We start from the raw sequence: 127606 nt of genomic DNA on the forward strand, positions 1-127606 counted from the left end.
AAATGACTTGCCTACAAGAGGGGTTTATCCTCATAGGGAACATGTCTGGGGCAGCTCAGCCATCGTGCCTTGCAGAATAAAATGTGTGTATTACTGTGCGGAGAAGTCTGACCACCGACGTGCCATTGGAAGCCCCTCATCGGCTCCCCGCTGTAGCACCTGCGGACTCTTGCCCGGGCAGCCTGCACCGCGGGGGTTACAGACTCTCCCCCTGTGCCACACTTCCAGGGTGTGACCTTAATATTCTCGTTGGAGGCGTCAGAAACCACATGGGAACTGCCACGGAAATGCAGGACAAGCAGAAGGACAGCAGATCTTCACGACTCATGGGTCTGTACACACAAAAATTTTAAAACAAGGAAAACTTGTCAAACTATATACATTGACTATGTACAGCCTTTTGTGTCATACAGCAGGAGTTTTTACTGAGGTATAATTGACAACAATATATATATTGTCAATATTGTCAACAATATATATTGTTGGTATATATATTGACAACAGTTTCGGGGGTACAGTGTGATCCCATATTTGTGTATAATGTGGCACCACTGGTCTCGTTAGCATCACCATACAGAAGACATTCTTTCCAGCCGTGAGAACAAAAAAGATCTTTCTTAGCAACTTTCAAACACAAATACTACCCTTGATCTTAGCCAAAAGGCCAAGAAGTGATCAAACACAAATACTGGGCAGCCCCGGTGGCTCGGCAGTTTAGTGCCATCTTCAGCCCAGGGTGTGATCCTGGAGACCCGGGATCAAGTCCCACGTCAGGCTCCCTGCATGGAGCCTGCTCCTCCCCATGCCTGTGTCTCTGCCTGTCTCTCTCTCCGTGTGTCTCTCACGAATAAATAAACAAAATCTTAAAAAAAACAAAACAAAACACAAATACTGACTCTAGCCACCATTGCGTCCCCAGGGAACTGACAGTTTGCACTTTCACCCCTCACCTGTGTCACACCCCATACCCCCCTGCCACCATTACCTTTGGCAGCCACCAGTCTGTTCTCTACCCATGAGCTCAGGTTTGCTGTATGTTTATTTTTTTTTAAAGATTTATTTATTTATTCATTCAGAGAGAGCGAAGAGAGAGGCAGAGACACAGGCAGAGGGAGAAGCAGGCTCCATGCAGGGAGCCTGATGTGGGACTCGATCCTGGGTCTCCAGGATCACACCCCAGGCTGCACGCGGCGCTAAACCGCTGCGCCACCGGGGCTGCCCTGCTGTATGTTTAGATTCACGTGTCAGTGAGATCGCAGGGCATTTGTCTGTCTCTGACATATTGCATCTAGCATGATTTCATCCTCTCTTATGGCTGAGTAATATTCCATATGTACATATACCACATCCTTTTCCCTTTGTCTGTCGATAGATGGGGCTGCTTCCGAATCTTGCTTATTGTAGATAACGCTGCTATAAACAAAGGGGTGAGGACGCCAGATAGCTCAGCAGTTGGGCATCTGCCTTTGGCTCAGGGCATGATCCTGGCTCTGGGAATTGAGTCCCACGTCGGGCTCCCTGCATGGAGCCTGCTTCTCCCTCTGCCTGTGTCTCTGCCTCTCTCTCTGTGTCTCTCATGAAGAAATAAATACAATCTTAAAAAAATAGGGGTGCACTTATCTTCTCAAATTAGTGCTTTGGTTTTCTTTGGGTAAATGTCTACTGGTGGAATTGCTGCATCATAGAGTAATTTTATTTTTAAGTAATTTGAGGAACCTCCACACTGTTTGCCATGGCGGCTGTACCAGTTTGCATTCCCACCAACAGTTTAAGAGGGTTCCCCTTTCTCCACAACCTCGCCAACATCTGTTGTTTCCTGACTTACTGATTTTAGCCGTTCCAACAGGTGTGAGGTGGTATCTCATTGTAGTTTTGATTTGTATTTCCCTGATGTTGAGGGATGTTGAGCATCTTTTCTTGTGTCTGTAGGCCATGTGTATGTCTCTTTTGGAGAAATGTCTGTTCAGATCCTCTGTCCGTCTGCCCTGTGTAGATTGGATTGTTTATTGCTCTTGAGTTGTAGGAGTTCTTTGTGTTCTTGCAAACTAGCCCCTCACTGGATATGTCATTTGGAAATGTTTTCTCTCATCGGGTAGGTTGACGTTTCAGTTTGTTGATGGTTTCCTTTGCTGTGTAGCAGCTTTTTATTTTGGTGTAGTCCCAACAGTTTACTTTTGCTTTTGTTTCCTTTGCTTTGGTGTCAAATCTAAGTTTGCTCTTTATGGGGCCGGCAGGAAATGCAGTTCTGTAATCAGCCAGATAACGCATGCAAACGTTCAGCTTCTTTCCATTGACAAAAGGCTACTTGGTGTCTGTTCATGCAGCATCATTCTAGGTGTTCCTGCCAGAGTTCCTTGTCTGGTGGCTTTATCCCAGCCTGCAGGTATGATGATCACAGTTACAATCATTACAGCACACATCTGGCTAATTGTGGTTGCGTATTTGAAGTTTGAGTAAAGTGTGTGTGTCTATCAGACAGACCAGTGAGACACGGCTCTGGCCCCAGAGCACTCATAATCTCTCACCCTCATTATAAAAGGGTGTATTTTCAGGGCACCTGGTGGGGGCTTAGTGGTTGAGCGTCTGCCTTTAGCTCAGGTTGAGATCCCGGGGTCCTGGGATCAAGTCCCACATCGGGCTGCCTGCAGGGAGCCGGCTTCTCCCTCTGCCTATGTCTCTGCCTCTCTCTGTGTCTCTCATGAATAAATAAATAATCTAAAAATAAATAAATAAATAAATAAATAAATAAATAAATAAATAAAATAAATGCATTTTCTAAGTGAAGCAAAGGAAGGGTCCAATTGGGGTTCCTGATCTGGTGAAAGTTTGCTGCTGTAGTGGAAGCGCTGCCTTCTGGCTCAGGGACAGGTGGGAGTGTGTCTGGACATGCTGGTCTGAGCGAGGCCCCGTGAGCACGGTGCGTGGCTTACTGTCCAGTCTACGGAGGGCACTTCGACAATGCTGATGTCCTGCTGACTTTCTACCTTCTTTCTGCTTTGCTGTTTGATTTCTAATGCAGAATCGGCGACAATTATTTGCAATTACCTATTTCTTAAACGTGCACATAATAGTTTAAATTGCAAATGTCTGCTTCTGGGAATCCATTCTCTAAGTTCAATGGATAAATCTTCGATTTATTAAGCTTGGAAAAAATCACACTTCATTTAGTCTTAAATTGCTTTTTATCGCTGACCACCAGATTCTCTTGAGTTCTTGCATGAGGGGTTAGGAACAGGTCAGGAGAAAGGAAGGGGTGAGGTGAGCTGTGTGGACACTGAAGAACCACCAGGTGGCAGTGAGCAAGCCCAGGAAAGGTGGCGAGCCCGTGACAGTGCTGCCAGGAAAACCTGCATAATCCGGGGCATAGTCCAGCACAGTGCCTCCCCATAAATTAAAATTCTGCTAATTTTAGAATTTGCAAGACCTAGAGATCATCTGTGTTAAATCCCAACCTCCGGCATGTTACAGATGAGAAAAACAATAGAGGTTAGTGTCTGGAGGAAGGCATTCAGCTGGTGGGAGGCCACCTGGGAACTGGGACCTGCCTCCCCACCCACCCTTCAGCACTTTCCCATCTCAAGCACAGCATCTGGATGCGTGATTGTGTAGCAATCCAGCCTAGGTGCATCCTGGGCCATTCATTACAAAAGCTAATGGTCTTTAGTTTGTGACTCAGTAATTTTAAGTGGTAAACAATTATTTTAACAAGAACTGAACGGAGAATACCATTCAGGATGTCCCTCTCACACCGTTGTACCCCAATAGGAAAGAGGTAGGTCACAGCCTGGTGACATGTCCATGTCTGCACTGCTTGAATGTGTGCCCTTGGCCACTGTGTGCTTCCCAATGGAAGTGAGGGTTGAATATTGATGGTTTATACTAGCATAAAATTTGAAAATAAGTACTTCAAAAACAACCTTATCCACAAAAAGAAAGAAAAATGGGGGGCCTGGGTGGCTTGGTCAGTGAAGCGTCTGCCTTTGGCTCAGGTCATGATCTCAGGAGCCTGGGATCAAGCCCCACCTGCTCAGTGGGGAGTCAGCTTCTCTCTCTACTGCTCCCCCTGCTCATGCTTTCTCTCTCTCTCAAATGAATAAAATGTTTAAAGAAAAAGAAAGAAAAATGTTATGGATGGTACTGTTCAAAATCAGAAAAGTATCTCTTTTAAAAAAAAGATTTATACATTTATTTATTTGAGAGAGAGAGAGTGTGTATGAGGCAGGGGAGAGGCAGAGGGTGAAGCAGAGAGAGAATCTCTCTGAATGAGGCTGAGCGAGGAAGCGATGTGGGGCTCGATCTCATGACCAAGATCGCCACCTGAGCTGAAACGCTCAGGTGAAAATCCAACGCTGAGTTGGATGCTCAACTGACTGAGCCCCCCAGAGACCCCAGAAAAGCATCTTATTGTGTCAGGTAGTGTCATCCATGTGAGACTCGGTCAGAAAGGCTGACTCACAGTCTAGTGGGGCCCTTAGAGATTCCAGCCTGACTCCCTGGCACACGTGCCGCCGTCTCCAGCAAGGGTTAGCATGTGGCCCACATGACAGCTGGCCAACAGACAGAGTCCCACCACCTGCTGCATCCACTCTGTTCTTGCTGCATTAACAGAATGGGCCTCAGGCCAGGCCAGATGGAGAGAAGCATCACGGGAAACCGTGTTTCTGCCCCTTGTTAAATGAACTCAACCTGTGAAGTTGAGTGTCTCACCTCCTCTACCTTCCTGATCAACCTCCAGAAAGCTTTACCTCTTGTGAAACATGGTGTCCCAGCTTCATGTCAGAACCGGACACTCTTGGGCACCTGGAGGATTTTCCATCTCTCCTGGCTGGCTGTCTCCCTAGTAAGCAACGTTTAGGAACTTGTGGCTTCAGATGGAGCTTCCATTTGAAGAAAGCTCTGGAGCCCTTGTCAGATGTAATGAAGCAGAAAATAGCCTCCCTGGCCTCTGGCCCATCACCAGCTGGGGTTTTCCAACACGCTCACAGCTGGAGGACCCACTGCCCTCCTGGCTCTTCCGGCCCGGACCAGCAGTGCTGAGCATCTGCCAGGGGCTGGGCGCCGGCTGCAGCAGGGACAGGGGCCTGGGGAGGAGGTTCTCATCCAAACAGGAGGACTCATTTCCACGTAGATTCACCGGCCTTCTGGTGTCCATGACTTTCTCAAGACCATCACTTGTCCTGTGTCTGCTGGGCCAGGTGTGCTTTTCAGCCTTGTGCCATGTCTCTGAATGTTTCAGATCCCAAGTCTCTGAGATGCCTTTCATTAGGAAGCTGAGAATTTTAGAGATGGAGATCTTTGAAAGAATGTGGAGCCCAGTCAAAGGACAAGCCAGTCATGTTACAGCCCTCTGATCCATCTTCCTAACTTTGGTTGTTTTCCCAATAAAATCCACACAAAGTTTTCTGTCAAACCTGGGTTTTACACATATGTCTCAAGAACTAGGTTTGTAGAGAATGCAAATTAAAGTGTTTTCCCCAGAGATCGACATCTGGGTGGGCAATCTACACATAAATCATGCATATGTTATACGTACTACGTATATGATGGGGATGTTTTACGCACCTATTACGTATACATGCAGATTGGAACTGGCCCATAAAACTGAGAAGCGAGTACTCTCCAGGGGCCGTGTCTGGTGGGGAACACTTTTCCCATGTGTCCTATGGATTTCGCATCCTCCTGGCTGTTACCCATCCACCCTATGCCTGTGAGGTCAGGGGCTCAAGTTTTAACAAAACGTATCAGGTTGTGAGATGAGCGTGCTCCTGAGGGTGGTAGACTTTGGGAGAGGGAATGCATGTTCCTGGAACTGAAGGTGCTAGGCAAGTTCAGAGGTAAGCAGAGCCTGCGGAAGAGCATTAAGTAGGCACCTGCGAAAGAGCCTTATCTGCTTCAGGTTGCATTTCCCCGGCTCTCTTCCCACGGCCCCTGAGCTGACTTAGGGTCAACCAAGCAGATGGGCCCATGCGAGTCTTCACTGGGAACCGAGTGAGGGAGGCCCTCGTGGTGAGCGTGGGCCTTGTAAGGCACATGTGCTTCTTCTGCAGATGGAGGAAGAGGCACCTTCCCCGTCCCAGGGGCCAGAGCCTAATCGCATTGGGAGCAAGCCCTCCACTAGCAGCCTGGTCTTGTGGCTTTGAGAATTCACCCAGGAGGCTCATTAATCTTCAGTCTTCTCCACAGGTTTATTAGCTAATTAATATGCTTTTTCTTTTTTAAAGATTTTATTTATTTATGAGACACAGAGAGAAAGGTAGAGACAGAAGTAGAGGGAGAAGCAGACCCCATGCAGGGACCTGACAACGTGGGACTCGATCCGGGGTCTCCAGGATCAGGCCCTAGGCTGAAGGCGGCACTAAACTGCTGAGCCACCCGGGCTGCCCAATTAATATGCTTTTATGCAGGCTTTCTGCTTAAATAAGAGAAGGTCGATTCCATTACAACTAGACTCTCAAAATACACTAATTCTGACTAAAATAGCATTTCCTGGTTGGCAGCTGGGGGACCCAGGTTGAGGCATGGTTTTGTGCAACCCTGAATGTGAGGGGAAGAGTTTTGGGGAGCCACAAGACCTGTGGGATCCTGTGGGATCGGGTGAACAGCTGGAAGGTGGGTTTAGCAAGCGCCATCAGGTATGGCAAGGGAGGTTGGGGTGAAGGGTGGCATGAGCTGAGCGCGAGGTCTGTGCTCTGTGCTAGGAAGGCGGGAAGACCAGTGGGTGTGTTGGTCATGCCTGTGATCTCTGTTACTGTTGGAAGAGGCCACCAGCTTTAACCAAGAGGCTACCGTCTGAAGAGTAGGATTTCATAAAGCCAAGAGTATTAAAAAAAAACCAACCCAGAATTATTTCCATCAAAATCAGCTCCAGTTGAGTCATGATCAAAGGAGGAAGATGGAAACCTCCAGAACACAGAACAGCTTTTCTCTTATAGGATCTCTCGTTACCAGAGCAAGTCACCAGCTGGGTAGGACCGTGTTGTCCCCATGGCTGCTGTGGCTGCTTAGAAGCCACCTTGGAGTTAACAGAATGGGATTTGTTTCTCCTGCACGCAGGCCACTTTGTCACGTGGGGTGGCAGCGGCTGCAATGGACAGCACAGATGGGGGACCGCACACCACCATCTAAGGGCAAGCGACAGTCGCCTCCAGAGATGGACTCACCTCAGCAGAGCCTGCAGCTTATGTCGGAAACAGGCACCGGCTTCCAGAAGAGCATCCCCACCCCGTGTCCCACCCGGGGCTTCCTCCCCAAATTGACAAAAGTACCTCTTCATGATGTGCAGACGTCCGAGTCACGTTTCTATAGTAGGTACACTTTCTGTCAAGGAAGCTGCTGACAGTCTGGTAATGGATATGCCAGCAGGTGGGTTGTACCTGGACACATCCTCAGCACAGGGAGGAGGCCTGCGGTGCTGGCCTGAGCGCCCAGTGGGTATTAGGGTCGGGGGAGTTGGGGACCCAGGGATAAAGCAGGGAGAGAGAATAGATTTCTAAACTGGTGGCTGGAAATGAGCATCTGATGCGTGCGTAAAGCTGAGGTCTGGGCTCAGACAGAGGCTGGGGTGACTCTTCTGACCTGTCACAGGACAGCAACTTAGGGACTTGGAGACGAATCTTGCAGGTAAAAGACTTAGACATCTGAATGACCCAAAGGTGCAGAGCATTTTTGCCTCGAGATGATGGTGTAGGTGAGAGACGTGAGCAATGCTGCCCGCTCTGAGCATACGGTTTTCTTTTTTATTTTATTTTAAGGATTTTATGTATTTATTCATGAGAGACACAGAGAGAGGCAGAGAAACAGACAGAAGAAGAAGCAGGCTCCCCTCAGGGAGCCCGATGTAGGACTCGACTCCAGGACCCTAGCCAAAGGCAGACGCTCAACCACTGAGCCACCCAGGTGTCCCTGTAAGTGGATTTTTAAATAATTTGTAAGTGGAGATACAGTTGAGGGGTTAAGAAAAGTTGAAAAAGCGGGATTGACCAGAAAGACAGGAGAAAGTTCTAGTTACAAATATTTTAGCTGAAGTCATAGTAGCAGGTATTTTTTTTTTAAGGCTTTATTTATTTATTCATGAGAGACACACAAAGAAAGGCAGAGACATAGGCAGAAGGAGAAACAGGTTCCTGTAGGGAGCCCGATGTGGGACACGATCCCAGGACCCTGGGATCACGCCCTGAGCAGAAGGCCTACACTCAACTGCTGAGCCACCAGGTGCCCCAGCAGGTATTTTTCTAAAGTAATAAAACAGGGAGGCCTGGATGGGTCAGTGGTTGAGCACCTGCCTTCAGCCCAGGGCATGTCCTTGGAGTCACGGGATCAAGTCCCACATCTGGCTCCCTGCAGCAGCCTGCTTCTCTCTCTGCCTATGTCTCTCCCCCTCTCTCTGTGTCTCTCATCAATAAATAAAATCTCTTTTAAAAAAATAAAGCAAAAAACAAAGTAATGAAATTTCAAGGCTGAACATTCTACACTAAAAATAAAATTAGTAATGATAGAAGTTGCACCCCTAAATAAGAGAAAGGCAAGTACACAGAGAAACCAGAGCATGTAGTCTCATTATTTAAAAAACCTATTGTGAATATGTAATATATATATGAAACTGGTAGATGCTGAGATGTTGAGGAAGAGCGATCAGATTTCCTGTTAAACTCTGTAGATTGAACACAAGCATTTACACATTGCCTCCAAAATCTCTCTAAAATTAAAGCACAATTTCTGAAAAATGTAGCCTGATAAAAATAAAACTTAAAAAAATAAATAAATAAAACTTAGCACCAGTGGCAGAGTTTTGGAAGCTGGCAAGCAGGCGGGCAATAGCGAAGGGGGAGAGCTTGGTTCTTGTCTCACAGAGTCGAAGAACGAATCTCGCGGATAAAAGAGAGTAAAACGATGGAAGTTTATTAAGTGAGGATACAGAGGGTCTCTCAGGAGTGAGAGGGGTCCTGACAGGGCTGCCAACATGAGCCTCCACAGATAGTCAGTTATTTATTTATTTATTTATTTATTTATTTATTTATTTATTTAAATATTTTATTTATTTATTCATGAGAGATAGAGATAGAGCGAGTGAGGCAGAAACATAGGCAGAGGGAGGAGAAGCAGGCTCTATGCAGGGAGCCCGATGTGGGACTCGATCCTGGGACTCCAGGATCACTCCCTGAGCCAAAGGCAGTTGCTCAACCGCTGAGCCACCAAGATGTCCCCAGTCTTTTATTTAGAACTGACCCGGGAGCCTGTGGCCTTATCATTCTTGTGATGACTTGCTTTGAGTGAAGACTGGTGATACCATTTTTAATGGTTTCCTTTTGGGGTCTGGTTATTCTTTGTTGGTCACAGGCAATTGTCATAAAAAAAATATCTTTTCCACCCATACCTAGGGCAGGGTGGTCTGGTTTGTTGCCTTATCTCTGGTTTCCCTACATCTCAGAGTTTTTGGGATTTTGTTTTGTGAGCCTGATTCCATGGCGCCTTACCTGTATCTCTCCCTACCCAGCCCTGCCTGTCCCTTGCTCAAAAGTACAGGAATTATTAGCAGCTGGGCAAGAGCTGGCACCCAAGCAGCAACACACAGAACAGGCCAAGGAACCCTGGAGCAGCAGAATCGGGACAGGACGCCCTGGGGAGGACCGCAGAGTGGAGCTCAGCCTTTTGGACGGTGGGCTCTAAGGGCCTGTCTGCTCCAGAGCGCCCAGAGGCTGGAACACCAGCTCAGCTCAGGGAAAGGTTTGCTCCCCTTCTGTCCTCGCTCTCACAGCCTGGGTGACCACGTGGCGGTGCCGTTGCCAGAGAAAGAAGATGCTGCCCTGAACCTCCTGCCCCACTGCCGCGGGGCTCAGGGACACTGAGAAGTTCTCAGTTCAAGTCAAAATCGGACTTGCATTTTTATAAAGAAGTGGATAATTCCCATTACTGAACTGATCCTATGCTTGTGACTTAAAGTGACAGAAGAACATTCTTTAACTTTAAAGGGAGCAGGAAAGTCCTAGGCCTGTTTTTTTTTATTTTTTATTATTTATTTATTTATTTTATTTTTTTTTCTAGGCCTGTTTTTTATTCAAGAAAGACAAGCTCTTCCCCACAGCAAATAAACTTGTGAATAAAGAACATTGTTTTCTTTTTTTTTTTTTTTAAATTTTTTTATTTATTTATGATAGTCACACAGAGAGAGAGAGAGAGAGAGGCAGAGACATAGGCAGAGGGAGAAGCAGGCTCCATGCACCGGGAGCCCGACATGGGATTTGATCCCGGGTCTCCAGGATCACGCCCTGGGCCAAAGGCAGGCGCCAAACCGCTGCGCCACCCAGGGATCCCAAGAACATTGTTTTCTTTTTTTTTTTTAAATTTTTATTTATTTATGATAGTCACAGAGAGAGAGAGAGAGGCAGAGACACAGGCAGAGGGAGAAGCAGGCTCCATGCACCGGGAGCCCGACGTGGGATTCGATCCCGGGTCTCCAGGATCGCGCCCTGGGCCAAAGGCAGGCGCCAAACCGCTGCGCCACCCAGGGATCCCAAGAACATTGTTTTCTAATCATGATCTGGATTCAGCTTGCACAAGAACTGTCTACAGCCAGCTGCACAATTGTGGTCACTCGGGTGTGTGCAGTGTGTATGACCCTCCTGCCCCAAGCAGGACAGAGAGATGGAGATGGGCAGATGCTCCAAGGGCACAGGAGGCTGTAGAGAGTGAACTTGCTGCTAACCAAAAGAGCCAGGAACTTAGACTCTGATACAGATCCTCAAATTCCATAAAAGTCGACACACCTCACAGAAAAGGAAGCAATGAGAAAGGGACTCTTGATGTGGAAGAAATGATGAGGATACTGGAGGATCTGCTGAGAAGTTTCAACGTCAGTGAGTTCAAGGAAGAAAATGGGAGGATCAAGCTACCTAATAATTCAAAAAATTTTCCCAGGAATACCTGGGTGGCTCAGCAGTTGAGCGTCTGCCTTTGGCTCGGGGTGTGATCCCAGGATCTGGGATCGAGTCCCACATCAGGCTCCCTGCATGGAGCCTGCTTCTCCCTCTGCCTCTGTCTCTGCCTCTGTCTCTGTGTCTCTCATGAGTAAATAAATAAATAAATAAAATCTTAAAAAATAAAAAGAAAGAAAGTTTCTCTAAATGAAAAACCAGTTTCCAAATGGGAAGAGCTAGCCCAGAGGTGAAGACAGGCCCAAAAGGTTCAGGGGTTAGCAGGTGACAGATGCAGGTCACCTGGCCACAGCAGCTGCAAAGCAGGTACCTGTTGGCTGTAGTAACATGAGTTGTCCTCCAAGAGAGGAAACCAAGATGAGCCTGAATTTGTTTTTTTAAAGATTGTGTTTGTTTATTTGAGAGAGAGAGTGAGTGGCAGGGATGGGGAGAGAGAGAAAGAATCGAAGCCGACTTTGTGCTGAGCCTGACACGGGGCTCGATCCTAAGACTACGAGATCCTGCCCTGAGCCAAAATGAAAAGTAGACGCTTAACTGACTGAGCCGCCCAGGAGACCCTGGGCCTGAATTTGTGACTCAGCTATGAAATAGTTACAATCAATATTTTTTTTTTTAAAGATTTATTTATTTATTCATGATAGACATAGAGAGAGAGAAAGAGGCAGAGACACAGGAGGAGGGAGAAGCAGGCTCCATGCACCGGGAGCCTGACGTGGGATTCGATCCCGGGTCTCCAGGATCGCGCCCTGGGCCAAAGGCAGGCGCCAAACCGCTGCGCCACCCAGGGACCCCCCTACAATCAATATTGATCTAAAAATTATACTGCATTTACATTGGGAGAATGGGGAGGGGCGTGTGTAGTCAGAAGGGAGAAAGAATAAGAAAAATCCTTACAGCTCAGAAAACCATAGATAATATCCAACCCCCCCCCCCAAAAAAAAACAAAAAACCCAAAAACCAGTAGTGGAGGCATGTTTCTGAATTTGGAAGAAACTCCCAACACAGCTGGAAGTAGAAGTGTTGGTCTCCGGGGCAATGGCAGCAGGCAGCGGTGTGCACCGTGGGCTCGTTGTTACAAAACCCTTACAGATGGATTTCACTTCCTGGACTGCATAATATATAACTACAAAATTAATACAAAATTTTAAAGCATGATGGAGTCAGTTATGTGCATAACTAATTCTTGGGAACAGGGAAACTGAGGAAGGAGCTGAGATTTCAGGGATTGGGGGAAGAACCACATGCTGGGTTAACTCAAATCTTCCATCCTAATGAGCTGAGAGCTGCTGTGAGTCCAAGTGGCAGATGAGGAAGCGCTAGAGCGATCATGTGATCTAACAGGACCACAGCCACCTGCTGAATCCAAGCAGCCCTTATAGCCCACCCCCCCCCCACCCCCCCGCCCGCCCAGTGCCTGAGCAGGGCAGGGTCCTGACCGCATGCTGGCCCAGCAAACCCCAGGCAATCTGCGTGGCCAACGATGCTCTGACATCGTTGACAAGTATTTCTGACTCCTCCCCTGCTGTGCAGTGTTCCCTCTGTCGATGGAGGATGGAGGAGTGGATTCCAGACTCGTCCTCAGTTAAAAAACTCAGCTCTCCATTTATATGATCTGTTATTTTTGCTGCAATTCAAGGCATTTCTCATGCAAATAGAAAATGTTTGCTCACAACCTCTTGTGACATTTCTTTATTTAAAAATTTTTCATTTTATTTTATTATTATTTTTAAATTAAATTTAATTAATTAATTTATTTTAAAAGATTTTATTTATTTATTCATGAGAGACACAGAAACAGAGAGAGGCAGAGACACAGGCAGAGGAAGAAGCAGGCTCGACATGGGACTTGATCCCGGGTCTCCAGGATCATACCCTGGGCTGAAGGCAGTGCTAAACTGCTAAGCCACCCGGGCTGCCCTATTTTTTAAATTTTTAAATAATATTTTATTTATTTATCCATGAGAGACACTCAGAGAGAGGCAGAGGCATAGGCAGAGGGAGAAGCAGGCTCCCCGTGAAGAGCCTGATGTGGGACCTGATCCCAGGACCCTGGGACCATGACCTGAGCTGAAGACAGTTGCTCAACCACTGAGCCACCCAGGTGCCCATGACATTTCTTTATATGATGCAGAGAGAAACGAACCATTTCTTTAAGATAAATAATTTACAAACTTACAGTCCACCAGAAAGCACCTAGTAAGTCTGTTCTCTGCTCGACACACTTTAGTTCCACGGGGGAGGGGCATACCTCTCCCCCTACCCTGACCCCAGCTTGTCGCTGACAACAGGGAAGGCCCTTGCACAGGCCTTACCAGGGCTGCAGGGGCCTCGCTGACCACAAGTGGGAGACGGTGAGGGTGGTTTCTTGGGGCATCTCCAGAGAAGCTAGTGGTGGGGCTGGGGCAGAGAGGCCACCCAACCTGGGCACCGGCTGGGGTGGGGGGAGGCAGGGGAGGCAGGGGAGGGCCAGTGTCAATGCTGCAAAGGGCTCAGATGTCCCATGCTGCTTTTCCTTACTGTGGGACCCCTCTCTGAGCCTCTCACCACTTCCTGACATTTCAGTCACACTGCAGTGCTTCCTTCTAATAAGGCCGAATGCAACACAAGACTGTTCTGTCCAGATATTAGGGGAAAGCCAGTTACAAGCTGGCGCTGACCACGTGAGCACGCTGTCTGCTCAGACTCCTCCAGCTGCACCTTGTGACAAGGGCCCTTTGCTCTTCGTTTGCCACACGGCAACTGAACGTTTTCAAAGATCTTAAGTCCTTTCCATGTATGAGTGTCTATTAAGTGCCGGGTACAATGGTAGACGTTATGTAGGGAGTCGGTGTAGTTGAATCTTGGCTCTGAACAAGTTATGCCCACGTACTCATCCCCAGAATCTGTGCGTGTGGTCTCAGTTGGAAAAGGGTCTTTACAGTTAAGGATCTCAAGATGACATTCTGCTGGATTACCTGGTTAGGCCCTAAATCCAACAGCAAATGTCCTTGTAAGGGAGACGCAGAAGAGGGATGTAGGGAGAAGTGGAGGCAGAGGCAGGGACTGGAGCCCAGGGAGAGGCAGAAAGGGTCCTCCTCGAGAGCCCTGGAGGGAGCACAGCAGCCTGCCCGCACTGGGTCTTAGACACCCTGGCTCGTGAACCCTGAGAGAACACACTTGAGTTGGTTTTGGCTCCCAACCTATGGCCATTATGGTGGAAGTCCCAGGAAATGAATAGAGTAGCAATTAGTGAACAGAAAAGCCAGGGTGGAGGATGTGGGGGATTTTCCACAGCTGAGAAGCTGGAGGGCCGGACTTCTACCCATAGCCTTTTAGCGCAAGTCCTGTGGCCGTGTTTGCAACCTGGGCCTGCTCCCCTCCCACCCAGGCCCTGGATGCTGCACTTCTTGGGAGGACCCGTGCACGCGCACTATGTCACTCTGTCACTTTGCTGCAGGGTGTTATTGGTTATAAATCATAAAGCATCAGCACAGTTACCGTGACGCTCATCCATGTGTAGTATATCGTCATAGCCATCGTGCCAATGTCATGTGGTAAAATCCTCTGCTGTGGGAGAGCTTTAGAACCTTTTCACAGGATCTTTTATTTTTTTAAATTAATTAATTTATTTTTTATTTTTATTTTATTTTTTTAAAAGATTTTATTTATTTATTTGAGAGAGTGACAGAGCGAGCATGAACAAGGTGGTGGTGGGGATGGGCAGAGGGAGAGGGAGAAACAGACTCCCCTCTGAGCAGGGAGCTGATGCGGGGCTTGATCCCAGGACCCTGGGATCACAGCCTGAGCCGAAGGCAGATGCCTAACCACCTGAGCCACCCAGGCGCCCCGGATCTTTTATCTTTTTATTTTTATTTTTTAAAGATTTTATTTATTTATTCAGAGAGAGAGAGAGAGAGGCAGAGACACAGGCAGAGGAAGAAGCAGGCTCCACGCAGGGAGCCCGACGTGGGACTCGATCCTGGGTCTCCAGGATCAGGCCCTGGGCTGAAGGCAGGTACTGAACCGCTGAGCCACCGGGGCTGCCCCTAGAATCTTTATTTATTTATTTATTTATTTATTTATTTATTTATTTAGGATCTTTTTTTAATGTCAGAGGAACATTCTAGGCTGTTTAACGAGGGAAACGCCGTCATCATGTGTGGGGCCGGCCACAGCTCGTGGAAGCTCGTGGTGACATTAGCCTAAACGTCCTTCATGGCTGATGACACGGTTATTGAAGTGCTGTGTGATGTTCCTTGTGGAACTTGGCCGTGGAGTTTGAGGACGGGTCGTCGGCCATGGATGGACCCCTGATGTGTCGGTGGGAATGAGATGCGGCCGTGGCCGAGGCTTCCACGGGGCTTGGAGACGAGCCCAAACAGAGGGTGATGACCGTCCAGGCCCCCTGAGAGCAGCTCAGCCCGCCCCGGATGGGCTGCTACTGAGGACAGGCTCTGTTTTTGCTGCTGCTGCTGCTGCTTATAACCACAGGAGGGGTGAAGAAGGGAGGGCTGGCCCTGGAGGAGCCCCCACACCCCCACCTGTCTGTGGAGATCGTTCCAGCGCTTGCCACGAGAAGCCCTCAGGTGCATCCAGGTGTGAAGGCTCTTCCCCCGAGCAGCCGGTGAGGAAGACAGGAGGCGGCCGGCCCATGCTCGGTCCCGGATCCTCAGAGTGAACTTGCTCTCTGAGGGCCTGAGAGATCTGAGACATGAACCCTGCCCCAGACAGCTGGCTGGCTTACTGAGCTGTGTCCTGTCCTCCTGTATGCATTGTTTTTTTTTTTTTTTTTTTTTTTTGAGAGATTCATTTATTTGAGAGACAGAGAGTAACTGAGAAAGAGAGAGAGAGAGCATGAGCAGAGGGAGGCAGAGGAAGAAACAGACTCTCTGCTGGGCAGGGAGCCCGATGTGGGACTTGATCCCAGGACCCTGAGATCATGACCTGAGCCAAAGGCAGATGCTTCACCGATTTAGCTACTCAGGTGTCACCATTTATAAATTTTCTTAACCATGTTCTATTATTAAAGGTTTAGAGTAAAAAGGGCAGACTCGGGCAGCCCGGGTGGTTCGGTGGTTTAGCACCTGCCTTTGGTCCAGGGCCTGATCCTGGAGACCCGGGATCGAGTCCCACGTCGGGTTCCCTGCATGGAGCCTGCTTCTCCCTCTGCCTCTCTCTCTCTCTCTCTCTCTCTGTGTCTCTCATAAATAAATAAAATCTTAAAAAAAAAAAAGGGCAGACTCCTTTAGGAAACGCAAATTTCTTCTAGTTACTCAGGGAAGGAGCCGCTGCAAGGGCTATGATTCTGTGCCTTCGGTAGTTGTGTTGAGATCCTTTAGGACACAGCCTGGGAGCCCAAGAAATGCACACAGGAAAAAAAAAAAAACAAAAACAACCCAAAAAAGGAAACACCAAGAGAGCACACAGGACACTAGCCATTTCAGTTCCTGAAAACATACCCCAAAGCCTCTGTAATTATAACAAGTTGGTTCCGGCCCTGTTGACAGGCACGCAGATGGACAGAAATAGAGTCAAGAAAACGCCCCAAGTACACACAGGAGGTTAGTCTATAGAGAGGGTGGCTTCTCTCTCTCTCTTTTTTGAATATTTTATTCATTTATTCATGAGAGACACAGAGAGAGGCATAGACACAGGCAGAGGGAGAAGCAGGCTCCATGCAGGGAGCCTGACGTGGGACTCGATCCCAGATCTCCAGGATCACGTCCTGGGCCGAATGCGGCGCTAAACCACTGAGCCACCGGGGCTGCCTGAGAAGGTGGCTTCTCAACAACCGAGACAAACTGGAAGATTAGTGAATGATCATAGGCAGCAGGGTAACCATTTAGAAAAAGACAAATGAAAGAATAAGAATGGAAAACAGTCCACACCTCACATCATATACAAAAATAAACTCTAAGTGGACAGAAATCTAAGAGTAAAACAATACCAAAGTTATGGCAACAGAGCTGCTAGGACCAGCCCTCCTGCAGGTGCCCACGAGAAGATCTGTGCAGGATATTATATTAGAAAGATCCAAGGCACTGGCAACAAGCAAGAGTGAGCAGACAGCAAGGTGTTACCTGGAAAGGCAGGAAAGGCCTTGGTGGTACTTGATACGCACAGGCTTTTGTCGGGAGGCACTCGGTCTGTCTGAAGGAGGCAGGAGTCCAGAGAAGCTGGCAGAGGGGCCCATGTTCAGAGAGAATCCTGGGAGGAGGAAGCTGCTGGGTGTGTGGGGAGGAGCCACACAGATTGCATATAACGTTTTCCGAAATCCTTGCTACTCCGTACACTACACAGGCGTGAGTCTGCGGGGCCCAGAGAAAAAGCTGCAAATGCAGCTGGTCGTCAGGAGGCCCAGTCTGAGCTGGGCACGTCAACGGCCTGCTTTGAAGAGGGGTACTCCTGCTGGGAAACGGGAGGGTGTCACCTGCACCAGGATGTCGTGGAGACTGTGCAAGAGTAATGTTCTCAAAGTTACAGATTCTTTTTTTCTTTTTTTTAAGGTTTTTATTTATTTATTTATTCATGAGACACACACACACACACAGAGAGAGAGAGAGAGGCAGAGACATAGGCAGAGGGAGAAGCAGGCCCCACGCAGGAAGCCCAATGCGGGACTCCGGGCAGACACTCCACTGCTGAGCCACCCAGGCATCCCAAAGTTGCAGATTCCAGTCACTTAGCAAAGCAGAGCTGTAGAGAATCACAGGAAGCCGTGCTAACGCGGCATCTGATGGGCATGGCTTTTTTTTTTTAATAATAAATTTATTTTTTATTGGTGTTCAATTTACAAAATACAGAATAACACCCAGTGCTCATCCCGTCAAGTGCCCCCCTCAGTGCCTGTCACCCAGTCACCCCCACCCCCCGCCCTCCTCCCCTTCCACCACCCCTAGTTCGCTTCCCAGAGTTAGGAGTCTTCATGTTTTGTCTCCCTTTCTGATATTTCCTACCCATTTCTTCTCCCTTCCCTTCTATTCCCTTTCACTATTATTTATATTTTGATGGGGCATGTTTAGAACATGTGGGCCCCCTGTAAAACCCGCCTCAGGGTATGACACATTAGGAGTTAACATCCTACCATCAGCATCAGGATTCTGGAACCCAGAGGGGTTTGTGAAAGGGCTTTCGTTGTACACCACCCTGTTGGGACCTTGCTGGACACTTGGCATGGACGGTCGCCACACTCAACAATGTGGATGAGCCTCACAGTAACTGTGCTTCTGTTTTATGATTTCAGTTTCTTCGACATTCTAGAAAATTCCACATACTGTGTCATCCGGGGACTGTGGGCAGTGAGGGATGGCCAAGGAGCACACACACTATGGGGACATAGATGTGTTCGTTTTCTGATTGTGGCAACAATTTCGCAGGTGTATACGTGTGTCAAGACTCATTTACACACCAGATATGCATAGTTTATCGTGTGTCAGTTATACCAAGAGAGACAGATGAAGGAGAAGGCAGGAGAGCAGAAGGACACGTGAGTGGATTATGTGAAGTCACATATAGTTAAGAAACACCACAGTGAGGACAGTGGGATGTGCAGGGTTCTCAGCAACTCCAGGGCCTTCCCATTCCTCTGCGATACCTCTGGAAGAGTTGTCCCTTTATCCTTGCAGATGACCAGACACATCCTCAGCTGTTGTCACACCACCACCAACTGGCAGCTCGGAGCACACGAGCGTCCGTGACTTCACAGTGACTTCACAGTGGGGTGCAGCGGGTTCCAGTGCTCCCAGACGCTCGGAAGTGTGCATACACTGACTAAGAAATAGTGCTGCGTATTTGTAAACAGATATTTTCACTCAGACATATTCAAATTAGTTTTAGATGACTTTTCTTCAGCTCCATAAAAATGTATTTGCCATAATAGAAACGTAGCCGTTGTTAGCTAGGCAGGTCTATATAGATTTGGTTTCGTTCCAAACAATTTTTTAAAAAAATGACTAAATTTTATTATTTTTATTTTTATTTTTTAAATTATTTTTATTATTTTGATAATTCTTACTTGAAAGGTAGTTTGAGTTTTTGAAATTGGAAACATTGTTCCCCATCCAAGTCCTAATAATGGTGACAGAAAATTCTTTTTTTTTTTTTTTTAAGATTTTATTTATTCATGAGAGACAGAGAGAGAGAGGCAGAGACACAGGCAGAGGGAGAAGCAGGCTCCATGCTGGGAGCCCGATGTGGGACTCGATTCCGGGTCTCCAGGATCACACCCTAGACTGAAGGTGGTGCTAAACACTGGGCCACCGGGGCTGCCCGGAAAATTCTTAATTGAGTATCCTCCCCAGCTAGCTGGTCTTCCGGAGAGGATTCATAGCAGTCTCGAAGCAGTAGGCTGTGGCGCAGCACGTGTGTTAAACAAACACACCAAGCAGTGCTACAGGTTCCATGTCATTGTAACGCAGCCGGCCCCCTCGAGCTGAGGCTGTTTCCCTTGCAGGTGCCAGCTGGAGGACCTACAGCTTGCTCCCATCCATGCTGGCACTTGCTCACCCAGGAAGTACAATTTACCCAGGCAAATGTGAACATGTGCTCTGTTGATGTTAAACCTGTCTCAGGAGAACATTTCGAATAACAAGGAAATAGCTTCATTACAAGTTAATATGTCAGCGTCTCATGGTGTTACCTTCAACAGAGCAACTGAAAACGAAACTAGTTATTTTGCAGAATGTAAGAAAATCATCCTGTTTCCTATTATATGTTGCAGATTGGAAATCTGTGCAATGCGATAAAAAGTGCTGCATAGAGGGCAGCCCCGGTGGCGCAGCGGTTTGGCGCCGACCTGCAGCCCAGGGCGTGATCCTGGAGACCCTGGATCGAGTCCCACATGGGGCTCTCTGCATGGAGCCTGCTTCTCCCTCTCCCTGTGTCTCTGCCTCTCTCTCTGTGTCTCTATGAATAAATAAATAAAATCTTAAAAAAAAAGTGCTGCATAGAATATGAAAAATGATGAGTTTCATGCTGCAGCATTTCCAGGAGTGTTCGTGCAGGGAATGCCCTGGGCTTGAGTGAGGAAGCCTGCCTCCTGGTGAAATGGAATCCAATTCCCCAGACTTTTAAACACTATCTCTGTGCAATGTAAATGATGAGTAGGTCCTAATCCCTTTTGAGGGACCCTTACAGGTCAGCATAGAGACTACATAATGCAAGGCTTGTCAAAGCAAGCTTGACCATAAAAACAAAGTGCATGAGTTCGAAAAGATCCCCCATTCCAATGTGGGAGGTGGGCAGCACTGAGTAGAACTTTCCAGAGGGGACTGTGTTTAAAATGGACTTTGGGGCAGCTCTGGTGGCTCAGCAGTTTAGTGCCGTCTTCGGCCCAGGGCCTGATTCTGGAGACCCAGGGTCGAGTCCTATGTTGGGCTCCCTACATGGAGACTGCTTCTCCCTCTGCCTGTGTCTCTGCCTCTCTCTCTCTCTCTGTGTCTCTCATGAATAAATAAATAAAATCTTAAAAAAAAATAAAATGGACTTTGAAGGATGCCTGAGTAGCTCAGTGGCTGAGTGTCTGCCTTTGGCTCAGGTTGTGATCCTGGGGTCCTGGGATCGAGTCCCACATTGGGCTCCCTGCAGGGAGCCTGCTTCTCCCTCTGCCTGTGTCTCTGCCTCTCTTCCTGTGTCTCTCATGAATGAATGAATACAATCTTTAAAAACAAAAATCCTACCAGCAGTGCACAAAAGTTCTTTCTTCTCCATGTCCTCGCCAACATTTATTTCTTGTCTTTTTGATATTAGCCATTCTAATATCAGTAGCCATTCTACAGGTGTGGCTTTGATTTATATTTTATATTTATATTTTTATTTATATTTTCCTGATGATGAGTGATGTTGAGCATCTTTTGATGTACCTATTGTCCACCTGTATGTATTCTTTGGAAAATGTCTATTTAGACCTTCTGCCCTTTTAAATAAATTTTATTAAAGCATAGTTGCCATACAATAGTATATTAGCTTCGGATGTAGAACAGTTCTGTACATATGTGGTGCTCACCACAATACATGTAGTTACCCTCTGTCAGCATACAGCACTATTACGTTACCGACTATGGCCTGTGCTCTGCTGTTTTTAAATCAGATTGTTTGGATTCTTTGCTAGTGAGTTGCATGAGTTCTTAAGATATTTTGGATATTTTTTCCCATTCAGTAGGTTGCCTTCTTATTTTGCAATGATTTTTTTTTAAAGATTTTATTTATTTATTCATGAGAGATACACAGAGAGAGGCAGAGACACAGGCAGAGGGAGAAGCAGGCTCCATGCAGGGACCCTGATGTGGGACTCGATCTGGGATCCCCAGGATCACGCCCTGGGCCAAAGGCAGATATTTAACTGCTGAGCCACTCAGGCGTCCCTTATTTTGCAATGATTTAATTTGCTGTGCAAAGCTTTTTATTTTGATGTGTCCTACTTTTTTATTTTTGCCTTTGTTGCCTATAATTTTGGTGTCAAGCCCAGAAATCATCACCAAGACCACAGTTAAGGAGCTTAGTGCTTATGTTTTCTTCAAGGAGTTTTATGGTTTCAGGTCTTATGTTTAGGACCTTAATTTGTCTTTAGTTAATTTTTGTATATGGTGGAAGGTAGTGATCCAGTTTTTCCCAGAACCATTTATTGAAGAGACTGTCGTTTCTTTCTTTCTTTCTTTTTTTTTTTTTTAAAGATTTTATTTATTTATTCATGAGAGACACACAGAGAGAGAGGCAGAGACACAGGCAGAGGGAGAAGCAGGCTTCATTCTGGGAGCCTGAGGTAGGACTCGATCCCAGGTCTCCAGGATCATGCCCTGGGCCAAAAGCGGCACTAAACTGCCGAGCCACCTGGGCTGCCCCGAGACCGTCCTTTCCCCATTGCATATTCTAGGCTACTTTGTTATAAATTAATTGACCTTATAGATGTGGGTTTATTTCTGGGCTCTCTATTCTGTTCCATTGATCTATGTGTCTGTGTTTATACAAATATCCTATTGTTCTGATAGCTACAGCTTTTTTTTTTTTCCTTCCATTTCTATTTTTTGGAACAATTTGATAAGAATATGTTTAATTCTTTAAATGATTGGTAGAATTCTCATGGGAAGCCACCTGGCCCAGGACTTTTGTTTGTTGGGAGAGTTTTGTTTTTATTTTTTTATTTTTAAAATTTTTTTATTTTTATAAATTTACTTTTTATCGGTGTTCAATTTGCCAACATATAGAATAACACTCAGTGCTCATCCCGTCAAGTGCCCCCCTCAGTGCCCATCACCCAGTCACCCCCATCCCCCCACCCACCTCCCCTTCCACCACCCCTAGTTCGTTTCCCAGAGTTAGGAGTCTTTCATGTTCTGTCTCCCTTTCTGATATTTCCCACTCATTTTTTCTCCTTTCCCCTTTATTTTGTAATACAGTCTGAAATCCGGGACTGTGGTGCTGCTCCTTTTTAAGATTGCTTTGGCTGTTCAGGGTCTTTGTGCTTCCATATAAATGTTAGGATTGTCCTATTTCTCTGAGAAAAGCCATGGAATTTTGATAGGGATTGCACTGACCCTGTGGATAGTTTTGGGTAGTACAGGCATTTTAACAATATTAAGTCTTCCAATGCTTGAGCACAGTTTATCTTCCCACTTATTTGTACCTTCTTCGGTTTCTTTCATGACTGTCATAGTTTTCAGCTATAAGTGTTTCTCTCTTTCACTCAGTTTATTCCTATGTATTTTATTCTTTTTGGTGCAATTTAAAATGCGATTGTTCCTTCATTCTTCTTTCTGATAGTTCGTTTTTAGTGTGTCAAAACACAGCTGATTTTTGTATATTGATTTTGTACCTTGCAACTTTACTGAATTTATTAGTTATAATGTCTTTGGTGGAGTCTTTGGATTTTCTGTATATAACATGTCATATGCAAATAGTGACAGTTTTGCTTCTTCCTTTCTTCTTCTTTTAAAAAAGATTTTATTTATTTATTCATGAGACACAGAGAGAGAGAGAGGCAGAGACATAGGCAGAGGGAGAAGTAGGTTCCCTACAGGGAGCCCGATGTGGGACTCAATCTTAGGATCCCAGGGTCATGACCTGCACCAAAGGCAGATGCTCAACCGATGAGCCACGCAGGCATCTTGAAACACCAATATTTTAAACATGAAAAATAATAACCCCAATTAAATGTCTAAAACAATGCCCACATATAAAATCCTGTTTGAAAAAGTCAGCTTTGTATCTGTCCATGACATTCAGAGAAACCACATTGAGGGCCCGATCTCAGGACTACCACTGACTAGTCACATAAACCTGAAGGTCACTTGGAATTTGATCTTAAAAGGAGAATAGGATTGAGATGCTACTCAAAATATTTAGTACAGTTGGGTGAGCTCTTCATTTTCTTCTGGCTCTAGGATGGAAGATTCCAATGAAATGTCCTTCTTCTGTGTCTTTGAGCTGGTATATAGCTTTCATTCTTGCAGATTGAGAAGGTAAAGTCAGAACTATGTAGTTCTTGTCTAAGATTATGGGTTAATTTAAAGCAGAGTTTATAAATAAGGATTTTTGTGAAATATTGATTCATGGGCTCTTAATAGGGATTAACGCAAATCTTGTATAGTTCTTCGATTTGGATAAGCCAGTGTTCTATTTTTGGAAACATCTACTATGCTTGTGTGCATTGTAACACATAATCGTAGGCATTACCTGGTGTCCATGACCAAGAAGCCTGTTTTCCCTTCAAGTGTTTCATGGGGCTGATATTCTGCAGAAATGCCACAGTAGGGATGCCTGGGTGGCTCAGTGGTTGAGCATCTGCTTTCGGCTCAGGGAGTGACCCCAGGGTCCTGGGGATTGAGTTCCACATCAGTCTCCCCGCGGGGAGCCTGCTTCTCCCTCTGCCTATGTCTCTGCCTCTCTCTCTGTGTCTCTTGTGAATAAATAAAATCTTAAAAAAAAGAAATGCCACAGTAAACATTTTCCCAGTATGACTTCCCAAGAACAAAATCATTATTTTAAATTTATTAGAGATATTCTCATTAATTTATTAGACTCCTACACCCTAATCTTTCATGAAATAATTCCTGTTATTATTATTACTAGATGAATGGGAGGCAAGTTCAAGAGAATAGTTCCACAAAAAAAAACACTGAGTAGAATTCAGGAAATGTGAATTACAGTCCTATTCTGGCCATGAGAAATTTAAAATATTTTAATACAATCGAAACAATGTTTTAAGAATTTATTAATTTAATAATTCGGTAATAATTTAAATGTAACTTTAGTAAAAGAGCCGTGCATGTTGCATTTCCAATTTCTCCATTGTTCTTGAACTAGGACATATCACATTCAATCTGTATAATAGTTCCAATTTCAATACATGTTGCATGGTAAATATCACTTGTTTTAGCTCATTCCTACTGCTGCATTGAATGGAACACTTTCAGTCACCCATCTGAATGGCACAATTATGAAAATGAAGCATTCATTTTGAACATTGCCAGTAATCATGGTGCCAGATTTATATCATGAAACTTTCAGTACTACTTTGAAGGATTCAGTTGTGTCCGAATGTATTTATGTTATATTGTCTGTGAAATTGTGCATTTCATAATATGTTCATGCTGGGAGTGTAGAAAGAGGGAATTCCTGCTTGAACTGGAAATGTGCTGAGAATTTAAGATGTTTCTGGGTTTGTCCAAAGTCTTCTTGCATAAGGAACCAAAGTAGGCTTGGAGTGATGAATCATCTTTGGGAAGGGGTTTTAAGAGGACCTGCCTTCTCCCCCATTCAGTCCCAAAAAAGAGCAGGATAACCAGAAGGTTGGGGTGCCTGGAGGATGTGACCTGCAGGGTATCCATTCACGCAGGTAGAACAGTACCACACAAGGGACCAAAGATGCCAACTTCAAGGATAAGACAGAGCCAAGCTGAAGAAGACCATTTTAGCAGCTTCAGGCATGTCAGGAGGTGATGTCCCTGGAGGAGGTGCCCTGTGATCAGGAGTGGGTGTGACAACATCCTTGAGACAGACATCATTAGGAGAGGCTAAGGAAGGAGAGGAGGACATAGTAGCTGCATCTGGGAGCCTGAGGTGTCCCTTTGCTGCTCTTCAATGTAACTGGGTGGAGGAGGCTTAGGGAGCATCACCTTGTAGCTGACGGCTCCAGGGGCACAGATGTGCCTCATCACCAGCCATATATTCCCACTTGGGAGGCTGTCTGCCCTTTACACTCTAAACCTCGTGACCTGAGAGGCACGTGGGAAGGTGGGCTAAGCAGTGCCCTTCACTGAGAGAGGGAAGTGCACACAGAGTCCTTTAGGGGCCATGTCAGATTAGCATGAGTGGTTATTTTATGATTTACATGAATCAGAAGAGGGACAATGGGCGGGTGAGATAGTGGGAGGAGCTGCTAAGTTGTGCAAGCAAGGAAGTACCCTCAGGAAGATTTTCCATGTTATTTTAGAAATGATGTACCACCAAAGGGTTTCATTGACAAATATCTAAGTACATGTGGGACGTAACATACATAAAACATCACATCACTGGGAAGAAGTGGATTGTTCAATAGTTTGTAGACTTTGATAGTCATTTGGAAACAATGTAAGCTGAATTCCATTTCACTATTTATAGCAAAATTATTATTTTTTTACCTTTTTAAAAAATATTTTTATTTATTTATTTATTTATTCATGAGAGATACAGAGAGAGAGTGGCAGAGACAGGCAGAAGGAGAAGCAGGCTCCATGTGGGAAGCCCGATGTGTGGATTCGATCCCGGAACTCCGGGATCATGCCCTGAGCCAAAGGCAGACGCTCAGCTGCTGAGCTACCCAGGTGCCCCTTTATAGCAAAATTAATTCCGGGTCGATAAATGATTTAAGAAAGCAAGTGAAATAGTAAAAGTACATCGAGAAAACATGACAGAATTGGTTTTATAATCATGAAGTAGAAAAATTACTTATAAACAATTCAACTGTGAAAACTACAAAGAATAATATGAAAATTCGACCATATAAAAACTTTAAACTTATGTATTATTTTTAAAAATACCATATGCAAAGCTAGGGTATCATGAAACAAAAACTGTTTTCAAGACATGACAGAAAAATGACCAATTACATTAATTTGCAAAGGAATTTTTATAAATCAACAAGGAAAAGGAAAAGCAAATCAAGATGGTCGAAGGATAAGAAAAGTAAATTCACTGAAAAAATCAAATGATCAGCAAGCATATGAAAAGATAATATTTAAATGGTAATAAAAAATGGAATGAAATGGGGGCACCTGGGTGGCTCAGTGGATGAGCATCTGCCTTTGGCTTGGGTTGTGATCTGGGGTCCTGGGATTGAGTCCCCCATTGGGCTCCCTCCCGGCAGGGATCCTGCTTCTCCCTCTGCCTGTGTCTCTGCTTCTCTCTCTGTGTCTCTCATGAATAAATAAACAAAATCTTTTTAAAAAATGGAATAAAATAAAAAATTAGATATTCAATAAAATATACAACTAAAGTCATAGAAAAATAACCTCTTTCAATATTCATTAATGAATCGATGTGCTATACCACATTAATACAAGAAAAGTTAAGAACCATATGATCCTCTTGATAGATGCAGAAAAGACATTTGACAAAATACAGCATCCATTCTTTTTTTTTTTTTTAAAGATTTTATTTATTTATTCATGATAGTCACAGAGAGAGAGAGAGAGAGGCAGAGACATAGGCAGAGGGAGAAGCAGGCTCCATGCACCGAGAGCCCGATGTGGGATTCGATCCCGGGTCTCCAGGATCACGCCCTGGGCCAAAGGCAGGCACCAAACCGCTGCGCCACCCAGGGATCCCAACATCCATTCTTGATTAAAAACTCTTGATAAAGTAGGGATAGATGGAACACACAACATCATATTATCATATTATGAAAGACCCACAGCTAATATCATTTTTAACAAGGAAAAACTGAGAGCTTTCCCTCTAAGGTCAGGAAAATGACAGGGATGCTCACTCTCACCACTGCTGTTCAGCATAGTACTGGAAGTCTTAGCCTCAGAAGTAAGATAACAATAAGAGATAGAAGGCATCCATGATGGCAAGGAAGAAGTCAAACTCTCACTCTTCACAGATGATATGATACTCTAGGTAGAAAACCTGAAAGATCCCACCAAAAATAGCTGGAATACATGATTTCAGCAAAGTCACAGGTTATAAAAATCAATTATAGGAATCTGTTGCATTTCTGTACACCAATAATGAAACAGCAGAAAGAGAAATCAAGGAATTGATCCCATTTACAATTGCATCAAAAATGATAAGGTACCTAGGAATAAACCTAACTAAAAAGGTAAAAATTCTATACTCTGAAAACTATAGAACTCTCATGAAAGAAATTGAGTAAGATACAAAGAAATGGGAAAACATTCCATGTTCATGGATTGGAAGAACAAACATTGTCAAATTGTCTATTCTCCTCAAAGCAATCTATACATTCAATGTGTCCCTATCAAAATACCAACAGAGAGAGAAATATTTTTGCTGGTCATAAGCCACCCGGTTTGCGGCTTTTTTCCTCTTCAACGAGACATCTAAACTAGTCAAAGATATAGAAGCAGAGACTAGTATACAGGCCACCAGGGGATGATGGGAGGTGTTCAGTAGGTTAGCAGTTATACAGGAGGAGTAACTTCCAGCAATCTGCTGTACAACATAGTGGCTGCAGCTAATAATTAATTATTATGTACTTAAACATTTGTTAAGAGGGTAGATCTCGGGAAGACCCGGTGGCCCTGCAGTTTAGTGCCGCTTTCGGCCTGGGGTATGATCTGGGAGACCCGGGATCGAGTCCCACATCAGGCTCCCTGCATGGAGCCTGCTTCTCCCTCTGCCTGTGTCTCTGCCTCTCTCTCTCTCTCAGTGTCTGTCATGAATAAATAAATAAAATCTTTAAAAAAAAAAGAGGATAGATCTCTTGATAATTATTCTTACTATGAAGGAAAAAAAGAACAAAGAAAAATTTTGGAGGTGATGAATAAGTTTATTACATGGATTGTGGTGATAGTAACATGAGTGTATATATACATCCAAACTCACTAAATTGCATACATAAATCACATGCAGGGTTTTTTTTTATATGTCAATTATACCTCAAAAACACTGGGAAATAGCCAATGTTTATTCTCATTGGTCACATACACTCTGATTGGTCAGAGCCCATTATTAACATGTTAAATATTACTCCCAATACTTGGGGCACATAGAGATAGTGTGTTAGTCAGTTTGGGCCACCATAATAATAAAAGACCACAGGCTGGGTGGCTTGAAAAACAGAAATTTCTTTTCTCATAGTTCTAGAAATTGGGAAGTCCAAGGTAAAAGTAGTGGCTGATTTGTTTGCTGGTGAGGGGTCTCTTCCTGGCTGGCACATGCTGTCTTCCCTCTGTGTCCTTACAGGGCAGAAGAGAGTTCTGAGGTCTCATCCTCTTCTTAAAAAGGCACCTACCTTGTGCCTTATTTCACTTTTATTACCTGCTCACAGGCTCTATCTGCAAATATGGTCACCTTGGAGGTTAGGGTTTCAACACATGGATTTAGGATACACAATTCAGTCTCTTACAGGTAGATAGTTAGGTGGATGATTTAGAGGTAGGTGGGTGATATAGAGGGAAATGAAAGTGTTCTGGAACCAGACACGGCGCCGCCTGCACAACATCACGAGTGCACTCAATGGTACACTTTAAAATGCTTACATGATAAATGTCGAGTTATGTGTATTTTACCACAATTAAAAAATCAACTTAACAGAAAATTATAGGATGATTTTTCAGCTCTGCTAACGAGGAATAAAAGGATGCACTTTGTTTTGGAGAGGACATTTAGCATGGCATGACATTCATTCTGACAGGATAGCGATGCTTTGGAGTTGAATATTGGATTGACTCAGGCAATTTGAGAAAGCATTTCTCAGAATTAATTGAATGTAGTAAATTCCACAGCTAATTAATAGTTGATTTGCAATTTATATGCCATCTACTCTCATAAAACCATTGAGAAGCTCATGAGAGTCACATGTAAATACGATGGTAATGGGCACATAAAGGTCAAGGTGTTTATGGTGATTGTTCAATTGTCTTTATCAAGATTTTCATGTAGACATTAGAATTTTCACTAATGTTTTTACTATTTTTCATTTACATGTTTATGTGTATGAAAACATAAGAATGCCCAGAGGCCAATTTATATTGCCTGTTTCTGTTTGTACCTAAACCATAGTAAGTACTTTGTTAAGAAAAGGATGAGGAGCCACAACTGTGTATTTAAGTATCCCAGGTAAGGATAAAGGTGATATTGACATAATATCTAGGAAAAAAAGCACAATCGAATACCACATACCACACACAAAATATTTGCTAAAGTATGTTTCTTGGGATTGTTCTTGTCTCCTATTTACTCTGTGAATTTGTTGTCAATAAGTCTTTGGAACATGACCCAGGAAGGTGTTGGCAACTGAGTGTGGTGAATTTCAAGGCGTGTGTGTTGCGCACTCAAACAGCTGGTGTGAGGTGGGTTCTGCACGAATGTGGGGTAGGATACCTTGGCTGAGCAAAGGGACAGCTAACACAATCCACAAAGGCGCAATTTCTAAGCAGAAGTCATGTTTATTGTTGGTGAGGGTTTTCTTTTAAATTGTTAAATTAAATTGTTTAAATTGTTAGTGTAGGGACACCTGGGTGGCTCAGCGGTTGAGTAGCTGCCTTTGACTCAGGTCATGATCCAGGGGTCATGGGATGGAGTCCTGCATTGAGCTCCTGAAGAGGGCTGCCTGCTTCTCCCTCTGCCTGTGTCTCTGGGACATTGTGATGCTCCCAGCTATGGTTTTCTTTTTTAAAATTCCCCTGGCTATTCGGGGTCTTTTCTGATTCCACACAAATCTTAAAATAATTTGTTCTAACTCTCTGAAGAAAGTCCATGGTATTTTGATAGGGATCGCATTAAACGTGCAAATTGCCCTGGGTAATATTGACATTTTCACAATATTAATTCTTCCAATCCAAAAGCATGGAATATTTTTCCATCTCTTTGTGTCTTCCTCAATTTCTTTCAGAAGTGTTCTATAGTTTTTAGGGTATACATCCTTTACCTCTTTGGTTAGGTTTATTCCTAGGTGTCTTATGCTTTTGGGTGCAATTGGAAATGGGATTGACTCCTTAATTTCTCTTTCTTCAGTCTCATTGTTAGTGTATAGAAATGCCACTGACTTCTGGGCATTGATTTTGTATCCTGCCATGCTACCGAATTGCTGTATGAGTTCTAGCAATCTTGGGGTGGAGGCTTTTGGGTTTTCTATGGAGAGCATCATGTCATCGGCAAAGAGGGAGAGTTTGACTTCTTCTTTGCCAATTTGAATGCCTTTCATGTCTTTTTGTTGTCTGATTGCTGAGGCTAGGACTTCCAGTACTATGTTGAACAGCAGTGGTGAGAGTGGACATCCCTGTCTTGTTCCTGATCTTAGGGGAAAGGCTCCCAGTGCTTCCCCATTGAGAATGATATTTGCTGTGGGCTTTTCATAGATGGCTTTTAAGATGTTGAGGAATGTTCCCTCTATCCCTACACTCCGAAGAGTTTTAATCAGGAATGGATGCTGTATTTTGTCAAATGCTTTCTCTGCATCTAATGAGAGGATCGTATGGTTCTTGGTTTTTCTCTTGCTGAAAATATGGTGAATCACATTGATTGTTTTACGAGTGTTGAACCAGCCTTGTGTCCCGGGGATAAATCCTACTTGGTCATGGTGAATAATTTTCTTAATGTATTGTTGGATCCTATTGGCTAGTATCTTGTTGAGAATTTTTGCATCCATGTTCATCAGGGATATTGGTCTGTAATTCTCCTTTTTGGTGGGGTCTTTGTCTGGTTTTGGAATTAAGGTGATGCTGGCCTCATAGAACGAATTTGGAAGTACTCCATCTCTTTCTATCTTTCCAAACAGCTTTAGGAGAATAGGTATGGTTTCTTCTTTAAACGTTTGATAGAATTCCCCTGGGAAGCCATCTGGCCCTGGACTCTTGTGTCTTGGGAGGTTTTTGATGACTGCTTCAATTTCCTCCCTGGTTATTGGCCTGTTCAGGTTTTCTATTTCTTCCTGTTCCAGTTTTGGTAGTTTGTGGCTTTCCAGGAATGCGTCCATTTCTCCTAGATTGCCTAATTTATTGGCGTATAGCTGTTCATAATATGTTTTTAAAATCGTTTGTATTTCCTTGGTGTTGGTAGTGATCTCTCCTTTCTCATTCATGATTTTATTAATTTGAGTCTTCTCTCTCTTCTTTTTAATAAGGCTGGCTAATGGTTTATCTATCTTGTTAATTCTTTCAAAGAACCAACTCCTGGTTTTGTTGATCTGTTCCACAGTTCTTCTGGTCTCGATTTCGTTGAGTTCTGCTCGAATCTTTATTAACTCCCTTCTTCTCTTGGGTGTAGGATCTATTTGCTGTTTTTTCTCTAGCTCCTTTATGTGTAAGGTTAGCTTTTGTATTTGAGTTCTTTCCAGTTTTTGAATGGATGCTTGTATTGCGATGTATTTCCCCCTTAGGACTGCTTTTGCTGCATCCCAAAGATTTTGGATGGTTGTATCTTCATTCTCATTAGTTTCCATGAATGTTTTTAATTCTTCCTTAATTTCCTGGTTGACCCTTTCATCTTTTAGCAGGATGGTCCTTAACCTCCATGTTTTTGAGGTCCTTCCAAACTTCTTGTTGTGATTTAGTTCTAATTTCAAGGCATTATGGTCTGAGAATATGCAGGGGACAATCCCAATCTTTTGGTATCGGTTCAGACCCGATTTGTGACCCAATATGTGGTCTATTCTGGAGAAAGTTCCATGTGCGGTTGAGAAGAATGTGTATTCAGTTGAGTTTGGATGTAAAGTTCTGTAGATATCTGTGAAATCCATCTGGTCCAGTGTATCATTTAAAGCTCTCGTTTCTTTGGAGATGTTGTGCTTAGAAGACCTATCAAATATAGAAAGAGCTAGATTGAAGTCACCAAGTATAAGTGTATTATTATCTAAGTATTTCTTCACTTTGGTTAATAATTGATTGATATATTTGGCAGCTCCCACATTCGGGGCATATATATTGAGGATTGTTAAGTCCTCTTGTTGAATAGATCCTTTAAGTATGATATAGCGTCCCTCTTCATCTCTCACTACAGTCTTTGGGGTAAATTTTAGTTTATCTGATATAAGGATGGCTACCCCTGCTTTCTTTTGAGGACCATTCGAATGGTAAATGGTTCTCCAACCTTTTATTTTCAGGCTGTAGGTGTCCTTCTGTCTAAAATGAGTCTCTTGTAGACAGCAAATAGATGGGTCCTGCTTTTTTATCCAGTCTGAAACCCTGCGCCTTTTGATGGGGTCATTAAGCCCGTTCACATTCAGAGTTACTATTGAGAGATATGAGTTTAGTGTCATCATGATATCTATTCAGTCCTTGTTTTTGTGGAATGTTCCACTGAACTTCTTCTTAAAGGGGAATTTTAAGAGTCCCCCTTAAAATTTCTTGCAGAGCTGGTTTGGAGGTCACATATTCTTTTAGTTGCTGCCTGTCTTGGAAGCTCTTTATCTCTCCTTCCATTTTGAATGAGAGCCTTGCTGGATAAAGTATTCTTGGTTGCATGTTCTTCTCATTTAGGACCCTGAATATATCTTGCCAGCCCTTTCTGGCCTGCCAGGTCTCTGTGGAGAGGTCTGCTGTTACCCTAATACTCCTCCCCATAAAAGTCAGGGATTTCTTGTCTCTTGCTGCTTTAAGGATCTTCTCCTTGTCTTTGGAATTTGCAAGCTTCACTATTAAATGTCGAGGTGTTGAACGGTTTTTATTGATTTTAGGGGGGGATCTCTCTATTTCCTGGACCTGAATGCCTGTTTCCCTTCCCAGATTAGGAAAGTTTTCAGGTAGAATTTGTTCAAATACATATTCTGGCCCTCTGTCCCTTTCGGCGCCCTCGGGAACCCCAATTAAACATAGGTTTTTCTTTCTCAGGCTGTCGTTTATTTCCCTTAATCTATCTTCATGGTCTTTTAATTGTTTGTCTCTTTTTTCCTCAGTTTCCCTCTTTGCTATCAACTTGTCTTCTATGTCACTCACTCGTTCTTCCACCTCGTTAACCTTTGTTGTTAGGACTTCTAGTTTGGATTGCATCTCATTCAATTGATTTTTAATTTCTGCCTGAGTAGCTCTAAATTCTGCAGTCATGAAGTCTCTTGAGTCCTTTATGCTTTTTTCTAGAGCCACCAGTAGCTATATAACAGTGCTTCTGAATTGGCTTTCTGACATTGAATTGTAATCCAGATTTTGTAACTCTGTGGGAGAGAGGACTGTTTCTGATTCTTTCTTTTGAGGTGAGGTTTTCCTTCTAGTCATTTTGCACAGTGCAGAGTGGCCAAAAGCAAGTTGTATTGGGAAAAGGAGAAAAAAAGAGGAGAGAAAGAAGGAAAGAAAAGAGAAAAAGAAAAAAGAAAAAAGGAAGAAAAACAGAAAAAATAGAAGAAAAAAAGAAAGAAAGGAAAAGAAAGGGTGGGGGAAGGAAACAAATCAAAAAGCAAAAAAAAAAAAAAAAAAAAAAAAACCCACCAAAAAAAAAAAAAAAGAAAAAAAGAAAAAGAAAACCATGGGGGAGTATCTGATTCTGTGTACTTTAAATCCCTTGGCTTCCCCTGGAACTTGTCCGTCTAGCTGGTCTTCTGGGGGAGGGGCCTGTTGTGCTGATTTTCAGGTGTTAGCAGTTGGGGGAGCTGCTCTGCCCCTGCCTGGTGCAGGGCTCCGTGGGGGTTGTTCGCCCCGTGAGGCCGCAGGAGGAACAGCCCCAGTGGCGGGGCAGCTCTGGAAACCTGGATTCAGCCCCCGCAGGAACTCCGTCTGCAGGGCCTGGAGGCTCCGGGGCGGGGCCGCTGATCTGCTCAGCTGGGGCAGGAGCGTCCTCGCTGTCCTGGGCCCTCCCGGCCTCTGCCTGTCCCGGGGGAGGCGGGATCCTGGGCTGTGTCCCGGCGCCCTGTGCTCCGGAACCTGCGCTGGTGGATTCGCGCTCCCGCCCCGCAGCCCCCTCCGCGGAGCCGCCGCCCGAGCCCCTTCAGCTGCTCCGGGTCCCGCCGTGCGCGCTGCAGCCCTTAGGGAGCTCGGCGCATCTCCCGGCGCGCAGTTGCTCTGTTACTGTCCCAGGGAGCCCGAGGGCATCCCCGCCCTCCTGGGTCCTGCTCCAACTCCCTGCGAGCCCCTTTCCCCCGGGAAGGTCGGTGCAGCTCCTGCGTCTCCGGGACGGGGCTCTCCTGTCCTGGGGACACTCGCCCCGGCCTCAGCCCGGCTCCTCGCGGGGCCCCTCCCCCTTGGAGGCCTTTGTTCCTTTATTTCTTTTTCCCCGTCTTCCTACCTTGATAGAAGCGGGAACTCTTCTCACTGTAGCATCCCAGCTGGTCTCTCTTTAAATCTCAGGCCGAATTCGTAGATTTTCAGGATAATTTGAAGGTTATCTAGGTAACTTGGTGGGGACAGGTGACTTGGGGTCCCTACTCCTCCGCCATCCTGCCCCTCCTCCAGGCCTGCTCCTTAGTGGTGGACTCCTAGAAGGGGCAACAGGGCAAGAGTCAGAAGATGCTGGTGCAAATCCTCGTCCCATCATTTCCTAATGCAATGCTCATGGGTCAGTCAGTCCTCTCAGTTTCCTGGGAGAAATAGGAACCTGTCAGGTCCACCGCTGAGGGCATTTGCAGGGTTGTTTGGTGAGATGTAATTTGATAGAACTTTGTAGAGGATAAAGTGATCTGCGAGGGAACATTGCTAGCATCCTCACTACTGTGGCTTCAGACACTGGATGACATTATGTATAAGTGGAGGTTCTTTACTGAAACGTTCTAAATTAAAAATTTTTTTTAAAGATTTTATTTATTTATTCATGAGAAACAGAGAGAGAGAGAGAGGCAAAGACATAGGCAGAGGGAGAAGCAGGCTCCATGCAGGGAGCCCGAAGTGGGACTCAATCCCGGGACCTAGGATCAGGCCCTGGGCTGAAGGCGGCGCTAAACCGCTAAGCCACCCGGGCTGCCCAAGATGGTAAATCTGATGTGCATTTAACCACAAAAATGTTTTCACGATTTTATATTTATATATTTTTGATTTGAAAAAGGAAATGTCCTTCAATTGCACATGTAGTCAGAAGTAAGCATCTGCTGAAGTCTTGTAAACAGTGAGTGAATCAGCTAGTAGAGAAATAGGCTTAAAGAAGAGGTAAGAGGGACACCTAGGTGGCTCAGTGGTTGAGCACGTCTGCGTTCGGCTCAGGGCGTGGTCCCAGGGTCCTGGGATCCAGTCCTGAGTCGGGCTCCCTGCAAGGGGCCTGCTTCTCCCTCTGCCTATGTCTCTGCCTCTCTCTGTGTCTCTCATAAATAAGTACACAAATAAATATAAAAAAAAATAAGAGGTCAGGGGCGAGCAAAAGCATTGTGTTGGTCTCTATGGAAATACAATATTAAATTTCACTCGTGAAATATTTTAAGTGTGTACTAAGTTCCAAGCACTGAAGAGGTGAAATGAATAAGATGCAGTTCCGTCCTTGAGGGTCTTGCCAGCTGGCCTCCAATATAATAAAGCGTTAGAAGGAGCCCCGAGTGGTGGTTCTAACAGAGCCTACAAAATGCAGAGCTCTCATCTACTCAGCCCTACAGGCTTGTTACACATGAGCACTTGTGTTGCATGTCACACCGACTATGGGTTTGTCACATATTTAAGCAGGTTCCACGAGCATTGAAATTCATGCCACATTGATGAATACAGCATCTGAAAATCTTATTGTGCTAGAATGTACAACAGCTGGAAAGCATCCAAAACACTAAGTGCATGTTGTCCCTGGATTTCAAAGGGGACCACAATGGGTTGGTCATTCTTAAAATATCGTTATACGTAAGTTTGCATCTTGAGTGAAAGAGCCTCAGACAGATTGTAAGAACTGATTGTTTCAAACATGCAAATGAAGCACAGTTTTCTACTTCGAGTTCTCCTGAAAACATGTAAAGATTTCACTATTCTGAGTGTCTGAAAACAGCTTAGTATGTTTGTAATTGGGAAAGCACGAGCAGAAGAGCAGGTGGAAATGAAGCCTATTGAGAGGGCACAGCTGTTACGTACACTTTAGAGTATAACACTTCAAAATAGTCTCGAGTCATATTTAATACAGAGAATGTTGGTGATGTCTGCTCATAGGCTTTTAGCGCATCACAGAAAACCAAAATTTCAAGCTTAATAATGGCAATAAGAGGTAAATATGTATTTTCTATGGAAAATAACTTGCTCAAAAATAGGAATGCACAAAAAAAAAAAAAGGAATGCTTTAGATCTGACATTAAGAATCTGTTAACTTGCTGAAAGAAAACTTTAGGGGCACCTGGGTGGCTCAGTTAGTTGTGCAGCTGCCTTCAGCTCAGGTCATGATCTCAGGGTCCTGGAATTGAGTCCTGAGTGGGGCTCCCTGCTCAGCGGGGAGTCTGCTTCTCCCTCTGCCATTCCCCCTGTTTGTGCTCTCTCTCTCAAATAAATAAATAAAATCTTAAAAAAAAAGAAACCTTTAGCCTCTGTCTTGTATTATGAAGAAAAATAGGTCATTCTTCTGGAAGATTTGAAATATTTTATATAATGACTGACTTATGTCATTCAGCATGAGGCCCTCAGAGTCCATCCATATGGTTGCAAATGGCAAGAATTCATTCTTTCTGGGGCTAAGTATATTTCACTGTGTGTGTGTGTGTGTGTGTGTGTGTGTGTGTGTCTAATCACATTTTAAAAACCATCTGCTGATGGATGCTTAGGTTGTTTCCATATCTTGGGGTTATAAATAATATTGCATTGAACTGAGGATGCAGCATCTTTTGGAGCTAGTGTTTTCATTTCTTCAAGTCAATACTCATTAGTGGAATTTCTGGATCACATGGTAGCTCTATTTTTAACTTCTTGAGGAACCTCCCTACTGTTTCCAGAGTGGCTGTACCAGTTTGCATTCCCACCAACACTGAAAGAGAGTTCCTCTTTATCCATATCCTTGCCAACATTTGTTATTTGTTGTCTTTTGATTTAGCCATTGTGATGGGTGTGAGGTGATCTCTCACAGTGGTTTTGATTTGGATTTTCTTGGTGATAAGTGATTTTGAGCATCATTTCATGTACCTATTAGCCATTTGTATGTCTTCTTTGGAAAAATATCTTTTCAGATCCTCTGCCCGTTTTTTTTTTTTTTTTTCTCTGCCCATTTTTTAATCAAACTGTTTGCTTTTTGCTCTTGGGTTGCAGGAGTTCTTCATATATTTGGGATATTAACTCTATATCAGGGATATGATTTGTAAAATCTTTTCTTTTTTAAGATTTATTTATTTATTCATGAGAGACACAGAGAAAGAGGCAGAGACAGAGGCAGAGGGAGAAACAGTCAGGGAGCCTGACATGGGATTCGATTCCTGGTCTCCAGGATCACGCCCTGGGCTGAAGGTGGCGCTAAACTGCTGAGCCACTGGGGCTGCCCAGGTATATGATTTGTAAATATTTTCTCCCACTCAGTAGGCTGCCCTCTTATTTTATTGATGGTTTCCCCTGCTGTGTGGAAGCTTTTCAGTTTGATTTAAACCTACTTGTTTATTTATGCTTTTGTTGCCGTTGTTTTCAGTGCCAGATTAAAAATCATTGCTGGGATCCTTGGGTAGCGCAGCGGTTCGGCGCCTGCCTTTGGCCTAGGGCGTGATCCTGGAGACCGGGATCGAGTCCCACATCGGGCTCCCGGTGCATGGAGCCTGCTTCTCCCTCTGCCTATGTCTCTGCCTCTCTCTCTGTGACTATCATAAAAAAAAAATAAAAATAAGAAATCATGGCCAAGACCAATGTCAGTGAGCTTACCACCTATGTTTCTTCTAGCAATTTTATGGATTCAGATATTACATTCAAATTCATTTGGAGCTAATTTTTGTGTATGATGTAAGAAAGTGGTCCAGTTTCATTCTTCTGCATGTAACTGTCAAGTTTTCCCAACATCTTTTGGTTACCTTTTGCATGAAATATCTTTCCTGTCCTTTGAGTTTCTGTGTGTTTCTTTAGATGTGATGTGAGTCTCTTGCAGGCTGCAGGGAGATAGGTCCTGTTCTTTTCATCTGTTCAGAAGCTCTATCTCTTGTTAGGATAATGTAGTCATTTACATTTGAAGTACCTACTGATAGACTTATGCTTATTGCCATCTTGTTACTTGTTTTCTGGCTGTTTCATATTTGTTCTCTGTTCCTTCTCTGCTCTCTTCCTTTCTGGTTTGAAGATTTTCTTGAGTGGTGTGCTTAGATTCCTTTCTCTTCTGTGTTTCCACAGTGGGTTTTTGCTTTGTGGTTATCCCAAGGCTCATATAAAACAACATATTTATAACAGTGTATTTTAATTTAATTTGATTACAACTTAAGTTTGAATACTTCTTATTTTGTATTTTCAAAGATTTTAATTAATTAATTAATTTGAGAGAAAGTGTGAGCAGGAAGACAGAGGAAGAGAGAGAGAGAATCTGAAGCAGACTCTGCACTAGGTGCAGAACCCAATAAGGGGCTCAATCCCACGACCATGAGATCATGACCTGAGCTGAAACCAAGAGTCTATACTTTTATTTGGGATGTATGTTGATGTGGGGTTCTTTGTGTCCCTCTTAGTTGGACACCCTGGGCTTCTTGGATCTGGATTCTGTTTTCTTCCCCAGGTTAGGGATGTTTTCACCTATTATTTCTTCAAGTGAGTATGTTGCCCCTTCTCTCTCTCTTCTCCTTCTGGGACCCCATGCTGCAAATATTGACTTACTTGATGTTGTCTCATAAGTCCCTTAGGCTATCTTCATTTATTTTTCATTCTTTTTTTCCTTTTTGCTCTTGTGATTGGATGAGTTCCACTTCCTTGTCTTCAAGGTACTGATCTATTCTGCTTCATCCAGTTTGCTCTTGAACCTGTATATTGTATTTTTCCAGTTCAGTTATTGGAATTCTTCACTTCTTTGACATCTATTTGGTACTTCCTTATATTTGTATCTCTTTGTTGCAGTTCTTACTGTGTTCATCTATGTTTCTCCTGTGTTTGGTGAGTTTTTTTTATGACCATTACTTTAGACTCTTTATCAGCTAAATTATTTGTTACTATTTTATTAAGGTTTTTTCTCTGAGATTTTTATCTTGTTCTTTTATTTGGAATATATCCCTTTGTTTATTCATTTTGATCGACTCTCTGTTGGTTTCTCTGCGTTAGATGAAATAGCCAGCTCTCTCAGTCTTGGAGTGGCCTCCTGCAGGAAGAAACCTTTTCATTTAACCCTATCTTTGCTCTTGGTTGTCTCTCAAACCTTCATCTTTGTCCAAGCAGCCTATTTAATTCTTAACAACTCTGAGTATGTGGGGATGTCTAAGACTTATTAATGTCCCAAAGGGAAGGATCTCAGTCAGCCCTTAAATGCAGGTTGACTGGAAGCCAAATCTTCAGGAAGCAGCTTTCAAAGTATGCAGGTATGTGGGAGTGAAAGCATGAGCCCCATGGAGCTCTAGAGCCAGGCTATCTGGAGGTGTTCCCAGGTGGCAGCTGCAAAACTCAGAGTTCCAGATGAGTGTATTAAGTCCTTTCTGGGAGATACCAGTGGGCTGTCATGAAGCAAAGGGAGAGTGCAAAGATGGTAAACACCAGCCTACATTCCCTGAGAGTAGCTGTATAGGGTCCTTGATGTGTGCCAGACCTGAATCTTGTGTCTCAGGCTAAAGTTCCAGGCCAAGCAAATAGGCCTCTTTCACAGAAAGACAGCATGTGTTGCACTATACTATCTGTTTAGTGACCTGAGAGTGGTAGCCTGCCAAGAATTGTCTCTCTGATTGTTACAGTCCCATGGGACCCAGTAATGCATGGCCTCCTGGTCTTCAGAACTAGGCAATCAAGGGGAGTGCCCTGAGAGGCAGCCACAAAAACCAGGGCACCAGATGCATGTAAAGACTTCCATCCAGGAGATATTGGCACTCTGAAATGCAGCAGGTAGATTGGGGGCACAAAAATGGCACCTGCCAGCTCCATCAAGGCATAGTGGGAGCATGCAAATAGTGCCCACTGGGAGAGAAAGGATTGTGCCCACCAGCTGGAGCAAGACAGAAGACAGAGGGAGAGCATGAAGATGGTGCTCACTGATCTCTATCCCTGGAAACTATCCCAGCAGGTATATATATATATATTAGATACCTGCCCAATGGCTTACACTTTAATATAAGCAAAACTCATGCTTCACATAAAGTCTAGGCACAGTTGGTTGTTCTGCCCTGGGTGGGTCTAAGCATATAAACCTTTTAAGAGCCATTTCTGGGCGCCTGGTGCTCAGTTGGTTAAGCATTGGCCTTTGGCTTGGGTTGTCATCCCGGGTCCTGGGACTGAGTCCCACATTGGACTCCTCATAGGAAGCCTGCTTCTCCCTCTGCCTATATCTCTGCCTATCTCTGTGTGTCTTTCATGAATAAATTAATAAAATCTTAAAAAAAAATCATGTTTCACATAAAGTCTAGGTATAGTTGGCTGCTCTGCACTGTGTGAGTCTGAACTCTGTGTGTTGTGATCCCAGAGTCCTAGGATCAAGTCCCATATCTGGCTCCTTGCTCAGCGGGGAGCCTATTCTCCCTCTGCCTTCCCCTGCTCATTCTCTCTCTCTCTATCTCTCAAAAGATAAATTAAAAAAATTTTTTTTTAAAAGAGCTATTTCTTAGTTCTCTCTAGCTTTATGGCTATTACGGAAATGAGTCCCATTGGGTTTCAAAGCTAGAAGTTTTGGGTGCTCATCTCTTAGGTGCAAGGCCTAAAAGTTGGAGTTCCCAATGTGAGGTTCAAACCTTTCACTCCTCAGAAGAAGCTCCAGGTTTTGAGTCCCTTTCTGATTGTGGGTCACTGCACCAGGGTTGGGTTTACTCAGTCTCCCTAACCTGCTTCGGCGTGTTCAGTGAGCATTTGGCCAATGAGCAGGTTCAATCTGCTAGGTTTTAGGTTTATTTCAGAGGAAACTGTCCATATGTAGTTGTAGATTTTGTGTCTGTGGTAAGAGGTGAGTTCAAGATCTTCCTATGTTGTCATCTTTAACTAAAATCCAAAAATATTCTAATCTTACAACATTAATCAGCTAGGAAAAAAGTGTCTATAGAACTTTTGCAGCCAACAGACAACCCATTTTTACCCAAATGTAGTTCAAACCTCTAACTGTAGGTAAATTCATGAAAATGTAACAAACCTACAGATAGTAGCCCCAAACTCCAGACATACTTGGATTTTATAGGTGTATTGAACCTCACTAGGAATAGGAACTATATTTCTGAAAATGTAGGTACCATGCCAGACCAGTGAAAGAAATATTTTGATTGTATGATTCATTTTTGACTTCTGAAGGTGTATTTTGTAGTCAAATATTTTGTTTCAAATAACCTAATTAAAATGTAAATAATTGAAACTATTGTCCCCAGAGGCACCTGACTGGCTCAGCCAATAGACCATGTGACTCTTAATCTCAGGGTTGTGAGTTTAAGCCCCATGTTGAGCATAGAGATTACTTAAAAATAAAATCTTAAAAAAAAAGAAACTATTGTCTCCTGAAAAACTCTAAATTCCATCTTTTTTATTATTCTCTCCTATTATTTAGCATAGTGTCTATTCTGTTGAACAGATTTAAGTAAATATTTCAGATCTTTAGACCAAGAGTCAACAAATTATGCTCCAGCCAAATCCAGCCAATATCTCTTTTTGTAAATAAAGCTTTAATGAAAAACAATTATGCCCAATCATCCACGGATTATATGTGGCTGCTTTCCTGCTACAATGACAGCGTTGATTCATGAACACAGAATATATGGCCTGCAAAGGAAAACGTTTGCAGACCATGCCATACTTGATCCATATAATATCATTCATCAGCCACACCAGCAATTAAAACTTGAAAAACAAACTAAATTTCCCTTGTTACCTTTATTCACATAAATTTGATGAAATTAGATTTTTACAACCAAAAATTAGATCAAACTAAGCTGTTTTTCATTGTCTTAATTATAGTAATTGTGATTTATTACACATCAGTAAATGGGAATTGGCAATCCAAAAAGTACATTACTGACTTATATGCTTTATGTACCATCTCAGACATGAAAAAAATATATATTGGAAAAATGTACAATCAAAACCACTCATTCAGAGAAAAAAAACTTGCTTTCAAGGATAGCAGTTTACTCTGTATGATGGTCAACTTTGAGGGTTAATCTTGCTTGAAAGTAAGCATAATAAGTATCCAGCATGCCTTCTGACACCCGGAATATCATTAGGGATCAAGTTTTGAAAACATTAAGTAATGATGTCCAGTTTCTAAGTGTAATTATGTGACTTGTAATCACCCATCGAGTCACAAGAAGTAGAGTCAAAACTTGCCAGATCCTAATTCACAGAAAAGTATTAGAGTCAGTTTGAGAGCTTACAAAGCCTACTTCTGGCTGACAATGATCACTAACTGAATTAGGGGGAAGTAGGAAATCCCAAGTGAACGGCATCTATTGTTAGCACAACAGGATTCAGAGGGAGGAAAGTTTCAACCCAAGTTGATAGTCAAGAGGGAAGAGTTTAGATTTGACCTGGAACTGACTAAAGAGCTGGCTAGAGTGGGCATGGTTTAAAAGAGAGTAGGAAAAGGAAATAGAAAGAATATAAATATCTATTTATTATTTATTCATGAGAGACACAGAGAGAGAGAAAGAGTCAGAGACACAGGCAGAGGGAGAAGCAGGCTCCATGCAGGGAGCCCGATGTAGGACTCGATCCCAGATCCTGGGATCACACCCTGGGCTGAAGGCGGCGCTAAACTGCTGAGCCACCCAGGCTGCCCAAGAATATAAATATCTAGATGGTTCAAGAACCCAGAGATAAGGAAAGGCCTGCTCCAGAGCCAGTAAAGTGTTAAACAGAATCTAGTGGATGCCAAAGTTCAAATCGCAAGCAATGCACAGGGTTCCCATTTGTTGTGCTATTCTATCTGTACCTAAGGCCTCAAGGACATTACTTGTATTAGACAAGTAAATTTTTCTCTAGAAATTGGGTTCTCTTTCCCAGGGTTTGAGTCACTTCCTGGCCACCAATTCTTTCAGGCTGGAGGCGTACTTACCCTCAACTGCATTGCTTCCAGGCCATGCAATAAGTAGAAAAGAAAAAAGGGTATGGCTTGGTGCATGTGAAGCATTTCATAAAATAGGTTGAGTGAAAATGAAATGAGTGGGTGACTCTAGATCTTAGTGATACAGACCCAGAGAATATTTGAAATTGTTGTGTTTTCTGAGTTTTGGTTTCTTCACCTGGAGAACAACGATCATGAAGTTCCCCTCTAATTCTCAGATTCTCTGAGATCCATGGGTCTATCAGTTCTCCTTGCATTCTGAACCTCAATTGTTTAGAATGTCATTATAGAAAGCAAGCCACACTCACCCAACTTTTTAAATTTTAAACATGCCCAACCCCCAAAGATACATAACTGGGAGGGATACGTGAATAAGAGAAATGTTTTGGCTTCAGCACACAAAGGCATGGGAAGCATCAAGGCTTGGAGTATGGCTGATTGGAGCAAAAGACGCTCACTCGCTCTTAGCTGCTGAAACTGCACACTTCTGTAATGTTGCGGGTCTCAGCACCTCATTTCCTCCTCCTGGTGTACAAATGAGACTCATGAAATCTCTGGGGTACATTATCATTGTTATCATATAAGTTACTCTGACCAGAACCATTTTTATTTTCTCATACTGTGTTTTAATATTTTTACAAGTTTGAGAAAAAGACATAGTTTGAGCAATTCCTGCTTTAAAATAATAGCTAGGATTTATGTAGCTTTATAAAACATTTGACATTCATATAATCTTGATTTATCATCCCAACGGCCTTCCAAAACTGCTATTTCTGGATTTCACTGGATCCAAGGCACCATCTTTAAAAAATACAGTTCTGTATCATAGCCAGAAAAGAATACTACCATTTAAGCTATGATACACTGTGGCTTAAAACTGATAAAAAAAACAGTATTTCTCACCTTTTTCAGATAAGGAAATTAAAGTGGCCAAGGTCAACTAGATAACAGTGGCAAAATTGGTATTTTACTTTATACATCAGACTCTAAATGATGTATAATTTACAATTAAAACACAGACCATCCTTATCCATTCTTCAATGCCTTAATTACAGTATTATAATTTACTTTTTTACAGCAGTGAACAGGAACAAGCAACCCAAATAATACTTTATTAACTTATATGCTTTATGTACCTTCTCAGAACTGAAAAAATTTTATTGGAAAAATGTAAAATGTACATTCTACAAATGGCTTTATATGTGTGTAGCAATGTATACCCACATCACAGCTCTTCTGAGCTAGAAACTGCTAACTCCCAGAGTGGGAAGAAGGAAAACCTCTGATTTCCTTTCCTTTGCAATTTAATGTCCTAGACATCATATTCTGTCTTGGCACCATCTTCTCACACGTCACCACCAAAGAAATGCCTCTTCTCTTTGTGTTTCCAGGAGTTGATAGCAGCTTGCTAATTAGGAAAGCAACAAGAAAAGATTAGAAGATTTCAAAATATTGAGCACATAGGCTCCCAGAGAGGGGAAAAGATGCAATCTTTACAGTTCTCTTGGAGACACACCAGGATGGGGAGCCCTTAACCCTATTGTTGAGCCATATGGTCTATTTGTTTCTGCATGTGGTAGGTGAGAGCCAAACCTCAGCTTAAAATGAGTAGGGAGTCACTGCTCCCCAAATGTTTCAGGCTTCCCTCCCTTCTCTGTCCTATATCTTTCTGTGGGACTTCCTTTAACCAATGAAATGGAAACAGAAATCATGCATATCACTTCCAAGTGGAAACATCAAAGTCAGGAAAAATGTACAGTGTCTCTCTAGTCCTGCTCTGTCATGAAAGAACCTGGAGTCCCAGCACCTCCTGTGAGCACACAGGGTGGAGCCTTCCAGTTCAGACAAGATGTGCATGTGGCAAGACCATGTAATAGTGATCTCTCTTTCCAGTGACAAACATTTCCCAGTTGTTTGTCAACATAGCATAGTCTGGCCTGCCTCAACTCATGCTTTGTTATCTTGTGCCAAGCATTAATACCAATTTTTTGTGAAATTTGCCACATCTGCAGTGTATGCTTTTGGCATGTTTTACTAAGACAACAAAGACAACAACAAAAACATTGTTGATCACACAAAAATATTTACAGAGAAGAGCTGTACAATGACCATGATGCAATAATGCTGATAATAACCAGCTCCTCTATTACTAGCCTCCCCCCAGTGCCATTCTGAATATTTTACATATATTAACTAATTTAATTTTCACAACAACATTATCTTGACTACGTTTACTGCCATCAGCTCACACAGCAGGCAGGTGGCAGAGCCTGGACTCAGAGAAGCTGGCTCTTGAGCCAGCCTCTTCCTGCAGCCCCTGGAACAAGAGGATGTCATCCCAGACCATGAGGAGAAGCGAGAGCCTACTGCAGAGGACATAATACATTTTCCAGTTCCAAGAGCATCGTATATGCAAGTTTCTCTGGCATTTTCTTTGCTGATTTGCTGAGAGCATTATAAGATTAAATGTTCCTCAGTGACTTTTCACATCTGCTAATGAATTCAGCAAAATGTTTATTGGTGACTTTGTATGCCTAATTGTGGTAATAACTTAATATGATTAAACTTCATCGAATACCAATGAAGCTATGTCTTTTCCACTGATGAAATTCACAAGTGAGATATCATGCCCTATACGTTCACTTTAAGTAACTTTCCAGAATGCTTCTTTTGATGTGTCCACAAAGTTACATAATTAGGAAAATTAATTGCGCAGCATGTTCAACAATTTTGAGCACATCATCAGATTTCCCAGAATGGGAGTGGCGTGAAGGCTGTTGGGCTGGGGCGGTGGTGGTGGACATGGAGAGTCACTTATTGATCAGTGGGCATGGGTTGCAGTCATGCAGGATGGCCAGTTCTACTCTGCGGTACAACACCATGCCTGTCATCAACAATACCGCCTGGTGCAAATACAAATTTCACTCCTGAGAAGCATTTGCCTGTGAGGCTGGCATTTCACGTCTAAAGCCAGCTGCATCAGTAGCCACACGAAGCACACTGTGTTGATTGGTTATATTAAAAGATCCAGCAGATTTCCTTACATGATGCTAGCTGTGAAATTCCATTTTTACCTTTCCCTTATTGCTTGCGTAGGCCTTGGGGCGCTCACTGGCATCTCCTCTGCCTAGTGTTCTGCCTTCATTTGGCACATTTGTGCATTCAGAAATGCAGTTGGCATTCCTCCGGAGGATCTCATTGAATAAACACACCTACCTCCCCTCGTGGTGTGGCCCTGAGACACTTTGTTTGTCAAGATGTTCATCTAACTGGCATAGTCTGTTTCCGCTGGGGGAGCTACACCGTTTGAAAGGATTAAGCAGGGTTTGTTTTAAGTCTCTTTTATATATGGCTCAAATGTGCCTTTGTATTTACTTTAAAGCTCACAAGACCCTTCCTGCGTGTTTAAACAGATGACAGACCAAAAGGCCGTTTGGGCTGCCAGCTGCTTCCTGCCTTTAAATCCCAACCTCATCAAGTTTATTTATACAAGGTGTTTTCTCAACCTACGAAGCACAATTGTGAATGCACACAGAAAGTAACATTTGCTGCTCACCTCCAGTTGTGTGTGGCCAGTTTATTGTCCATGAGCTGCGCCCCAAGAAGAGAGTTCCTACAGATGCCACCACTCCTGTGATCTGTGGGATTAATATTGTCCGTGGGAAAAATACCGGGGGCTTGAGAGGAAAAAGTCGCTTTGCTGCATCATTGTGTAAAAGAGAAAGAAATGCCACATGTGAGAAAATACAAAGTCAGGCTTGTCACCGTTGGAGATACTGTGAGCCCGGGACATAGAAGGTTGCAGAAGAGTCTCCTCAGGGGTATGCAGGAAGAACCATGACCTGACATTCCAGCAGAGGAAGAAAAAGACCCAAGAAAGTGTCCTCCAGATGAGTTCGGCAGTGAGGACACCATGGAATGAACCCAGTAACATTGTGTTTGGATGCAGATATACACACACTCGCGTATATGACAAATTGTATTATTATATATCATGATGATTAGGTAATTGTGTATAATATAGTTCTACAACTATGTAATTTATAATATCATATAATATGTAACTATATAGTTATTACTGTATATTGCAAAATAAATGACATGATAGATAATAATGATATTTAATAAATATTTAATAAAGATATTAAATGTACTATATATTCTATGTAATATATGCCATATATACTGTATATTATACTGTATATATTATGTACTATGTATCATATATTGTATGTATACAAAGTATTTATAGTATAAAATATGGTATGCAGTATAGTTACCTATATCATTACTATAACAGGCTATTGTATATAAGTATAAAATATAAGTGTAAATATAAATACATTATATAAAACATTTTAAAACATATTTTAAAAAATTAAATGGAGAAAGCGTAAATATTAGATATTTGATCTTCTCAACAAAGAAGAGTGAAATAAGACCCCAATAAAAGCTACAACTGAGTTCTGGTTCTCTCTAACTGGATGTGAAGTGTTGGAAAATCGCTTGAGCCACATGGTCCAGTCTTGACAGTGAATGAACCATGAGGAGGAACCACCTCTGGAGGTCCTTTCAGAGCTTTCCTGCCATGCGTGGCCCAGTGGAGAGGGCAAGCCCAGGATTAAGCTATTCAAGAAGCAAATTATGCCCAGCTCGCAGAGTCAGCTACCCTCAGCTGGCTCCTGTGAATTACCTGTGCTTCCTCACTGAGACTTCCTCAGCCACCTGTCCTCTTGGCCTGAGACCACCAACAGGCTGAGGGAGACCCCCTCCATCTGCTCCGTGGCCCCAGTACCTTTCCTTGGCTCTGGCTTCTGGAGGGATCTTCTCTACAGCCTGCCCACCTGCTGCAGGCTGCTCCATTCAGACCCTGGTTGGGAATGTCTGCAGGAATTAGATGCTTCAGGAGGTCCCTCCACCTTTGAGCCCAAAGCTCAGACTCTGCTTCAGACTCTGCTTTCCCGAATCTGGTCCCCAAGGTAAACCTGCACAGAGAATAGTTTCCATATGTAGAGCACAGTTTATCAGAGGCCAGACAGACTGAATCAAAACAGGCTTTTCTGGGGGCACTTGGATGGCTGAGTTGGTGTCACTTAGACAGAGCTCCCAAACCAGGGCTTAATACCCAACCTAATTCCAGTTTCAACCTCTCCCAGAGCTGTGGCCTTAATCTGTCAGTCGGGAAATGTTTCTTTCCATCTGTTGCCCAGGTCCCCTCACCACCCCAAGGAGAGATGAGGTCAGGCGGGTGGCCAGACCCCCAGGGAACCACCTTTTCCTCTTGCTCTTAGGTCCTCCCGTTCTGTAACCACCTCCTCCTGCCTGCCTGGAGGCAGTGGGGAAGGGGCTGCTGCCCAGATCCAGAATCACTGAATAAAGCCAAGGGAGGTCTTCAAATTCACCTGATCCAATGCTGTTATTTCACAACAGAAATGCAGATTCTTGGCTGAAGAATCACCCCCATAGAACCACAACTAAACAAAGTCAGGCATTGTAGGGCGAGAATGTACGTGTCCCCAGGGTGGAACATGAGCCACTGGAGCTTGCTGGAAAGAAAGCCAGCACCCCTTCCCGCCAGACGGACAGTGTTCTCTCTGGGCGCCACACATCCTGCCCTATTCTGCAAGGTCAGTTACTTAATTAAGATGGTTTATGATGTCAATCTTCCTGCATCACCTTTTCCCCTGTTGCAGATCGACAGATAAAAGTTTTCATTGTTTTGAGATAGCTTTCTGCTCTCCCATCTTCCTCTCCCCCCTTTTATTTCTTCTGTCCTCTTCTTTAAGAGCCTCACGGGCCCGCACCCTTTCCCTAGGGTCTCCGTAGCCATCCGTCCTTGCCCCCACGGCCACTCTGCCACTCTGCCGGCGTCCAGGGCAATGCCCCAGGTCTGTCCAGCGTCAAGGACTGCGCTTCCCAGCATGTTATCCCGGTGCCTCCAGCTTCTCTGGTGGCAGACACGTCGGTGATTCTCCTCCCCTCATGCGTGAGCCAGAGCAGCTGCTTCCTCAGTCCTGTTCTGCAGCCCCCCCAGGCATCTGCTCCCCTGCCCTTGGCATTGTCTGCATCTGATTTTGTTTACTGATCCTCACTCTGATTTTGTTTACTGATGCTGTTCCTTTTAATGATTTATTTCTTTGCCTTTTTTGTAATTTCGAAATGAAAACAATTTTTTTTAGAGATACAGGAAAAGTACAAAGAATCTTTACAAAACACGGTCATATTCTCATAACCCAGATTTACATAAATATCTCGTCAGATGTGTTTCTAGGCTTTTTAAAAGAAAAGGAATAGGGGCCCAAGGCTGGTACAACTGGTGGAGTGTGAGACTCCATCTCAGAGATGTGAGTTTGAGCAATTACGTTGGGGGTAGAGTTTACTTAAAAAATTAAAACAAAAACAAAAACAAAAACAAGCAGCCCCTGGGTGGCTCAGTCAGTTGAGCGCCTGGCTCTTGGTTTCAGCTCAGGTTGTGATCTCCGGGTCGTGGGATTGAGCCTAGAATCAGGCTCTGTGGTCAGTGCAGAATCTGCTTGAGATTCTCTCTCCCTCTGTCCCTCCCCCTACTTGTACATGTGCTCTCTCGCAAATAAATAAAATCTTTTTGGATCCCTGGGTGGCTCAGCGGTTTAGCGCCTGCCTTTGGCCCAGGGCATGATCCTGGAGTCCTGGGATCAAGTCCCACATCAGGGTCCCTCTCTCTCCCCCTGTGTCTCTCATAAATAAATAAATAAATAAATAAATAAATAAATAAATAAATAAAATCTTTAAAATAAATAAATAAATAAAATATTTTAAAAAATAAAGATTTATTTTTATTATTATTTATTATTATTTTTTTATTTATTTATGATAGTCACATAGAGAGAGAGAGAGAGGCAGAGACATAGGCAGAGGGAGAAGCAGGCTCCATGCACCGGGAGCCCGACATGGGATTTGATCCCGGGTCTCCAGGATCGCGCCCTGGGCCAAAGGCAGGCGCCAAACCGCTGTGCCACCCAGGGATCCCTTTTTTTTATTTTTTAAAAGATTTTATTTGTTTATTCATGAGAGACACAGAGAGAGGCAGAGACATAGGCAGAGGGAGAAGCAGGCTCCCTGTGGGGGGACCTGATGTGGGACTCGATCCCAGGACCCTGGGATCACAACCTGAGCCAAAGGCAGACGCCCAACCACTGAGCCACCTGGGCATCCCTAAATAAAATCTTTAAACAACATCAACATAAAGTCTCATCCTTATTCACATGGTGGTAACTGGTTTGGTATGTTTTCTTTCTATATTTTTACTCCTTTTTAAAAAATGTTAGGTACTTCCATGTATCCATTATATAAAATTGCATTTTGAAGGTGTTACTTTCAGGACAGGGCACCATGCTATGTGTATTATTCTGCTTTTCCTCTTTCACACGATGTTAACCATTTAAAAAGTCCTATGTTGCCTATCTTTTGTCCTACCAGTTTTTGGTTGGTCACATTTAGGCTTTTATTCATTTTCTATGTAACCAAGAGTCTTGTTTAATGGGATTTCTGAATATGGAACTCCACTCTCTTACCTTCTATATGGAATGTGCCCAGTTTCCCCACGGACTTGGGACACCACCTCCGTGGGATCACCAAATTCCCAAATACATCACATGCCATATGTGACTCTACCTGTATAATGTGTTTGCTTTCTCTTAAATTAATTTTTTTTTATTCAGGAAAAGTTTTAGCTATTATTTCTTCATAAACTTTTTAAAACCTTATATTACAGAACATTTTAAACATACCAGAGTCAGTGACCTCCTGTGTGCATACTGCCCAGTTTCAAGGATTATAGGTTCATGCCTTCCTCCTGGTTTCCACCACCCCCCCCCATTCTTCTGTTGCAAATTCCAGGTATAATATCATTCCAGACATTTCTTAAGCTGCTTTTCCACACATATTCTTCCGTATATGCTGTAGAACCATATATGCTTTGGAACTTAGAACCTAGGTTCCCCATGTATTTCAATGGAATTTGGATTTAATTTTCATTGAATATATATATTTTGGAGAATTCACATAAAATACTGAATCTTCCTTATCCATGCAATTGACATTTCTCACCATTTACTTAATGTTTCTTTTATATCTTTCAATAAGTGACAGTTTTCTATAGGAACTTCATGACCTCCATGAAGTGAGATTTTGCTGTAGTGACAAACGAATGACACATTTCCAATCGCATTTCCCATCTGGTCTTTGCACTTGTAAAGAAAATACTATGGTGCTCGCTTCGGCAGCACATATACTAAAATTGGAATGATACAGAGAGGATTAGCATGGCCCCAGCGCAAGGATGACATGCAAATTCATGAAGCTTTCCATATTTTTGGTTTGAGTGGGAAGAAGGGGCATGGATTCATCCAGATGTCTCAGTCTCTGACCTGTTCCAAATCCCTGCCCCTCACATTATCACTCTGCATTTTCTTTTCCCTTAAAAAAAATACTTTGAACTTTGTGCATTGCTCTTGATCTCTGCAATCTTTTTTTTTTTTAAATATTCTTGGGAGAGAGGTAATTTATTTTTTATTTTTTTATGATAGTCACAGAGAGAGAGAGAGAGAGAGAGAGAGAGAGAGGTAGAGACACAAGTAGAGGGAGAAGCAGGCCCCATGCACCGGGAGCCTGACGTGGGATTCGATCCCCGGTCTCCAGGATCACGCCCTGGGCCAAAGGCAGGCGCCAAACCTCTGTGCCACCCAGGGATCCCCTGATCTCTGCAATCTTGCTGAACTTTTACTAATCTCAGTAGTGTATGCATAAATTGTCTTGGATTTTCTATGTGGACAATGGCATCGTCTGCAGGAACATGAGAGTCTGTTCTACCTTCTTCCCTACAGTGCTTGCTGTTCTTGCTTTTTGGCTGAGAAGAGTAGTATTAAACGGCAGCCTGGTTTTGTTCCTGTCACGGTTGGTTGTGTAGGCTCTCCCTCTGCCTCGTGTCTTTTTCCTGCCTGATGGTTTGAGGTGTTTCCAGGGCCTTCACTTAGCCCCAGGCTGATTTCTACCTGCTTAGTATTGATCTTTGAAGGAGGCACTACTGAAGCCTTAAGCCTTAAGACCAGTGGGAGGGAGCAGGACAGCAGAACCAGCCGCAGAAAGGCCACCAAGTTCAGGGGGGCTGTGGCAACCTCCCTTCCCCTAGCCACTTGCTGTTGGGCAAACTCTCAGTTGAAATGTTGGATTCACCTTAGTTGTACCTCCCACCGTGGAGATGGCGATGGCCCTGCCTGCTTCCTGTTGGAGGGCCCATCAGCCTGGATACCCACCTGGCCCCACCACTGGGACAGAACTTGTCTCTGGGGCAAAGATGAGCCTTCTCTCAGATTGGGTGGGGTGGCCCGAGCGAACTGATGTTTGGGTTTGCCCTCAAACCTCATCTCTGGTGTGTCACGGGTCCTCAAGTAATCTACGTCTTTCCCTTTCATTCCTGATCTTGCTCTTGGGCCTGCTGTGTCCTGGAAAAGCCAAGGAGGGGAAGGCGGCCCTGGGGTTTGGAAACCTTGGGCACTCTTACTTCATGAGCACCTTCCCATCCCTAAACCTGTCACCAAGCATTTCTGGGTATGAGAAAGCCTCTGATTCACATGACTGCAAAATTCAACTGAACGTACAATTGTATGAGAAGTCCCCAGGAGTCTGCTTTTTCCCACTGTCACCTTAGGACATTTAAACAATTAATAGTTCACTGGTAGAGAAATAAGCCACTGTATAAGCAGTAAGTTTCTCAGTTAGAAAACAAGCCATTAGAGGAAAAATATTTTTAAAAGAGAAGAAATAGTGGGTGAGCCGAGTTTTCTTTCTCAGCTGGTCGATGAATGGCTATATGGCAACCCAGCAGTAGGCTACGATTTTCAAATAAGACCTAGGATTCAAGAAAATGCAGTCCTCAATTTAGTACTATTAAGGGTCATCAAAAAAAGTCTTTGAACAATAGAAAAGTTTCATTAACTCCTGTGTGGTTGGAAATCACTGATCAAGAAAGAGAAAGAATAAAAACTCTAATTAAAAACGTCACTGTTGGTGGGAATGTGAACTGGTGCAGCCACTCTGGAAAACTGTGTGGAGGTTCCTCAAACAGTTAAAAATATACCTGCCCTACGACCCAGCAATTGCACTGTTGGGGATTTACCCCAAAGATACAAATGCAATGAAACTCCGGGACACCTGCACCCCGATGTTTCTAGCAGCAATGGCCACTATAGCCAAACTGTGGAAGGAGCCTCGGTGTCCAACGAAAGATGAATGGATAAAGAAGATGTGGTTTATGTATACAATGGAATATTACTCAGCTATTAGAAATGACAAATACCCACCATTTGCTTCAACGTGGATGGAACTGGAGGGTATTATGCTGAGTGAAGTAAGTCAGTCGGAGAAGGACAAACATTATATGTTCTCATTCATTTGGGGAATATAAATAATAGTGAAAGGGAAAATAAGGGAAGGGAGAAGAAATGTGTGGGAAATATCAGAAAGGGAGACAGAACGTAAAGACTGCTAACTCTGGGAAACGAACTAGGGGTGGTAGAAGGGGAGGAGGGCGGGGGGTGGGAGTGAATGGGTGACGGGCACTGGGTATTATTCTGTATGTTAGTAAATTGAACACCAATAAAAAAAAATGTGAAAAAAAAAAAAAAAAACGTCAATTAGGAATTAAGTTACATTAGTCAGGTGAATTTATAGGTACTGTGTAAGTGCTAATGGAAACGGGAAGAACCTTTATAAAGCACATTAGGTGGTAAAACTTGAGTAGGGTGGGGTTGGGAAAACATCCCAACAAAATTGTTGTGTCTTCTAGTTGGAACATGGGAGTAATTGATGTGCCCCTCTCAGTACCTTAACTGTCAATAACAGTAGAGGTAACAATAAAAACCAGTGGGCATCAATAGGACTTGGAGACCAAGCTGGCTGATCCTAAAGCTGTAGATGACAGTGCTTGGCTAGAGCCAAGATGGGGAAGGAAGAGGCAATAGCAAAACTCTGGAGGCTGGGCTGTTCCTGTGGTGGATGTGCCCTAATGTGCCTAAAATGTGCCCTAGCTTCATGGATGAGGGAGATGTAGGTTTTAAGATTGGCCTCCCCTTGTTTGGATTTCATAGTTCCAAGTAACTTGATAATAACTTGGTTTTCCATGTAACTGCTTTAGGAAGAACATGCACCGTTCATGCTGATATAGGTACATCAGTCTGCATGGTAAAAGTTATCCAACTTACTACAGAATAATAAACTGGCTGGTTTATAATGTGAAAAAAAAAAAAAAAAGACCTAGGATTCAGTCTCTGCTCGTGTTATCTACTGGTTGTTCCTATAAGCTCTGGCTTCCAGAGGGCAGCTCTCCAGTAAGAGCTGAGATGGTTATCATTCCAGTAGTCACAGTTGACTTATTCATTAAAGTGCTAATTGCCACACATCCAAGATTCTGGATCCTGCTTGACCTTCAACGTTTTGTTCCCGTGGGAATCTCCTCAGACTGTTCCAAGAAAGTGGAGACAGTGTTGGGAGTTCCTTGCTCCTATCTCAAAGGCCCCGGTGACCTGCTTGGGGTATGGGGAGTGGGCACCATGGCTCCCTGTCTCCTCCCAGAGGTGGGTGATTTAGTGCTTTTATTTCAGGGTCAGCAAACTTAGTAATGTTTCTCTCTCTAGAAACAGATTGTTTGCTCCTGACAACTTGTTATTACTGTTGAAATGGACCTCAACTTAGGGTCGAATATCCCTGTGGTGGTACCTGATGGTCACTGGGTGTGAGGAGTAAGGACCCCATGCCCGGTCCATGTGCACCACATGTGGTATGGACAGACTCAGCACAAGGATTGAGCCCACCCCCTCAGGATAATCCGTTGCTCAGCCTCTACTCACTTTGTGTTTCTATTTTCTTCTTCAAAGGTTTAAATGACATTTATATAAACCACACCGACACATTTTTTCAAAACCAGTTTCCCTCCTTCCCTATCCCAGAAAGTTGTAGTTCCTGGCAGAGATCCTTGGGTGACATTCGTGCTGTGGTATCAGCATGAACATGGCTGACAATGGTGGTGAGAAGAATGAGAAGTGTGAGGTTCAGGGGTTCATGCACCTGCTCACCATGCCCTGCTTTACATCTGAGGACAAGTGACATCAGCACACACAACTGAAGTAGGGAGGTACCACTGTTATCCTTGTTTTACAATGGAGGAAGCCGCGGTCCACCTGGTCACAGAACCGACCTAGGGGTTGTGACTTGAACGCTTGCTCTTGTCACCACCACACCCTGGGTGATGGCTGCTGATGGGAAGTCAGAAGCTGTTGGGTTGATCTTGCCATCCAATGAGGCTCAGTGGTCAGACATCAGTTTGGTGGCACGCTCACTGTATAGTGCACCTCCTGCTGCCCATCATCTGCTATTAATCTCCAGATGGTCAAACCTTCGTTCAACGGGTGACCTATTCTTCCAGTCACTTGTTCAACAGATATTTGCAGAGCACCTGCTAAGAGTAGGTTCTAAGACTTTGAAGCTCCAGCGGGAACAGAACAGAAGCATATGCCCTTGGAGAAGGTATAGCCCACCTCGGACACGTGCTATGGGACAGTGACCTTGTCCCATGTCTAATAACTAAAAGGTTATAAGTAAGATAACCACTAAAAGGGAAGAGTCTGTGGGAAGCCTGCTCCAGGCTGTGACGTTGTATGGCATTCTTGTGTATCTCAATGCCTGTATTTATTTTGGGAGCTGTGTGGCACCAACAGGAAACATACACTTATAGATATTGAGTAAACTGTGCAGGGCGCAGGGTGGGTGCCCCATGGAGCTGGGAGCACGGAATTGGCAGCTGATGTGAGGATCTGGGACAGCCCTGCCTCAATGGAAGGTGTCAGACCCGTCACAGCAATGTTCTCTGCCCTCCTCCCTACTCTGGGTCGTGGGCAGGACCATTGCTGTCATGAAGATCAGTAACCCATCTGTGCTTGGGGGAATAGGGCCCCAGAGATTTCCAATGCCTCATGCCCAGAAACAGTGATATGTTAGGTTATATGGGGGAGGAAAAGCAAGATATTTGGGCTGCCAGTCAGCTGACTGTGAGGTGGGACATTAGCCTGGGTTATCCATGTGGGCCTCACATAATTACAGGGTCCTTTCAAGCCGAAGGTAGGAGAGAGCCAGGACCCCAGGATCATGACCTGAGCCGAAGGCAGACACTCAACCACTGAGCCACACAGGTGTCCCTCCTTATTAAGCTTTCTTTAGAGAGATCAGATGTGTAGCAAAGACTCATTGCCATTCCCTTCGGCAAAATATGCCATGTAATTGCCCAGATGGGCGTGTGGTCTTCTATCTTAACCTGGACGGAGTGAATACGAGAAGTTCCATTCAGCTCTCTCTCTTTCTCATCTTCTTGGGAGAACAGAGCACAGAAGGAATGTCAAAGCCACAAGTTATATTACCTAGGACCCACCTCTGGAAGATGGAAGACCACAGACAACTCTTGTGTGCAACATTCCTGGCATGGCCCGGCCATAGGGTTTTATTTTTTTTTCTTATTTTTGCACATTTCTTAACCAAAATGCTGTCTGAAATACTATCATTTTCCTCCTGGCACAGTGGGAAGTACTCTGGAAGTTGACAATGGGTTGAGCGTACAGGGATAATTTAATAGTTTGCTTCAGAGACTGTGTTCGTGGTGAGCCCGGCAGCATTTGCTGGAGAAGTCCTCTTGTTTGGTGTCAGAAACCAACACGGTTAATAGGTGTCAAGCAAATGTTTCCCATGCACACAGCAGTGTTTACAGAGTAGAGCCAGTAGCGTTTTGAGTTTGTTCCTCCTGTGTACACATTTTGGCGCCCACCCCGGGCCAAGTTCCAGAATGTGGTAACATCTGAGTCAATGAAGCTTTGCTCCACCAACATTCATGGCTTAATCACTCTGTGCCCGATTCTCTTTTATGTCTCCTGCAGAAGGTCAAGTACGGGAGTACTTGTCTGTCTTCATGGAGTCTCCAGTTCAGACCACAGAGGTGGTCCTAGGCCCCGCTGGACCCGGGAACGCTGCCCTGTGTGAAGGCTCCCTCAGAGGTCACCCTGTTGCCCAGCAGCGACATCCCAGCTGCATGCTGTCTGTTGTCCATCTGGATGTGGTCTTTGGGAAAATGTGTTTTCAGGTCCTCTGCCCATATTTTTTTTCAAGTTTTTTTTTTAATTTTAAAAATTTTTTATTTATTTACGATAGTCACACACACAGAGAGAGAGAGAGGCAGAGACACGGGCAGAGGGAGAAGCAGGCTCCATGCACCGGGAGCCCGATGTGGGATTCGATCCTGGGTCTCCAGGATCACGCCTTGGGCCAAAGACAGGCGCTAAACCACTGCGCCACCAAGGGATCCCAAGTTTTTTGTTTTAAGATTTTAGTTATTCATGAGAGACATTGAGAGAGGCAGAGACACAGGCAGAAGGAGAAGCAGGGGGAGAAGCAGGCTCCATGTATGGCGCCCGAAGTGGGACTTGATCCTGGGTCTCCAGGATCAGCCCTGGGCTGAAGGCGGCGCTAAACCGCTGAGCCACCCAGGCTGCCCCCTCTGCCCATTTTTTATTCAGACTGACTTCTTTACATTTGAGTTGTGCAAGTTCTTCATATATTTTGGTTCTTTCTTTAAATGATTTTTTTTTTTGTATTTTGGTTCTTAACATCTTATCAGATAAGTGATTTACAGTTTTTTTCTGTTCAATAAATTGCCTTTATTTTATTGATGTTTCCTTTGCTGAGCAGGAGCTTTGTAGTTTGCTGTAGTCCCACTGGTTGATTTTGGCTTTCTGCCTATGGTTTCCTCTAGGGGGTTTATGGTTTCAGGTCTCATGTTCATATTTTTAATCCATTGAGTTAATTTTTGTGTGTGGTATAAGGTAATGCTCCAGTGCCCCTATTTATTAGAGAGACTGTCCTTTCTCCATTTTATACTCCTGGCTTATCTTAAACTAATCGACCATAGATGTGTGGACTTTTTTCTGGGATATCTACTGTTCTGTTGATCTACATGTCATGATCTAGGTGTCTACATCTACAGACACGTAGATCACAAAACTGTAGTTTTGTGATACAGTTGAAGTCAGGGGGCATGATGCCTCCAGCTGTGTTTCTCTTCCTCAAGATTGCTTTGGCAAACCAATATTTAATGTTCTACAGTTATATAAAAGAAGTAAGGAGAATGTTGTCTCAGTCCATTCGGGCTGCTATAAAATCATGCCACAGACTAAGTGGCTTCTAAACAACAGAAATTTATTTCTTTTAGTTTCAGAAGTTGAGCAGCCCAAGATCAAAATACCAGCATGGGGAGGTGAGGACCCTCTTCCTGGTTCACAGCAGCACCTTCTCACTGTGTTCTCACCTGGTAGAAGGGAACAAGGGAGCTCCCTGCAGCCTATTCTATTAATTTGTTTTTAAAGATTTTATTTAGTTATTAGAGAGAGAGCGAGAGCACAGTAGGCAGAGTGGCAGGTGGAGGGAGAGGGAGAAGCAGATTCCCCACTGAGCAGGGAGCCCGATGTGGGGCTCCATCCCAGGACCCTGGGATCATGACCTGAGTTGAAAGTAGATGCTTCACTGACTGAGCCACCCAGGGGCCCTTGGAGCCTATTTTATAGTGCAGTAATTGCATTCACGAGAGCTCCACCCTCATGACTTCACACCTTCCAAAGGCCCCACCTACTAGCCTCATTATATTGGGCGTTAGGATCTCAACATAGGAATTTGAGGAGACACGGATATTCACATTATATTCATGTCAAACTTAAGTACATAAGCAACAAAGTCTGTAAATCTCTTCATTTATCAACACTCGTGGTATGTTCTTTCAGTTATATTGTGACATCAATAGAATCTTTTGGCCTGGAATGACAACAGGTATATTTAACATTGTTTGCATTGGAAATGTGTTTCATTCATTTGCTTGCTCATTCATTTATTTAACAAGTATCTGTTAGATGTCCACTCCTTATCAGGCACAGCCTAGGAGCTTGGGATACATCTGTGAACAAGAGGCCAACATTTCTCTGGTAAAGCTTACATGTTAGGGGTAATTAATAAGTAGAACATACAGTAAATTAAATGGTACAAAAATAGGGCAGTGTGAGGGGGTTTCTGGGTATTTGGGGGAGGTTGTAATTTTAACTAAAATATTGAGGGTAAGTCTAATGAGGAGGTGATATTTGAGCAAAGATTTGGTAAGGTGAGGAAGCCATTATTTATAAATGTGTGATACTTGGAAGTTAAAGCACCCTCCAGCTGGGAATTACCTGTTCTCCTACCAACTTGTCCACTCAGTTGCAGTTTTTGCAAGACACAACACAGTGTAGACACTGTCTACAGGCCAATTTTCTTTCCAGCCCAGGATAATAAAAGGTAAAGCAAGAGGTGACTTGACTTGTAATAGCATGAATGACAGTAAACCTTTGTCTCTTTCTTTCAGAGTTTGATAGCTCTAGACACGTGGTAGCACAATTGTCCTTCAGGCAGAGAAGAGTCATCTGTGCAAAATGTTTTTTCCTTAAGATTCTTCTTTAAAATACATGCCATTTTCCATGGACCCATGAGGTTGGCTGACTCATAATGCAAGCAGAATATTTTCTGTCAGTGTGATTTTTCTCCTGGTGGGGAAATACAATATCTAGAAATAGTAATCTTCCTGACTTGCACTTATTTACTTCCTTGTATGTGGCTTTGCACTACTTGGATTGAACATCCATATTGCCTTAAAAAGAATGTAGAATTGAAAAGCAGAACAAAGCATAAATGTCTGACTTCTGCTGTAGCCAGTCTACATGAGTCAGTGTAATCAACACACAGAAATGAAGCTAATGTCTTTATACTGTGATGCATCATTTGCACCACTTGACTGAGTCACTCAAGCAGAGTGGCCATACTGACCCTTTGGGACTTCCATGAGTATCTGTCTACATGGTACCCATGGGTCCTAGAGCAGAAAGACCTCACCTATGCCTAAATCTCATCAAGGTCAACGAATGACTCACCTGTGACCTTCCAATTACCATGCCCTGGACATGTGGAAGTACCTCCTCCAATAAGAGTGGCCAAAGCATTTTACAACCTCGTGGGTAATAGTAATTTAGAAGAAAAATACCCCCCCATCCCCAGGCTTGAGTGGGATAGATAATACCCATCTGGAGTTTAGTTGAAGACATTTGATTTTGGTTCTGAAATTTCTCTGCCTTCTAGTTCTCACAGGAAAGTTGATAGTTAATTCTATTAGATTCATGCAGAAACATTCACATTTTAATTGTCTTTTATTTTCTTAAAAGGAGGACTTTAGAAGGCTTTAATCTGTTCTAAGTGCTCTACACAGTTCCCTCCTAGAAGTTTAAACTTTTGTAGGTTTTTTTTTTTTTATAGATTTTATTTATTTACTCATGAGAGACAGAGAGAGAGAGAGGCAGAGACATAGGCAGAGGGAGAAGCAGGCTCCCTGAGGGAAGCCTAATGTGGGATTCGATCCCAGGACCCCAGGATCATGACCTGAGCCAAAGGCAAATGCTCAACCGTTGAGCCACGCAGGTGCCCCACCTCTACCTCTGCATGCATGGATTACAACATTGCTGCCAGCTTTCTGTGCCTTCTTTTCTCAAATTTCCTAAACATGAATTAATAGGATTTAATTTGCCAGAATGCTGAAAGTGTCTCATAGCTAAACTTCTAATAGCTAAGTAGATTAACTCATTTCCATATGGCCAGAGGGAATCCTTCACCCATTAACTGATAAAGGAACACCCCAAAACAGTAACTATCATCATTAGTATTCTCCTTATCCCAGAGGAATGCACTTAATCACATATTAGGACAAGGGTCTCCTGGTTATTTGACAACTGGACAAACAGGTTATAACCAATGCACATGTGTGTATTGTTGCTTGTATTTAGCTCTGTAGCTGCATTTACTACATTCTCTTTACTTCTTCATGTGGATCTGAGATCCTGCCCTTTTACCACAGCCTTCAAGACCCCCATGAGTGTTTCTCATAGGGCAGCTTTTCTATTTATATATATTTTTCAGTTTTTGTTTATTTGGAAATATCTCAGCCTCTCCATCTTTGAAGAGTAATCTGGTTGGGAATAGATTTCTTGGTTAACACTCTTACTTTCAGCACTTTGAATATGTGCTCTCACTGCTTCCTGGCCTCTATGGTTTCTGATGAGAAATCAGCTGTTAGTCTCCTATCTTTTGTACGGCTTTTCTCTTGCTGCTTTTAAGAGTCTCTGGTTTTGGCTTTTGACAGTTTAATCATTATGTGTGTCTAAGGATGACTATCTTTTGAATTTATCCCACTTGGGGATAAAACTTGCATATTGAGATTCTTGGATATGTAGATTAATGTTTTCCATCAAATTTGGGAAATTTAGGGGATGCCTAAATTTGGGTGGTTTAGTTGGGTAAGCATCTGCCTTTGGCTTAGATCATGATCCCATGGTCCTGGGATTGAGCCCCGCATCAGACTCCTTGCTCAGTGGGGAATCTGCTTCCCCCTCTCACTCCCCCTGCTTTCTCTTTCTCTCTCTCTTATTGTCTCTCTCAAATAAACAAATAAAATCTTTGAAAAAAAACTGGGAAATTTAGACTTCTCAAATATTATTATTTTTTCAAATATTCTCTCTTTTTTTTTTCTTCCTTCTTCTTTCCTATTATGCATATATTGGTACACTTCATGATGTCTCACAGGTCCCTGAGACTTTGTTCACTGTTCTTCTCTCTCTCACTCTTTTTTGCAGCCAGGAGTAGGCACATGATTGATATACAAGTAGAAATGTTGTGTGGGACTTTCAGAAAATTGTTTTAGGAGTATCCATATATGCCTTTCTTCTTTCCTTCTTTCTTCCTCTTACCTAGAATGTAGATATAATGGCTGGAGCTCCAGTAACTACCTTGGACATGAGTTAACCTTAAGGACGGAGACCATCTAAGGACATTCGGGTGGCTCAGTGGTTGAGTGTCTGCCTTTGGTTAAGGGCATGATCCCAAGGTCCTTGGATTGAGGCCGGCATTGGGTTCCCCACAGGGAGCCTGCTTCTCCCTATACCTGTCTCTGCCTCTCTCTCTGTGTCTCTCATGAATAAATAAATAAAATCTTAAGAAAAAAAAAAAAAAAAGGATGGAGACCATCCTCGTCAGGAGTGCTCAGCTCCTCTGCTGACAGATGACCTCCCATCCCTCATAGCTTCTTGCTGGGCCACCAGTGCCCTTGCTGTTCTGCTTGTGTAATTCCCCTTAATAGACTTTGCTCATCCATTAGGGCTGCACCTTTCTGCTCCTCCTGGGAGGATATAGTCAGTCAACCCCCATAAAGCAGAAGGACAGAGTGATGATGGCAAGAGACCAGGGTGACCTAAAGTGACTGGAAGTCTGGAGCTGTTGGGGATCCAGCCCAGTGAGTGCCCAGACATGCTGTTGTTAAAGGCTGCAGGCACCTTAGCCATTACACTGAATACATGTTGGTCTAGCATTTGGACATAGGGAGAAACACCTAGAGATTTCAGGTTTGGATGACAGCAGACACAGAAACCCATCTCTTGTGTTGGGGAAAGAAAGCCGTGTTTGTGGTAGGAGGCTTGATTTCAGTGTGGGTTCTGTTCCCCCCACACCTGCATGGGAGTCATGGAGACGTGGGCCTTATCTACAAGGACGGGTTAGGTTCCCTAGTCAAGATGTCTCTCCATTCTAAGGATCTATTTATTGTTAGTTTATTTCATTATTCAGATCTGATGTAATGCAACACAGAAACACCAGCACATGCGGCCTTGGAGATCATCTCAGGTGACATGCTAACATCAGCACCATATTTGAAGGGATTCTAAAGACTGGACCCATTGCAGTGTTTCAGCAATGGTTGCATTGTGTAGATCAAGTAGTTCCAGCTATAATTGGTGCCAGTTTGTTACATTTCTCTCTCCCCTCTCCACAGTTAGATTTGCAGGGCTCTAGCAATGTAGAATCCTTGCCTTCAGAGAGCTTGCAGTCTTGATGAAAAACTGAGATTTTTTTTTTTTTTTTTTAGGTCAGAGGTAGGGCTGCCTTGGGATTTAAATAACTGAGGAGTTACAAGATATTCTGGTTGTCTAGTGAATGGAAAGGAGCACAAATATGCAGAGGCCTGGGGAAGGTGCTTCTAATCTAGCAGTTACTAGATTAGAAGAGCCAGAAGTCAATTCTGGATCCACTTCCACCTACTGTAGGGTCCTGGCAATATGCTTAGCTTCCTGGAATCCTCGGGGATCTCATCTTCAAGACATAATAGGGCTGACCTTCCAGGTTATTTTGAGCGTAAGTCAAGCAGAGCATTTGGCGCAGAGCCTGGTGTGTGGTGAGTGCTAAGTGAATGTTACTCACTAATATTGTCATTATCAGTGTTGTTGCTACATAAAGACACGGGAGTTGACCCACGTCTTAAAAAACAGGGTCATGTGGACAGGCCAAGTACAACGTGGGACCCCATGCACATGCTCCCTTCAAGTTGTGGATAAAGTTTCAAGTTACTGGAGCTGGGAGATACTTAGAAATCTATCATCCCTATTTCTAGGTTGGAGTATCTGCTCTCCAGGATTTACCATTAGAGGGAAGTGAGTATGTCTCTAAGAGATGTTACAAAAATGTCACCCTGTGGGATTCTGTACTCAGTTATGAAACAATGCTTCTTATCTCTCACTTGCCAAAGTGAATTTTAGTATCTTCTTTGGACTCTGCTGGGTTACAAAGATTTCTTTGTACCTATGACTCCCTATAAACATTACTACCCATTTATGCAACTGCTTTGCCCCTTTCTTGTGTTTTTTTTTTTAAAAGATTTTATTTATTTATTTATTTATGAGAGACACAGAGAGAAAGGCAGAGACATAGGCAGAGGGAGAAGTAGGCTCCATGCAGGGAGCCCGATGTGGGTCTCAATCCCCAGACAGCCAAAAGTAGACGCTCAACCACTGAGCCATCCAGCCGTCCCTCTTGTGTTCTTTTGAATTGTGATTTAAATCTTGGATTGTCCTTTAACAGTTCTGAAGTATACTTCCTTATTCACAGAGCACACGCTTCTAGATGTCAACGAAGGTTTCTACATTTTCTGCATTTCTCACAACTCTTAATATGATTCTGGGTATGGGTAAGCACTGAACACAGTTGTTGGTTTGATTTTTTTTTTTTTGAATTCAATACGTTGCATACAATTTGACTAGGAATATGTCAGAGAAAAAATATGTTCCCAAAGTAAAAAATACATACTGGCCTATTGAGGTGTAACACAGAGTGAAATGGGAAATCAGATTTAACACGTTCAGATTCTTGCCCCAAACAACAGTTAACATTTCCATAGTCCCAGAAATTTGCCTCTGTCCCTTCCCTTTGCCCCAGAAGCCACTACTGACAGGATTTCTATCACCACATGTTAATTTTGTCTATTCTAGAATTTCACATGAACAAATCCTATGAATCCTACAGTACATAGTTTTTGGTGTCTGCATTCTTTTCACTAAGACAATATTCATGATTATCATCTGTGTTGTTACATGCAACAGTATTTAAAAAATTTTTTTAAAAATTTATTTACCCATGAGAGACACAGAGAAAGAGAGGCAGAGACACAGGCAGAGGGAGAAGCAGGCTCCATGCAGGGAGCCCAACGTGGGACTCGATCACGCTCTGGGCTGCCCCCATGTAGCAGTATTATATGTATTTTAATACAAGGGAGTAGTACTCCATTACTCAAATGTGCCACAGTTTGTTAATTTTGTTAATATACTTTTTTGGGGATAGATCTCTATGTTGTTCTCCTAACGACTGCTATGAGTGCAGTGCTACTACTCTGTGTGCTTTTTGTGAACATGTTTGAATTAGCTTTGATAAATACCTAGAGGTGGAATACGTGGGGCCATATGTATTAATGTAAATATGTCTATAAGCAGGATTCTAGGTAGCCTGGCATTTTACATGTAGACTGGCTCACTGTCTAAAACATGCAGGAAAAATAGAAGGAAATAAAGTTCACTGGATGCATGGATACAAAACTTAATATATTTAATATTCCTGATAGCCTGAGAGGTAGATTGTGGTAACTGCACTTCCAGGCGAGAAACCAAGCCCAAAGGTTGTAATTGCCCAAGGTTGCCTGTCTAGGCATCTAGATGATGGTCCCAAGTCTGTTGAACTCCCACGTTTGTGTTCTAGCTCCAGAATCGTGCCCACTTGGGCAGTGGGGTCAGCCTGGCTGTGGCATCATACTAGGCTGAACATACAGGTTTTTGAAGCTGAATGAGAGTTTGTGGGGTTGCAAACAGGTTACTACCTGGATCAAACCTGTTTGAAGGTATGTTTTGTTTGTCAAGTACAGAGCTTCAGAAGCTGGTGGATGAGACACCTCTGGGTGGCTCTGTTGTCTTCATGTTGTCTTCATGTCTTCATCCATTCTGATGTCTCACACTTACCATGTGCTCCTGCCTCCAGCTTAGTTTACAATCCCAAAATTTCATTCTAATCCCTACTTGAAATATAAAGAGACTTGGCACTAAGACAAAACAAATAAGCAAACAAAAAGATGGGCTGAGCCTGAGTCTTGCCTCAGCCCATGTGACTTTCCAGTGCCTTCCTGGAGGCCTCTCTGTCAGAGGGGCTTGTTTCTGCCCCTGAATTCCCTTCTCATTTTGTACCTCCTTGTACTCCTCATCACGCTGTTTTCTCACTGCGTATTTGCCGTCCTCTATCTGCATTAACTTGTGAGCTCCTGACAACTGGAGATTTCAAGTGTGTATTCAGAGCATCTCCTGGTGTTTAGCATGTAGCCTGCATGACACAGACTCTGGGGACACTGTACATTACCCTGCCAGCTCTATATCAAGTCAATTGGGCTTTCTTTTGGTGATGCAGCTTGGTTTTTGTTACTTTGGCCTTATTGCTGTGTGGAAAGCTGAATTAGTCTTCACATGTTGCATAGAAATTCCACTACATAGAAGTGTTGCAGAGAGGGTGTGATGAAGAAAGACCATTCCCTGAGCTCTGAGGGATTACATCACGCTCGTGCCAAGAGGCTCAGGGATGTTTACCCTGTTCTGTGCAGCGGCTGGGGAGGTCAGGGAGATGGCTGTGTACTGCACTTCAGGAAGCAAAGGGGGCGGCCTGTGCTGGCCATCACCCCGGGCCCCCAGGGAGGCATGGAGGCACCCACACTACCTGTGACCAGTGACTGCCTGGCTTCCTGCTAGGAGAGACACTATCCTAGGGGAGGGACTGCAATCAACTTCAGTGTTCCCACAGCCTGGGATATTATCAGAATTGGGTTATTTTAAAGCAAACAAAGAAATGTGAGGTTTCCCTTCATCTTGAATGGATTTGTTAGATGGACTGAGTGCCTGTCCAATTTTGGATAAGTAGGCACCTTCTCCCAGGTCACTTTCCCCACACTGAGCACCCTCCTGCATATGCTCCTCCACAAACCCCAGGCATACCTGAACTTCATAGGAGCAATCCTCCTTGACAGCTTTTACTAGGTGGACTACGGTTACTTTGTCTCCTCTCAATCCACCAGTGGAATTCCTTCAGGAGTTAAGTGGATGTTGGCAAATTAGGCTAAATTTAATACTCTTCTTATGGCCCCCATAATGGTGCAGTGGGTGGCAATATCTACCAAAATTTCATATGCAGTTATCCCTACACAGCAATTCCAATTATAGTAATTTACTAGCAAATACACCACTACAATTTTTAAAATAAACAGAAAAACCATACATAGTTATTCATTGGGCATTATTTCTTTTGGCAAAATATTGTAAAGAACTTAAATGCCCATCCATGGAGAGTATTTTTAAAGGCTATGATATAGCCACCTAATGGAATCATCTGCAGCTGTGAAAGGGAGTGGGGGAAGGAGGATGGCAGTTCTTAAATTGGGGATGTAAGCAATATTGCTGTCTTGCATCCATAATCACACATACATTATTTTAAAAGTATGTGGTCAAAGAATGCTATTATAACAAGCACATTAGAAATAATTTAATTTTTTTAAAACTTATTTTGGCTTTTTTGGCATTTTTTATTGGAGTTCGATTTGCCAATATATAACACGTAGTGCTCATCCTATCAAGTGCTCCCCTCAGTGCCCATCACCCAGTCACCCCATCCCCCTGCCCACCTCCCCTTCCACTACCCCTTGTTCGTTTCTCAGAGTTAGGAGTCTCTCATGTCCTGTCACCCTCACTGATATTTCCCACTCATTTAGAAATAATTTTAATAATATTTTTCCAAATGCAAATACCTACTATATGCTCCCTGCAATGTGTTCCAAATATACTTCATAAAGAAAAATACTAAGATCAAATACTTATACATTGCTCACTAGGCACTAGGCATGGTTTCATTTATTTATTTTTTATCTATTTTTAAAAGATTTTTATTTATTCATGAGAGACACAGAAATGCAGAGAGGCAGGCTGAAGGAGAAGCAGGTCTCTGTGGGGAGCCTGATCTGGGACTTGATCAGGGACTGGGACAGGATCCGAGAATCCCAGCCTGAGCTGAAGGCAGACACTCAACCACTGAGCCACCCAAGGGCCCTCAGGTATGGTTTTAGATATTTTTGCATCTGCCCGCATTGGATTCTTAAAAACCCCCGTTTCACTTATGCGGAAGAGGAGGCGGAGGCTGCGTCAGGCCTCCCTTCCTTCCCGCAGCATCTCAGCATCCCCCCCCCCCCCCCCCCCCCGCAAGCTGGCCTGCAGCCCCGAGCTCGGCCACCTGACCCGCTGATCCCCCTCTCCCCTTCCCGACCGCTGACACCCTCCTTCTCAGTCCCTGATGGAAGAAGCGCGCACGTGCGAGCTGATCCGCAGGTGTTTCCCGGCTTCTGGGACTGAACGATCGGATCCTCTAAGCTGTAGATAACCGGAAAATGCTCGCTCCCTAAGGTTAAGGACTAAGATAACGGGGCGCACGGAACTGCACACGGGGGCACATGTTCACTGCCTTCCCGAGGCTCGGGTTGTTTCGGGGAGCAGCGAGGGGGCTGGAGCACACTGCGATCCGCGGCCCCGAGCGGTGACACCCGCAGCGGCCGCCGCAGGCACGTAGGCAGGAGGCGGCCCCCCCCCCCCCCGCCAGGACACCGCCCCGCAGCACTCCTGCGCGTTCCGAGCCCCCCCCCCCCCGCCGCAGCCGCATCCACTGGGCACGCGCAGGAAGGAGGCGGCGCGGAGTCCACTGCGCATGTGCACGCCTCGGCCTCGGGGAGCCGGGTAGCAACACGGCCACGCGGAGCCGCACCTGCCAATCAGCGCGGCCCGGGGCGGGGCTTCGGGTCTGCGCTCCCCGGTAGGCGGCGGGCGACTTCCGGCAATAAACCTCCGCTCGGCGGTCAGGTGGGGACCCAGGGCGTCCGCGCTCCCGGGCGGGGACTGAGGCAGCGCGCGCTCCAGGTGGGGACGGACCCCTCTCCCCCACCCAGCCCTCCCCGCGCCAGGTAGGGTCGGGGGCCCTGGGCACGCCGGGGGGCGGAGGCGCTGCTCAGCCGCCCTCGCCGCCTGCCCTCGGCCGCCGCCCACTCCCGCGCGCCCGCGACCCCCGCCCCTGGCCTCCCGCGCCGCGGGCGCTTCCTCGGGGTCTGCGCGGCCCCCGACGTTGCCCGGCGCCTCCCGCCTGCGCGCCCGCGGCCCCAGGCCCTTCCTCCCGGGGACACCTGCCGCCTCCGCCCTGCGGTCCGCGCCCCACCTGTCCCCCAGCACCCCCGTCCCGGTCCTCGGCCGCGCCCCACCTGCCCCCCAGCACCCCCGTCCTGGTCCTCGTCCGCGCCCCACATGCCCCCCAGCACCCCCGTCCTGGTCCTCGTCCGCGCCCCACCTGCCCCCGGCACCCCCGTCCCCGGTCCTCGGCCGCGCCCCACCTGCCCCCCAGCACCCCCGTCCTGGTCCTCGTCCGCGCCCCACCTGCCCCCGGCACCCCCGTCCCCGGTCCTCGGCCGCGCCCCACCTGCCCCCGGCACCCCCGTCCCCGGTCCTCGTCCGCGCCCCACCTGCCCCCGGCACCCCCGTCCCCGGTCCTTGGCCGCGCCCCACCTGCCCCCCAGCACCCCCGTCCCGGTCCTCGTCCGCGCCCCACCTGCCCCCGGCACCCCCGTCCCCGGTCCTCGGCCGCGCCCCACCTGCCCCCCAGCACCCCCGTCCCGGTCCTCGTCCGCGCCCCACGTGCGCCCCAGCACCCCCGTCCCCGGTCCTCGTCCGCGCCCCACCTGCCCCCTGGCACCCCCGACCTCAGTCCGCGCCCCACCTGCCCCCCGGCACCCCCGACCCCGGTCCTCGTCCGCGTCCCACGTGCCCCCCGGCACCCCCGTCCCCGGTCCGCGCCCCACCTGCCCCCCGGCACCCCCGTCCTGGTCCTCGTCGGCGCCCCACCCGCCCCCCAGCACCCCCGTCCCGGTCCTCGTCCACGCCCCACCTGCTCCCCAGCCCCCTGTCCCCCGTCCTAGTCTGCCCCACCTGCCCCCCCCCCCCTCCCGGCCCCCGCCCGTGCTTCACCTGCCCTGCCCTGCCCTCCTGTCATTGTCCACGGCTCCAGCATCCTCCCCGCACCTGGTCCTCTGTCCCCAGCCCTTGTGCATGGTTTCAGCATCCCCCCAAACCTGTCCCTCGGTCCCCAGTCTTTGTCCAAAGTTCCAGTATCCCCCCAAAATCTGCCCCTCGATCTCCAGTTCTCGTCCACAGCTCCAGCATCCTCCTCAAACCTGGCTCTGGGTCCCCAGGCCTTCTCCAAGGCTCAGCATCTTCACTGAGGCTGCTTCCCTGAGCTGGCAGCTGATGCCTAGGCTGTACATCCTTCTCTTCATCATCTATTCGCTTTCACCCTTCGTTACAGGGTTCCACTACTCTCAGTGGGCCTATTCAAACTCATTTTGAAAACTCAGGCATCTAAAGAATCCTTACTTTTCTCTGTGAAGTCCTCTTTTCTTGCCTCTTCCAAATCTGTATTCTCCAGCCCTAACCATAAGACACATTTTCTCATTTTCTCATAAGAATTCATGCTCCTCAAATGGCATTTTCCCCTCTTTATTTCCTGGTCTCTGTTTCTCTGAAGCATCTGTGACCACCTCTCAGAATTTGCAGAAAGTTCCATTTCTGATGATCAGCCATCAGTTCACTGCCTCTTGACATTTTCTGGTGATCAAGTTCCTCTGCACTTACAAACCATATTCACATTAGACCCTAAGTTATTTGGAAATCTTGTAAGGATAAGAAAGCAGTAAAAGATCAGATGCTTATGAAATTGGGGACCAGTCTTTCTTATCACAGAACGATAAAAGTTTTCTCAATTTATGTTGAAACATAAGCAAGAAGAGGAAAAGACAGTGGTTTGCCAGCTATTTTTGCTGAACACCAAACTGCCTTACTATTATCTACATTGTCACTTCTTGTGTGGGTGGGTATATGGTGCACAGCATTAACTTGAACTCTGCGCTTAAAGCTGTTATTGTCTGGAAGGAACCAATATAGGTACTACTTGCGTTTCCTGTCCTCTTACTTAAACAGCAAAATACATGAAGCCTTTTAAAATTTATTAGAGTGTGTTTCTTGGGATGTTTTCCTTAGCGTTTTTATGTTTAGATTCGTCATTACTTTAGACTACATCTGGTGACTTAATGTAACAAGGTAACACTTAAAAAAAACAAAAAACAAAAAAAAACCCCTCACAACTTTATGACCCGTTCTTTTCACAGGGTGCTCATGAATTGCTATTGTTAAAAGTATAGTGACAGAGCAGGGGCCCTGGACTGACCATCCAGAAATGGGATTCCCAGCTCCGCCACACCCTGTGCATCAGTTTCTTTTATAAAATGGAGAATTAAGGCTGTGAAAGGGGGATGGTGACATTTTCTGTCTTTCAGGGCAGTGTGGGGCTGAGATAGGACAGGTACCATGTGTGATACATATGTGCAGGATCATCAGCTAAGAAATGCATCTTGTTGAGGGAAGACATTTCTTGGTTCTGCATCTCTCCTGTTGTGAGTCCCTTTGGCTTGGGGAAGTCCCGTATTTCTGCAGGATTCCACCCCAATCTCCTGCCACAAGAAGAGATTAAGGGAAGATTTGTAAGAGTTTAGCCCCATGTGCTCTCTGACATCAGTTAGCATGAAGTGTGGGTAAAATTGCCAACCATACCAGCTATTTCTCAACTGAGTAGCCACCCTCTGAGTAGTTGGTCTTACGTGCTTGATTTTCAGGAGTCAGTTTATGTTTTAAAATATTTTATTTACTTCAGGCAGAGAGAGAGAGAATATGGGGTGGGGTGGGTGGCAGAGGGAGAAACAGACTTCCCTGCTGAGCAGGGAGCCAGACGTGGGGTTCCATCCCAGGTCCCTGAGATCCTGACCTGAGGTGAAAGCAGATGAGTAATGGACTGAGCCACCCAGGTGCCCCTGCTTTTATTTTTGTGTTTGAAGTTTTTCAAAACAAATGTGATTTTAAAGTTCATAAAGTTATAGCAACTCAGGTCTTTTAGCAGGGCAGATAAATACATTTCCATAAAAAGTGATGGGTTGTTTGTTATTCCGAAAGTGTAGTAATATTTCCAATCTGCAAATTTAGATGTCTCAGGTCGGGAGTATTTTTGAAAATTTGATACCAGGCCTTTCAGATTACGCCGTGTCTTGTTTTTCTTTTCTTCTTGTGTTTTCCTGATGGCTTTTTCTTACTGTTTATAGTAACTCTTCTAGAGTCTGCCTTCGTTTGTGACCTGTATAGGATTGATTATACTTTAAAATAAAGCTCCATTGTGATCCAAAGAGCATATGTCATGTCTGTGGAATCCACATGCTAAAACAAAATGAATCTTCTCCTCTGTGTTGAAGATAAAAACTCTTGAAAATGGGCTTTTAAGTTTCCCTGGTCCATGGGGCTGCACTTCATTCCTGCCACTCCATATAAATACAAACCAAGCACCTGAAATGTCAGGCTAACCATGTTCAGTTCTCACAGAAGGAGTTGCAAAAGAGTTGGTTATCTTACTCAAAACAGCAAGCTGATTCTTAACTTCACAGTGAAAACTACTTAAATGTTACAGGAGTAGCTTGTGGGGCCTGAATAGAACTGTATTAAGTGGTGAGTGGGCATAGTGCTTACCTAGACAGGCCAATGTTTGTGCATCTTCATGTGTTAAGACAAGTTTGTTAGCTGAGGAGTTGGCAGGAGGTTTCTGTCGCCTGAAGACTTGTGCTTTCTGCCTCCCGTTCACCCCACAATCCCTGGCAGGTTATTCTCAAAATAGCACTGCTCATATCACTGTGTTGCCCCAAAACATAATTATTTGGAGAATAAAGTCTAAGCGGCCTTGATACTGAAGTTTTCTGTGATCTGGCTTCTGGTCACCTTTCCAACCTACCTGCCAACCTTCCCAAAGATTTCTCTATTTCAGCCAACCAATTCTGTTCATTCTCAAAGGTGTCACATGTATTCCCAGTTTTGTATGTTTTTTTTTTTTACCCACCATTTCTATGATTGGTATTTTTTCCCCTTGTCTTTCCATGTAATTGAGATCTAACCGTGCTTTAAGGCCAAGGTGATGCCCTGGTTTTTCCTCAGAGGTCCCAAATGATTTGCTTTTTACTGAATTTCTTTTTTTTTTTTCTTTCTGAATTTCTTTTAGTTATTCTCTTTACCACTCATTCAGTACATACATAATATATTTTTGTTTTAGATATATTTACATATATTATTTGTGTGAATTTTCTCATTTGCTGTTATCTTTATTTTATTTTTTCAAATTTTTATTTAAAGATTTAAAAAAAATTATTTATTCATGAGACACAGAGAGAGGCAGAGACATAGAGGGAGAAGCAGACTCCTTGGAAGGAGACCAATGTGAGACTCAATCCCAGACCCCAGGATCATGCCCTGAACTGAAGGCAGATATTCAACCCCTGAGTCACCAGGAGTCCCATCAAATTTGTATTTAAATTGTAGTTAACATACAGTATAATACTGGTTTCAGGAGTAGAATTTAGTGATTCATCACTTGCACATAATGCTCAGTGCTCATTACAGGTGCCCTCCCTCATGCCCATCACCCATCTGCTCCCCCCCCCACCCCCAACTCAGCAATTGCACTACTGGTATTTACCCAAAGGATACAAAAATACAGATTTGAAGGGGTTTGTGCTTCCTGATATTTCTAGCACTATTATCAATAGTAGCCAAATTACAGAAACAGCCCAAATGTCCATCCACTGATGAATGGATAAAGAAGATGTGGCTGTTGTCTATTTAGTTCTTCGACTAGATAGTACACCTTTAGGGAGGGATTACATAGCATAATAACACATCTGGCTTGTGTTTAACTTTGTCGTTGGAGTAATCTATATTTGGTGTGTTTAGCAGTATTCTGAATAGTTGCCACTTTTTTTAAATATAAGTTTTTCTGAATCCACCATATATGATACCGAGAGGTACTTTGGCAGCCATCAGCAGTGGTCCTCACAGACATTTTTCTCTCGTATATGTTTTATGAGACTACCCTGTGAGCAGCATCTGCTCTATCCTGGTATGCACTTGCCTTCTTTGGGAGGAGTGGATGCTATGGGAGACAGTTTTATTAGATACCTATGCATTGACCAGATGGGGTTGTAGCTTCTGCATTTTAGGGTGATTGGTAATTTGAAACAAGTCTGTAAGATGATACTTATAAAAACAGTGCTGAGATTTAAATAATGATTTTTAAGGATCTTCTAAAATAATTTGAATGAATGAATATGTGGCTGTTAAAGATGTGGTCTTATTGGGAATCCAAGTGTAGCAGGGTTTAGAGATCCTCTTGGTTTATGGGAAGATGAGTTCATCATATATTTTACTTTAAGGAAATGAGCACTTAGAGTTGGCCCAGAAATACTGTTGAAGACTTAGAATTTCCTTCTAACTTGTCTGTTTTAGGGCAGTATAAATGTCTACCTAATAGCCTATTTTTTGTTAGTTATAATTAATATAGTTGGGAGATTATATTTGAAAACTTCTGTCTCTCAAGTACTCTGTTAGAAATACTCCACATTAGAGAAATACTCCAAGTCTACTTTGGATGTGAGATTAATATAACACATTACTCTATTGAAACTATTTTTGGTTGAGTTATCCTCTACCTTTTTGTGACTAAATCAACTATATACTGTTTCAATTCTTACTGTACTAGCTTGTTGATAGTATTTTACTCTCTGTCAATCATTTCTTTCTTAAAATACATTCATCTCTTGATTTCCTACTTCCTCTCTCAAGCTCTTTGGCTCTTCTTTTCTTTTCTTTTTTCTTTTTTTTTTGGCTCTTCTTTTCAATTCCCTTTCTTGGCCCATATATATCTGCTTGTCCCTTAACTGTCATTGTCTCTTAGAGTTTTTTCCTTGGCTCTATGTGTTCTCTGTTGTGGTATCATTCCTCTGGCTTTGGTTCCTAGCTGAATGCTGAGGATTTCCTGGTCTTGTTGTCTAGCCTTAGTCTTCTCTCTTCTGAACGGTGGATGTGTATATGCATTCATTCTCTCTGTGTTTACTGAGTTCCCTTGTGTGCCTGGCATTGTTAGAAAATACATGTACCCATCACCCACAGATCTGGGGTTGAAGCTAAGCATTGTATTTTATAAAAGCTTCCAAGACTGTACTGTTAGCGCACAGCAAGGGTTGTAAACCACTGAGCAAGAGGTACCACTCAAGGCAGTAGAAGAGCTAGTATTGGGTGTCTTGCTTTCACTAAATTGTAAGCTCTATGAAGGTAATAATATCTGTGTTGTCAGTTTTCAAGGGCATAATTTTTACACAAGGATTCTTATATGTGGATTCCAGTATAGTGCTTATCACCATGGGTTCGACAAATCTAACAGGCCCTCCAAAACTGAAATCGGTGTCTCTTTGGTGCCAGAAACTAAAATCTGGCCACCTGTGGTTTCCCTGCACACATGCAGCCAGTCTGCATGCTTGCTCCTTGCCCCTTGGGCCTTTCCTTGGGGGAGCAGAGAACATGGTGGCTGGCTCCTTGGAATCCTGAGAGAGCCAGACAGTGTGTGAGATAGAAGTCCTTGACTGCTCTTGACTATGCCTCCTGAGTGCTTCTAGAATCTACCCTCTCTAGTCCTGCTGCAGAGACTCCAACCTTCTGGGGGCCAGTGTTCAGAAGCTGCCAGCCCTAACGACTCCTCTTGCCTCCAGGTGCCACCCTGCCAATGCCAGCTTCCATCCTCACAGTGTGACCTGGAGCCATTTGTAAAGATTGAATTGAATCACTTGCCTGCCGAGGCTCCTTTTTTGGGCCCCTTGTTGCCCTCAGAGCAGAGTCTAGTTCTTTGACGTGATCACATCTCCATTCTCACTTCTTAGCACTTCCTGTACCCGCTCTTACGCTGTATGCTTTGACCAAACAGGAGTACATACAGTGTATGCATCATGTTGCTTCTAATTTCTGCTGAGAGTTGTCTCTGTCCATCTTACCCAGGTGCTGTATGAACACCAGTGTCTGCTCAGCATTTAGGGCATATGCAGACATTTATATAGTAAGAACTTTATTCTTTTAAGTTAATGAATAAATGTTCTAAATGACAGGAAACTATATTTGCACATACATTCCTTCTGTTATAGGAGAACTATGCCATTTTTGGGTCAGGACTGGAGATCTCCTGGATGGAGCTGGATCAAAACAGAAGATGGCTGGAAGAGATGTGAATCCTGGAGTCGGGACCTTGACAGAGAGAATAACCCATGTAATGTCAGTCACAGCATGTAAGTTATGGCCAAGCAGAGCCACAGCATTTGCCTGCTTCACATGTGTGATGTTACCTGCTTTGAAGTCCCCACAGTGTGCCATAGCTTGTATTGGCCGAGTTTGCCCATACACAAGGCTGGTGAGAAGCCACATGTTATTTAGCTAAAGCCTCAGCCTAGTACATTGTCTGGAACCTTCCCATAGGAACCTTACAGTGATCTGAGAAGAAGGATTACCATTACCCTCATGTTATAGCTGAGGAACCTCAGGAAATCAAGATCTGGTTTTGGCAGCATATGTCTGAGACCTGTAGTAGTAGTGGCTTGCACAAAACAAATCCATTTTTTTCTCTAGAAAGCCTGAGTTGGTGTAGTGACTTTGGTCAGGGATGGAAGGACATTCTGTGTGGTTGCTATGCTATCCCAAGGTGGAGTATTACCCATGGCATCTACATCATGGTCAGTAGGGTGAAAGAGGAGGATACTTGGATCACAGTTGCTCACACCCCATGGGCTGGAGTACTAGATGAAGACAGATTGGGAGTTATCAGATGAAAGTCAGAGATTGCACAAACACAGAAGCATGGTATGATAACTGCCAATCACAAGTGGTGTTTGAACATCTGGAGGTTTAGGAATCTCAAGCCCTCTTGAGTCTAGTAATTGATTTTATATATGTTTTTATTTGGTATTTGCATAATTACCAACTGTATTTTAAACTGATGGGCAATATGATTTTTCTTTATCATTTTATTATTTTTTTCATCATCAGTGTACTTTTTTTTTTTTTTTTTTTCCCCCTCCCCATCAGTGTACTTTTTAATCCCCATCACCTGTTTCCCCCATCCCCCACCTATCTCCCTCTGGTGACCCCCAGTATATTCTCTGTAGTTAGGGGTCTCTTGCTTGGTTTGCTTCTCTCTCTTTTTATTCCTCCTTTGCTTGTTTGTTTCTTAAGTTCCACATGTGAGTGAAATCCTATGGTATTTGTCTTTCTCTTACTGACTTATTCCACTTAGCATAATACCCTCCAGTTCCATCCACATCATTGCAAATGGTAGGATTCATCCTTTCTGATGGCTGAGCAATATTCCATTGTGTATGTATATATATACACCACATCTTCTTTATCCACTCATTTGTTGGTGGACATCGTGGCTCCTTCCACAGTTTGGCTGTTATAGACATTGCTGCTATGAACATTGGGGTCCAGGTGCCCCTTTGAATCACTGCTTGTGTCCTTGGGGGTAAATACCCAGTAGTGTAATTGCTGGGTTGTAGGGTAGTTGTATTTCTGAGGACCCTCCACACTGTTCTCCAGAGTGGCTGTACCAGCTTGCATTCCTACCAACACTATAAGAGGGTTCCCCTTTCTGGACATCCTCACCAACATCTTGTTAATTTTAGCCATTCTGACTGGTATGAGGTGGTATCTCACTGTGGTTTTGATTTGTATTTTCCTATGAGTCATGTTGAACATCTTTTCATATGTCTGTTGGCCATTTATATGTCTTCTTTGGAAAAATGTCTGTTCATGTCTTCTCATTAAAAAAAAAAAAAAAAGATTTATTTATTTTAGAGAATGAGTGCTCGTGCACATGAGTTAGGGTCAGAGGGAAAGAATCTCCAGCAGATTCCCCACTGAGCTTGGAGCCCAACACGGGCTTGATCCCACGACCCTGAGATCATGACCTGAGCCCAAACCAACAATAGTTGGATGCTTAACTGACTGCACCCTCCAGGCACCCCATTCTGCTTGTTGTTCAGTTGCATTATTTGTTGTTTGGGTGTTGAGTTTGATACATTCTTTATAGATTTTGGATACTAACCTTTTATCTGATGTGTCATTTGCAAATAGTCCATCCTGTACATTTTCTTTTACTTTTGTTTTCACCGTACAGAAACTTTTTATTTTGATGTAGTCCCATTAGTTCATTTTTGCTTTAGGCCATCTGATTTTCTGACAGAAATTTAGTAGTGTTAGGCTAGAGATTGCTTTTGCAGTATTTAAATAGAAGTTAATTTATATTTCAGATTATAGTAAAGATAACGTTATATTTATTGAACTCATATTGTGGCATTTCGCTGCCATTCTGAATTTTATTTAATATTCATGGCTGTAAATTTTACATAAGGTTGGTAATTATATATGCTGCTGGTATTAGATGTTATACAGCTGTGAATTTTCTAAGTTATTTTTTGTCTTAGAGTTCTCATAGCAAATTCTTTATTTTTTTAATTTTTTAAAAGATTTTATCTATTTATTCATGACAGACACAGTGAGAGAGAGAGTCAGAGACACAGGCAGAGGGAGAAGCAAGCTCCATGCTGGGAGCCCAACATGGGACTTGATCCCAGGTCTCCAGGATCACACCCTGGGCTGAAGGCGGTGCTAAACCACTGAGCCGCCCAGGCTGCCCTCATAGCAAATTCTTTTTTTTTTTTTTTCATAGCAAATTCTTTAAATGTAAATTTGGTTGAATGCATCTAGAAATGTTTGGTGTTTACGTGGACTCCCAGTGACAACTATTCATTGTGGAGGTTCTTGATGTCACTATTCAAGGATGGGTCAATGGGCTATGATGCATCAGAGTGAGAAAGCTATAATGTATGAAGTACCCTGTTGCCACTTCTACACTGAGAGATTCATGTGACTCTGTGGGTTTTTTTCCTGATGTGTCTCCCCTTCATCCCACACATTTTAAGTATCTGAGAACAAACTGTCTTCTGCGTACACATAGATGTAGAGAACATAGGTTAGGACTATTTGCTCTGTGTGGTGAACTCCATATCCGCCTGTCTCCCTCACCCTGCCCCATGGACTCTCCTTGCCCACTCCCGTTCAAACTTCTTCCAGAGTCCTTTTGAGTAGCCAGCTTTGCTAACAGGCGCTTCTCTGCACGTAGTGGAAGTACTGACATGCCCTTACTGCCACGGCCGTGTCACCATAACCATGGACTGCCTGCGTTGGGCAAAGTGGAATGAGAATTAGCTAGTGCTCCGTCCTTTGCAGTATCTGGTGACATCCAGGTGGTCTCTTTCCCCACTCTTTTTTCTGTGTCTTTCCCCTCTTTTTCCTTGTTTTCACAAAAATGTGTGTCTAGCCAGACCTGTGGGGAGAGGACATGGATGACCCAGCCCTGCAGCAAATGTCTGATCTTTTTCTTTCCCTGGAAGAAAAAGCAATTTAACCTTGATCCTACAATTTCAAAAAGAAAATAAAACCATAGGTAACCAGCATTTCAAATCACTATGTAAAATGACCTTTTCTTCCTCTGAATATCTTTGAGAAATAGCGCTCCTGGTTCTTTGGTTTAGGATAGGCTTTTCAAAACTAGGAAAATTGTCATAAAAATCAGTTAGTCAATAAAGATTCTAACCAACTTTGTTAATTTTTTTTTTTGTGTGTGTGTGTGATGGGCATGAAAATAGAACACTTTTAAATATCCCCCTGTTCTCTTTTTGCCTCATTTTGGGATTAAAAGTTCAGAGGAAATAGGTAAGCAGTCACACAGTTCACCATGGCAGTTCAGGGATTGTGAACCCCTACATACTTCGAATCCTAATTAAACTTTTTTTTCAAGCAACATTCACAATATTCCAGAGGCTAATGATGATGGAGCAAACATTAACCCCTATTTCTAGTGCTTCGTTCTTCGTGGAAAAGATGTGTAGAACTACAGTGTCTTGTGCTGCAGAGCAGTTTGATATACGGGGGAATCATCTCACACCCCTGCTGAGGAGGGTTGCTCACTAGGCTGTAGACCATCTGGGCCACACATTGACCAGGATTCTAGCAGATGCAGACCGCTCAGGGACAATGAGTGTGTGCCCGTGGCAGTGTCCGTGCAATCAGATGGCAGCGGGGGAAAATAGACTGGACAAGGAGAAAGGTGAGCCGCCGAATATTCCTTGAGTTTTTGCCTTGGGGAGAACCATATTTATTAGTAATCTGGCCCCATGTCTCCCTCGGGGCATTGTTGGAACGCAGTTTTATGTCTGAGGACAGATCTTGTGTGATTTTGTAAAGGGAAGGCATTGAAGAGCTGCATCTAGATACTGCGTATCTGAGAATTGGTAGCCTTCATCAGATTGGGCCATTTTCAGTAACTCCAGGCTCAGAGGGGCTGTGGAAAGAAGGCGCTTCTTATCCTGGGAGGCTCAATGTGACAGAGGGGGCACTCAGCTCTGCCCTCATGGTGGCACTCCTCAGGTTTTCTCCCTTTGCCTTTAGGTTTTTTTAAATTTTATTTTATTTATTTATTTATGATAGTCACACACACAGAGAGAGAGAGAGAGAGAGAGAGAGAGAGAGAGGCAGAGACACAGGCAGAGGGAGAAGCAGGCTCCATCCACCGGGGGCCCGACGTGGGATTCGATCCCGGGTCTCCTTGATCGCGCCCTGGGCCGAAGGCAGGCGCCAAACCGCTGCGCCACCCAGGGATCCCTGCCTTTAGGTTTTTAAGTCTTTTCACTGCATTATTTTTATTGACCTCTCCTTAACCATTGTTTCCAATTCAGGTTTGAGTATTTTTTTTAAAGATTTTATTTATTTATTCATGAGAGAGAGAGAGAGAGAGATTGAGAGAGGGAGGCAGAGACACAGGCAGAGGGAGAAGCAGTCCGCACGCAGGGAGCCTGACGTGGGACTCGCTCCTGGGACCCCAGGATCACGCCCTGCACCAAAGGTGGTGCTAAACCGCTGAGCCACCTGGGCTGCCCTTGAATATTTTTTTTTAAAAGGTTTGTGTATTTACTTTAGAGAGAGAGCATGAGGAAGGGCAGAGGGAGAGCGGCAAGCAGACCCCCTACTGAGGCAGAGCCTGTCATGAGGCTCGACCCCAGGACCCCAGGATCGTGACCCAAGCAGAAATCAAGAGTTGCACACTGTGCCAATTGTGCCACCCAGGCACCCCCAAGTTTGAGTATTTTAAGGCTTATTTTGGTCATTTGGTTCTCAGTAGGCAGAGGCATGGAAGGCATTGTAAATTTGGGACTCCATAGAAAGTATCATCAACTTCTAATAGGCCCCAGGATATATGAAGGTAATTGAATTCTTTAAAAAGCATTTTTATTTTTATTTTTTTAACGATTTTATTTATTTATTCAGAGAGACAGAGAGAGAGAGGCAGAGACACAGGCAGAGGGAGAAGCAGGCATCATACAGAGAGCCTGATATGGGACTCGATCCAGGGTCTCCAGGATCACGCCCTGGGCTGCAGGTGGCGCTAAACCGCTGCGCTACCGAGGCTGCCCATAAAAAGCATTTTTAAATTGTGGATCCTCTGAAGGAAAAAGAAAAGAGGCTGTAGTTTTGGTTCTCTTACGAGAATGCAAAAGGAGTCTCTGATCATGATGATGGGGAACATCCATGAGGTCGTGGGCTGTGCTCCCTTGGCCACAGTGCCTGGGTGAAGAGACACTCCTATGCCCCTCTGTTCAGTCAGAGAAGCACCCCGGCTGTCATCTTGGTGTTTCGCCTTGGATCTTTCTCATTACAGCTTGCCTTAGATTGTGTCTTCAGTGACTGGAAAGAAAGATGTAGGTAAGTGACGTAGTAAGTTAGCTTCAGCGTCAGACCAGCGCTGAGTGTTTCGGGCAGTATTTGTTGTTACTGCTACATTGAGTAATGATTACATATGGATTGTGAAGGCCCATCTCTGACTTTATTTTGATATTGCATTTTTTTCCATTATAAACCAACAAAAGTCATACAGTCCTGCAGCATGTCGTAAGAAAAGACAGAGTTGTTCTTTAGCTCACGTCCTGTCTGCGTGGGTAACCAACCACATAGCTGCTGTATCGTCTGGACGTTTTGAGTCTGTGGGGCTGAGGCTGTTCTCTGACCAGTATGATTTCAGGGTCCGTCTTGCACTCACATAGCCCGGCCCCTCAGGGTTTGACCCCTCATTACTGGGGCTTCTGGTCCTCTGTATCGGAGGCCCGGCTCTGTGGTCCAAAACCATGAATGTTGGCCTCCCAGCCTTGAAGCACAGAGGGTTTCATGACCACCTTGGCTGCCTACCTCCTGTTTTCCCATGTGGCCAGCTCTCTCGTTTTGCACCTCCCTGTGTCCACCTTATATTCCCTGACCCGTTGTTTCAGCGATGGTCTTGCCGGGACCCTACACTTCCGTTCCTTTTTCTTTCTTTTTTTTTTTTTTAAATTGGCCCACTTAGCAAATTCCTAACCCTAAATGAACCAGCACGTGAGCAGCTAGGAAAGGTAAGGGGGAGAAATCCCGCCAGGGAACACGTGACGCCACCGGAAGCACACTCCTTCCTCCCTCCCTTCCTCTCATCAGTTCATTCAGACCTTTGCTGGCTCCCTAGCTGATCATTTGCGCCTCTCATTGATGCCTTCTCTCATTCAGGAGACTTGTGTTTATGGCCATGTGCTCCATGCCCGATGGGCCCCCAGTGCTGCGGCCACTCCAGCCTCGTGAAGGCTCTGACAGAGGTCCTCTGACTTCGGAGTCTTGTGGGGGGCATCTGAGCTCACACTGCACCAGGGAATCTGAAGGCAATGGGCTTGTCCTCAGTCCAGCACACCTCAGGTGTTGGAATCGGAGACTGTGTATGTGTTTGTTATTAGCTACCTCATATGAACGGAGTGTGCGTGAGCCCTCCTGGCCCCGCACACACTGGCGGGGTGAGGGCCTTTGGCCAGAGAGCTGCGGAGTGCCATACCTGTAGGCAGGAAAGACGCAGCTGTTGTGTCCCCTCCAGGAAAGAACCCCTTGCAAACAGTGGGCTGAGTCTTCCCTCTGCCCCTTGGGTGCATGGACAGAGCCCTCCGTGAGCCAGGCCTGAGATGTGTCCAGTTTCTGATTTCACGTCCTGTTGTACCCACTCGGTCCAGATGAGGAGTTCTCCATGCTGGGGTGCAGCAGAACATGGAAATCCCAAAACCCATGCCCGATGGAGCTTCCATTCTGGAGCAACAGACAGCAAGTGGACAGAACATCTTCACTGTGTGGCTTGTCTCATTTAATAAGTGCCATGAGGGGGAGAAGTCAGTGTGGGAGATAAAAACAGTGAGGGAGCAGAGGTGGTCAGCAGGGATGTGGATGGGGTAGACTCTGAGGAAGGGATCTGTGGGGAGGAGCCTCCCAGGGGGCAGGAGCATGTGCCATGGGGGCGGCAGCAGGACACTGGAGGCTGGAGTGAGCCAGGGCCAGTTGCACAGCCACTGTCCATGTGCTGTAGGGATGGGGCTTCTCTCTAATTGAGGTGGGCAGAGGTGTTCTGCACGGGGGAATGAGTGCAGCGTCAGGTTTTAACGGGCTCGTTCTGGCTGCAGTGTGAAATGGGCTGCAGGGATGCAAGGGCAGAGCACAGGTAGAGGTAAGACCCACTAGAGAAGCGGCTGTGGAGGTGTTGATGGGGGTGACGGCACAGATTCTGGGTGTGTGTTGCAGCTGGAGCTCCTGGGGCTTCTGACAGATTGAGCAGATGCATGTGCTGGAAGGGAGGAGGCGTGCAGGGAGCCCTGGGGGGACGGGGGTTCTCTTGTTCTCACAGGCATCCCCCAAGGCTGTGATGGCCAGGGCATGGGGCCAGGATGCATCTTTCGAGCTCCAGTGGAGTGGTCTCATTTATGCTCCTGCTGTCAGTGTGTGTTCATTTGACTGTGCACTTCACCCTCTCTTGCCACTTCATTTCCTGGAAGTAGTTCCAGGTCAGCACGTGTTGACTTTACCTCATTTTTCATGATGCTGTAATTCATTGTATAGATCAATAACTTATTTATCAAGTCACACTGATCCTGTCCCATTTTTTCAGTTGAGGTATACTGACACAGAACATGAGAGTAGTTTGGGGTGTGCAGCATGATGTTTTGATGTTTGTACTTGGTACGTGGTGACCACAAGGTAAGGCTCATGAGCATCTTCACCACACATACGTTCACATTTTTTCTTGTGATGAGAACTTCTAAGATTCTCTCTCTCAGCAGCTTGCAAATATGTAGGGTGGCATCATGAACTCTAGTCACCATGCTGTGCCTCACATTCTGCAGGATTTTATATCTCACACCTGGGAGTCTGTGACTTCTGACTCCTGGTTCCTGTCTGCTGGCTGTGGTGACCAGCAGTAGCTCTGGTCTCTGTATCTGGGAGCATGGCTTGTCGTTGTGTTTAGATCCCACGTGTAAGTGAGATCATGTAATGTTTGTCTTTTTGGATCTGACCAACTTCACACAGCACAGTGCCCTGAAGGAACACCTGTGTTGTTACAAATGCCAAGATCTCATGATTTTTTACTGCTGAATAATAAATACTCTATTGCATGGATACCCTGTCCTCTGTATCAGTGTATCCATGATGGATACCTAGGTTGTTGCCATGTCTTTGTTACTGTGAATAATGTTGCAACTGAGCAGTGAGATGCAGATGTAATTTCCAGTGTGTTTTCATCTTATCCAGATAAATACCCAGAAGTGGGGTTGCCAGATGACATGGTAGCTCTATTTATATTTTTTTGAGAAACCTCCACAGTGTTTTCCACAGTTGGCTGCACCAGCTTGCATTCCCACCAATAGTGCAAGAGGGTTCCCCTTTCTCCAAGTCCTCACCAATAGCTTTTGTTTCCTGACTTGGTAATTTTAGCCATGCTGTCAGGTATGGCTCACTGTAGTTTTGATGCCCATACCCACTTTCTTGAGTCTTTTTGTATAAATGGCTGTTAAATATTGTCAGATGATTCTGTATCTGTTGTACTGATTTTTATTCTTCCTTTTGTTAACGAGGTGTATCAACATCAATTGATTTGCTGATGTTGAACCATCTTTGCATCCCTAGAATGAATCCCCATTTGATCATGGTATGTAATTCTTCTGTTACGTTGATTTCATTTGCTAAAGTGTAATTGAGGGTTTTGCATCTATACTCATTAGGGATATGGGCCTGTAAGCTTCTTCTTTCATGGTGTTCTCGACCAGTTGGATATCAAGGCAGTACTGTCCTCTTAAAGACTTTGAAAGCATTCGTTCATCTTTTTTTTTTTTTTTTTTGGTGATGAATTTGAAAAGGATCAGTTTTAATTCTTCTTTAAATGTTCACTAGGGAAGCCATCTGGTCCTGACTTTGGTTTACTGGGAAGTTATTTTCTGAATCAGTCTTCTTATGAGTAATAGGTCTATGCAGATATTCTGTTTCTTTGTGATTGTCTTTGTAGGTTGTATGTTTCTAGGAATTTATCCATTTCGTTTGGGTTGTCCATTTGTTGGTGTATAGTTATTCCCCGTGGTCTCCTATGATCCTATGTAGTTTCTGTACTATTAGATGTAATGTCTCCTCTTTTACTTCTAATTTTTATTTTAATTCTCTCTCTCTCTCTCTCTCTCTTTCTTTGGTGAGTCTAGCCAAAGGTTTGTCAATTTTATGTTTTGCAAAAAAACCCTCTGTTTCATTGATCTATGTCTTTTTATATTGCATTTCATTAATGCTCTGAAATTTGATACATACTTTCTTCTCATTTTCATTTGTTTTTCCTTTTTTAGTTCCTTGAGATTTGAAGTTAGAGATTTTTCTTATTTCTTGGTATAGGCATTTATCAGTATGAAATTCCCTTGTAGAACTGCTGTTGCTGCATCCTGTATGTGTTGGTGTGTTTTCCATTTTCGTTTGTCTCAAGGTAAGTTTTCTTCTCTTTTGTTTTTTTGTAATACCCATTGGTTGTGTAGTTAACAGTTGTTGTGACTCCATATATCTGTTAATTTTCCAGTTTTCTTCTTCTTCTTTTCTTTTTTTTAAAAAGATTTTATTTATTTATTCATGAGAGACACAGAGAGGCGAGGCAGAGGCAGAGGGAGAAACAGGCTTCATGCAGGGAGCCCGATGTGGGACTTGATCCCGGGACCCCAGGATCACACCCTGGGCCCAAGGCAGGTGCTAAACCGCTGAGCCACCCAGGGATCCCTTCCAGTTTTCTTCTTATTGCTTTCTGGTTTCTTAACCATTTGGTCAGAAAACATACTTGATATAATTTCAGTTTTCTTAGATTTAATAAGACTTGTTTTGTGGCCCAATATGTGATCGATGCTGGAGTATGTTGCATGTGCATTTAAGTAGAATGTGTGTGTTCAGATGCTTTTGGAGGGAATGTTCTGTGTGTGCCTGTTAGTCCCATCTGGTTTATTTATTTATTTATTTTTTTTCCATCTGGTTTAATATATCCTTTAAGACTATTGTTTCCTTATTGATCTTCTATCAGGATTATCTATCCATTGATGAAATTGGGGGTATTATGTTCTCTATGATTATTGTATTGCTACCTGTCTCTTTAGATCTATTAATATTTTATTTATTTAGGTACTTCCATGTTGGATGCAGAAATATTTATAAATGTTGTATCTTCTTATTGGAGTGATCCCTTTATCATTATGTAATAATGTCCATTATTATAGTCTTTGTTTTAAAATCTGTTTTATGAGGTCTGTATCCCTTCCCTCAGCTTTTTCTTTTGGTTTCCATTGGCATGAAATCTCTTTTTCCGTTGTGTCATTTTCAGTCTATGTCCTTCCATGTGTAGTGAGTCTGTTGTGGGCAGCATACAGAGTCAGGGACTCCATGTCTTGTGATAGCAGAGGTTAGTTCTTCCTCATTTTAAGTGATTACTGAAGGACTTATTGCCATTTTGTTCGTTGACTTCTGGTTGTTTTGTAGTTTTTGGGTCTTTTCCTTCATTATTTGATGATTTTCTATAGTGATATAAGCACTGCTCCCTCTTAATCTTTTGTGTTTCTACAATAGGTTTTTGTTTTGTGGTTGCTACAAGGCTCACATAAAACAATTTACGACGGTCTATTTTAATTTGATAACAAGTTAAGTTGGAAGACATTCCAGGGGTACCTGGGTGGCTCAGTGGTTGAGCATCTGCCTTCAGCTCAAGTTGTGATCCCGGGGTCCTAGGACTGAGTCCTGTGTAGGGCTCCCTGCAGGGAGCCTGCTTCTCCCTCTGCCTATGTCTCTGCCTCTCATCTCTGTGTCTCTCATGAATAAATAAATAAAATCTTAAAAAAAAAAAAGAAGCTATTCCAAAGCTTTCTATTTTTATCCCCTCATTATGTTTTTGATATCACAGTTTACATATTTTAATATTGTGTATCTGTTAAATAATTGTAGTTATGTTTGCTATTTTTGTTTAAATCTTTATACTAGATTTATTAGTAATTAGCCCACCACTTTTATAATATTAGAATATTCTGGATTTTAGTATATATTTACCTTGACCAATGAGATTCATGTTTTCATATTTTTCCTGTTATTAATCAGTGCCCATTCACATCCACTTGAAGAAGTTCTTTGAACACTTGTATGGCTAGTCTCGAGGTGATTAAATCCTTTAAGTTTTGCTCGTCTGTAAAACTTTCTCAGTTCTGAAGGCCAACTTCATTGGTAGAGTAATCTCGGCAGTTTTTTTCTTTTAGCACTTTGAACATAACATGCCGCTCCCTCTGGCCTACGGTTTTGTTTTGTTTTGTTTTGTTTTCTTTTCTTTTTAGATTTTATTTATGAGAGACAGAGAGAGAGGCAGAGACACAGGCAGAGGGAGAAGCAGGCTCTATGCAGGGAGCCCGACGTGGGACTCGATCCCAGGACCCCAGATTCATGCCCTGGGGCGAAGGCAGGTGCTAAACTGCTGAGCCACCCAGGGATCCCCTGGCCTACACAGTTTCTACTGAAAAATCTGCAGGTCATTTTACAGGGTTTTCCTGTACACAACAAATTGTTTTTCTCTTGCTGCATAACTTCTGACAGTTGGATTATAGAGCATCTTGGTGTGGTTCCCTTTGGGGTCGTCCTCCCGGAACTCTTAAATTTGCATCCCCAGCTGAGGAGGTTTTCAGCCATTGTTTCCTCAAATAAGTGTTTTTTTTTTTTTTTTTTTTTAAGATTTTATTTATTTATTCATGAGAGACACGGAGACAGAGAGAGAGAGAGGCAGAGACACAGGCAGAGGGAGAAGCAGGCTCCATGCAGGGAGCCCGACGTGGGACTCGATCTCGATCCCGGGTCTCCAGGATCACACCCCAGGCTGGAGGGGGCGCTAAACCGCTAAGCCACCGGGGCTGCCCCAAATAAGTGTTTTTGCCCCTTTTCTGTCTGTCCTCCTTCTAGGGCGCTTGTGATGGGAATGTTAGTGGCGGTCATAATTCCCCAAGTTCTCAATTCTTTTTTGTTCTTTTTCCTTTTTGCTTCTCTAATTGGGTGAGTCCCACAGCCCTTTGTCCAGAATTAACCCTGGCCCTTTCTCCTGCTTTCTCTGTGTGTCTGCTGTCATCCTTAGCTCTGGGGCTTCTAGCACCATTGTACATTTTCTCTCTGTTGAAATCCTCTTTTTGTTCAGTGGTTCTTCCTGCGAACTCAGGGAGCACCATAGGACCATTGTTCTGAACACTTTATCAGGTCAGTTACTTACCGTTGTTTCATTAAGGTTATTTCCCTTAGGTTTATCTTCTTTTGTTTCCAGCATCCTACTGTTTCTTCATTTTACTCAACTCTCCGTGTGGGTTTTTGTGTTTTAGAGGAAATACTCCGCTCTCCCAGGCTTGAAGGGTTAGCCTCATGTAGGAGATGCAGCTTCTCCATCAGTTCTGCCATCAGTTTGGTTATTTCTCAGACCACTGTGGTTGTCCAGGCAGCCCACCTGATTCTTAGCAGCTCCCAGTAGTTGACTGTGTGCCAGAACCAGTCATTGTTCCAGAGCGGCACGTCTCAACCAGCACCTTGATTCAGGCTGATGGGAGGCTGGACCCTTGGGCAGCAGTTTTTAAAGAAAGCAAGTATATATGGTCCTGTGAGACCCCAAGTTCAAGTCCTGCTGGCCGCATAGCCAGGGGTCTGGACGTGCCTCCTGGGTGGCAGCCACTAAAAGCCTCATGCCTGATGGGTGTTCAAACTCCTTTCCAGGTGATCTGGCGACCTCACATGAGGCAGGAAAGCACAGGTAAGCTGCCTGCCAGACTCTGTCTCTGGAGAGCATGTCAGTAGGCCCTGAGATGTGTGTTCAATTATGTGCCTGCCTCCAGGGCAGTGCCTTGTAAAAGGCAGTTAAACCTCATTCACAGAAAGGCTGGACACTTCCTCGTCAGCACAAGTGTGCTAGGCCCCAGGGGGGACCTTGTGTCCAGAGATCAAGCCTCATTGAGGGCTTGACTCTCAGATGCAAGTTGTAAATGTTGGGGTTCCCCATGTTAGGTTCAAATCCCTTGTTCCCCAGGGATAAGCTTGTGGTTGTTGAGTTGGCTCCTGATTGTGTGTTGCTGTGCTGGCTCTAGCGTTTATGACGAGGCTATGTCTCAGCCTCTCCCACCCACTTCCATGGAGGTTCTTTCTTGTTCACTCGATGTGTAAGAGTTGTTCAGGCTCTTTTTCTCCCCCCAGAGGAAATCGTTCCTTAGGTCACAGAGACTTGACATATACAAGGGTGGTGTTGAGTTCAGTGGCCTCCTGTGTCACCTTGAACTGGAGATGATTTTCACGAGGTTTCCTAATGTGTTTCAGTGTCAGGATGAGACGCTTCCCCTCATTGCTATTCTTGTTCACAGTTGTCTGCTTTTTCTTCCTTGCTGCTGCTTCGTAAATGGACTTTATAATTAACATCCCTATCCCTAAGGAAAAAGTCTGATTTTTTTATTGGTGTCTTACCAAATTTATATATTTAAAAACTATAAGTTTTATTTCTTCTGATTTTCAAAGCATTTTATCATAATGCTTACACTAATGCTTACCCCTTATAGGTCTTAAAATTTTCTGTTTGTCTTTATAGTTTTCTTCTTGTCATTGTGAAATTTAAGTATTTGTACTTTAATTTTTCTGATAAGCTATCTTGTAGTTTATCTTGCTGATCGTTTTCTCCAGAGAACTAGCTTTGAATTTTTTAGTGCTACCTTTTTTTCTAGTTAGTGGTATTTGCTTTTATCTTTAGTATTCTTTTTCTAGCTTTTAGAATTGTATGTCTAAATTACTTTATAAGTTTTTATCAATATATATTTAAAAATATATATGTTTAATGCTAATTTAATGCTGTAATTTCCTGTGATCATTGTTACTCTTGGGTCACATAAATTATTCTCAGTTGTGTGCTCCTCATACTCAGTATTTGTGTTTGATTTTTCTCTGTAAGCCCATCCAAAGCTGAGCCACACCCTCCATCCTTCCTCTCTGTCTAGCTTAGGTTACCCGTGTTTTAGACATAATTGTAGCTGTACCTTTGGGTGGTTCCTTGTACACATACAGAAGAGAGCCTGTCATCTTGTGTTCTGCTTGCCTTCACTCCTTCAGTACTTAGGAAGTCTTTCCATCTATTTTCACCTTGATGGTAGTACATTTATAATTTTTTAAAAGATTTTGTTTATTTATTTATTCATGAGAGAGAGAGAGAGGCAGAGACACAGGCAGAGGGAGAAGCAGGCTCCATGCAGGGAGCCCGACGTGGGACTCGATCTCTGGTCTCCAGAATCACGTCCTGGACCGAAGGTGGCGCTAAACCCTTGAGCCACCTGGGCTTCCCAGTAGTACGTTTATATCGTTACCTTAGTTCCTTCTGTTTGGAATACTGACTGTTGGTTCCTACAGTAAATAATGTGGTTTGCTACTGATCACACTCCAGTTCCCTCCACCACACTTTCAGCGTGTGTTCCCTGTCTACATTGTCATGTAATCATTACATGCCGTCTTGTGCCTCATAGTCCCACAAACAAATACGTAGTATTTGCTTGACAGCTGTTTGCCTCTGGCTGTTTAATCCAGTGTCTGTAGTGGATTCCTCACTTAGCTCCTGGGCTCGGCGCTCCCTGCATTGGTATACATTCATAAATTTCGTTGTGGCCCTTACCTTAAGAGTCCGTGTACCTAGATGATAGATGTGTGGCTCACTTGAATTTGTCTCCTGAACATATTTCTGGCCTGTGATCCCTGCTGCAGAACTTTTGTCGGGTCTGCTTCGCCGTTATGTGTTATGGTGCGACCTTGTGACATGAAGCAGGGAGGAATTGGTAGGGTTGTAGCTGTGTGAGTATCATGGCCTGTGCTGTGAGTCTGTCAGGTAGGACAGCAGGCCAGAGGCAGTGGTCAGCTGTGTGCCTGGGGTCGGTGAGTGCTCCCCACATCCTACGGGTCCCTTGGATTGCCTGCCAGTCCTTCTCTGTGAGAATGCCATCCTAACCTCTGAAGAACTATATTTTTTTCACTAAACCACGTGGTGTGTGGAGGCCAGTGCTTCTCCCAGGTAAACGTGGGACTGCATGGCCACCACCTTCTCAGCTCCCGTTCCCATAACATGTCTGCCTCAGATTCCTTAAGTGTGTTGTGTGAAATACTCAGGAATAAAGTGTTAACCCTTAAAATACGTTTTTAATCCTTTCTTAAAAATTAAAGTAAGTTGTATTTTTCCTTTTAAAATATCTTTTTGTAAGAGAGACTAATAACCTGCTGAAGCAAGAGTGACCGTAAGTAGGAAGACAAGTAAATGTGGACGTTTGGCCAGCAGGAACATACAACCTTTGGTCTTTTGTGGGGAGATGTGTGGATAAAAAACTAAGTTTAAAGGCAGCCACTGATGAACGATGTGTAACCGAAACCGTCGTGAAGAACTGTTAGAGCAGAGATCGTGGCTCTGGCGGGCAGAGGAGCAAAATGCTGCCCAGCTCCTGCTGTGAGGAGGCCCCACTGCACAGGGCCTCTGACAAGTCTGCCTTGAGTCATTTGTCGGTGATTGTGTTCAAGGGCTTCATTGTGCTTTGTTTCATTTTGGGGAAAAGGACCAAATATGTATCTGATATTTGCTTTGGTTTATGTTTCTGATGGGGCATCACATCTGGAGAATTTTCTTTCCCAATAGCTTGTGTATTTAATGGTAGAATTGATGGCACATGTGTGTTTTCAGAATCAGCATCAACCTCGAGTAATTGTAAAGGGAGGTAACTGTGGTCATTTCCTGCAGTTGCTGTAACCATAATATCAGTGGCATAAGACAGCAGAAACGTCCTTTAGCAGTTTTGGAAGCCAGAAGTCCAAAATGGAGGTGTGGGGATGCCTGGGTGGCTCAGTGGTTGAGTGTCTGCCTTCGGCTCAGGGCATGATCCTGGAGTTCAGGATCGAGTCCCATGTTGGGCTTCCCGCAGGAAGCCTGCTTCTCCCTCTGCCTGTGTCTCTGCCTCTCTCTGTGTGCCTCTCATGAATAAATAAATAAAATTTTTTAAAAAAAATGCAAGTGTGGACGGGCCTTGAGGGGCATCCCCAGCTTGCGGTGTTTGCTGCAGTCTTGGCGTCTGTTGGCTGGTGGCCATGTCACTCCAGTCTCTGTCTCTGTGGTCACTGGCCTTCTCTCTCCTGATCTCCCCATGCCTTCTCCTCTGCCATGGAAGTTCAGGCCCCTATGAGTGATCCAAGATGATTTTTATCTCAAGATCCTTCACTTAATTACATCACCAGAGGTCCTGTTTCCAAATGAGGTTATGTTCAGGATTGGTTCTGGTCCAAGATGGCGACAGAGGAAGACTCTGGATTCCCCACCTCCAGGGACACCCCATATCCACCACTATTGACTGAGCAGTCCCTCCTGAAGAAGAACTGAGGGCTGACTGAACAGAGGATGACGTGGCAGTGGACAGGCCTCCACCTCTGATGCTGTGACCTGAGCAGGGAGTGCTGGTACCAAGGGACCGCCCCCCCCCCCCCCAGCACATTGTCTGCTTGAGGGCACAGAACAAAGCTACAGTTGAAAAGATCAATGAGCTTATAAAAGAGACATCCTTAAAATTTTACCAAACAGTGGGGAGCTGCTGGAACTTGCTGGGTCTGGGTCTGGTGAGCCTCATGGTTTATGCTCCTCTTCCCCTTGATAATGTGGATAGGAGCAGGGTCCAGCGTCCTAACTGGCCGGCCACCTCACTGAGCCCAGCAGGTCCCTGAGACCATACCAGCCTCAGCCGCCACAGCAAGAGGGCTCCAGCACAGTCCTTGCTCATTACAGCTCCTGCTGTCTCACCAAGGTGACACAGGCACAGAGCGCCCTGGAACAGCCCAGACCCTCACCACGTCAGCTTCTCATGCCTTGCTAGGGTGCTCCAGGGCCTCCCGGCTGATGCCTGCTTTGGCTCCAGCAACCCTACCAGGGCACCCCCTGCACTGAGCATCCTGGGACATCCTGGCTTGTACCCACTCCACCACAGCTGTCTCATCAGGATGCCTTCTGTATGGAAAGCCCAGGGACTACCCCAGCCTGCACCCACTTCAGCTATAACAGTCCTGCCATGGTGCCCCCACACAGAGTGCCCCTAGACCCCAGCCTGCACCTCACCTTGACCCCCAGCCACCTTGCCGGGCCATTCTTTGCACAGCCTGGAGCACCCTGGTTGAACCCCTTTGGCTGTCCTGCCAGGGCATCCCCTGGACAAGAGCCCAGAGACTGCATCAGCCTGTGCTCACTTCCCTTTCATGTATTGTCCTGTTGGGATACCCACACTGGGGAGGGCCCTGGGATCCCACCATTTGTAGCCACTTCAGCTTTAGCTGTCTCACCAGGGTACCCTCTGTGTGGGGAGCCTCAGGGCTGTCCCAATCCACTCCCACTATACCTCTGACCATCGCACAGGGCAGCCCCCCCAAAACCCCCAGCCTCCACCAGCCACAGCTCTGTCCAGCCAGCCCTCATCACCAGGCACACATTCTACATGGGGGGGCAACCATACACAGTTCCTCTCCCTTAAATTTAGGGCAAGTAGCTATTGTGCCTAATTGATAAAACCAAACACAAAGTCAAACAGGGATGGGTAGATACGGGAATATGCTCCAAAAGAACAAGAGAAAACCTCAGTGACAGAACTACATAAAAACAGAGGAAAGCAGTGTGCCTGACAAAGAACTAACGAACAGTCCTACAGATGTCTACTCGGCTGGAGAGAAGGTAGGTGAGCTTGGTGAGGCCTTCAGCAGAGGTAGGAAGTGTACACAGGAGCCAGTCAGAGCTGAAGAATACGGTCACAGCAAAGAAAACTGCAGTGGACAAGAGGGTGCAGAAGAATGGGTCAAGATCTGGGGGATGGGGGATGGAAAGCGCCCAAGCTGAATAGCATGAAGAGAAAATGACTTTGAAAATGGAGGGCAGGGTGAGAGATCTATTGGACATATCCAGCGAACAAATATTCCCATTAAAGGAAGGAGAAGAGGTAGAGAAAGGGGCACAAAACCTGTTTGAGGAAGGACAAGGTTACATGCACAGGAACTGGGGTGAGCATATAGACTCGTTCTCAGGGGCCGCATTCTCAGGGGCCGCTGTGTGCCTGGTTTCACACAGTGTGTAGGGTTCTGACGTCACGCAGTTGGGAAGATGCTACATCTTCCCCTCCTAAGGAAAACCCTATGAATGAAAAAACATATGGATTATCTTGAATGTTCTAAATCTGTATCATACTCAGAAAAAAACAGGGGTGATTGGGAAGGGGTGGGGAGTCGGTGAGACGCAGGTACAGCTCCAGATTGACGGGCTCCCTGGTCTGAGTGTGTGGCCTTGCCCACGTGGTGGGAGCAATGGGGGGCTTCCTCCAGAAGCAGTATGCACACTGCAGGGCGTCAGGGACATTCCGCATCCTGCCTGAGGGGAGCCTGTCTGGGAAGAGCTACTAGCCGCACCAGTCACAGTGGGATCATCCTGAGGTGTTTGCCCTTGAAATGACGTCCCATCTGGGGCTTGCCTGAGAATAACCGGAGGTGGTAAGGGATCCAGGAAGTGAGTGGAGATAGGGATGACGTGAGGTAGCTACACCTTGGGAATGTGGTAAAGCACACCTGACATAGACCATTTTACAGTGGGAGGTACCCAGCTCTGGAGTATTGAGTGCATGGACGTCCCCACGCCCTCCTCACTGCTCAGCCTGCAGGACTGATGCTCCAGCCCCCTTAACCGACTCTGCACCCTCCACCGCTGTTTTCTGATGCCTCGAGCTCCACGACCCCAGGTCCCTCAGATACTCAGAATCCCATGCAGTTTGTCCTCTTATGACTGCTTGCTTCCCTTGGAATGATGTCCTCAAGGTTCTCCCGTGTTCCAGTGTGTGCCCGGATTTCCTTCTGTTTTAAGCTGAGTAATGCCCCATAAGCATAATACCAGCTTTGTTCTGCTTGTCCAGCTGTGTGCACAGACAGGAGGTGGCTTCCCCTGTCAGCTGTATGAGCATGGAGTCCAGACGTCTTGTGGAGACTCTGCTCTCACTTCTTTTAGGTGTATACCCAGCAGTGGGATTGATGGGTCAGATGGTGGTTCTGTGCTCAGTTTCTGTAGGAATCACTGCAAATCTGTGTTTTCTAAACAGGCTGCCCTCCTTCATTCCCACCAGCACAGGGGTTCCTGTGTCCTCGTTATTTTCTGGAGCTTACGTAGCTGTCCTACGAGGTGGGAGCTGACTGCTCACGGTGGTTTGCATTTGCATGTCCCTCTTGACAAGTGATGTTGAGCATCTTTTCATGTGCTTATTGGCCCCTTGTGTGTTTTTGGAGAAATGTCTTCATTATACACATTTTTAATCCAGTTGTTTGGTTTTTGTTGTTGAAGTTTCTGCTGACTTTTAAATCCTGGTTGGTGATGTTTATGTCACTCATGAAACCACAGGTGATAAGAGCATTTCCTATGCATGTGATCGGTCAGTGGCTTATGTACATGTGAAATCAAGCACTGTTGAATTTACAGTATTAAATGTTGAATTTTAATTTTGGAAGCATTTTTCTTTCTTACCAACTTTCATATATATGTTTTTGACCTGTGAGTATGAAAACCACTGAAGATACACTTTGTGAAAATGGCATCTAAGTTTCTGTAGAGAGCCTTTTCTCTTGATTATCCGTGTGGACCCAGGTGGGGCATGGTGACTGGTTTGGGCCTGGGGGCCTGACTCAGTCCAATGAGCGCCTTTACTGCCTGCACAGCCCAGCAGGGATGGGGAGCCCCAGGTGCCATGGTCACACCGCCGGTTATATACCTGCTGGAGGGACGAGCATCTGCAGCCACACCTGCTGTGTGTGTGCGGGGTAGAATGGGATCTGCCGGGCTCCCTCCAGGGCAGGGGCAGGGGGCCACCTCCTTTGTCCCCTCGTCTGGCATCCAGTGTGGTTTACACGGCACAATTTGTAGACAACAGTCTGCGCTTCTGGGTGTGCTCGTGACTCTAGTTAGGAGAGCTGCGCTCTTCAGGTTTGAAAGCTGCTGTGTTCAGGATCTGAATCCATGACAGCCGACTTGTGTGAGACGGAATGTAACACCCAAGGACCAGCCACTTTCCACGAGTTCCCACCACTGCGTGTGAAGCTTTTGTATGTTTTTGTAAACATACTTGTACTTGTCATGATTTACAAACGGTTGTCAGTGTGGTTGGAGTCTGTGCTGACTGTGATAAATGGGTTCCCCTGGCATGTGCAGCTGCATTCATTAAATGTGAACACTAGTGAGTGGAGGAGCCATCACCGCTTTCTCGGTGAGTGTGCTGGGAATCAGCAGCATTAGCCTGTGGCCCTAGCATCAGACTTAGACCTCCACCAGCCAGCTTGTTGCCTCCAGCATTAGCCTGTGGCCCTAGCATCAGACTTGGACCTCCACCAGCCAGCTTGTTGCCTCCAGCATTAGCCTGTGGCCTGAACATCAGACCCGGACCTCTACCAGCCAGCTTGTCGGCTGTCCACAGGGCCTCCCCCTGATTCCAGACCAAAAACCAGCCAGTGTCAATGTGTTGAAAATAAAAATTGTGAGCATCTTTACTTTTGAGGGGGTGGACTGCTGTGTACAGTTATTTTTTTTAACTATAAATTGCCTTTTAAGAAAATGTTTTCCAGTTGTTTGGTTACTGCCTTAAATTGTTTCCTTATTTTAGCCAAAAGGAAAAAAAAGGGAAAGCTTTTAATTAGATGCACTTATGGGAAAATGAACAATTTCCTTCACCTGGCTTCAGTTAAGTGTCATAACAGTTGGCACTGTTTGGTTGATGCTTCCTAGGAAAGCGTTGCTGTGCAGCGGTGGTGCTGGTAAGGCCTGTGAGCCTGCAGAAGATGAAGGGAACGCTGGATCAGGAATATGGCGCATCATGACTCAGTGTTGGGCATCCTGTTCTCCCACTGATCTCTCCCCAAAGCATTTCTGTGGTGTTTATCATGTCTGTGTTGTTGTGAAGTCTCCATTGATGGCCGTATAGAACCTCTGAGAGAGTCTGAAACTTGTTCCACCCTTCCTGGTATGACATTCCCAAAAGAACCAGGATAGATCTCAGACTTGTCAAAGCAAACAACAGATGAGACGTTAACCTCATAACTTCAGACCTGTGATATGCTGCTTGCAGAGTTATTGGTTGCTTTCAGAATTCAACATGATTTTTGTTTTGGTCTTCTGGATTGCAAACCGATGTTATCTCTCTTTTTTTTTTTTTTTTTTTTTAAATAAAAGCCAAATGAATATCTCTCTGTAAAAGTATTTAATAAAATGTATCTTTATTTCAGTATCTTAAATAGTGACGATGAAGAAATATTCAGTAATGAAGAACAGAAATACACGTCCAAAAAGAGGAAAAAGGATCATTTTAGAAATGATACAAATACTCAGTGTAAGATCATTTTTATTAATGATTTTATGATGTTTTTACTTGTTTTATATATTGATATACTACATTATTCTGATAATGCTATCTCAAGAAATAAAAGACAATGCGTGAATGATAGCTCTGTATCCAGTGTTGCCCGCTGACTTGGTTATCAGACCATTTGCAGCGTAACTAGTAAGATTTGCAAAAACAAAAGGTAGCAAAACCTACAAAGCAGCTCGTGCATCTGAATGACCAAAATGGTCGTGAGTTCAGTGACCAGTTCACTCCCAAGCAAAGAGACCAGACTGCAAGGTGTCTTGCTTTTGGACTCCTCTGTCGGAGACCTGGCCAGGAAGGGCTGGACACGTGTAGGCTGGGCGGGGATAGGGAGCCTCCTGGCGATAGCTTGTCTCCATGACAGGCTGCATTCCTCCTGAGGCGCAGCCTGGAGTTTCTGGGAACCGTCTTAGGGCATTCAGGCTACTCAATAAGAACAGGTTCTGTGGAGAATAGAGTGTCACAGTCCTTGGGTGTGGGTCTGAATTACATGAAAAAGGCAACAAGAGAAGAATTATTAGGACACACAGAATTAATTCCTAATCACAGGTTTGTAGTTAACTATAGTTTTATAGTTTGGTATTACCACAGTTGTTAGTAGTGCTAGTTTTCTTATAAGTTACAAAGACTTGGGGCTGCCTTAAATAATTTTTCATGTAAAGATATTTCAGCATCTCTTAAAATGATGTCAGGAAATAGAGCAGTTCTGTTGACATTTAACCAAGTGAAAGCATCTCTTATTTATATGTCAGATAATTTTGTTAGCATGTACAACTGTTGAAGTTCCATAAAAATCTTCATTTTAAATGATTTGCCAGATTTTAAAAGCAAAGTTAATTTTTATTCTAGGTTTTTATCGTGAGAAATGGATCTATGTTCATAAAGAAAGCACAAGAGAAGTAAGTATTCTCTTCTAATTAAGAGTATATTTGGTGCTTCTGTTGAATATGTAATGTCATATTAAATAAATTATTTCTTTTGCAGTATGAAATCTATGATTCACATTCTAGCAGATGAAAATATAGGACCTTTGAAGCGGTGATTCATGTGTGCATGTGTGTGCATGCACGCGTGTGTGTACATGTGCATGCGCATGTGCAGTGTGTGGTTAGCGTCCCCAGTGCAAATCTGAATCCACCAAAGGCTTGTGTTGGAACAAGTATGGACCCTTAGATGGTTTCACATTTTTTCCCTACCTCTCCCCAAAAGCCACTGGTGTGAGCCTCTGGTGCTGCTGCAATGTGTGTCCTTGCTCCCATGCGCTTTGGGTGGTGAGAACATTGGTGGCCCCCATTTAGAACCAATGCAACGTTGTAGATAAGTCTGAACCTGTCAAGAGCTGTGTGAGCCCTTCCTGCTCCTGTCTTTTGCCAATTTGACTGCAGCTTTTTTTTATGAGCCATGGGTAGTTCCCTTCCATTCTGTTTTTTTCTCTGCTCAGTATCCAGGGAGGCTTCCTTCATTTTGCAGTATGAGAAACTCATTTGCTGTATTTTGCAGCAATTGGGGAGCATAATTTAGGGAGTAGTTGTTTAGCATAGATATAACATTCCAGAAGTGTTAATAATGGATGTTCTGCTATGGCTCTGCTCCCTAGAAGCTTAGGAGCTTCTGAGCCAGAAGACTGATTTGGCCTGTTGGTGATGGGTAGAACTGCTGTGTGGGTTTGAGATTGCTCTAGGCTCACACACGCTCTGAGTGAGGCGTGTCAGAAGCGCTTGGTAGAATCTGATGGCTGGGGCTTATGAAAGACTGTCTAGTACTTCATCTGCTGTGTTACCACACCAAGTACAGAGTAGACACCCGTTCAGGGGAGCATAGTGTGAGTGTGAGTCTGCAGAGGTGTTGTGTGGGCCCTGGGACAGGGACACAGCCAGGCTTGGGGGGCTCTGGGCTTCCTGTACTCAGCTGCATCTCTGGCTTAGCACCTGCTGCAGACCAGGCACCTCTCCTGCTGGTCTGCATGGCCCGCTGTGGCTGCCCCATAGCCTCTGAGGTTCCATGTGTGGTTCTGGGCCCACCAGACTCAGGTGGGCTCGTGTGGCCCAAACATGTGTTTTACAGTCTGTGAATCAGATTTAATTCCCCAAAAAAGAAGAGGCCTCTGTGACACGAGTGGCTGCCTGGGAAGGAGTCTGTGTCTGTACCAGCATTTAGAGCTCTGTTCATTGTGAAGAAAAGGGAATTAAAGTAGAGATGTCAGCAGTGATTGACTTCGGATTATAATCTATAATTAACCTTTGCTTCCTGCACAGCTCCCAGGAAAACAGTTTGCATATAGTAGATATTCATTAATAATGTATTTTGTTTTAAAAACATGTGTTTTGTTGATTTGTGCACATATTAGGATTGTTCTTGGGATTTGGGCACAAATCCAAATAAACCTTCACGGGACATCCTAGGTCTGAGACTCAGGTGTGCGCTCCAGCTGCTTTGCTAACCCCTGTCCTGGTATCGGTTAGAGATGCGAGGGGTAATCTGTCACCTCCTGTGTCTAGGATTATCACCAGCTCCTCTAACCCCACAACTATGACTTGAAAGTCTCTATATACTCTCAGGATTTCAAATACAGAAGATGGAGTTTGAAATGAGTCCTGACACCTCGGATACAACCCTGTGCAAACTGTGTAGAATGTAGGATATATTGTGAGGGATGCACAGCTGAAGTAGATGGCAGTGTTTTCAGTACTGAGAACACATCCCTTGTGTTCCATGTCTTCCCTTGGACTCTGGGACTCGTCTTGTCTGACAACCAGCTCCGGGGTTTCCCCAGCTGGAAACCGTACATAGTCACCCCCTGACTCCGGGCCTTGGTCCTGTGCACGGGGCACCTTCCAGACCCACAGAGGAGTTGGGTGTTCCAACGTGTGTGTCTGCAGCAGACACATCTTCACAGCAGCTGGGCAGATGATTTGTGTATCTGTAGGTGCTTAGCTCAGAACACATCCCATTGTGATTTCGGTTCCCAAGCTCATCCCGACCAGAGAAATCAACAAGTTATTTAATACATATTTGGCTTTATCTCAGTAGTGATGTAAGAATAGCAGAGTATAATGTCCTGATTATAAATGACTTATATTTAGCATTGCGCTTTTACACCATGCTAATCTAAATGTAGAATAAATCATAAAAACAAATGCCCTTTGCTGAAATTAAAAAAAAATTCCACAGACTAATTCGCATTAACTGTCACTTTATTTTGACTAATTGACTGATGACGGATTTCAACTGTTTTGTGTCTGTTTTTCCAGAGGCATGGCTATTGTACTTTGGGAGAGGCTTTCAATCGCTTAGACTTCTCAAGTGCAATTCAGGATATTCGAAGGTTCACTTACGTGGTCAAAGTAAGTCTTCCGTTTCAAAAGCCATTTGATGACACTTGATGGACTGGGTTTTGAAGGTGACAAGTGTAAATATTTAAGACGCTTCTGGCATTGGTGCAAAGTTGTGCTTGTTTGGTAGCAGAACAGAACATGAAGAGTGAGCTCGGGGTGACAGAAATAGTGGGGTTCTCTCCTGCCCTGGTGTCCCACACGCTTTCTCCCAGGGGCATATCATGTTGCAGGTTTCGCCCAGCCACACACATAGGTGCATTGCTGTGGGAGACCCAGAAGGGTGCACACAGGCTCTTCCTGAGGTTCCGGCCTCATGATTTCACGTGCATTTTCTCCTCTGTGTTCCTCACAAGCATGAACTCTGCTTCATAGACAAGCAGCAAGCTGGTAGGAAAAAGGGAATTGATATACAGTGGATCTCCACAGAAGCCTTGATTGTGTTGATGATCTATTTGTAGAGGAAATTTTTATCTTGGCTCAAAAAGAATGTATATCATGTGTTACATGCATTGTAGACAAAATGTAAGCAATGGATTGTGATGACGTTAATTTTGGGTTTTTAATAGGGCTGAGATATTAGAAATATTTTCCTTGTAACGCTTTTTAGGAAATGAAAAGTATTGGGATACCTTGGTGGCTCAATGGTTGAGCATCTGCCTTTGGTTCAGGTTGTGATCCTGGGGTCCTGGGATCCAGTCCCACATTGGGCTCCCCCGCAGGGAGCCTGCTTCTCCCTCTGCCTGTGTCTCTGCCTCTCTGTCTCTCATGAATAAATAAAATCTTTAAAAAAATTTAAAAAGTAGCATTAGTGGCAGGACAGATATATTCGGGGTTAAATCACTTTATACCTGAGGTAATAGTACGTGTTTGGTTTGGCCCCAGAGTTTGCCAGGGTGTCCTATGTGACCAGCATGCAGGGCACCTGTGTGCCACGTGCTTCCTGGGAGTCCTGTGCACTGGGGCCCGATGGGGTGTGTTCTGATGCACGCACTGGCCAATGGGGCACGTCTGTCATTCACCATCTCTGGGTGAGGCACTGCATTTGGACTCATCCAGTTCAGAGTGTCGAGAATCCAGGGGCCAGGAAACAGTGTGTTAGCACAGAGGTCTCTGTTCTAGTAAATTTTTCTCCGCGACACCATCTTCAAGTTTGGGACACCCTGAGTTGTTGTGTCCTACTAACCACTTTTGAGCACCCCACGCAGAAGTAGAGGGACTTCATTGCAGGGGTGGACTAGGAGTTGTGCAGGGGCGTGACCACTCTGTGCTCAGATGAGGCACATCTGTGGGCCAGTGTTCTTCCTTCCTATTGCCTGATCCTCCTCACTATTTGTTCATTCTGTCTGCATGTCGCACTTTTGCCTGCTGAAGAGCCTTTCCTCATGTGTCTTTCATGCTTTTGAAAATGAAAATACCAGCGTTAGCCTCACCCTAACCATAATAGCTGTAAAATTGTATGTTTCCTCTACTGATTGTTTTCTGATACCTACAAAATGCATAAGTATTAAAGTTAAAATGTGTCACATGCATTGTCAATTGAAATGGTCTCGTGCCCTTCTAGAAGTACCACCAGTCTCTGAGTTGTCCTGTGGAGATGGTGTGCACGGGACCTGGTGACCCGAGAAGGTGCTGAGGCCGTCTGTGCGAGGCTTGACAGGCTTAGTCACTGCCCAGCAGGAACCTCACCTCTCATCCCCACCCCTGCCCACGTGCACCCCTCCATAGACCAGCAGGGTTGGCTTCTAAAGAGCCCATTTGCTCATGTCCACCTTCTGCTAACAGCAAAGACAGACACCAGCCGTCAGTGATGCTGTGCATCAGTGCACGTGCCACTGCAGACACCTGCTGTGGGGCCTTAGCTCCCTGCCCTCCCTCTGGCACCTCCCCTGCCCATGCCGGCTCTCCTCTCTCCCAGTTGCATTATGTTTTCACCTCCAGAGTAGCTTGGGACCCCCCTCCCTGACTCAGCTCTGCTCACTGCCACCCTCTCACGGAGATGCAGCGTCTCCATGTGCTTGGGTGTGAGGTACTCCTTTTTTTTTTTTTTTTTTTTTTTTTGTGAGGTGCTCTTCTTGTTGCCTAGCAGGGCGTGTGCTCCTTGACCTGTGCTGATGGCAGATGACCTTGACCTCAGGAGCCACTGAGTGGAGTTTTGTGATGCTTTAAATGTGTGTAGCAGCTCTTCCTACATCAGCAGCTAGGAGGATTCCTGTGTTCTTCTCAGGAAGGTGATTTCCCGTAATTAATGCTGAGCTGTCTGCACTCATTGATGTTGGAACACATGTAAGCAAGATGTGAGGCAGCAGTGGTTTTGAAACCTTTGATAAAGAGTTTCCTTATGTTTGTAAAGGTGTTCAGGGATGGTTTTCCTGAGGATGTGTATGAAAGAAAGGAAGAATATTCTATATGAGATCCTTTTGTTCTCCTAAAGTCAGCAATTTTAAACTGAGACTAGTCAATAATTATTACATTTCCTGAATAAAAATTATTAGTTATCGTCCAGTTATACATTGTGTTGCTGAGGTAAAGATAAGTAGTTTTGAGTGGAGGTGTGACCATTCCTGGCATTATCTGTTAATACCTGAAACATTTTCTTATCTAGGTTACTTTAATAGTTTTTCCATAATTTTTCTCTGATTTTGAGGAATTAATGTTGCTTTTCCAAGCTGTACTCAACTTTTTATAGAAAAGAAAATAATTTTAGGTGCCATGTACTCCAGACACCCATAGCTGTCCTAGGATTAGGGCTGAACCATGTGTCACCGCCGCACCTACATGCTGGCAGGAGCTCCAGGGATGCCTCCAAGTGGCAGTGAGCAGTGCCTTGGAGAACTCTGGGAGGTTGGTAGGAGCTTGTCCCACTCTCCTGCACCAGGGCAGGTTCCTGAATTCATGCATGTGGGCAGGTGCATGTGCCTGCATCCACGCAGCTGGGGAGCATGAGTTCAAGCACCACTTGTTGCTCTAGGCTAGCACGCACACACACCAGCACTCATAGCACTGGCAGCCCCAGACCTTGTGCACGTACTTGTGAGATCACTATCCTTCATCATCCGTGTTCAGACTTCATGAGCGTGCTGCCCCGTACTAGCTTCAGGCTAATCAGTCATCATGATGTCAGACTGCTCTTCAAACCTACCTCCTATTCAAAACCAGCTTCTTCCTCTTATAATAGTTCGTGACAATTGTCTTGGCCAGTTACTAAATAGCCTTAGCATAATGTATTGAGCTGTTAGGGGCATCTGGAGAACTCAGATGGTTGAGCATCTGCCTTTGGCTCAGGTCATAATCTCAGGGTTCTCTGGTCGAGCCCCACCTTGGGCTCCCTGCTCAGTGAGGAGTCTGCTTCTCCCTCTCCCCCTGCCTTGCCACTTCCCCTGCTTATTCTCTCTCTGTGTGTCAAGTAAATAAAAATTAAAAAAAAATATTGAGCTATTAAATTTACTTCCAGAAAGTCAATGCAAACTGAAATATTTTCACTAAGTAGTAATTTTTCTCTTATTAACTATCTGCAATTATTATTTCATAATATGCCCTGAGAAATTTCCTTATTAATAAAAAAAGACAAGTCAAGTTGCAGCTTGGATTTGACCCTTGGTGAGTGAACAGTTCTTAATATCTGATCCATGATTCTGCGGACTTTCACTTACCCATTTCTAAGTCATGTATAAGTAAATTAAATGCATTTTTGGTCAATTTTATGAGCTTACTTTCATTAAAATAAAGACAGATTTGGTGGAATTTTGAAAAGTTTACTTAAGAAAATCAGCCACCCACTTGGAAATGTAGCAAGCCAGCACTTTCAGAGAATCTTCTACACCAGATTCCAGCCACACTCTGCCATCAACACTTGTCCTCTCTGTGAGCAAAGCCACATTGAAGGAGATGGGCCTTTGCAGATCCAGCCATGCCCAGGCTCCACCTCCCCAGTCAGGGCCTCCCTCCTGTGTGGGCGGCCCATGGGTGTGGGTTTGGTCATTTGTCCAGTGCATTGGTCATCACTGCCAGACTCCCCTGAGCCCCAGGAGCATAGGGACTCCACCAGCTTTGCTCACTGCAGAGCCCCCAGTGCCCAGTGTGATGCCACCTCCATCCAGGTGGAATGAAGGTGCGCTGGCAGGTAGCTGGCAGCCAGGACAGCAGTATGTAAAGATGTAGGGATTAGTAACACAAAGCAGGTTCATCCTGTAGGCGTCTGGGTTACCCCCTGTGTCCTGTTTCCTGCAGAGTCCCAGGAGAACAGCAGACTGCTGGGTCCCTCAGGACAGGTGGTGGCTTCTGGGGACCAGGCATACGTGGACAGTGGGGCAGCATCTGGGGACAGTGGGTTGAAGGGCTATATGTATGTTTCAGGAAATTTGTGAAAGCAACACAGGGCAACAGTTGAAACTTGCAAATGTTGGATATGCTGTATTTCCTAAAGTAGGGACTCCGTGGGGAAAATCTGCTCAGGAGCATAAAGTGTTTATGCCTTAATTTGTGTTACATGGAAAGTGTACCTGAAGTCTGTCCTTCTGGCCTTGCCACTATCTCTGGTGTGTTATTTACCTTCTTCTGCTTCCATGTGGTGATTCTCTAATTGGATAGGCTTTGTAGTTAGAAGACGGTATATGCTCATGAGGGAATGTGGCCCCAGGCCATTGTACCGCCACCACCCTCCAATGGGTGGCTGTACCTCCCCTCCATGGCCCCATGTGGCTGTACATTTCCTTCCTCCCCCCAGGAATGTGCCTCCCTCTCCCCCACAGGTGGCCACTGTCCATTTCTCGGCTATTCTCCAGGAAGTGTTCTCTTTCCTAAACAAATGTGCCTGCCTATTTATATTTTTGTGGCAACGCACAGAATTTTAAGTCCCAGGTATTATTCTGTGATACTGAGAATGCAGCTTAAGCTCCTTTCCAGACAGGTGTGTTCCTTGCTTGCTATGTCCTACATTTTCCTAGACAAACAGTGTTTTTCTTCTAATAGTGTCAGAGTTGGTTCTTCATTTTAATTCTTTGTGCACTTGTAATCGGAACCTGTCTTATATATGGACAGTTTGGTTGAAACTTAAACTTTATTTAAAACCTTTCATGGGAACATCTGTTTTTCTCTGTAATGGTAAATTTAATATTTAGCTTCTTCCAACTTGAGTTGGTCTGTCATTCCCAGCATAATAAGGCTGAGTCACCTGTGGGATTTCCATGCAGCACTTCTGTGATGTTGAGGACAGGTCCTGTACTGTATTCTTCCTAGGTTTATGAAACTTGAGTGCACCCTCTGCAATTTAATCACAGACATACGTGGTGAGTGGTATTGCTAACAAACATTCCACGTTCCCCAGGGCTTGTCACCTGCTCAGGGACAGGTGTGGTCAAGGACAGGATGTCTGCAGACCTAGTGTCTGTGGTCTTAGGCCCCGACTCATCCTGCAATCATGTGAGAGGAGTTTGTTAATCCCTCATCACACTAGGAGAGGAGAAAATATTCATTAAATGGCTATGTTTCTATGTGGCTAACAAAGGAATCCATCAGGTTAGTTACTGAGAAGTGGGTCATGGGAGATTCCAGTTCAGGTAAGATGGTGTCTCACAGGACAGCGTGTCCTGGGGCAATGGTGTTTCCCTGCAGAGGTGGTATGTTCTAAAAGCACATACAGTGTTCTGAAAGAGAATTTCAGCAGCTTCCTGACTCATTAAAGGGCAGAAACCAGATTTCTGTAAGGGGTTGTCCAGGAATTGGACCAGGAGGAGAAAACAAGTTGGGATCGCATGGCTCTAGCCCCCAAGTAAAGATGTGGTGTGGATGGCCAAGGATGCTCATACCCAGGACACCTCCAAAGGCCTACAGCTAGCCCATGGTGCCCACATGAAAAGTTCAGAGTTTTGGAGTTTCACTTATGTCCTTTACTGGTGGGTACTTCCCTTCTGACCATTCCACATTCCTGCTGCATTTGAATAATCAGAATTATCACTTTTTCTAGGAAATATATCCAAGTAGTGACTCTGCGGGGTGGAATAACAATCCCTAAAAGTGTGTCTACATGGAGCCTTAAAATGAGAAGCCAGGGCAAGGCGGGAAGGACTCTCCTCTGTGGCCCCTGGGAACTGAGGTGCAATGGGAAGGGCCCTTCCCTTTAAATAACAGTGAGGATAAGTCAAAAGCCCTCTCTGGCTAGAATATTTTGTAATGTGGATGTTTCTGAGCTTTCTCTTAATCTCTGTGGAGGACTGTAGCATCCCCAGTTTATACTGATGCACAGAGGGAGGGGTAGAGGTGGGTAGTGGGCTGGGAGCCTCACTGCCCCTCTGCGTTCAGTCTCTCTCATTTCCTTATCGGGGGTCCTGGGCACATTTCTGAACCTCGCATGTTGGGCCTCTGATGGGTTTAGTATCTACCTCCAAGGGCTGCCATGGGGAGTGCGCTAATTAAATCATATCCTGCTCTGTGTCGGCTGTGTTTACACGATCTCTTCAGGGTGATTTGGACAAAGGGGCCACAGCTGTGGACAGGGCCATTTATGCCCCAAGATGTAAGGATGGGAGACAGGCGGGGACAAGGAGCCAGGGGGACACCACATGCGCCGCTGCCCCAGTACCGACAGAGAAGACTTGACTGTGTAAGACCTCACTGTTCTTAATTTTAGGAACTTTCCCTTTCAGAGAAAACAAGGGACTTTCCTAAATGTGCCCTATGACATCTTGAAATAGTGTCCTTTTGAGGTCAGTGAGACTGTTGAAAAGGACTCTAAGGTTTCCAATCCTGTTGCAGCCAGACCTTTGCTGGTCGCAGGTAAGTGATCACCATGTTGGAATCCTCTTGCCCCACCCCAAGCACTGCGACCAGCACCTGGAGGTCGGGTGGTGGTGGTGGTGGTGGTGGTGTCCTCCCCAGAGTGGGTGAACAGGGACAAACGAGCCACTGTTGATGGGAATTGTGTGGTGTCTTAGGCCACTTACTTCCTACCATTGCTAGGTATTTACCATGAGTTCTGCTGAAGGTACAAACTGGCTTGTAGGATACTCTACAGTAATTAAATTTTTGCTGGCTATTTTACTGAACCTATGGTTTCTTCTCCTTTCAAGGAAACTGGGTATTTAGAAATGGAGAAAGTTTGTTTTTTATTATAAAACTAAGATTACTTACAAAAGGATATCTTCTGTGTTCCTTAGGACGAAACCTTTATTTTCCTTAAATCTTCCTATTGTCCATTCGAGAATTGGCTTCTAACTACAAGTGTTTGCTAACTCTTCTCCCCACACACCGTGTTGGATTAAAGCATACTAGCAAAATATGTGAGTTCCCCTAAAAGCGAGATTCTTTACAGAGGAAGGACTGAGAAATGACAGTGCAGGCCCCATGGAGATGGCTGCTTTCTGTTTTTTTCTTAATTTTTACTTCACTACAGAATATGTTAAGTACAGTATGGTACTACCATGGGCATTTACGCATCTAGTGTGTGACTTGACAAGTAGGACACTCCTGACGGTCCGGCAGTCGACATGCCACCACCTGTGGACATCTCTGCTGCTGACTTCTGCCTCGGAGGTTGAATCTCCTGACTTTCCTGTTTATCTTTCTGTCACCTTTGGAAAATACTTTTATTTGTGTCTTTGTTTAAAATTGTATATTAGTAGAATAGTATTGTGATTTTGAGAAACGCATATGTTCCATTCAGTATTCTGTGAGATGTCAGTTTACAGTCAAAAGAAGTGCTCTTCAACGGACTTGACACTTTGACCTTAGTAAAATTAAATTTGATGTTGTAGTTCTGACATTTTTAAGTGATGTGGCATAAATTGATGATTGTGGTAGATGGGTATGTCCTGGCATGAGAACACTGGGAGTGTAGACATTTGTTCTTTAGAGGGCAGGCCAGCAGAAGCATGTCCTCCAGAAACCTGAAATGTCCCTGTCACAGGTCTACAGGGACCAGCGCCAGCTTTAACTGTCCGCCTGCCAATGTTATCGGTGAGACAACCTGCATGATGAACAGAGCCACCGAGGGGTCCTGTGATAAGAGTAAAATTGTAAATTGTGACACAATATAATTTAAATGAAATAGCAGTCCTTTCTTCGCCACTTCTAGAAGTCTGTGAATAAGACAAAAGGCCTGAGGATGTTAATTCCCAAGGAGAGGGAGAGAAGGGACAAAGCAAGAAGGGGGAACCCTGACTCACAAACTATCTGCCCAAGCCTATCCCCAAATGGGAGGCTTGTTTCAAACTCAGTCTATGTCATTGTGATGCCTGTTGGCCTCTGAGCAGAGGGACAGGGTCCCCTGACAGCAGCTCAGACTGCAGGGGCGCATCCAGGGTGAGGGTCATGGTTCTCCTCTGGCTCATGATGGCTGCTTAGCATATTCTGTGTTACAGAGTTTCAATCATGTTCCCTTTTTGTTAAATGTTAAATTGAGAAGATTTTTAAATGATCACATTATGAAGTTTTAAATCACTGAAGGCTGTTTGAAGCTGGCAAGTGGGAGCGACACATGGGTGATAAGATCAGGAGTGGAAGCAGGACTGGGCCTGTCTTAGGCATGTCTGGTTTGATGTGATGGGACCTGAGGGCTGTGCCCTGCAGTGTGTGTGTCTGTGATCGCTGTAGCAGAGGACACTTATGGAAGCATATTAGAGATCACAGGATGATTTCCACCAAGATCATCATGTGATCCTCCTATATAAAATATTAGTTTTGGACTGCTGCAGTCTACTTGGGTTTCTTTTCTCCTTCTAGAAACCAGCAAGGTGAACAGGAGGGAGGGTGGAGAATCCCATGTTCAGGCAGGTGTAATTACCAAAAGCAGCTGCGATTGGCAGAAATGGTCCCCATTTCTGAACAGGTGTGTTCCCACTTGGCCGTGGAGGCCTGGCTCTGGGTTCCCTGAAAATCCTATTTGTGGAGGGCAGCTTTCTGGGCAGCATTGTTGGGGTGAGGAGCTTGGGAGGTCCTGTAGAACAGGTACGGGAGAGGGTATGAGCAGAGGCGTGAGTCCACTAGGGAGGTGCATCAGGGAGTCCGTGACACCGCCACCTGGTATTTCCGATTGTCCAGGAGTGGAGCTGTGAAGTCGGACCCCATTGGGGGTGTGGGGAATTAGACCGGGGTCCTTAGGAGCACAGGAGGCATTGGTGGGGCAGGTGAGGGGCCCAAGAGGAGTGGACACTGGGAACCAGGGTAAGTGACAGAGGAGGCAGGGGTGTGACAAATGGGAAGGAGGACACAGAGAGGGTGAATGTAAGGGGGAGACAGAAGGTCCCCCAGCTGCAGATGCCATGGGAGACAGCAAAGGGAAAGGTGGATCTAAGGAACATTTAAAGACAGTGTTCAGGAGAACTCACAGAGGTATGAATCTGGAGTCTGCCCTTTGAAACCGTGTCCCACCCTCAAAAATAACTGATCGCCAAAGACTGTGACAGGCATGGGGTCTCTGGAGGGGACAAGCCAGCTCGGTGACAGGCGTGGGGTCTCTGGAGGGGACAAGCCAGCTTGGTGGCGGGTTTTTTGCTTCCACATTATGTAACGCACCTCCTCTCCTCTCAGCTCCTGCAGCTAATTGCCAAATCCCAGTTAACTTCGCTGAGTGGTGTGGCACAGAAGAATTACTTCAACATCTTGGACAAAATTGTTCAGAAGGGTAAGATGATGACCACGTGTTTGATAGCAAGTGCAGTGCGAGGAGATGGGGCTCTTCTTCATTCCTCAGTATGTATGTTGTCAACAGCGATGATGTCCAGTGATGCTGTCGTGTTGGGATGGGCTATTACCACAGGACAGTGAAGGATCCCTGGGTTTTAGAGAAGTTTCACCTCATTGAGGTAGCTGGTCTGTCTACCTTAGCCATGTGACCCCATAACTGTGGCTGTGGCCATGGCGTAGTCACTAAGGTATCAGACGAGCCTGTGGCTTTATTCTTAATTTAAGTCCATCTTGGTCACTTACTGGCCAGTAGTAAAAAGAACTTTCAGTTTCACAGTGAGTTAATGTATGTAGGTGAATTGCTGATTACATGTGTAAGCTCGTCAGGATAAGTATAAAGGGAAACAGACACTGCCAATTTTATAGTGAAAATTGTAGATGCAGCCAGGAAATATTTAATGTTCTTTTAAATTTCATCATACTTGTGGTACCTCAAAAAAAGATGCCAGTTTGGAGTTGCAGTGAAATTAGATCATTGTTATGGTGGTAAAATACACATTTTTGAGTTTACTGTTTTAACCATTTGTAAGCACACAGTTCGGCTGCATTAAGCACATTGTCCACCTGCCAACAGAAGGTCCTGTGGTCCTGCACTGACCCCCTCCCCTTGCACCCTGGCTGCTCCTGGTGCTGGCACCTATCCAATTTCATCTTTGTTAATGGACTCCACTCTGAGCACAAGTGTGTGGGATGTGGGGTCCATCCCTTCACGACGGCTCCCTTCCCTGCACACAGTGCCCCCTGAGTTCGTGTGTATTGGGGGTTAGGACCCCGTTCCACTTCCATGGGTGCCCATGCACTCTATTCATCTGTGCTGTGTGTGTTCTTGTGCGTTCCAGTCCTCGACGACCACCAGAACCCCCGTCTCATCAAAGACCTCCTCCAGGACCTGAGTTCCACCCTCTGCATCCTCATCAGAGGGGTTGGGAAGTCTGTGCTGGTGGGAAACATCAACATCTGGATCTGCCGTCTGGAGACCATCCTCCGCTGGCAGCAGCAGCTGCAGAACCTGCAGGTCACTAAGGTACAGGGACACACTCATGCGTGAAAGGTGCTGGTGGCTTATTGGAATGTTTGTTTTCAGATGGATTTGGCCCAGAAGGCCCTTGGATAGCTTAGATTGCTTTTGGGTAGACAGTAGAGATGGTTGCTTCTGAGAGGAGAACAGGTATTGAGTTAGTGTGCTGATTTGCCTTCCAGGAAAATGAGATGTTTTGGGCTAAAACAACTGCCCGTGAGTCATGGGTGCCTTGCCCTGCCAGCAACTCCAGGGTTCATGCTTGCTCATGTCCCTGCGGTCCTTCACTGCTGTGTGTGGCTCTCCAGCAGAGTGCACTGGGGGAGAAGATGGTGCACTTGTGTAGGTCGTTCTGGTCAGGTTTATTCCAAGAGCTAAAGAGAACAGAAACCAGGAAGAAGCCAGTCGTCCTCAGGGCTGACCACTGAGGGCAAGGACACTCAGCCATGTCAGAAGCGTTCAGGTGTGGCCAGGTGTGCAGGCGTCCCCGAGTCCTCAGGACGAGCAGGCTTATCTAACCTTGGCCATGCTCCATCAGAGACCTTGCCCCGTCTGTTGCTGGGAGATTTCCCTGGTGAGAGGTGGGGGGCGGGGTGTGTGCCCAGCTTGGGGCTGAGACATTGTAGTCTGCATCCTGCCCCTCTGTCCCATCCCGCCCCCTCCCATCCCTTCCCTCGCCCTCTCATTCTCTCCCTCCCCTCTCTCCCCTCCTGTCCCTCTTGTCCCCTCCCTTCCAATAGGATGATGCACAGGTCCTTTCTCAGGGACACACCTGCAGGCTTGTGGGAGGGAGGGTGCGGCTTCTCCATATGACATCAGATGCTTACAGCTGGATGGAGCCCTGGTGGTAGGTCAGTGGCTTCATCTCCTCTGTCCACAGGCCCTCCGTCTCTCTTTCTGGTCTTGGTGTCGTGTCTGACGAGTGAATCCTGCACTTGGGGGGTCTGGAGGAGCCGAGGGTACAGACTAGCTTCTGTTCCCCTCAGCCTATCCTCCAGGGTCCCCATGTGGCCAGCTGTTTCTGGATACAGGTGTGGGGCACAGGACTCATGCTGCCAAGTGTGAGGGATGGTGACACTTTGGTCATAACTCTTCGGTGGTGTCACGTCGTGAAGCACCTGTTCTCACTTGGCCACTAGGCCCTCTTGTAGCCTGATGCTCCCAGGCATCATGTGCAGTGAGATGCTGTCCACTTCCCTTCCAGCAGGTGAATGATGGCCTCACGCTCAGTGACCTCCCGTTGCACATGCTCAACAACATCTTGTATAGATTCTCCGACGGCTGGGACATCGTCACGCTCGGCCAGGTGACCCCAACGCTATCCGTGCTCAGCGAGGATAGGCAGCTGTGGAAGAGACTGTGTCAGTACCACTTTGCCGAGCAGCAGGTGAGTGTGGTGGTCTCGGGGCCACAACAGAGCGTCAGGTGGAGGGGGGCTGGCATGTGCCCCTCGCCCATCTCTAGTGACCACACGTGGCTCTCCCAGCCCCCCTGGCCGTGCCCCATGCCTGTAGACCCAGCTTTGGGGACTAGCTCGAAGCATGTTTGTGTGCGGCCCGCTAGGCATTCCAGGGTGCTTACTCCTCCTGCGGGGCTCTGTGAGAGTCACACGCCGTGTGGGGCATCTGCTTTGTGCAGGGCAGCAGGGCACAGGTTGAGGAGCCTGATGCAGCACATCCCGTCAGAGACGGGTTTGGGTGCAGCTGGGACAGAAGGGCAGGAGGACAGAACTGTGGATGCATGGCCCAGGGGAGGCTGTCACTCTTGGGGGAATGGGGGTGGGTGGGGGTGTCTGAGTAAACAGAGGTTGCCTTGGTACGGAGCAGAGCAAACTTGTCTGTAGCCCTCAGAGTCTCGTGGATGGGGGTGCAGTGGCCATACCAGGTCCTGGGGTTTTCCCAGCAGGCTTAGAAGAGCCACAGAAGAGCTGGGAGCAGAGTATGGAATCCAAGACACCATCCCCCTCCAGGAGGAGGGGGGTGGTCAGAGGAGAAGCCAGGGCACTGGGGCTGGCTGGTGCAGCAAGTCTCAGTAGCTCTCGCCCTGGGGACCAGACGAGGAGGTGCGTGAGCTGTTGTGAGGTGTCCAGAGGGCAGCGGGCAGGGATCGCTCTTCAGCTGGATGAGGAGGGTGGCTCCAGCAGCTGAGTTCAGGGGTGGAAGGGGCACAGGCCCCTGAGAGCCCAGAAATGCTGCCAGGGGTCCTGAACCATCAGCTCAGCAAAAGTCCATGGGGTTTAGCTATTGGGAGCCTGCGGGGACCCTGGAGAAAACTGAGGTAGATTTGTTGGAGTAGAAACAAGTCAGGATAAACTTGAGCTGGGAAGAAGTATTAACTTGTAACCTCTGCATAGGAGATGGTGGTGTTGAAATGTTTGGAGGGGGGGATGGGAGAAGCCAGGAGAAGAAGGTTCTCCAGGATGGAGGAGGCAGGTCAGGCTTGCCTTGGGTGCTGGCTTCACGGTGCTGGTGGGGATGTTGGAGGATGCGGGTCTGCTGGGCTGGGATACATCTGAGTGGCTGCTCCAAGTCACGCCTCGCTGTTTTTCCAGGGTGGGAACTGGAGAAGGTCCACCGGCCATTTATGAGTCCATGCATGTCCTTAAATAACCCGGGTACCCTGCACCAGCATTTCCTGTCGATGCTTATCGTGAGCGGTCGGTGCCCACGGGTGACCCTGGCCTGCACATGCTCTGTATAAAAACAGTCTCCAAAAAGGTTGTGTGTCAGGGCTCAGTGAGTGACAGGGAGATGCTGAAGGAAGACAAGTATGTTGGGAACGACTTGACAGCAGGGTGGGAGGGAGCACACCTGCCCACAGAGTGGCCAAGGGGCATGAGGTCACACTGGGAACAGTGGCTGCCGGGCATCCCCACAGGAGCTGTGGCACGATGTGGGGCTGGCGGGGGACAGGCTGGGAAGCGAGCCCACAGATGGGAGTCTTCTCTTCACGGTACTTGAGGATAGGCATGTCCTCGGAGCTGGGCCTGAAGCTGTGTTTGCTCCTTTGTCAACCTGTCCTCTTTTCTGGTTCTGTTAGAGACAGGAGCCTGTGCCTCTGCTCCATGGGAAGGGCATAACCGGCCCTCAGAGCCCACGTGAGGTGATGTAGGTGTGCAGGTGACGGTCTTTAGTTGTAAACAGGGGCCTGCTCCTCAGGGCTGCCATCAGGAGGAGCCGGGTGATGTTTGAACCCCTGGGGCCCTCCTCCCTCAACACGGCCCCAGGAGCCCCTTCGGGCTTCTCCACAGACACACAACGCGCCTCTGGCCATGGGTGCACTTCCCAAGGCTGAAATCCTTCCTGCATGTTCTGCCCTCTTCACATGGTGCCCCATCTCCTCAGGAACAAACAGCTGCCCTACATGGCCCCTCACCTGCCCCCAGCCTGGCACAGTTCCCTGGTCTGGAGAACCGTCCCTCTAAGTGCTACCATGCTGCTGGCCATCTGTCGCCCCCCCGGCCATGGCCTGCAGTGCCACCCTCCGCTCCACAGCTGCTCAGCATCTGCTCTGTGCATGGACCCCATTTCCGCTGGCCATTGCCCTGCTGGTGGACGTCTGTGTTCTTTCCACCTTGTGGCTTTGGTGGATCCTACAATTGTGAGGACATATACGTTTTTGTGTGGATGTTTGTGTTCATTTCTCTTGGGTGGACAGCTAGGAGTGGAAATGCTGGCAGGTGTCAGTTTGGAGGAGCTGCTATGCTGTTGCCCCTAGCAGCTGCACCACTGCACCTTACCGGCCGCCGTGCACGCGGCTTCCGGCGTCTCTGCACCCTCACCAGTCAGGGCTCATGGTTACTGGGTTTTCTATTGCAGCTGGCCTAGCAGGCGTGCACCTCATTCTGCATCCTTGGTGATGGAGTGTGGCACCCCAGCCACCTCTGCACCAGGTCCCCTGTCCTGTTAACAGTCGGGTTGTCTCCTTCTTACAGAGATGCGAGTGTTCCTCCTGTGTTCTAGGTACAGGCTCTTAGATACCTTGCGTGTGTGACGTAATTTTACCTTACTAGAGATTGTGGGCAAGTCCAGACCAGAGTGCTCACAGCTGCCACGTGCTGTCCCACCGTGCACACGCAGTGGTTCATATGGTTAGTTCCTCACTGATTTGGTCCGTGGGCGTTTGAGTTCACAAAACTGGATGTTCCACGCACCACGTCGTGTTGTCACTGACATGTTGTGAAACCATCTGCTGGTTCTCAACGGAATTTTGTCTGTCAGTTTTGTAGACATCTGATCCTTTCAGAGAAGGGCCACGTGGAGTGGAAGCTGATGTACTTTGCCCTACAGAAGCACTACCCGCCCAGGGAGCAGTATGGGGACACCCTGCATTTCTGCCGGCACTGCAGCATCCTCTTCTGGAAGGTAACCATCTCGGACGGTTCAGTGTTGGGGAGGCAGATTCTTTGCGTCTATTTTAGGTGTCACGGTAGAAAAAAATGGGGAATTATAATGAGAAAATGGGATTTAGGACACCAAATATTGGGGCTGGGCAATAGATTCAAGGAAGTAAAACACAGCTTGTGGTTTGAGTCGGAAACATTGGGAAACGAAGCGTGTGTTTCTGCCTCTGGTAGATGTTTGCTGGTAAGACGTGTGTCCCCAGGGGCAGTGGGGTGCCTGGCACCTGGTCCTGGGTCAGTGCGGGGTTCCTGTCAGTGGTTCTGGGCATCATGCCAGCCCTGAGCCTGAGAAAAACGGGCTGATGTGTCCCTGTGCTTTACAAACCTAACGCTCCTTAGCGGGTACCCCAGGCTTGGCGTCCAGTCCGGGGCCCTGTGCCCCCAGTGACCCTTCTGCTGGCATCTCCTTGTGACTCCCCTCCATGCTAAGCCCCTGCCACACGGAGGTGACAGCCTTTCAGAGAGACACGGGGTTTCCTTGTTTGATCAAAGCTGAACCAGAGTCTCCTGACTCACACTTGTAGTTGGAGTACCCGGGACACTGGACACCCTTCACCCTGCGACCTCCCCTTACACAGACCCGGGCTCGGTCTGTTCACGGTCGGGAGGAGAGCTCATGTCACAGTCTCCTTGACCGTGAGCACGTTTATGTTGTGAGATCACCCAGCTCATTCCGAGGCGAGTGTGATCCATGTGCACATCCTGCATGGGCTGGCCCCCCCCCCCCCCCGCCCCGGTGCTCCTGGGGGGATGGTCATTGATTTCCGGTCACACCATCCCTGCTTATTTTTTGCTCTACGTTTACCTGTAACTTGTTACATGGATCGCATGGCAAGCTCTAGATTGTTGGAACAGAGACGAGCACTTGAGATTTTCTCTCCTCAGAGCACGTGTAGATAGAGCGTGCAGTGGTGTGGAGCGTGATTCCTGCGCTACTTCAGTGGAGGCTTACTGACTACAGGGAAGGGAAGCAGCAGCACCTCTCCTATGCCCTGTGCGCGAGTGCCATGAGGGTTTATTTCTCAGTCCCTGATATCTGTTTTAGTATGACTCTCATCTCGGAATTAAAAAGACAGTACATGTTCCATGTTTTACAGTTGTAGTTGTTTTGTAGAACACGGTTCCTTGAGGGCAGAGTGTCGGGGAGCAGGCCTGTTCCTGACTGGGTCTGACGAGTGAGTCCTCGAGCCCATCAGTCGGGGAGTGGGGCTACTGGCTGGTGCAAGGGGGCCCGTGTCACCAGTCCCAGGGTGCGGGCCCCACCACGGGAGGGGGTGGTGTGCACATCACACACAGCAGGTGCTTGTGGACATAGAGGAGTGGGGGGTGGGCGTGTCACCTGATGGGACCAGGCTGACCCACTCAATGTGGTTCCTCCTCCGGGAGTATCACTGGCACCAATGCACACCCACCATGAGGACCTCACCGTGCTGTTGGAGTCTGTGCCCAAGTGGGATCTGGTCTGGGCCTCACAGGCCCCTGGGAAGGCACCCTTCCTCTGTGGTTCCACGGCGGCTCTGTTCCTTCTCCTGCCTGCTCTGCAGCTGGATTTCTGTCCTTCTCAACTACCTGAAACTCCAGTGGGGTGGGCTGGGGACTGGACGGAAGGAAGCCAGTTAGAGGCCAGGACTCGGGGTCAAGACTGTGTTGTGTCTCTTTGTCTTGGTGCATTTGCCACCAAAGTACGTGCAGCAGCCGGTATTGACGCTGCTGGTCTGGGGTTTCTGGTAGAATCAGGATCCGTCTCAGCAGATCCGCGATGAGCAGCAGAGCCCGCGTGTTGGAGCGGGTTCCTGCACCTGCTTGAGTGCTGTGCCCACAGGATGCACCAATGGCCCGCCCTGGTCTCTGTAGTGAGGCCAGCTCGCAGCAGGCGGGCGGGGTCCCACTCATCCTGACCCCAGCGGGTGGCGGGCAAGGGTGGCAGAGGCAGCAGGCTGGCGCAGACACAGCGTTGACAAAGCACAAATAAGCTGAAAGGAAAGTAAGGTGGAGAGTGGCTGCGTGACTCCTGGGCACGTGGCAAAGCAGATGCTGGGATGTGAGGGAGAGAATAAATGACTTTCCAAGATGTGTTAGAAATGTTTTCCGTACAAACTGTGGGGACATCAGCCTCACTTTGCGTGTGTTGCGTGAAGTTCTGAGGAGTCCGGTCAGTACTCCTCCCTGTCTCAGGGCCGTCTTCAGGATGGATGGGGGCGGGGGGGCATGCTGTCTTCTGCGTGTGCTCACGGCCCAGCTCCATTACCAGCCAGTTTCACCCACACGTGGATCGTCATCATCACACCGGATGCTGCGAGCAGCCTGCTCTCTCTAACACTGGTTTTCCTTTCTCTCCCCTCCCTGCACTCCTCCCGGTTCTTTCTCCACGACCTCAAAGGACTGCCGCCTTGCTTTGTTGTTCAAGGTACCTCCTAGACCAGGCCTCGAGTCGCGTCCCCTGCATGCTCCCCCGCCGGCCGGGGCTCTCGGCACGTGTGCAGCCTGCCGCGGGAACCACCCACCCGAGCAGCTCACGGGATGTCCCGTGGGCCAGGGCTTGAGGGGCAGGCCCGGCCTTAGGGGCGCGGTACATGTGTCTGTGAGATTTCAGCCACGGTGCACATGTCAGCACCCCGTGGGCCGATGCAGCGTGGCCCCCAGCTCCCTCCGGCCTGTGTTCTTTGTCAGCCTTGCAGAACGCCTATTCCGTTAGTCATTTCTCCTGATAAATAGGACCCTGGTTTCCAGCTGAGTGCGAGCTCCCCGGGGGCGCCCAGCTGTTGGGGCGGGCGTCCAGGGACCAGGCGGGAACCAGAGGGACAGCGCAGAAAGGGAGCTTTGGGGCCACCTGTCTGCGGACAACCCCCGTGGCTGCCTTTGTCTTTGTAACACTGCTGCTGTGTGTCCTCCATGCGTCGTCGTGGTGGGACCTGGGTGCGTCAGGACCGCCCGCTGGCAGCCGCCCTGTGGTGACACCTCTCCCTCCTCCCGCAGGACTCGGGGCACCCCTGCACCGCCGCCGACCCTGACAGCTGCTTCATGCCCGTGTCTCCACAGCACTTCATTGACCTGTTCAAGTTCTGAAGGCGCCCCGCCTGCTGCCGTCTCGCCATTGCTGCGCTGCAGCCAGTGAGCCAGGGGGACGCCAACACGGAGAACACTGCTCCCCTCCCCGTGTGGGCGTGGCAGGGCTGTGGTGTGGGGTTTTTTGAAAGGCAGTTGGGGAACCCAAGCAAAATCATTTCTACTTTCTAAAAATCCTCTTCATTTAAGTTCATTAAGGTTTGCAACATTGTGTATTTATAAATATAGTTCAGTAAGATTCTGGATTCTTAGCACCACATTCTGTGTGGGACTGACACTAACAGCTAATACTGTGCTTCTTAATGTCACATCATAGTTTCCTGATTTTGTAGTAATGAGGGGCAGGGGACGGAACAATTGATCCTTGTAAATATGGGGTGCAGAATATTTATTTTTCTTAATATGTATTTTAAGTGCATTGGTTTTGTCCAAGTGAGTCTTGTTCGGATGTGGAGTGGACCTGGGCAGCAGGTGGAGCCTTGAGCTCAGTGGTCAGGCTGTGAACGGTGCGCGTGGGCTGTGGCCAACAGGTGTGGATGGCACGGCAGCCGGTGCAGCCTCCATGTCACTATCACGGACAAAGTAATAAATCCTGTTTATCTGCTCATCTGACTTCATCCATTTTGCATCTTACTGAAAAAGTAGTGTCAGTGGTTTTGATATCATTGATTTAAACCTATTTTTAAAATAATGCATGTCTATTTTAGATAATTTTGAAAATAAAGGTGTATGAGAGAATATATACAGTCACCCATCATCACTGTTCTGCCACAAAGCACCGTTCCCCTCCCAGCAGTTGTGGGAGAGCAGTGTGAGCCCATCCTCCTTCAGTTTTTTTTCTAAGTGTATTAAAATGGTTTGCAGTTTTGCGTATCTGTAAATAAAAATTCTGGATTTTCACTATCACCGTCTGTGTTGAACTGGTGCCGAGGGCCAGCGAAGTGCTTCCCGCCTGATGACCACTTCCCTGTGGACGCAGCCTGGAGCCCAGGGCCTCTGTGGGGCCAGGCGGAGCTTGTCCTGATGCCTTTGGCGTCCTGTTCATCTCTTTTCCTTTTACAACCAGCCATTTTTTCAAAAGCATTTTTGAAAACGTGGGTTTTATTGGCTACTTACCCTCATGGCCAGCAGGATGCTGATCGTTAACCAGAGTAACTGATGAGCAGCCTGTCAAGAGCCTGTCTGCAGCTGCCTGTGTCCTTGAGACGGACGAGGAGTAGAACCTGATGTGCCACAGTCTGAGGAGGAGTCCTCTCTCCTGCACTGTTATCCTAAGTGAAGGATAAGGTGTGTTACCAACTTTTTTTTTTTTTTTTTTTGTTAAGTTACCTAATATGTGTTCTTTGCCTGTTTTTGGTTTGTTGTATTAATTTTTTCTTAAGAGGACATTGAAGCTTGAGCTCTCATGAGCACTGCCATTGTGCCCTGGTATCTCGGTGCCACAGGCAGCGGATGTGGCAGGACATCCTGCAGTGCACGGGAGGCCCAGGTGTGCGAGGCCCAGATGTGCGTGTGAGGCTGGGCTGGGGGCGGTGGTGGCTTTTCAGCATCATGGCGGCTGTCAGGCACCTACAGACAGGGTGAGGTGCAGAATTGTCATGAAATCACACACTGGAATGGTGTTTGTGAATATGGGTCTGTTGGGGGACCTCCCAGAGGTCAGAACGGGGAGAGTCAAGGACCTTGTCTCACATGCCTTCAGCCCCTAAAAGGACCCAGCTGAGGTGTCGGGTTATCCTCAACATGGGACACTCCCCCCTTTGGCCCCAATAGGCACTGCCAGCCAGGAAGTCCATCCAGACGCAGCCTCCCCTTGCCCCTTTCCAGGCACAAAAAGATGTTTCTTTCCTGGTCCATGGACACGAGGACTGAGGTGGCCTTTGTGACAGCTCACCACGTACCACAGTTGACTGCTCAGGTCTCTGTACTGAGAACCAGGTCTGCTTTAGGATAACGTTTATGGATCTGACTGCATACAACTTGTGCCATAAATACCGCCCTTAGAATCCTATACAAACACCCACATAAAATGCTTCTGTGTTTTGTGCTTGTGAGCTTGCTGGGCTCCTTGATAAACTCAATCTAGTGGTAGTTGTGTCATTTCCTCATGAGTGGTTACCAGCAGCTTGTGTGTGGCGCCCTGATTGCCCGGGCTGGAACCTGTAGTGCCGAGCTTGCAGCAGAAGCAGATGTCAGGGAAGGCTTTGTCTTTTCTCTCTGTGAGGTTGGCTGTGTGGTTTTTGTAGATGCCTTTATCTGGTCGGGGCTAAACCTTCCAGTCCTACTTTTTTGAGGATTTTTTTAAATCATGAAAGAGTATTCGATTTCATCAGGTGTTTGTTTTGTTTTGTTTTGTTTTGTTTTTGCATCTATCGAGATTGTGTGGTTTCATTCTTTATCTTGCTTCTGTGGTGAATCACATTGATTGATTGTTGTTTCTTTAAGATTTTATTTTTAAGTCATCTCCACACCCAACGTGGGGCTCAAACTCACAGCCCTGACATGAAGAGTCACACACTTTGCTGACTGAGCTAGCCCAGTGCCCCACGGTTGATTTTTATACATTGAACCATCCTTGCATTCTGGGCTCAAGTGCCACTTTGTACAGTTGTTGGTTTTGATTTGCTACTGTCATCCGGAGGCTGTCTTTAAGGAGACATTAGTCTGTGCTTTCTGGTGCTGCCTTCATCTTGTTTTGGTGTCAGGGTGAAGACGTCTTGGCAGACTTAGATGAGCTTGCCTTGGAGGTGGTCCTTCTGCTGTTTTGGGGAAGAGTTTGTGAAGGATTGGTGTTAATTACGATTTAACCATTTGGTAGAACTCCACATGAGTCATGGTTACTAAGGAGTGGTCTCGTTCTTGAAAAATCCTTTCTCTTTCAGAGGCTAAGGCCACCCTAAGATAAATGGTCATGACATGGACTCTGCTGCTTGGCTCCATAACTACCAGCAGGAAGGGGTGTTGCCCTCTGAAAACCAGTCTCAAGAGGCAGAAGCTCTTGTGTTTATGAGATGTAACGTTACTTCCTTCATGAACTGTGTGCAGATGCATGCATGACCCCACCCTCCACCCTTCATTCCTACCTTGTGCAGCACTAGATGCTGCCCAGTGAAATGCCCAAGGGCTGGGCACAGGCACCAGGAAGGCCATTAGGACCTGCCTGCCCTGGGCGCCTATCCAGTCCCCTTACCATCTACTGTCTCAATGGATTGGATTACCCTGGATGCAGAATATACCTGGAATCATATGATACTTGTCCTTTTGTGACCAGCTTGTTTCACTTAAAATAATGTTCTCAGGGTCCATCCATGCTGTGGCCTGTCTCAGGATTTCATGACTCTTTAGGGCTGAATAATGTTCTGTTGCATGGATAGACCAGGTTTTGATTTGTTCAGCTGTGGATAGACATTGGGTGGGCTTCCAGCTGTTGACTGCTATGAACTTGGGTGTGCATGTATCTCTTCAAGACTCTACTTTCAAAAAAAAAAAAAAAAAAAAAAAGGCTCTACTTTCACTTCTTCATTGCAATACACATGAGCAGAATTGGTAGACCAGATGCTAATTCCATGCTAATCGAATTTTGAGGAACTAGTATACTATGTTCCACAGACACACCATTTTATATCCCACCAACAGTGCACAAGTGCTTGTTTCTCCACATTCTTGCCAACACTTATTTTCTGGAGTTGGTTGTTTTATACAGTGACCAGCCTAACAGGTGTGAAGTGGTGTCTCCTGGTGTTTGGATTTGCATCTCCTTGGTGATTAGTGGTCTGGAGCACCTTCTCACATGGCCATCTCTGTGTTGTATTTGGAGAGATGTCTATTCACATCCTCTGCCCATTTTTTAGTCAAGTTGTGTGTTTTTGTTGTTGAGTTGCGTGAGTTCTCTGTATAGTCTAGAGATTAACTCCTTATGGGTATGAGACTGGAAGATATTTTCCCCCCATTCTGAAAGTCACCTTTTCACTGTTGTGTCCTTCATGCATGCAAGTGTTAATTTGATAGAGTCCATTTCCCTTTGTCCTGTTGGTGGCTGAACTTTTTGTCTCCTAAGAGATCATTGACAAATCCAAGGTCATGAAACTTTCTCCCTGTTTTTTTTTCCCAGGACTTTTACAGTTTTATTTAGCTTATATGTTTAGGTCTTTGGTCCATGGAGTTAATTCTTGTGTATGGTGTAAGTTAAGGCCCAGCTTCATTCTATGATATCCAGTTATCCCAGCACCATTTGTTGAAAACACTGTTTCCCCCGCTGAATGGTGTTGGCACCTTTGTCGAAAATAACTGTGTATGTGGTGGTTTATTTCCAGCCTCTCTGTTCTCCCATTGGTCTGTGTGTTCTTATGCTAGGACCAAACTCTTTTCTTTTTTTTTTTTTTTATGATAGTCACAGAGAGAGAGAGAGGCAGAGACATAGGCAGAAGGAGAAGCAGGCTCCACGCACCGGGAGCCCGACATGGGATTCGATCCTGGGTCTCCAGGATCGCGCCCTGGGCCAAAGGCAGGCGCCAAACCGCTGCGCCACCCAGGGATCCCACCAAACTCTTTTCATTCTTGTAGCTTCATAGTCAGTTTGGAAATGAGGATATGTGAGTCCTCCAACTTTGCTCTTTTTCAGGATTGTTTTGGCTATTAGGGGATTCCTTGAGAGTCCATGTAAATTTTAGGATTTTTTTCTATTTCTGCAAAAACCACTATGGGCTTTTGATGAGTGCATTTAATCTACAGATCACCTCGAGTGGTGTTGCCATCTTAATAATACAAAGTCATACAGCCCATAGGCACAGGCTGTCTTTCCGTTTATCTGTGTCTACTTGCTTTAGGCCACATGCTATAGTTTTTAGTGTACAATACTTTAATCTCTGTGACTCAGTTTATTCCTACATATTTTATTCTTTGTTGCTGTTATAAATGGGATTTTCTTCATTTTCTTTTGCAATTTCTCATTGTTCACGTAAAGAAATGCAACTGTTGTTTTTATATTGAATTTTGTATCCTGCAACTTGCCTGAGCTTGTCTGTTCCATTTATGATGGTGGTTTTTGGTTTTCTTGGAATTTTTTTGGTAGAATCTTTAGGGTTTCCTACAAATAAGATCATACCATATATAAACAGATAATATGACTTCTTTACTGTTGAGATGCCTTTTCTTTTTCTTGTCTAACTGCTGTGGCAAAGACTGAGTATGATGTGTAATAGGAGTGGTGAGAGTGGACATTCAGACTGAATGAGAGTCTCATTCAGTAAGTGTAAGGTCTTTTTATCCGTTCCTTAGTAAGTCAAGGCAAATTTCTTCTATTCTGGATCAGTTATTTTTTTTTTTAACCCAATGCTTTTTCTGCATCAATGGAAATGTCCATGTTCTTCCCCTCATTCTATTAATGTGTGTAATAAATTTTCGCTCGGTGGGTTTTATCCTCTCCAGTAGAGGATTGACATCTCTACTGTTATCCTAGAGCTGCCTGCTTCCTCCCACAATTCTGTCACTGTTGGCTGCAGGTATTTTTATAATTAGTTATATCCTCTTGATGGATTCTTAACTGGTTTTTATTTAAACAACATGAAGATGATGAAATTATAGGATGTCTGGGATTGACTTTTTTTTTTAAGATTTTATTTATTTATTCATGAGTGACACACACAGAGAGGCAGAGGGAGACACAGGCAGAGAGAGAAGCAGACTCCCTGCAAGACCAGTGTGGGACTCGATCCCAGGACTCCAGGATTGTGCTCTGAGCCAAAGGCAGACGCTTAACCACTGAGCCACCCATGCATCCCTGGGATTGACTCTTAACATCATTGCTCAGTCAGGAGTACCTAGATAAAACAAAATTGGATCATCACTCAGGCCAGAAGGATGGGTATACACAGGAGTTTATACCAAGGGCTCAGCAAACTTGTTCTGAAGTATATTGGGCTTTGTGGGCCACATGCTCCCTCTTACACTTGCTCAGTTACAACACCGTAATGCAAGCAGCCTGTCCACGAGTGAGTGTGCCGTGTTCCTGTCAAACTTTATGGACACAGAGATGTGGATTTCATATACTTCCCATGTGTCATGAGATACGAGTCTTTTAAGTTTTTTCAACATTTAAAACTAATTATTAAAAATAATTCTTGTGGGCCATGCAAAACATGTGGTGGCCCAAATTTGGCTAGCAGGCTGTAGTTTTGCCAACTCATTACTTGTAATTTTCTTTTCTATGTTTGAGATTTTGCTTTTTAAAGTACTTACTACCTGTTTTGTTTTAAGTGCAAAAGTAATATATGTTAATTGTAAAAAATCTTAAAAAGCCAACATAGAAAATTTAAAGTGCTGCCCATGATTCTACTCGAGGGAATTATTCATATTTAGATAAAATTTCCCAGTATTTTATATTATTTTTGAAGACCCCTAAACTCCCAAACGTAACAGAACTGTGAGGACATGATGCCCTCCTCAAGTGCCTGGAGTCGTGTGTCTCCTACGAGACAAGCTCTCCTCACGGGTTCCTCAGGAAAGCTGGCTTTCTTGAGCACTGCTTCTCCGTGTTGAGCTTTTAAGAAACTTGTGGTATCTCCAGCTTGCCTCCTGAAACAGTTCTGAAGTCTCCAGGGAGGAGACTTTTGAAATTTCAGTCTCCAAAGGAAAAAAAAAACCCTCATTCTCAAAACTCCAATGAGTGAATGGTGTTTCCCATCATGCCATTTGCTTCCAGACTTGTTAGCTTTATCTAAACTTTGCACTTTTTAAAATCCCGTATTTTTCTAAAACCCCAACACTCATTTTGATTTAGTAAAGGAAATTACAGTCAATAAAAGTAATCCCAGAGATCAATAATAATCATTTGTTTGGAAAGCCACCACTCTACCCAATCTTTATACTCAAATGACAGTAACTCACCTGCAATTCTGGAAAACCATGCAAAGACATTAATTTCTAACTACATACATTTTTCCACTCAAAGTGACAGTGAAGCTGCTGCCAGAGCACACAGGAGAGATTGTGGACCAGGAGGCAGAGGCTGTAAGGGTCTCGCAGTGTGACCGGAACCTCGGGGGGCAGGCTGGCTGACACCAGGCAGTGAGCTGGGGTGTGCAGTCCCTGTAGGAAGCCATGGGCAGTTGAGAAACGTATGGCGTGCGGCCCGATGCTGGCGACCACCCCGGGGAGCTGTGACGGCGAGCAGCACACCTCCCAAGGCACCGGCGGGGCCGACTGGCCTTCAGCTCCTCCTCCACTGCTGTGGGGACACCTACCTAACCCGTCACTTGCCGTATTTAACATTTATGCCGTGTAGATGGCACCAGACTCAATTCATGCACCACATCCTGGTTTTGAGGAAAAAGTTAAAGGAGCTAAAGAGACATTTTCCAGCCGACTGGAAAAATCTGCATATATACGGTTATAGGGAAGCAGTAATTCTGTTGGTTGAGCTGGTGATACAGTAGCGATTCAGGGGAATAACCTCATTTTTCGAAGTGCGTGCTGATGCTGATAGCATTTAGGGTTGAGACGTCCTGACGCTTGTAGTCTACTTTTAAATGCTTAAATAAATGTACCTACATTTTGGATAGCCCAGCCGGCTACTGAGTTAGTCACAATCAGGTTGCCCGTCACAGAATGTGCTTCCTTCGTTCGTGAAGAGGGAAGAAGAAGAGCCATGGGTGGAAGTTGCCAAGATTGACCGACGAGCAGCCTTGCGTCCGTGACACGGTGGAGGACGAACGGGGACGTGGCGCTGGCTCTGCTGCCGTGCCTGACTGCGGGACGGTGCGGGCCCGTCACAGGAGGCCCCCGAGCACCCCTGACTGTGGCTGGGGCGCAGATAACCTGCCAGGCAAGCCCTCCACTGAGAGGAGGGCGGTGCTCGGAGGCTCCAGGGCCACCGTCCAGGAACGAAGCCAGAGACCACGTGCCACCATCTCAGCGATGCAGAGGCGCCACCAACGCTTCACCTCAAAAATAAAGACATTTGGAAGAGGAAGGGTTTGACTTTAGAGTCCTGTTAACAGAAGAAGCCCCTGGCCAGCCTGCATTTTTACCTCCAAATGTAGCCTCTTTGCTTCGAGCCCTTGACGGGGGTAGTTAGCTTCGTCACGACCACCAGCGTTCTGTGACGTGCTCCATCAGCCCATGGGGCAGACCCTCATCCGCACCTGCTGCCAGAAGTCCTTGTTGCCGCCACCGCTGCCCCCCCCCCCCCCCGGTGCACATCTGAGCCACAGCGGGAACGAACCAGACCGTGTGCCCCAGGGGATGCAGGGAGTGAAGTGGGATTGGTTGTCAGGGCTCCCCCAGCCAACCAGAGCGATGGAGAGGGAGCCGCCAGTGCCGGATGACCAAGTGGGGGACGCCCCGAGGGACTGCAAGGCCTGCCGGAGTCCCCTGCAGAGGAGGAAGCAGATGCCCAGCACGCAGCGTGGGTGCTCCTGAAATCTGCTGCTGCGCGGCTGCCTGAAGAGTTACTCAGGGGAGCCTCGCTGGGCGTCCACGTTAAAGCTGGCCCTACGGTCACCCGAGGCTCACGGCCTCTGCGGCAACACTTCCAGCCCCTGACACCATTGGGGCGCCTCCTCCTGCCATGTCATCAGAGAGCCACTAGCAGCCTGAGGCCTGTCACCCCTCCTTTTGTCTCTCACAGCACCGTGTCCTCTCCTGTCCTCACAGAACGAA

At 45.6% G+C, this 127606-nt stretch overlaps 1 protein-coding gene, 1 non-coding gene and 1 pseudogene across 10 annotated transcripts; 2 read left to right on the top strand and 1 right to left on the bottom strand.

Annotated features, from left to right (window-relative positions):
• Nucleotides 1-508: 508 nt before the first annotated feature.
• LOC144296635 (U2 spliceosomal RNA) lies at nucleotides 509-676 on the bottom strand (annotated as a pseudogene).
• Nucleotides 677-51321: 50645 nt separating this feature from the next.
• On the top strand, nucleotides 51322-51428 carry LOC144296650 (U6 spliceosomal RNA). Its single transcript, XR_013363665.1, has one exon. It is a non-coding gene; the product is annotated as a U6 spliceosomal RNA (small nuclear RNA).
• A 7546-nt stretch (nucleotides 51429-58974) lies between these two features.
• On the top strand, nucleotides 58975-119854 carry FBXO25 (F-box protein 25). 9 transcript variants are annotated; one of them, XM_077868973.1, is made up of 11 exons: nucleotides 58975-59122; nucleotides 75703-75843; nucleotides 97310-97413; nucleotides 98299-98348; nucleotides 100701-100793; nucleotides 110307-110400; nucleotides 111302-111486; nucleotides 112685-112867; nucleotides 115701-115844; nucleotides 118263-118289; nucleotides 118859-119854. In XM_077868973.1, the coding sequence occupies exons 2-11, from the start codon at nucleotides 75710-75712 to the stop codon at nucleotides 118946-118948; spliced, it is 1104 nt and encodes a 367-aa protein (XP_077725099.1). In that variant the 5' UTR covers nucleotides 58975-59122; nucleotides 75703-75709; the 3' UTR covers nucleotides 118949-119854. The 9 variants fall into 9 exon arrangements, with proteins under 9 accessions (XP_077725099.1, XP_077725095.1, XP_077725097.1 ...); XM_077868969.1 differs by lacking the exon at nucleotides 58975-59122 and adding an exon at nucleotides 67555-67668 and having other exon boundaries at nucleotides 112688-112867; XM_077868968.1 differs by lacking the exon at nucleotides 58975-59122 and adding an exon at nucleotides 67557-67668.
• The last annotated feature ends 7752 nt before the right edge of the window (nucleotides 119855-127606 follow it).

Source organism: Canis aureus, chromosome 24, assembly GCF_053574225.1.
Source record: "Canis aureus isolate CA01 chromosome 24, VMU_Caureus_v.1.0, whole genome shotgun sequence".
In the NCBI taxonomy this organism is placed as follows: Eukaryota; Metazoa; Chordata; class Mammalia; order Carnivora; family Canidae; genus Canis; species Canis aureus.

Bases quoted from the DNA above. Each gene is read 5' to 3' on its own strand.
- FBXO25 (XM_077868973.1), top strand. From the start codon at position 75,710: ATGCCATTTTTGGGTCAGGACTGGAGATCTCCTGGATGGAGCTGGATC. The intron at 98,349-100,700 runs GTAAGTATTCTC...CTGTTTTTCCAG, and splicing joins ATAAAGAAAGCACAAGAGAA to AGGCATGGCTATTGTACTTT. The intron at 110,401-111,301 runs GTAAGATGATGA...TGTGCGTTCCAG, and splicing joins GGACAAAATTGTTCAGAAGG to TCCTCGACGACCACCAGAAC.